The following is a 144179-nucleotide window of genomic DNA, read 5'->3' as shown; positions in this document are numbered from 1 at the left end:
CTGGGAGTTGGGGGAGCAATAGAGAGTAGGGATGGGGGATGAGAACATAAGGGAATAGGATGGTTGAACTGGAACAGGGATGGAATGGGAGGGCAATGAAAGAGATATCTTGATAGAGGGAAACATCATGGGGATAGGGAGGAACCTGGTGCTAGAGAAGTTCCCAGGAATCTACAAGGATGACCCCAGCTTAGACTACTAGCAATAGTAGAAAGGGTGCCTGAGCTGGCTTACCCTGGTAATCAGATTGGTGAATAACCTAACTGTCATCATAGAGCCTTTATCCAGTAACTGATGGAAGTAGATGCAGAGATACACAGCCAAGTATCAGGCTGAGCTCCAACAATCCAACCAAAGAGAGGGAAGAGGGATTCTATGAGCAAGGGGCATCAAGATCATTATGGGGAAACCTATAGAAACAACCAAACCAAGTTAGTGGGAACTCATGAACTTTAGACCAACAGCTGTGGAGCCTCCATGGGACTAGACTACACCCTCTGTGTAAGCAAGACAGTTATATAGCTTGATCTGCTTAAGGGGCCCCTGGCAATAGGATTAAGATCTATTCATGGTACATGAGCTGGTTTTTTGGAGTCCATTACCTATGGTGGGACACCTTGCACAGCCTTGAGGCAGGGGGAGGGGCTTGGACCTGCCTCAACTGAATGTACCAGGATTTGCTGACTACTCATGGGAGGCCTTACCTTTTTGGAGGAGGAAATGGGGAGAGAGGGGGATCTATGGTTGGTATGTAAAATGAATTTTAAAATCTCTTAATAAAGGAAAAAATAAAGATACAAATTAACATACACACACACACACACACACACACACACACACACACACAATATCTTTTTAGGGCTGGGCATGACGGTGCATACCTGTAATCCCAGCCTGGTCCACAGAGAGTGAGTTTCAGGACAGACAGGGCTACATAGAGAAACCCTGTCTTGAAAAACAAAACAAAAAAACTTTTTCAAAGAAACCATGTCCAGTACCCAAAGGTATCCCAACTGACAAAAGCAATTTTATATCCTTTTATTTTTGTAACCCCTGACTATCACACAAATGACATGAAATCAATAATTTCTCTTTTAAAAACTAATTAAAATCTTTGTATTTAATAAACAAATATTTTTGAGTCAGGGTCTCACTATGTAGCCCTTGTTGGCCCTGAACTCATAGAGACCCACCTACTTTTGCCTCTCAAGTGCTGGGATTCAAGGCCTGTGCCATCATGCCTAGCTCTAATGTTAAACTTTATAACCTAATGAGATTTTATCCTATGACCTTAATTATCTTGTTTTATATAAAAAAATATTTTAAGATTTTTATTAAATATTTAATAGACCTGAAGATACCATTTTGATAGGCCTGAAGAAGGTAAGCAAGTATCTCAGTTTATAAGTACATGCTTTATGGCCTTTTAATACATCTTCAAAACACTTACATTTACACACACACACATGCACACACATACACACTCACAGTTTTAAGTATGGCAAGCCATTTACAAAATAATTTCAGCATGCAAAAAAATTAATGAAAAGGAGAAATCTAAGTTGTCACAAGTTTATTACTCAGTTGCTGTGGGGAATTCTAAGGGTACACTGCATTCTGCTCCATGCTGTCATAAAATAGAATGATACACAAGCGACTACACAGAAACACATATGAACACACATTACACAGTTACGTCAGTGAGGCAAAGAGGTCCCATCTCTGTCTTTGGAGGGAATGGGGTTAACTCCGATGGCATTGAGGAGTCATTATAAGTTTAAGGCCAAATTTCATTACAAATTATACAGATTTTAAACCACACCCAATGAGCAATTTACAAATCCTGGGATAAGAGTTTACAGCATAGTATTATTATTATTATTATTATTTTTTTTTTTTTTTTTTTTTTTTGTGAGAGCAGAGTGCAAAGACCTCACAGAGATAAATGATTCTTAGGAGTGGGAAGTAGAGCCTTAGCGGTAAGGGACTTTGGAAATGTGGCCGAGCAAGCTTGGGTGTAAGATATTTGGGGACCGTTTGTTTGCGGCAGCAACAGTTGGTAACAATTTGTGAGAATTTAGAAATCAAGTTCGCCAATTTTGGCCATGAATTTGTATTGAGGCCAAACTGTTACAATAAAATCTGAGTCCGTGGAGGAAGAGAGAGAGAGTTGCAAAGTGGAGAGCACTGGCAGGTGTGTTCCTTATAAGTGTGAAGATGAAGGTGAGCGTGAAGGCAAACTGCAGGACTGCAGGCGAGAACTGAGAGTGTACGGGTCTGCAGGCTGGGTGCAAGGTGAGAGAAAGCCGGCGGGCAACAGAAGAGAAGGGAGGCGTCCACGCGGGTCGGCAGGCCACAAGAGCCAGAGCCTTGTGGAGAATACAGTGGGCTAGAGCTTAAGCTGTGGGTCTCCCAGGCTGCTGGGCGAGGGTAGGGTGCAGCAGGCTGCAGGAGATAGACCTGCACACATGTGCCAACGTGGGGGGATAACACAGGGCAGAGGGAGGCAGCTGCTGAAGAATCAGACTCTCGCATTTAGAATCAGATTCACTCATAGACAAATGATCCGTATATGCCTTCCTGAGGGTTAGATCAGCAGATGTTGCAGGGGGAACAGGTGTGTGCTGAGCACACCCACTGCTGGCCTCGCCAGCTCTGATTCCCATGCTGCAACAAACAACACAGACGGGACATTTACGAAGTTTAGAGAGGGAGAGCAGACAGAAACAAGCAGATCTTAGAGCAAAGAAAGAGAAAGAGCGGAGGATTCTTTCTCGGTTCTCTGACCGCCTGGTCCACGGTGTACTGAGGCCAGATTGATCGGAAAGGCGTGGTCAGGGGTTCTCTAAAAGACATGGGAGCGAGGAGGTGTATGACACAGTTCCCAAGGATGAGGCAGAGAGAAGTCCAGAACCTAAGAGCCTCAGGCGTCCCTGGGACTCAGAGAAGGACCAAACTGCTTGGTGCGTTGTGAAGCAAGAACAGGGGCCCAGGGCTAAAAGCCTAAGGAAGGTACAGTCGCCTGGTACCAGGACTTGGAAAAAAGCAAGGACTGTGCTCGGTGAATGAAGCCTCACATCCAGGGGAATGGTCAGAGGGGGTCTCCATACCAGAGAGCCAATCGCTGGTATTGAATGGAAGGCAAAGCTGTCAGTGAACTAGGAAGCAGATCTATTGCGGGTGCAGCGGGCCGGTAGGATCCCAGCATGGCCAGATTAAATGCCAGGAGAGCTGGCGAGTCTCAGCACCAATGTAAAGATTTAAAAAAAAAAAAAAAAAGAAGGGCAAAGTGGGTACCTTTTGGTGGGCCCTGCCAATGTATGCCAGTAAGCAAACACTCCACGCACAACAGAGTTAGTGGAAGAGGTTTATTGGGGGAGGGAAGAAGAGAGGAAAGAGGCAAGGGGGCGAGCAGCGCCTGGGGGACACTTTTAAGGGGTGCACATCGCATAGCTGACTGTGGGAAGGTCCCTGGTGACAGGTAATGATACAACTGCTTCTGCGGCAGAGACAGGCCGCTGCCTCGGCAGAAACTAAGACAATAATTTATGTATTTTTTTATTTTAATAGCTTAATTTTGTTTATAAATTTTTAAAAATATATTTTTTAAATTGAAATAACATATTAGAGTTGGCATGGTGGTTACACAGGCCTTTATAAAATTCCAGTACTCAGGAGGCAGAGGCAGGTGGATCTCTGAGTTTGAGGCCAGCCTGGTCTACAGAGTGAGTTCCAGGACAGCCAGGGATACACAGAGAAACCCTGTCTCAAAAAAAATAAATAAATAAATAAACAAAATTAACATACTTGAAACACAGAAAAGGCATACATTGTATTCCAGCTGTTCAACAATCAAAGATAGACAGAACATGGTAATCATTTTAAATATGATGAAAATGAGAAACTTACACACAGTTTTTAAAAATTAAATGGTGGAGCACACCATTAATCCCAGCACTCAGGAAGCAGAGATAGGTGGATCTCTGTGAGTTAAAGGCCAGCTTGGTCTACATAGTTTCAGGTCAGCCAGGGCTACATAGTGGACCTTGTATCAAAAAAGAAAAATTAAAGCACCTTAAAAGTTTACATACATACATACACCCACACATATTCCCCACACACATTTATATCCCCATCCATATATACCTGTGAGCATTCACACATCTTAAAATCAGGGTATCACTCTATCACCTTTTTTGTGGTTACCTAAAAGCTGTTGCAGAAGGGCACCGGGGAAGCAAGGGTGGGGGCAGAAGAAGCAGGTGAGACAGAAGACATCTGGGTAAGCTAGAGCAGCCGTTTAGAGTTCTGTGGACTGAATGTAGACGAGTTTTTAAAACTGTAATGGGGTGGGGCTAAGCTCTAAGAACAGTAAAGACAGCAAGAGTGGGCGTAGCCTTTCTACTTTTGAAGAGCTAAGAATTTGGTACTTGCTTTCATCTGCAAGTGCGGGCTAGGAGAGATCATAGGTGGGGTGGGTTAGCAGGTTTTGCTAGGAAGGAAAAGCCCACAGGGCAGCAGTTGTCCTCAGCCAGCAGGAGAGAAGGGATTTTTTTTTTTTTTTTTCTGGAGAAGCCGATCTTGAGTTGTGGAGAGGCAGTCTACATTATGAGGAAGGCAGCGTTTGTGTATGGTGTGTGGTGATAGAAAGAACATGACCACAGCGAGTCAGGAGGGGTTAGGTAGATGTAGGAAACATGGAGAGGATTTTTATGGTGAACAGGAACCTGAAGGGCAAGGCAGCATGACTGAAGAGGGTAGAAGCAGAGACAGAGAAAGGTTTGGATGCAGGGGACTCGCGTTTATTCCTGGGCATTCATGTAGGTCCTTTTGAATCTAGAAGTCAAATGTGTCACGCTCTGGCCAGTGATAACCGTTGTCGAGGAGTATTGAGGCCAGGCCATGTGTCTTGGCTAGGGTTCCTGTTACTGGGATAAAACACCATGACCAAAAGCAACTTGAGGAGGAAAGGGTTTATTTCATCTTACACTTCAAGGTCACACTCCATCACCGAGGGCAATCAGGGCAGAAACTCAAGCAAGGCAAGAACCATGGAGGAATACTGTTTACTGACTTGCTCTCTGTGATTTGCTCAGTTTGCTTTCTTATAGCACCCAGGACCACCTGTCCCTGGGTGATATAACCCCCAGAACTGTGCCCTCCCACATCAATCATTAATCAAGAAAATGCCCTGCAGACTTGCCTACAGGCAATCTGATGGAGGCATTCTCTCAATTGAGGTGCCTCTTCCCAGATGACCCTGGCCTGTGCCAAGTTGGCATAAACACTAGCAGCACAGCACATTATAGTAGAAACAGTTTGCAGGAGACATGCCAAAAAGCCACTTGCCCATGGCTGGAGGGCTGAGGAAGGAGATCTTTCCTGATCACAAACAGGTCAAAAGGAAGAGGCATCACCCAATCAATGGCACTGTTCAGTAGAAGGGCCCAACAAGAGGAGAGCCATCTCCACTACTCTCAAGGGAGACCAACAGTCCTCTACCAGGTGCCAGGGTTTGGGGGAAGTTCACCTGGAAGAAGGCCAGAAAGGAATGGTTTCTGGATAAGGGAGAAGAAAAAATTTGTTTCAAAATGCACCCAAGGCTGAGTGAGCTGGTGCTGGATGCCAGGAGCACAGTAGAGAGGAAAGAGGGGATGAGGAGTTGGGGGGAGGTGAGAAAGGAGCGGAGGAGGACCCCCCATGGAGATCCTGCACCCCTTTCCCATCTGGGATGCCAAGTGAAATGTCAATGAGAAGCCAATGAGTGATTAAGAGAAGTGGAAGCCTTTATTGGGGGCAAAGCCTGCAGACCGGGTCTCTGTAAGAATCAGAGGCCATTGTCCCCTTCCAAGCTGAAGCAGGTATAGGGCAGGAGGGCAGGGTGGGGAGGGAGGTTGAAAAGTTTCCTGCTACGGCCCACAGCTGGCCATTGCAATGAGTAACCAGCAATTGGTCAGTTAAAGAATTCGAGGTGATAACCACCATTCCTGGCTGGCCATTACTCAGGACCTTAGGGCAGGGAAGGCAAGAAACTAGAGAAACAAGGTACTTGACTTTAAGGAACCAAATTACCATAGCTCTGGGAATTGTCATAATCCAAAACAGAGAACCTTCACAAACTGGTGTGGCTGTGGCTAACAGTGTGGACCTATTCAAAAGCTCCTGTCTCACTGAATCTGGAAGTCAAATGTGTAACTGTGACCTTGCCCCTGGCCATAGGGGTGAACCTACTACTGCTACCTGCTAAATGGGCTTGTTATCCATGTCCCTCTTAACTATTTATGTTTACATCCACAGACTAGTGCTGTGCTTACCCTTGATCAAAGTTTCTGTCTACAGTGAACAGCAATTGATGCAGAGACTCAGGAGTGGTTACGGTGTGCCTAACAAATGACAATAATTGCTCAGCATTAAAAAGCACCCCAACATCACTCCTTCCAGTGCTCAGGGACGCAACAGAAGAGGGAGCAGAAAGCATACAGCAGCCAACAATAAGGAGAGGGCCATGAAACGCTGTCCCATGACCACGGTAGAGGCTCGGCTCTCATGAACTCATAACAGCTGTGATTACTCACTTACATAAGGCCTACCCAAGACTGAGCCAGTAAGCAGTCAGTCATAGATGGGGTCCTGCCCGGGGAAATGGACGGTGGCCAAGGGCTGCTATAGATGAGTTCATGTTTCAGTGGATAGCTTTGCCCACTCAAGTGGCCCTGGTTAAACCCAGAAGGCCAAAAGGCAAAGGCAAAATCCCAGCACGGAAAAGGGCACAGAGTCCCACCCCTAACCAAGAAGCTATTTGCAAATTGATACCTGCTAGGAGAGGGAAAATTGATTTTCTTCATTGGAGTGACACTGGGTGTCACCACGTTTCAGGGTGAGCTCCATGCTCAGGCAGAGTAGTTGACCAACACAAAGCAGATCCCATGCTCTTTGTGTGATCTTTTCTTGTGAGTTTTTATTTTATGGTTTGATATTTTTTCTTTTTGTTTTTTTTGTTTGTTTTGATTTTTGGTGTGGGTTTTTGTTGTTCCTGTTTATTTGTTTGTGTGTTTATGTATAGAACATGAACTTGGGTAGATAGAGAGATGGGGAGGATCTGGGAGGAGTTGAGGAAGGGGAAAGAATATGATCAAAATATATTGTATGAAAAAATTTCTCAGCCAGGCATGGTGGCACACACCTTTAATCCTAGCACCAGAGAGGCAGAGGCAGGAGGATCTCTGAGTTCAAAGCCAGCCTTTGTCTGCAGAGTGAATTCCAGGATAGTGGGGTTACACAGAGAAGCCCTGTGTTGGGGGGGGGGGGAAGAAAGAAAAAATTCAAAGCCAACAAATAAATAAATAAATAAATAAATAGCAAAAAGAAATAAAGTGGAGGAAGGGGGTGGTTGTGGCAGCGAGGATAAGAGAGGGTGAGTGTGACCCAAATGTGTTACACATGTGTGCATGTCTACTGATGGTTGTGAACCACCACGTGAGTGCTGGGAACTGAACCCAGGTCCTCTGCAAGAGCAGCAAGTACTCTTAATCACTGAGTCATCCCTCCAACACCAAGAACAAATTAATTTTTAAAAACAATTTTATACCAAAGATGAGCAAGTCTGACTGATGATCTCTCTCTCTCTCTCTCTCTCTCTCTCTCTCTCTCTCTCTCTCTCTCTCTTTGCTTGTTTTTGTTTGTTTGGTTTGTTTGTTTGTTTGGAGACAGGGTTTCTCTGTGTAGCCCTGGAACTTGCTCCGTAGACCAGGCTGGCCTTGAACTCACAGAGATCCACCTGCCTCTGCCCAACCCCTGGGATTAAAGGCATACACCATTATGGTCTGGCTATCACTGATGGTTTCTTGTTTTTGAATGGTTTAAACAGAAGCCAGGTCTGGTGGCACTTGGTTGTAATCTTAATACTTGGGGGATGAAGGCAGAGGTGCCAGTCCGTTCTCAACTACACGGCAAGCAAGGTCAAACTGGAGGACGTGGCTGGAACCGAATAAATCCCTCTAATGCTAAAAGGAAGGTGATTTTGCTCCCTATCACATCTAGAATTGTCTGAGGCTCACATTCACAGAGAAAATAGGGGAGTCTCAGAAGAACTCTGTCAGTCCTCCAAGAGGAGGAAAGTCCCTTTCTTCATTGGGCTCCTCCCAGTTCAGGACAAAGTCGGGTACGGATACGGCCCTTCGATGGAAGCTGGCCCTCCCTCACAAGGAAGAGAAGGAAATTGTTGCTTCCAGTGAGACCTCACTTTGCAGGTTAGACATGGTTCTTGGGGACACTTGCAGCCCAGTGACTGAAATATCCCAGCTGACTGATAACAGGATGACCCAAGGCTGTTTTAAGTCACTTAACCACTAGATGGAGCTCTAGCATTTGCTGAGATGGGAGGGACGGCCGCGATAGCTGTGGCCCTAAGTTGGATTTGTCTTTTGGCTCTTTGCTCTTTCAGCTGTTCTGACTGTCAAAGACGCCTCCAACCTTGGTTTTTTGTTTGTTTGTTTGTTTTTGTTTTTGTTTTTTTTGGTTTTTTCGAGACAGGGTTTCTCTGTGTAACTTTGTGCCTCTCCTGGAACTCACTCTGTAGCCCAGGCTGGCCTCGAACTCACAGAGATCCTCCTGACTCTACCTCCCAAGTGCAGGGATTAAAGGCGTGCGCCACAACCGCCAGGCCCAACCTATTAAAGACCTTAAAGATTGTGTCTCATAAAGTAGAGAAAGGCTTCTGGAGTTGCTGGTCTATTTTTTGAAGCTTTTGTCCTGTGGAGCATGTACGCCCCGTCTTCCGAAGAGGCTTGAATTATAAATGTACTGTCAGGATGGCTTGGCCTTCTACATTCTCAGGGTCCAGGTTAATATAAGTATACGTGGTTTCAGCTAGGCTAGGCTGAAGGAAAACAGGTGGGGTGTCTGTTTTTGGAAGCTCCCTGTGTTGATAATGGCCTTTTCCACTTCCTCTGATAGCATTACAGTTCCAACAGGGTCTTCCCTCATCACCTCCTATGTCAGTGACCAGCGGAGCTCTGCGCTAGGCAGTGGAACTGGCCAGACTGTAATTGGATGAAACTCATCAGTCCAAGTGTGTGTCAAAGACTAGTTGTGGGAATTTCCCTCATAGATGCAGCCAGAGGTCTTGCCAAGTTAGGTCAAAAGCCACAGTAAGCCCTAAGAATTCTTTAATGGAGGTGGAGGGATCCTTACCAAATCACCTTAATCGGAATGTATTTGGGATTGGTCAGACAAGGGTACTACCATCCCTGTTAGCTGCTTCATGAAGGACATTTTCCCAGAGGATAGTTCTGAATTGTTCCCAGAGTGTCTGAAAGAGAGTGAATGTGTCTGGGTAAGGAGGAAGTGTGGTTGAAGAGAGCTCCACGGGGGGGGGGGGGGGGGGGGGGGTCAGGGGGGGAGGGAAAATGGGTGTTCAAAGAGGGGGAGACAGGAGCAGAGGTGGTTGAACAGAGGCTTGTGATCTGGGGCTGAGGTTAAGGGAGACGGGGAGTTAATGTAAGCGAATCCAGGGGACACATGGCATCCCTTTCTCCACTGAGGGTTCTTTGGCAAGGCAGGCAAGGGCTATGTGTTAGGTACTTTCTGTGGCTGTCTTTAAACACTGTGACTAAAAGTGATTCAGGGAAGATAGGGTTGATTTGGCTTGCAGTTTCAGAGGGACAATCCATAACAGTGGGGTAGCATGGCAACAGGCAGGCACGGTGGCAGGAGCAGGAAGCTGAGAGATCACATCTTCAACCACACACATGAAGTAGAAAGTACATTAGAAGTGGGGTAAGGATTATAAATTCTCAAGGCTGGCCTCAATGACATACTTCCTCCAGCAAGGTGCCACTTTCCTAACAGCACTAGTCTATGGAGGACATTTTTCATTCAAGTCACCACAGCTCAGATATAAAATATCTCAGGATCCTATCCTACATTATGACAAATGAGGTCTAATTGTAGCATAGAGTTATAATCCAGGATACCCTAAGGCAGCTAGGGTTCTCAATCTGGGAATAGTATAAAGGCCAAATGTTGTTACAAAGAAAAATAAGCATTTGTTGTTTTTCATTTTCAGAGTCTGAAGAGCAAAGCTGGGCTGGTTTGGGAGAATACATCCCAGAAGTGAGTTAGAGTGTGTCCCATCACACGAGTCATATCAGATGCGCCTTTAACCCCAGCACTTAGGAGGCAGAGGCAGGCAGATCTCTGTGAACTCGCCTGGTCTACAGAATGAGTGCCAAGCCAGCCAGGGCTACATAGTGAGGTAGATCTTGTCACAGAAGAAAGAGCCGGTTAACCCCAGCACTCAGGAGGCAGAGGCAGGTGGATCTCTGAGTTCAAGGCCAGCCTGGTCTACAGAGCGAGTTGAAAAGAAGAAGGAGGAAGGAAGGAAGAAGGTCCATTTGGTGAAAATTCCACCTAAGGCAGCAATTTCTGGAATCAAATATGCGCTCAAATTTCATCTCTCCCTAGAAGCTGCTCCAGTCTGTATTATTGGCCAATCACATAAGAATGTGAGGCTGGGCACTGATCAATCAAAATGAGGCACAGAGCCCCTTGAGTTAGGAGTAAAAACTCTGCACTTCCCGCTGGATGTGCTTGCCTGATTTTTCACAGCAGAAGTTTAAAAAAAGTTTGTTTTTTGAGACAAGGCCTCACTATGCGGAACTGTCCAGGAATTCATTACATAGACCAGGTTGAACTCAAATTCAGAGATCCTCTTGTCTCTGCCCCCCAAGTGCTGGGATTAAAGGTGTGATCCACCATGCCAGGCTCAAAAGAAGCAAAACTATGTTGCTTCCCTGAAACCCATTGGATTGTGATCACTTCTCAGGACATCAGACTCATTTCTACCAGGACTATGGGTGATAACTGTGCCCTACTGTCTACAGCTTGTCCCTTTTCAGAGTTTTGTCAGGAGGTCCCCATTAAGCGCTCCCCAGTCATTCTTCCAGAGCATGCTACCTATTCCTGCCAGAAGCCAGAATAAACAAACTTGACCATTATGGGATTTATCTCTTTTTTAAGATTTATTTTTATTTTATGTGTATGAGTGTTTTGCCTGCACGGATGTCTGTGCTCCACACACCACAGGTGTGTGTCTTCTATCCAAGGAGCTCAGAAGAAGGTATGGGATCTCCAGGAGTTATTTGACTTTTAGCTACCATGTGGGTTCTGGAACTGAACTCGGGTCCTGTGTAAGAGTAGCCAGTACTCTTAACCACTGAATCATTTCTCTGGCCCCAGAATTTATCTTTCAAATGTATAGATAAGGACTGGAAATATAGCTCAATGGTTAGGAGCACATACTGCTCTTGCAGGGACCCAGGTTTGGTTCCCAGCATTCATGTCAGGGGGCTCACTACTCCAGAGGATCTGATACACTCTGGGGCCTCCAGGGGCACCTGCACTCACACACACACACACACACACACACACACACACACACACACACTGAAGCCATTAAAAGTAAAAAAAATAGCACTCGGGAGGCAGAGCCAGGCGGATCTCTGTGAGTTCAAGGCCAGCCTGGTCTCCAAAGCGAGTTCCAGGAAAGGCGCAAAGCTACACAGAGAAGCCCTGTCTCGAAAAACCCAAAAAAAAAAAAAAAAAAAAGTAAAAAAATAATAATAATAAAGGGCTAGAGAGGTGGATCAGCAGTTAAGAGCACTTGCTGCTCTTCCAAAGGACCTGACTTCAATTCCCAGCACCATTATGGCAGGTCACAACTATCTGTAACTCCAGTTCCAGAGGATCCAATGCTCTCTTCTGTCCTCCTTAGGCACGAGGCGCACAGGGCATGCAGATATACATGGAGGCAAAACATCCATACACATAACTTGGAAAAGCTGACATCTGGCACTAGATAGCAGCTGTGGCCTGTTAGTGTGGTTACTCAGAGAAACCCATCAGGTCACCTGTCTGCATGTTCACTATTCATAGCCCAGCAGAAGCCAGCTCTCCACTCTCAAATCCGAGTTTTTACACAGCTTTTCAATGCAGAAGCAGTGGGCGCTTTTTCAGCACCTTGTATATTGCTGCGGCCCGCGCAGCTGAAGCACGAAATCTGGCGAGGGACGCCGAGGTTAAACAGCACTCTAGACACCCAGTTTCAGTCTAGACACCCGGTTTCAGTTCGTCAGGGAAGCAGCTCTCTTTATTCGTACCAACATGGGCTTATATACCCCTCCAGCAGCAGGGGTCAAGGAATGGTTACTCTGTATCCGGAGGCAAGCCGGACACTGTTTTCCAAACAGGAAAAACCACAGGGGAACTGATCCCCAGCACCCTCCAGAACCCAACTGCACATTTTTCACACGAACAACTTAACTGGGACAGGACAAAAAAAGGCATTTAAGATTAAGGCAGCAGGCTTACTGCTGCCGACAGTATATCTCATCCTCCCTGCCCTTCTGGGGTTTGGGAAGGCTCTGGTTCTTATCTCCCCACACCTGCCTCCCTTCAGTATACCCATTGCTAGGCACACAACCAACCATGCGGGTAAAGAACCTGGGGATCTAGAGAAAAGGCTGCAGTCTATACAACCTTCAGAACAGGATGCAGAGGCTCATACTTGAGATTCTCGTAATTTGGAAACTGAGGCAGATTACTGCAAATCTAAGGCCAGCCTGGGCTACATAGTGAGTTTTTGGTCAGCCTGAGCTACAGAGTGAGAGTATGCCTTTAAAAAGAAGAAGAAGAAGAAGAAGAAGAAGAAGAAGAAGAAGAAGAAGAAGAAGAAGAAGAAGAAGAAGAAGAAGAAGAAGAAGAAGAAGAAGAAGCAGCAGCAGCAGCAGCCAGGCAGTGGTGGCGCACGCCTTTAATCCCAGCACTCGGGAGGCAGAGCCAGGCGGATCTCTGTGAGTGCGATGCCAGCCTGGGCTACAAAGTGAGTTCCAGGACAGGCTCCAAAGCTACACAGAGAAACCCTGTCTCGAAAAACAAAACAAAACAAAACCAAAAAAAAGAAAAGAAAAGAAAAAGGAAGGGAGGAAGGAAAAAGAGTGAGAGAAGGAAAGAAGAAAAGGGAAGGGAAGGGGCAGGGAGGAAGAGAGGAGGGTATGGGGAATGTGAACTTTCTGCTGCAGGAAATAGTGTTAAATGACCCTGTGTAAGTGTATTATCTGGCCTCCTCCAGTCTTTATGGACTTAGCAGAGGTATGACACTTATCGGGGACTATGGGGGTCCAGCCCCTTGCTAGTCCCCTCCCAGGTCTGGGAAGAATCTACAACCAGCTGATAATTTAATCTTTGATGATATGAAATAAATCTATGTACACAAAACTCTTTAGTCCATACACTTTACTCTTCTGAGTCAGTTATCTCTCTACACAGCTTCTATTCTGCTCTTGTGCCTAGCTCCTTTCTTGCCTGATTTCTTTCTACATTTATCTACTGTTCCCTCTAAGTTCTATCTTAATTCTCTCATCTTCGTTCTGCCCCATCTAGGCTCTCATCCATCTAGTTCTTTCCCATCTCAGTTTCTCTCCATCTCCTTCGTTCTCATCTTGTTCTTCCCCATCTTCCATCATGTTCCTCTAGTACTTTCTTCTAGCCCTTCCAATCTAGTTCTTCCCCATCTAGTTCTTCTGTTCTCTTGTCTCTCTCCAGGTAGTCCTTCTGTGAAAATAAAACTGCCTTTTTGTCCCTTTGACCCTTATCTTTCCAAGCTATCTCTGCCCTGCCATTTCTGGCGAGTGTGCTCGGTCACTAGGCAACTTAGGGCTAGGCAACTTCCATCACAGCTAGATGTACATGTAAGTTGGAACACTTTAGTTCTGAATTAATTGTTAAGGGTGGACCTAAAACTAGAGATAAGACTTTGGAAAGGAGAAAGTTAAGCTTAATTAGCACATCCGCCAGGCCAGCTAGTCTCAGATAGTCTAGATCCTTAAGTCTGTTCTTAGAGAGTACAGAGGTATCTCTGATAAGATACTTTCGTCCCTCCGGGGATGGTCCTGGCTGGATGCTGCTAATGACAGTAATTACAGAAAGGCCTAAATTAGGGATCCTGGCTGTGCTACTGCTCAGAAGGTTATCTAAATATTCCTTTAGTAGAGGGGAATAGTGCCCAAAGAATGACGGAAAAGTCACAATAGCACACGAGAAATTCATAGCAGGAAACAGCTAATAATCAAAAGCCAATGTCACCAAGACTCCTTGAGCCTCAGGTTGACCTCTGGAAGGCCCTTGACTTCTTCTGGGTATTAGCTTGTCATAATCAGCCAAAATCCTACTTCATATATTTTTGCGGCTTGCAGCAGACATTAGTCAAAGTTGTTATGTTAATAAAGGTACTTGGTTACAAATGATTGAAGTCTTGTGTAAACTAGCTTACACCAATAGAAAGATAGGGATTTGGTCAATACAACCATTTTTTATATTTTAGACAGGGACTCTGTAGCCTAGGCTGACCTCAACACTGTCCTCTTCTGTCAGTTTCTCAAGTAATGGGATCACAGACATGCACCACCGTACCCAGTCAATTTAACAGCTGCAGAGGCTATGTGAATTCAAATCCAACTGTTTCCACATGAGTTTCAGGTATCCCTAGGCCCAGGCATTACCTCTGTTCATTCCTACCCTTTCCTCAAGTACAATCTCCCAAGGAAGAAATGTCTTTCTTTACAGTTCTGACCAAAATCCCAGACTTGCCTGGGTTCCAAACTCATCACTAAGAAGGCTTGAGAAACATCACAGTTGATTTGGTTATACCATGTGCCCATTGTTAGAGAGGGGAATCCACATGACAGTTTTATGAATCAGCAGACGCCATGATGGCCGGGCAGCTAACTCCCTTTCTGCTCTTTCATCTATTCATTCATCCAGAACACCTCAGTATGTCTTGCCTGGAAGCACTTCCTCTTGCACTCTCCACAGGTAACAGTCCTACTTATCCAATCTCTGGGTCCTCCCGCCACATAGCTTCCTAGCATGTGTGCATCACAGCATTCGTAAGTTCTAGGCTGGATAGTGGCATGTGCGTTCATTAACTGAGTGTGTGTCTTTCTGCTATAGACTTCCCCAGTACAGTGTTTACAGGGACAAGGATTAAACATTTCCAGAACCTATTACAGCAACTGGCACACAGTAGACACTAACTAAATAACTTTAATTCATTCATTTGATAATTGCCTATTAGACACCATGATCATTAATATTGTCACTTTGGTGGGCTCTAGAATCACCTACCCAAGACACAAACCTTTAGGCATGTCTGTGAGGGAGCTTCTAAATTGAATTAACTCACCCCAAATGTGGATGCACCATTCCGTGGGCGAGGTGGCACAAGCCTTTAATCCCAGTGGGAGGCAAAGGCAAGGGGATCTCTGTGAGTTCCAGGTCAGCTAAGACTATATAATGAGGCCCTGTCTAAAAACTAAAAAACAAAAAACAAAAACAACAAAAACAAAAAAAACAACTTATTTGAAAACTAAGTAATTGTGTAAAGATTTGCATATAAAAGAACACAGCAACAATTAGCCTCATTAAACAAAGCAACAACAAAAAGCTATGTAGAAGCCCATTATATTAACTTATTAATATAAATATCAATTTGTATTATTTATATTATAATATAAATAAAAATAATATAATACAATATAAATATTAATTTAGCGCCTACTTCTAAAGGAAACCTTCAAATATTTGGTTTAGTAGGATAAACCTATAGCATCAACAATCTCTGTAAATAAATAGAGCGTTAGTAGAATAAAGCTATAGCACTGACCAGAGTTTACATTTCTTACAGGTTCAGATCAGTGTTAGACATTACAAAAAGATTAGGTGTAAGCATCTCTCACATACACGATGACAAATGCTTGTTTTGTCAGAGCAAACACCAGGGTTTCAAATAGCAAGGTTGTCCAGATGCCAGGTTTTTCTCGAATGTCCTTTTAAGTGTGTAAGCCACTTAGAGGTCAGCATTATACTACATTTATAATGAAACCTTTTAAGGTTGGAGATGGCTCAGCAGTTAGGAGCAATGGCTTCTCTTCCAGAGGACCCAGGTTCCCTTGCCAGCACCCACACGGAGATTTGCAATCGTCCAGCCGCAGCTCCAGTTTCAGGCACCCAACAAGGGCATTGCATCCGTGTGGTTCGCAGACATGCATGCAGGCCAAACACCATACACAACAAAAATTTAAAGTTTATAAGTGATGATGATGATGAAAACTTTTCACAGAGGGATTGGCTAAAGCTCACAATTATCCACTTTAAACAGGTGCTAGCTGGTTTCTAGAGTCAGTAGCTAAAGGAACAAAAGAAAACATTAGCAGTTTCTCCAAAGCAGTGTGAAAAGGTTTTGTTATTTGTATCAACGTTCCTTTAAAGGAGCAAAGTTGGGTACAGCTGTGCGGGTGGGAGGCTTTGCTTCTCAGCCCTTGGCTGTGGTTTGAGTGAGAAGGCTCCCATAGCTTTGAGCATTTAAATACTCAGTCCCCAGTTGGTCCTCTGTTTGGGGAGGCTTAGGAGGTGTGGCATTGGAGGAAGTATGTCACAGGAGAGAGAGGCTTTGGGAGTTTAAAGACCCAAGAAAAAGCAAAGCCATTTCTGCTTTCGTTCCCTGTTCCTTGCTTGTGCTTCAAGGTGTGAGGCCCTCCCCCTGTGCCTGTCACCATGTCTGCCGTGAATCTCTGCTATGATGAATTCTTATCCCTCTGGGACCATAAGCCAAATAAACCCTCCTTTCTTGAAGTTGTCTTGGACATGGTGTTGTATCATAGCAGCAGAAAGGCAACTAATACACCCTCTATCAATCACACCCTGCAAAGCTCCCAGTCTCTGTGAGCTGCACTCTTTCTCCTCCAGGTCCTGGGGCTGTCCTCCATCCTCAGTGGAGTTAACCAAGCTATTGAGCCTGTCCCAGACCAGAGTAAGCAGGTCTGTGCTCTGGCCAGATGTGCCTACTGCTCAGGCTGGATCTGGTGCCTATATACATTTCTAGGATGCACAAGACACCAAATGTACTAAATTTAAAATAGTTGTTTACAAAGTCACTTAAAAGATGTCAGCACAAACTAATACTGAAATGAATCTTGACTTAGTAAAGGCAATTTCCAAAGATGCCAAAAGTCAGAAATAGAAACACAATTTTTTAACAAAACTTAAAATCTTGTCTTTTTAGTCAATTACAGGATGTTATGGGGAGAATAATAGCCTTAAGAATGTCTTGTTTCTTTTGACATGAAGTGGGTTCTAATTTTACACTGGTGTCTTTACACTAGGAAATTTACAAATTTTTAAAGGTTTATTTATTACGTATACAGTGTTCTGTCTGCAGACCAGAAGGGGACACCAGATATCATTACAGATGATTGTGAGCCACCATGTGGTTGCTGGGAATCGAACTCAGGACCTCTGGGAGAGTAGCCAGTGCCCTTAACCACTGAGCCATTTCTCCAGCCCCTACAATTTTTAAATACATGACTCTCAGTTTTTCTCTTTCAGCCTTGGTCTAAAGACAGACCAGGTTTTCCTAATAAATACAGAAAAATCCAACAGTTTCAATTATTAATATTTACATTTCATTTCAGAGGATGCCAGACAGCCATCTGTGCATTCAGGTCCCCGATAGAGAGGTACTTTATTATTTTTGAGATAACCTCTCATTCCCACCCACTAACTGACCAATTACCTTTCTCAGCAACCTCGTGATTTTCCACAAATAGTTAATGGATGACTGGGAAAAACAGACCAAAGTTTTAACAATATTTAATTGTATTATTTTTATTTATGTTGGGTTATGTGCATGTGAGTGCAGGTGCCCACAAAGGCCAGAGGAGGGTGTTGGATTCCACAGAGCCGGGGCTTGCAGGCAGTTGTGAGCTGCCTGATGTGGGTGTTAGGCACGGAGCTCCAGCCTTCTGCAAGAGCAGCAGGCTGTTTCAACTTTTGACCCACACTCCAGATACCACCCCTCCCCATTAATATCATTTACAATCTGGATTTTTGCAAGGTTGAATTGAGGTACGATAGAAAGACGGGGAACTTGGTGGGGGGGGCGGACATGAGAGAGAAAAAAATTCTCTATCTTAGAGTCTTAGAAAAATCAACTTCTTGCCAACAGAGAAGTGAGAATTTCGGTACAATTAACATTTTCTGGAAAGGCTCTGAACAAGAGTCCCTGGAAAGAAACTGAGTCTGCAAAGGCTGATTGACTTCAACCCAGTGATGTGGAGAGGTCGGAATGTTGCAGGTCTAATTGTTGTGGGTATCCACCAGAGAAGGCCACTCAGACATGGGTTCAAGGCAACAGTAAGTCTTTATTAGCCAGCCTGCGACTATGGGACCCAAGAGAAGTCCTGAGCCTTTTTCTCAGGGTGAGTTTTTAAATCCAAAAAGCACACCCTGGGTTGACACATCAGTTAGCAAGAACAGTTAGCCAGAAGCAGAACTCCAGAAGCCAGAAAGCAAGGTCAGTACAACCAGGAACTTTCCAGAACGGTGGACTTCGTGGATTAGGTCTCTGTTTTAGGTTTAGGTGATGCTGTTTACCTGCTGGGTTCCAGGGCCTAAACAGTACTTCCACCATGGTGTCAGTGTGCTGGGGCCTGGAGGCCTTCAAGGGCCTGGAGGCCTGTTACATAATTATAATTTATTTGGGACTATCTTTCGCCCCCTAAATAGCCATTTCTGCTCACCTCTGTGTCAGACCTAGCAACCTGTGATTAACAGATAAAACCCTGTGGGGATATATTAACTTAGCAGACCACTGACTTTCACCAATTCAGAAAGCTAAGGATGTGGTCAGCTGCATTCAGAGTCTACTCTGGTTTGCTGTTATCTCCTCCCTGATGTTTCCATCAGTGTGTTTTGAAAGTGTCTCAATTCTATGATTTTCTTTGTTCTGTTACCATAAGAACTTCATGAAAGTGCTTTTATGTCGGAACACAGAATTTGGGGTAACCTAAATCTGTGTTCACAGGCCAGCTCAAGAGTAAATATCACTTATTCCCTTTGAGGCTAGAGTTGTGTTTTCATTGATAAGGCTGAAGACTCCTTTTACTTATAGGTATTTTATGTTAAAACATCACTGACTTAGCTAAAGGCCTGGGTGTATACGGCCGCAGGCACCGCCTCATTTCATCCCCCACCTCTGGCATTGGCTGAGACTCTCAAACAGGCATAAGCCTGAGTTAAAAATATCTTTGCAACTCCACTTTACTATATTGGCTAGTCCTGAAATTCCTTTCAGCATCAACGCTACAAATCCTGGTTAGACTCAAGTTGGGTCTCTCAAATTCTAGGGGAATGTTTTAGCTTCTTAGCATAGCATGGTGTGTCTCCTCTGCCTATATTCTTTCACAAAGACCAAAAGGTGGACTGGGGAGATGGCTCATTGGTTAACAGCATGCACTGCTCTTCCAGAGGACCCAAGTTTGATTCTCAGTACCCACCTGTAACTCCAGCTCCAGGGAATCTAACACCGCTGGCCTCTGTGGCACCTGTACTCACGTACATAAACACACAGATACATGTGATTAAAAATAGCAAAAACTAAATTTTAAAAAGAAAACAAAGCTGGGCGGTGGTGGCGCACACCTTTAATCCCAGCACTCTCAAGGCAGAGGCAGGTGGCTCTTTCTGAGTTCGAGGCCAGCCTGGGCTACAGAGTGAATTTCAGGACAGGCTCCAAAACTACACAGAGAAACCCTGTCTCAAAAAAACAAAACAAAACAAAAAACCAAAAAACAAACAAACAAAAAAAGCTGGGCGGTGGTGGCTCACGCCTTTAATCCCAGCACTCGGGAGGCAGAGCCTGGCAGATCTCTGTGAGTTCCAGGCCAGCCTGGGCTATCAAATGAGTTCCAGGAAAGGCACAAAGCTACACAGAGAAACTCTGTCTGGAAAAACCAAAAAAAAAAGAAGAAAGAAAGAAAAAGAAAACAAAACCTGTACTGGGAGGTTTTGTGTGTCAACTTGACACAGACTAGAGTCATGAGAGGAAGGAGCCTCAGCTGAGGAAATGCCTCCTTGAGATCCAGCTGTAAGGCATTTTCTCATTTAGTGATTAATGGGGGAGGGCCCAGCCCATGGTGGGTGGTGCCATCTCTGGGCTAGTGGTCGTGGGTTCTGTAAGGTGGGCTGAGCAAGCCAAGGGAAGCAAGCCAGTAAGCAGCACCCCTCCATGGCCTCTGCATCAGCTCCTGCCTCCAGGCTTCTGTCCTGTTTGAGTTCCTGTCCTGACTTCCTTCGGTGATGAACAGCAATGCTGAATTGTAAGCCAAAAGAACCCTTTCCTCACCAACATGTTTATCGGTCATGGTACTTCATTGCAGCAATAGGAACCTAAGACAAAACCCAAATTTTTTCAAAAGCCAATTTTTTTCTATACCAACCATATAGTACTTAGATGTCTCATACTCACGCAAACTGTCATCTCTAGTTCCCAGAAGAAAATTATTTTCAGAGAAACTGGGACAGAAGGAGAAGATGAGCTTAACGTTATTTTTAGGTTGCTCCATTTTGAGTTTAGCTTAAACTGAAGGGGTACAGAATAATAACGATAAACACTCCTTTTACAGATGTTTGTCCTTTAAAAACAGGCGTCTCCTCCTCATAAGCGCATGCACGGAGCTCGTGCTGCACCTGGAGCTAGAACATGACATCACAGGCATCTCCTCTCGTAAGAGCGTATGTGTAGCTCATGCAGCCCCCCAAGTGAGGACATAGCGTCACAGTTTCAAACACACAAAACAGTCAGCACCAGACAGAGACCAAGTTTTCCAACAAACAAGTTTCAGTTCACTGAAGAAATGTAAGTATTTGAACAAAGATCTAGGATAGAGAAGTGGGAACTCACTCCTTGTATTACAATAAGAAAACAGGGGTTACATACATGTTGGGTGCCCACAGAGTCCAGAAGAGGGTGTCACATCCCCAGGAGCTAGAGTTACAGGTAGTTGGGAGCTGCCAGACATGGGTACCAGGGAACTAAACTTAGCTCCCCTGGAATAGCAAGAAGCACTTTTAGCCCCCAAACCATCTCTCTAACACCTCATAAGAATATTTTATCTACAAACATGAATGCTGGGTTTAATAATTCAATGAACAATAAAAAGAAAAAAAAGGAAACTGAAGATGAACAAAGAAGTTTGATAGTACACACACACACACACACACACACACACACACACGCACGCACGCACAAATAATAATAATAATTCAATGAACAGAAACTCTAACATTGCCCTTTTGTGAACAGTACTGATTCTGTCTTAATTATTTTTGCAGTGTACATTTATTCCAAACTGTTCTTTTGGGCAGGAGATAGCCATGAGCAGACTTTGAGGTCAATGGGGATGGACCCTCCTTCATTGTCACTTTTGGAACCCATACCCCTAGTTCCCAAGCAACACACACAAAAAGGGAAGTCCTACAATTGCCCTGTCAAAAGATCCAAGATACTAGCTGAAAGGAAGGATGTTGTGGAATAATCTTTTTGTACACTGTGAAGATTTGTCACTCAGATTTTTTTTTTTTGAGCCGAGGATCGAACCCAGGGCCTTCTGCTTGCTAGGCAAGTGCTCTACCACTGAGCTAAATCCCCAACCTGGTTTAATAAAGAGATGAACAGTCAATAGCTAGGGCAGAGAGGGTGCTGGGAAGAAAAAGGGCAGAGATGCAGGAGTCGCCAGCCAGATGGAGAGGAAGCAGCATGAGCAGTACAGAGTAGAAGTAATAAAGCCATGAAACAAAAGTAAATTAATAGAAATGGGTTAATTTAAGTTGTAAGAGCTAGTTAGTAACAAGCCTAAGCTATCGGCCAAGAGTTTATAATTAATAATAAGTCTTGGTGTCTTACTGGGGAGCCTGCAGTCCCAATGAAAAGGTTTGACTACACAAGAAGGTTAGAGGTATCTGAGCCAGGGCTCATTAAGGGAAAGCTCCCTCCCTGGATCACAAGAATAAAATGGGAGTTCTATCTCTTGTCTGGTGAGGAGGCAGCACACTAATCCGTCCCTGTGACAATAACACTCATTACATACTGTGTCCCCTCCCTCAGTACAGTGATTTACAGATCTTTACTGTCAAACTTGCCTGCTTTGTTCTGGCTGAAAGTGTTATGCCCAGATCGCAGGGACCCCCAAAAGACCACCACAGAGACCGAATCCCACATGTAATAGCAAAGAGCCTTTATTTCAAGCTCCAGAGCTTGGTTCCTCTGTCTCTCCGACACAGTGGTGAGAGCAGAGAGCCCTGAACACAGGTGGGGCAGAGTTTTTTAATCATAGCAGAGGTTGGGGTGAGGGGATTTCCAGGGTCCAGGACCCTGATTGGCTGACAATTGTCTAGGGGTATCTATAAAACAAAAAATAGGTGTATGCTAGACTCAAGGACATCTGGCCACCTTATCTAATGGTTGGAATGTTTGGGATGTCAGGTACTTCCTTACCCCTGGGTAGATCCCTGGGTAGATCCCTGGGTGGTATTAACTTAAGGCTTTTCCTGGATCTGAGAGTTGCCTGCCAGTAAGCCTGCTACAGAAGCTGTGTCTAGGCCCCTAATGTTAGTTACTTAGCGGCGCTCTTACCCTGCGAGGAAGTGCCACGAAACACGACAGAATCCACTAACAAGAGTTTTATTAAGATAAAAGGGACAGATGAGTGCTCAGGCCTGTGGAAGAGACACTTGTGTGGAGAAGAAGAAGGAGAAGCTGGGAATATGGCGCCGGCTTATAAAGGCTGGGTGGCGCGCGCGCGCGCGCACACACACACACACACACACACACACACACACACACACACACAGGTCGACGTAACTACTCCGTGCATGCGTAGATCACATGGCTGCGTTGCACGCTCTTACGCAACCATGCAAAGTCATGGGATCCTGGTCACGTGAGACACCTTGACCCGGAATTGCCTATTTTGACCTGGAACTGACTAGGCGGAAGTGTCCAGGTCCACCGGGCATGCGCAAACACACCCAACCTTGGGGGCGTGTTGTGAATCCATCACCTAAGCCTGTCATGGCTGCTGTGTGGTCAAGCTATTTGGGGGCTGAAAGATTTACAACAAGCCCCTACGGTCAAGCGTAACCTCTCACACCCGCCAGGAGCTGAGGCGGTTCCTGACTGAGAGCCACACTGGGATTATAACACCCAGGGTGGCTGTCTAGCCAGAGATAGGTTTATTACCTGTCTCCTGACAGGTCTCCATAAGGCTGCCCTAAAACCAGTAAACTATGAAAAACTAAAAATGGTTATTCAAGATAAAGACGAAAATCCGTCTCATTTCCTAGAGCGGCTCACCAAGGCTCTACTTCAGTTCACTAGCTTAGACCCGGAGAGCCCTGAGGGCAGGCAGCTGCTAATGACCCACTTTGTCTCACAGAGCTTCCCCGACATTAGGGATAAACTTAAACGTTTGGAGAACGGCCCTCTGACTCCACAGGCAGATATGCTGCCGATACCATTTAAGGTGTACCATGGTAGAGATGAAAAAGCCCATAAAGGGAGCTGCCAGATGCTGGCAAGCACTGTCCGACTGGCTCCCCGAAAGCCGTCTGGTCCCTGTTTCAAGTGTGGGAGAGAAGGCCATTGGGCCCGGGCTTGCACCGCCAGCCCACGAAGGGCACCGACAAAGCCTTGTCCAAACTGTTACCAAAAGGGTCACTGGTCAGCTGACTGTCCTAACGTCCCAAGCGACGTAGGAACGCCAGATGAAGACCACCCTTCAGCTGACTTTGTAGGCTTGGCTTACAGCGAGGACTGACGCTGCCCGGTTTCCGCCCCGGCCACTCCCATCTCACACAGGGAACCTAGGGTAACTATAAAGGTCAATGGGCGCCCCATCTCGTTCCTTTTGGACACCGTAGCTACCTACTCTGTCCTGAGAGAGTTTTAGGGGCCCACCTCTCCTGCTCGTCTCCCTATTGTCGGGGTTGGGGGACAGCCTTATCTACCTCATCAGACACCACCACTCAATTGTATTTTTAGAGGCTTCCCTCTCACACACACATTCTTAGTGGTGCCAAGCTGCCCTGTACCTTTAATGGGGAGGGATCTTCTAGCTAAGGTAGGAGCGTCCATTTCTTTCGCTCCACACATTCGCTCCATCCCAGACACGCCAGCAGCTCCTTTACTCCTCCTCCTAGCCACTCACTCTTCTGACTCTAACAATTCTTTTCCCCTACCAGCTTCTCAGGTAGACCCAAAAGTCTGGGATACCCAGAACCCTTCTATTGCTAGACACCATCAGCCTGTTATTATCCAGCTACAAGATCCTACAAGGTATATCACCCAAGCTCAGTATCCTCTCTCACTCTAGAGCCTAAGAGGACTTAAGCCTATCATTCTGACCTTCTCAGGAAAAAGCTGCTTCGCCTAACCGCTTCACCTTTTAACACTCCCATTCTTGCAGTTAAAAAGTCTAACGGAACCTACCGCCTGGTTCAAGACCTCCGGCTCATTAACTCTGCAGTGGTCCCTCTCCATCCTATAGTGCCTAACCCTCATACTCTCCTGTCCACTGTCCCTTTAGGAACCTCTCACTTCTCAGTTCTAGATCTCAAAGACGACTTCTTTTCTATTCCTCTCAGTCCTCAGTCTCCAAATATCTTTGCTTTTACCTGGACTGACCCTGACACCCACCTGTCTATGCAGCTGACCTGGACTGTTCTGCCACAGGGATTCAGAGACAGTCCACACCTATTTGGTCAGGCTCTGGCCTCTGACCTGCTTTCTCTGTCTCTCCCTGGCTCTAAACTAATACAGTATGTAGATGATATTTTACTCTGTAGCCCATCCTTACAGGTTAGCCAAACTAACACCTCTGCTCTCCTAAATTTCTTATCCAGCCGGGGTTACAGGGTATCTCCTTCTAAAGTTCAGCTGTCAACTCCCCAGGTTACCTATTTAGGTCTATCCATTACTCCAACTCACAAGGCTATTACTGTAGACAGGAAGCATCTAATCCAGTCCCTCACAGTCCCTTCTACTAAACAGGAGATTCTGTCTTTCCTAGGAATAGCGGGCTTTGTACGGTCCTGGGTTCCATCTTTTTCTCTCCTTGCTCGCCCCTTATACGAGGCAGCTCAGGACTCACCGCATGAGCCCCTCCTTCATCCTGTCACTAAACCTTTCCAAAAGCTCCAGCAGGCTCTTCTTCAGGCTCCAGCGCTCCATCTCCCAGACTTAACCCGTCCCTTCTCCCTCTACGTAGCAGAGAAAGAGGGATTTGCCCTGGGAACTCTAGGGCATCAGCTGGGACCCTCCTTTGCACCTGTAGCCTATCTGTCAAAGAAGCTAGACCTTACCAGTCAGGGCTGGGCACCTTGCATCCGTGCCTTAGCAGCTGCAGAGCTCCTTATTCGGGAATCAAAGAAGCTAAGTTTTGGGTCATCCATTACTGTTTTCTCTCACCATAATCTGTCCCATCTTTTAACTTATAAAGGCTTACAAACTTTACCTCCTTCCCGAGTTCTTTCTCTCCAGGTGGCATTACTAGAGGATGCGACGCTTACTTTCCGGACCTGTCCACCTCTCAATATTTCAAGCCTCCTTCCTCAACCTAACGCTGACTATTCTCCTTCTCATTCCTGCACTGAAACTTTAGAAGAGCTGCTACCTCACCCTTCACACATACAGGAGGGCACATTACCTCAGGCTACATATACCTGGTACACAGATGGCAGCTCCTTCTTATATGAAGGGTCCCGTAAAGCGGGTTATGCCATAGTGTCAGATACTGAGATAGTAGAGGCACAGGCATTACCCACACACACCACCAACCAACAGGCTGAGCTGATGGCTCTCACCCGTGCCTTCCAATTGGCACAGGGACAATCTTTAAATGTTTACACAGACTCCAAATATGCTTTTCATATTCTCTTGTCCCACGCTGCTATTTGGAGGGAGGGTGGCCTTCTCACAACAAAAGGGGGATCCATATCTAACTCAGGCCAAATAATGGCCATGCTGGAGGCTTCCTACCTCCCCAGGGCTATAGGAATTGTCCACTGCCGGTCTCATCAGACCGATAGCTCCATCATCTCTAAGGGAAACAACCAGGCTGACCAGGCAGCCAGGACAGCGGCCCTCCAGGGCCAAGTCTCACCTCACCCACCACAGGGAATCCATACAGTACAGCCTACACCCTCACAGGGAACTCCAGACACTAGACAAATTCTGTCCTATCTATACCAGCTCTTTCATCCTAATAATCTTGCTCTGTCTCAATTCTTAAAAGCTCACCTGCAGCCCACCTCTGAGGATTTACAGTTCTTAAGAACTATTACTGCTTCTTGTGAGATCTGCCAAAAAACAGATCCCAATACCAAGTACAGGAGTCAGCCTTTTCCCACCCACCAGGCTAGAGGTTCCCTTCCAGGGACTGACTGGCAGCTCGATTTTACCCATATGCCCACCGTCAGGAAAGTTAAATATCTCCCCGTGATGGTGGACTCATTTTCAAATTGGGTGGAGGCATATCCGGTTTCTAATAAGCGGGCTCAGACAGTTGCAGACCTCCTTCTCCGAGAAATTATTCCTCGGTTTGGAGTCCCTGCTTCTCTCCAGTCTGACAATGGCCCAGAATTCACTTCTCAGATTTCTCAGACACTAGCTAAGGCGTTAAATATTCCCTGGAATTTCCATATCCCATACCGTCCTCAATCCTCAGGAAAGGTGGAGCGTACCAACCGGTCTTTAAAAACTATTCTTACTAAGATGTCACAGGAACTTCATCTCGACTGGGTAAGATTATTGCCTCTAGCTCTTCTCAGGCTCAGGGCTCTTCCTAAAAAGCCTCTTTCAATCTCTCCGTTTGAACTAATGTATGGAAGGCCAGTTCTAACACCAGGTCTTTTATCCAAACCTCCAACTATTCCAGATAGCCTGTTAACTCCTCTTTTATGTCACCTAAGGTCTATTCTATGGAGCTACGCAGACTGTTCATTACCTCAGCCGTATGACAATAATTGTCCACCTCCAATACACATTGGGGATCAGGTTCTTCTCTTCCCTCCAGGCCAGTGCCCTTCACCCCTTTCCCCTAAGTGGCAGGGACCCTTCAAGGTAATTCTTGTGACTCCTACAGCTGCTAAACTCGAGGGTTTTCCTCACTGGGTCCACCTGTCTCATCTAAAACCTTTTATCTCACCTCCATCCCAGAAAAATCTCTCTTCATATACAGTGAAACAAACAGGGCCTCTCACTCTCAAGCTCCAAAGGACACCAGGATCCACTGCCTTGTCACCAATTCCAGAGGAATAAGGTATCACCCCTTCATTTCCCAACAAGGGCCACACAGAGCCGGAGGCAAAAAGGACCATCAAAAATATCCAGGCGGTAAGGAATAATGTAATGCAATAATCTATCATTGTTCAATACTCAGCACCTGATCACCTGCATTTCCTAAATGCTAACCTAATAAGGGAAACAGGTGCCTTTGTTGATGTATCCAACCTTCTTATTAAATAATAAACACGGAACCAATGCAAAGAAGAAAGCCAAGAGGTCAGAGCTAAGAGCTAAAACCTTACCCTTCCTCCTGTGGTGGTCCTACCTCTCCGAACCAGAGCTACCCCTGTGTTAAAGTCTTTATAGAGTTCCTGTCCTGCCTTCTCATTGGTTGTAAACCCAACCACATGACCGCCTCCTCATAGCCTGTCTGTATAGGCCTCCAGGTTTTCCATGATTGGTATTAAGATTAAAAGCATGTGTATCCAATAATGGCTGTATCCCTGAACACACAGAGACTTACCCAGCTCTGCCTACCAAGTGCTGGAATTACAAGCGTACGCTACCACTGCCCTGCTTTCCTATGGCTTGCTAATAGCTCTGACCCCCGGGCAACTTTATTTATTAACATACAAATAATATTTTAATACAAATAAAATATCACCATATTTCCCCTTTTCTATTTTAATAAAAAGGAAAAAAAAGAAAAAGCTTATAACTAATATAAGAAAAACTATATACAAAAGTACAATAACTATATACAATATATACAAGTAATAAATACCTAAACAATGTCTAGTCCATTTGTATTTGACAAATTTAGAGAAAATAATTTCATTATCTATCCTATTTTGGTAAGTCCAAAATGTATCCTAATTAATCTTCAACTATAACTAACTAAACTTCAACTATAACTAACTAATCTTCAACTCCCTCAGAGACCCAAGAAGGAAATAATATTAGCTAACAAAAATAAAAACAGGAAGTGCACATAAGCAACTTCCAAAAAATTTGTGAGTTGACAGAAACAGACAGCTGTCTGGACAGTCACCTGAGGTTTCTCCAAAGTGCTGGGGCATCATCTTCAGCCTATAGGCTTAGCATATCTGACAGACTCATTTGTGAAGTAGGATGTACACAAGGTCAACAGTTCAACCTCACATTGAGTGAGAGTAGTCCATGTACCAGTACCAGAAACACCTGAATTCCACTAGTGTCATGTCATGATTCAGGATTTTAAATTCTGGAAATTGTTGATGGTTTTTTAATTCAGCTGTCCATTCTTCTTGGCTGTGTATATATGGCTTCATCTCAGCATCATGTTCTTCTCCACATCCCTCTATCAAATGCCAGTCTACTATTGAGAGGCGTGAGCTTAGTTACTCTTCAAGAATAACTGTTTCAGCTGCTGTTCCATTGCACATCAGAGGCCATCGGCCCACTGCCTGTTCAGCTGCCTTCGAAGAAAAGGGCACTGTACCTTTTTCGAATTGCGAAGGCCACTTCAGGGATGGTGCCATATTGTCCTGGCCTCTGAAGATGCCTTTTGATAAAGACATAACCACACTTGTTTTGGCAAGAATCAGTAATCCTTTGTTTTATGTCCTGTCTGTCCATTTTGTCCTGTTGATTCGAGGATACTTTGTTGTCCAGTGGCTAACTTTTGCCACAATGAAAGTTAACTCCATATGCAGTTTCTTCAATGCCCATTTTTTCTCTGAAGTAGATTGGTACTGCCAGGAGCCGACATGTCTCATAGTCATAACAAAAAAGAAAAATTTTCTAAGTTATTAAAACATTTTAAATGCCATATTCTGTAGATCTCTGAAGGGTTTGAAGATAACCTGTCTATCTAAAATATATCTACTCAATCTTGAAAACATACCTAATATAACTACAAGTTCTATTATAATATCTAACTACTAACTTTCATTTCTTTATATCCTAATAATTGGTAATAACATTCAAGGATCAGAAAATTGCATTACATTGTTAGATGAACGGTACAATTAGAAAAATATATATAACATTTTCTAACAATATCAATTTCAATATATATAATTTGTATACAATATAAAACAATCCAATCCAATGTAAAGTATTTACATTTTTCTTTTCTTTCTTTTTTTTTTTTAATAAGAACCTTAAATCTAATCTCCTTTGCTTAGCCTTTTTCCTAACCCTTGACAACAACTTGTAACCAACCCCCCTAATCAATGAAAATTATCCCAGACCCAAAACCCATTAAAAGACCAAAATAACCAAACGCCCCACACCACCTCTTTGGGAGTGTGGGCGTCGTATTCTTGAAATTGCTTCCTGCTGGGTATGGGCGAAGGTATCTTTATCCTGAAAGAAAAATTTTAGGTTAATTGTCAAATTCTAGGAAAGGTAAATATATCCTTCGTTATCCAGTCTGTGTATAATGCCAAAATTCAGGGTTTATCTCAAATCCTTATTCAAGTAGTCTTTGAGACTGGATCATCTCAGCTAGCTCTTCTCAAAATTGCTCTGAGCACTTTGTAGTTCAAAGCTGATCTGTAGATGATGTTTGTCAGCTTAGTGATGTTATTATTGTCCACGTGGAATTGTTGTTGTTGTGGGGCCCCATCTTCTTCCTGGAGACTTCAGTTGATGTTAGGCCTAACCGTGATTTCCTGCAAAAAACTGATAAGAGACTCGAACACAAAGACTATATATGCGACTTTTTAGAATTAGTTAGTACTCGCCGGGCGGTGGTGGCGCACGCCTTTAATCCCAGCACTTGGGAGGCAGAGCCAGGCGGATCTCTGTGAGTTCGAGGCCAGCCTGGGGTACCAAGTGAGTTCCAGGAAAAGGCGCAAAGCTACACAGAGAAACCCTGTCTCGAAAAAACCAAAAAAAAAAAAAAAAAAAAGAGAATTAGTTAGTACTCTATATGACCATTTATATCTTAACAAAGTTTAAAATGTATATATATCTATATATATTGATCTTGTAAATTTTGATATAAAATTCATACTTTAAGAAAAGTTTAAAGAATCAGAATAGAATCAAAGAGTTGAGATTCGTAATAGAATAGTCCCTTAATTAATTTGGCTTTTCTCCTGTCCCATAGCAGAAGATGGCTCTTTTCTTCTGGCATGATACAGGGAGTTTGCATTTTCCTTTTAACAACATGCTTGAGTTTAAAGAAGGAGAGAGCCATTCTCCAACTCCAAAGTCAGCTTTAAATTTTAATTGAACTGGGACTATTAGAAGTTAAATAGTGTTAAATCTTTAAAGAAAAGCAGAAACAAACATTTAGGAAGACATAAAATTTTTTTAGATAACATACCCATACGCCATTTCACTCTGTTTCTTAGGATAGATGATTTGTCCCTTTTCTTCAGTTGTCTCATTTGTCCAGTGTTCTTCAAATTCGTTAACCTTCATTCTCCTAAAAGACAAAAACAAAAACCTTTCCCCAAGGTTTTTTGGGGATGTTCCTTTTTGACAAGTTATCTGATTAAATGAAAAGGCATGTGTTACTGGTGTAAGTTAGTTTAAATTGAATGTTTATGATAGTTGATGAACTATCACCTCCTCTAATTAAGAGGTCTCTCTTGTTCAAATCGCACCTTTATCAATTTTGATGGTACCCACAGCTTATCTTCTCCTGTAGAAATAAAAGCAAAACCTCGTCCTCAACGTAACACACATTCTGGTTTCCATTCTGAGGTCAGCACATCCTTAAAGTATATAGGTTGATTTAATTCTGTAGTTTTTTCTATTATCCAATGTCTCTCTGCAGCTGTTGTTCCTTTCTCATTGGCATTGAGAAAATTCAAAGTTAATAGCGCATTATGTAGTCTATTTCTGGGGGTTTTTGTTACTCCTTTTTGTTTATTTAGCATATCCTTTAGAGTTCTGTTTGATCTTTCTATAACTGCTTGACCTGTAGGATTATGTGGTATGCCTGTAATATGCTTTATATTGTAATAAGCAAAAAACTGTTTCATTTTAACAGAGACATATGATGGAGCATTATCAGTTTTGATTTGTGCAGGTATACCCATAATGGCCATAACTTCTAGCAAATGAGTGATTACAGAATCAGCTTTTTCAGAACTCAAAGCAGTTGCCCATTGAAATCCTGAATAAGTATCGATAGTGTGGTGTACATATTTCAGTTTTCCAAATTCTGCAAAGTGAAACACGTCCATCTGCCAGATTTCATTCCTCTGAGTACCCTTTGGGTTACATCCTGCTGGTAATGGTGTTTGACTGTTGAAGGAACAAGTAGGACATTTCTTTACTATTTCTTTGGCTTGTTGCCAGGTTATGGAAAAATCCTTTTTTAAACCTTTACTATTTACATGATGTTTTTTATGAAATTCTGAGGCCTCCAGCACATTTCCTATCAATAATTTATCAATCTCATCATTGCCTTGTGCTAGAGGGCCTGGCAGACCAGTGTGGGATCGGATGTGAGTTATATATAAAGGATGACTCCTTTTTCTGATTGTATCTTGTAATTGAATAAATAATGAAGTTAATTCTGAAGCATCGTGGATAAATTCTGCAGTCTCAATATGTAATACTACTCTTTCAGCATACTGAGAGTCAGTTACTATATTGAGAGGTTCTGAAAAATCCATTAATACCAACAGAATAGCATACAATTCTGATTTTTGAACTGAATTATAAGGACTTTGAACCACTTTACTTAAATTTTCTGATTTGTAACCTGCCTTTCCTTGTTTGTTGGCATCTGTATAAAATGTACGAACTCCAGATATGGGTTTTTTCCTCACAATTCGAGGCAAGATCCAATCAGCTCTCTTTATAAGATCAATTCTATTGCTTTTGGGATATTTACTGTTAATTTCTCCCAAAAAATTACTACAAGCTTTTTGCCAAGCTTCATTTTCTATCCATAATTTTTCAATGTCCTCCTTAGTTAAAGGTACGACAATTTCTGCTGGGTCTATTCCTGCTAATTGACGAAGTCTCAATTTTCCTTTCCAAATCAAGTCAGAGATTTTTTCCACATAAGTTTTTAATTTTTTATTTGGTTTATTTGGTAAAAATATCCATTCCAATATAATATCTTCCCTTTGCATTAATATTCCTGTTGGGGAATGCCTAGAAGGTAAAATAACCAAAATGCAATCCAGCTTTGGATTAATACGATCTACGTGCCCTTCATGTACTTTCTTTTCTACCAAGGCCAATTCTTTCTCAGCTTCAGGTGATAATTCTCTTGGACTATTTAAGTCCTTATCACCTTCTAAAGTTTTAAACAAATTATTCAGTTCATCATTTTTTACCCCAACAATAGTTCTTAGATGAGAAATGTCTCCAAATAATCTTTGAAAGTCATTAAGAGTCTGTAGTCGATCTCTCCTAATTTGCACTTTTTGAGGTCTAATTTTTTGAAGTTCTATTTTATATCCTAAATAATTAATAGAATCTCCTCTTTGTACCTTTTCTAAAGCAATTTGTAATCCCCAGCAAGGCAAAATTTTCTTTACTTTTTCAAACATTCTTTCTAAAGTATCTGCATTTGAATCAGCTAATAAAATGTCATCCATATAATGATAAATTATAGATTTAGGAAATTTTTTACGTACCACTTCTAATGGCTGTTTTACAAAATATTGGCACAAAGTTGGGCTATTCAACATTCCCTGTGGGAGAACCCTCCATTGAAATCTTTTAACAGGTTGAGAATTATTATAAGTAGGCACTGTGAAAGCAAATCTTTCTCTGTCTTTTTCTTGTAAGGGTATTGAAAAGAAACAGTCTTTTAAATCAATAACTATGAGAGGCCAGCCTTTTGGTAACAGAGTAGGTAAAGGAATTCCAGATTGTAAAGAGCCCATTGGCTGAATTACTTTGTTAATTGCTCTAAGGTCTGTTACCATTCTCCATTTACCAGATTTTTTTTTTATAACAAATACAGGAGAATTCCAAGGGCTGGTTGATTCTTCAATATGATGAGCATTTAACTGTTCTTCCACCAGCTCTTGTAAAGCCTGGAGTTTCTCTGTTGTTAAAGGCCATTGCTGAACCCATACAGGCTTGTCTGTTGACCATTTTAAAGGTAGAGCTGTTAATGTTTTTGGAAGATTATCAGTTGTTGTGCCCTGTTCTTGTATGACATGGATGGCTGGTGAGCACTCATTAGAATAATATCTTTTAATATTTCTCTCAGAAACATGTACTAATTTATGATTTGTTTCTGAGATTGGAGGGATATTAATCTGAGTATTCCATTGTTGTAATAAGTCTCGACCCCACAGGTTCATAGCTATGTTAGCCATATATGGTTTTAATTTTCCTTTCTGTCCTTCTGGACCTATACATTCAAGCCATCTTACACTTTGTTTCACTCTAGATAATGTCCCAATTCCTAAGAGTTGAATGTTTACCTCCTGAAGAGGCCAAGTTGGATGCCAAAATTCTGGTGCAATTATGGTAATGTCAGCACCTGTGTCTACCAGACCAGACAACAAAACACCATTTATTTTTATTGTTAGTTTTGGTCTTTGTTCATTAATAGAAGTTTGCCAAAAAATTTTCTTTATGTTTTTTCCTGTATTTCCTATTTTCTCTGTTTCATCATCTCGACTAACATGATTTATTCCAATAGACATTTGGTTATTTAGTTGCTTTGAGTAGGGGTTTCCTCTACAACTGCAGGAAAGGTTTGAACTGGATTTACTGTGGGGGCCTGCCTGAGGCCCCTCTGGGAGTTTCCCGAAGCTCGAGGCAGAGGGTTACCCTGTCTGTCCCTTGTTGATCTACATTCGTTGGTCCAGTGTTTTCCCTTACCACACCTTCTGCATACTCCAGAAGGAAGGGGCATTCTGTTGCCAGTGTTCCTTGAATAAACATTATTTCTAGGAATGACCTGTTTACAATCCCTTTTCAAATGTCCTTGCTTTCCACATCCAAAACATCTAACATTGCTCAAACCTTTTGAAATTGCTTTTCCTACCCATATATCATCATGGTCATAAGCCTCTACATTAACTGTATCTCTAATCCAATCTTCCAAAGGTGCAGATCTTGCCTTTAACGGCCTAATTATTCTTTTGCATGCTGCATTTGCATTCTCAAAGGCTAAAGATTCAATTATTATCTGACTAGCCTCTGAATTCGGGACCATTTTTTGTACTGCTGAAGTCAATCTTTGTAAGAAATCTGTGAAAGATTCTTTGGGGCCCTGTATAACCTTTGTAAATGACTCAGTTTTTTTTCCTGGTTCTTCAACTCTGTCCCATGCATTCAAAGCTGCCGTTTTACATAGAAGTAGGGTTTGGACATCATATGAACATTGTGTTTGTACTGAAGCATATTGGCCTTCGCCAATAAGCTGATCCTGGCAGACTTGTATTCCACTATCCCTCCATTGTCTTTCTATATTTTTAGCCTCATTACTGAACCACATTTTCCACTGGAGATTTTGTCCGGGTTCAAGAACAGCCTGTGCCAATTCCCGCCAGTCCTTTGGTATAATCCTATTACAAGTTGACCAGGTGTTTAACATTTGCTTTACATATGGGGAGTGCATGCCATAAGATGCTATTGCCTCCTTAAATCTTCGTAAGTCTAACATTTCAACTGGAACCCAAGTATTTTGTTCATTCTCTTCATCAGGTAGCTGCTGTACGGCTACTGGATAAATTAAGGGTGATTGTGTGAAAACTGGCTTTCTTTCTGTAACCTTACGATCCAATTTTGAAACAACTTCACTATTTATTTCTTCTGTCTGAATTTGAATTTCTCTATAATTCATTTTTACCGGTTTAACAAGTTTTTCTAAGACTGTTATCCTGGCACTTAAGTTGACGATCTTTTTAAATAGTAAAATGAGGATAAGAAAAGTAATAAACTGAATAATTCGATCAATATTAATCTTTTCATATAGTTGTTCCATTGTCAGAGTGCCTAAAATTTCAAACAAAGCCCAATTTTCTTCCAATGTACACATAAAGCCCATTTTTTTTTAATGTAGAAAAAAATTCTCTTTTAAATAGATATGTTTATTGACTTACCAAGTCTGGGTAGAACAGTAGAATCCCAGGGAATTTCACAGCCACCTGGTGTTCGAGGTGTGAATCCAGCGAGAGAGAGAGAGAGAGAGAGAGAGAGAGAGAGAGAGAGAGAGAGAGAAAGTGTAGCCGCTTGAGCCGAGTCAAGCCTTGGCTTTACAGGCAGGGGCCCTGTTCAACTGGGCAGGTCTGAGTTGTTTGTAGCAGTTGCAAGTAGCTCCAGCTGCGGGTCAGTCAGGCCTGGGCCCAAGCTAGGCAGCCGGGCCGCCCAGGCTGGAAACCGGACCTGCCGCCAAGCCAAGCCAAGCGGTTTTTAATGAATTCTTGTCACGTTGGGCGCGCCAAATGTTGATGTATCCAACCTTCTTATTAAATAATAAACACGGAACCAATGCAAAGAAGAAAGCCAAGAGGTCAGAGCTAAGAGCTAAAACCTTACCCTTCCTCCTGCGGTGGTCCTACCTCTCTGAACCAGAGCTACCCCTGTGTTAAAGTCTTTATATAGAGTTCCTGTCCTGCCTTCTCATTGGTTGTAAACCCAACCACATGACCGCCTCCTCACAGCCTGTCTGTATAGGCCTCCAGGTTTTCCATGATTGGTATTAAGATTAAAAGCATGTGTATCCAATAATGGCTGTATCCCTGAACACACAGAGACTTACCCAGCTCTGCCTACCAAGTGCTGAAATTACAAGCGTACGCTACCACTGCCCTGCTTTCCTATGGCTTGCTAATAGCTCTGACCCCCGGGCAACTTTATTTATTAACATACAAATAATATTTTAATACAAATAAAATATCACCATATGCCTTAAATAAACTACCTCTAATAAGGCTTGTCTCAGATAGAAATTAAGCAGAGTACTAAGGCCAGATCTACCTCAGGTAAATATCACATGTCTCTATCTGGGCAGGCCAGATCTACCTCAGACAAATGCCAACTCCAAAATAAAATAATAATGATTCTTTCTCTCCAAACCTTTTCTATGTCAACAGTATCTTGTCAAACAGAAGGTTCCCAGCCACAGCACGGATGGACAGCCGCAGAACGAGGGGACGGCAGAACTTCATTCCAGGACCTGCCCACCACCATCCTAGGACTTCACAAGGTACCCTCTCATCCCCCTGCCCCCCAAGAGCCAACCAACACCCACTATTCAGCTGGAAGCAGTCTTTGAGAGAAACGTCGCCCCCATACCCAGGCAACCACAATTTTTTCTTTTTTTAAAAAAGAAAGAGTCAGGAATGAAAGATTTACAACAAGCCCCCACAGTCAGGCGTGTCTGCATATGCCTGGCGGACACTTCCGCCTAGCTAGGTCCAGGTCCAGATAGCCATTCCCGGGTCAGGGCATCTCACATGACCAAGATCCATGACGTCCCACTAGCCACGTAAGCGTGCAACGTGGCCATGTGATCTACGCGCTTGCGTGTAGTAGTGACGCTGATCTGTCCACGCCCAGCCTTTAAAATCAGGCGCCATGTTCCTGGTTCCTTCTTCTTCTCCACACACGTGCTTCCCGCAGGCCTGTTCACTCTCTGTCCCTTTAATAAAACTCTTGTTAGCGGATTCTGTCGTGTTTCGTGGCATTTCCTTGCAGGGTAAGCACACAACGCAGCCGAAAAACTATCAGGGGCCCCTTCACAGAAAGCAAAAAATCAAGAGAAGCCACCTAACTTTTCCTTTTCCATTTTTATCTCGTCTTCAGATGCTGAGCAAAGTCCCAAGCATGCCTATCCTGACACTGGGATTTTTTTTGAGACAGGGTTTCTCTGTGTAACAGCCCTGGCTGTCCTAGAACTTGCTCTAGACCAGACTGGCCTCAAACTCACAGAGTCCCACCTACCTCTGCCTCCTGAGTGCTGGCATTAAAGCTATGTGCCACCATCACCCAGCTGACACTGGGAATTTTTGTTTGCTCTCCAAAGACAGTTCTACACTACCCCATGGCTATTCCTCCATGAAACTGTGAAAAGACCTCCATTTCTGAGCCTATCTATTTTTCCCTTCTGAGTCCTATTTCCAAATTCCTGTATCATGGAGAGTAAGAAACTATAAAAGGGAACACTGATTCCCCAGCAAGGCATTGAAGATACTAAAATATATAAATTGGGAGGCAGAGGCAGTTGGATCTTGTGAGTTCAAGGCCAGCCAGGCTACACAATGAGATCCTGTCTTTAAAAAAATGAACAAAATAAAATGTATGCATATTATAAATGGACCAAGACAAAAGTATTATTAATCCCACTGAGTCAAAATAAGACAACCACCACAATTTTGAGCCAAATTTGAAGCAAGCTTGATTTTATTGGGGTACACCTGAGGGAAAAATCAGTAGCCATCTTGAGAGATGCTCCCTTCCCCCCCCCCCCCCACAAAGATATTTTTAGAAGTTTTTTTAGACCAGTAGTTTTAGAACTGACTAGAAGTTGAACTCATGGGAAGATAAGGCTGGAACAATAAATCTATATATCCTGGACTTGGTAAAACAGGATATGGGGAGTAATGGACTCAACTGACCAGAAATTGAACTTATGGGAAAATAGGACTGCAACAATAAATCTGAATGTATATATCCTGGGTTCAGCAAAAACAGGGCATAGGGAGTAAAAAATTTATGTCTCTGTAGATACCCTGAATCCTGTTAGCCATCAGTAACCTCCTGTTTATAGTAAAAGACCCTAGCCCTTCAGGCTTACACCCCCAAGCCTCAGGAAGAGAGAAACTTCAAGCACCAGGAAATGAGAAACTAAAAATCTAGTTCCAAGGGCCACTTGACTCAGCCACTACTCGATCACCCCTGTAACAATATAACAATGTAAAAAGATTTCTGTTTAGAGATGTGCTCAACTGTGACTGGGATAGTTGCAGGTGTTCCAGGAAAGGACCACTGTGACCTTTGTGTAAGCTCCACTCCCGCCCTGATACCCCCCTTGAGGTTTCAGGAAGAATGTGCATGCAGTCGTGACTGTACCCACTCTGTGATCACCCTGTGATCAGGCCATGAAATTGTATGGGAATTGTAATCTTGTGGGTTTTGTGGGTTTTTCCTTTAAAAGCCCTTATGGGGCTGCAGTAAGAAGCGACTCTTGCTCTTGGGAGCAGAGGAGCCCTTCTATATAGAAGCTTAATAAATCCTCCTGCTGTTGCATCAACTGGACTGGAGTCTGGGTTCTTGGGGCGCCCACTTGAGACCTTAAACTTTGGGGTCCAACAATAGTTCAGCCAGTAACTTCAAAGAATTACCTCACCCCTACCCCCCTCGTCCAATCCCAAGATATGTAACTCTCTGCATGTAAACCTTTCCTATATAAACCCCTTAAAGTGAGTGCTCAGGGCCGTCCTCCTCCACCTGCTATGTCGAGTGTTTGGAATACGGACCAAGCCCCGGGCTTGCTTTGTTATTAAAAAACCTCTGTGTGCTTGCATCGGATATCGGCTCTGTGATGGTTTTGCTTGGGGGTCTCGTGACCTGGGCACAACACACGTGAGTCGTGGCAAAGCAGGTTTGCAGAAGAGAGACAATGGGGCAATAAAGAAATTAGAAAAATCTCTAAACAAACAAAACAACCATGTGGTTGCCTTGTGATTAGGGAGGGTCAGAGAGAGTAAGGGTATTCTCAAAAACAAGTCAAGGTCCTGGGTTGGGGCAGGTCAAGCTCTAGAAAACAGACTTAAAAACAGCAACTCAGCTCTTACCGTAAATGGAAATCTATTTTTGACAATACAGCATAATGACTCCTGCCTTCAAAATGGAGTCAGGCAGGCTCCTCAGTATCTCAACATATAGGCCAATTATAAAGTTAATATTTTAACTTCAACATTTTAAGTTTGCCTAGCAAAAGCAATTGAGAAAAATCTCTGAAACCTTTCTTTCTCTTTCCTCCATTTTTCTTTTCTTTTCTTTTTTCCTTTTTTTTTTTTTTTTTTTTTTTTTTTTTTTTTTTTTTTTTTGGTATTTCGAGACAGGGTTTCTCTGTGTTGCCCTGGAAAGAACATTTAATAAAAACATTTTCAACTATCTTCAGGTTATCATCACTCTAGAGGCTGGCCTTGTAGCCCAAAGGCAAAAGATAGTCTCAAGAGACTCTAGCAGGCTGGGCAGGGGTGGTGCACACCTTTAATCCCAGCACTCGGGAGGCACAGGCAGGAGGATCTCTGTGAGTTTGAGGTCAGCCTGGTCTACAGAGCAAGATCCAGGACAGGAACCAAAACTACAGAGAAACCCTGTCTTGAAAAACAGAGAGAGAGAGAGAGACAGAGAGACAGAGAGACAGAGAGACAGAGAGACAGAGACAGAGAGACAGAGAGAGAGAGAGAGAGAGACAGAGAGAGAGAGAGAGAGAGAGAGAGAGAGAGAGGTGAGGTAGTGACCTTTGATTTGGACATTTAAAACCATCCTCTGAAAAAAGAAAAAACAAACCATCCTCTGGCCTGCCTTTTCCTGGTTTTCTGCAAGAACCAGTATGCTGATTTTACTTGCCTCCCTACATCTCTTCCTTATATCTGGGTAGCATTTTTCTTATCAAGAAGAAAGTCATTGGGGCTGGAGAGATGGCTCAGAGGTTAAGAGCACTGGCTGCCTTTCCAGAGGACCTGAATTCAATTCCCAGCAACCACATGGTGGCTCACAACCATCTGTAATGAGATCTGGTGTCCTCTTCTGGTGTGCAGGCATACATGCAGACAGAATACTGTACACATAATAAATAAATAAATCTTAAAAGAAGAAGAAGAAGAAGAAGAAGAAGAAGAAGAAGAAGAAGAAGAAGAAGAAGAAGAAGAAGAAGAAGAAAGTCATTAGTGAGAAACATCACACATGGAGGTAAGTCTAACATCTGGGGAGTACAACCCTTGGACTGTTGAGGAAACCATCGTCTCTGGTTGAACTTTCCTGCTGGGTGTCTAAGACCATGCAGTGTCACTGTTTGTTCTTATTCTTTTTTGGGGGGACCGTCACCCAGCTCCCAAATAAATCACACATGGAGGCGTATTCTTAATTATGAATGCCCAGCTTTAGCTTGGCTTAGTTTCTAGCCACCTTTCCTTAACTTTAAATTATCCTGTCTACCTTTTGCCTTTGGGCTTTTCCTGCTACTTCTGTAAATCTTGCTCTTACTCCGCGGCTGGCCGTGTGGCTGAGTGGCTGGCCCCTGGCGTCCTCCTCCTCCTCTGGCTGGCTCCTAGTTCTTACATCCCTCTCCCAGATTCTCCTTCTGTCTATCCTCTGCCTGCCAGCCCCGCCTGTCCTTTCTCCTGCCTCGCTATTGGCCAGCTCTTTATTAGACCATCAGGTGTTTTAGACAGGCACAGTAACACAGCTTCACAGAGTTAAACAAATGCAATACAAACAAAAGTAACACACCTTAAAATATTCTGCTACACTGCAGTTGGCCAAAACTAATCACTTTCTTTTGGTGCTGTCAGGCCACTTGAAGATCTAGTCCTCAGGGGTCTCTTGGTCGTGGGAGGAACCTCTGGCTCCTCTGGCCTGGTCTTTACCACTTGTCCCATCTCTGGGAGGCTCAGTCAGAGCCTTGCTTGACTGTGGCTTCTGTGGAAGCACTGAGAACATCTGTCCTCTGTGTTCCTCTTCTCTGTCGGCCCGACACTGGTTAGAGTCACTGGGTGGGTCTCCATGGCCTCCCTGCAAACCAGGGACAAATGGCTGAGGTGCCTATTTAATACATCAAAGCAGACCTGGCCTCCAGGTTCTCCCAGCATCCCTCAGTCCCTACCTGTTACAGGATGTGGCTGGCATACCTCGCCCTCTACCCTGAACTCTCCAGCCCAGGGTCTCGGCTGCCCTTCCCCCAGAGGCTCTTCCTTATGTAATCCAGGCATTTTGGTTACCCTCCCTTTTTGTTATTTTGGCCTTCTGCACCTAGTTCCCTCTCTCTGTCCTCCCTTCCACTCCCCCTCTACCCACATGGCCCAGCTCAGTCTGGTCATGTCCACTCTGGACTCTCGCAGATGTTCTTGCCTCTGGTTTATGCTCTCCCACATATCTACAATAAACCTTCTCCTCTCCCACACCTAGGAGTAGTCATGTCCTTTCCTTTCCTTTTTATTTCTTTTTCATTCATCCTGAACAAGAAGACAGGTGACTCCCTGTAATTACAGAACATTTTTAGAGATGCCTCACAGTCCTCTGGTACTATTGACTTTGGAGGGTAAGAGACAAAATATAGATTCTTTTAATCCCTCTGTCCACATCAGTATAGGTCTCCAAGTCTGATTATTCAACACCCATAAGATCACTTACACCAGTCTGGTACTATTAACTACTGTGTACTATTTAGATAAAGCCTGGGGAAAATTCAAATACTTTTTTTTAAATTATGTGTACGTGAGTGTCTTAGTCACTGTTCTATCTGCTGTGAAGAGATGACGTAACCAAGGCATTTCTTATTAAGAAAAGCATTTAGTTGGGTGCTTGCTTACAGTTTCAGAGGGTGGGTCCATTATTATTATGGCAGGGAGTGTGACAACAGGTGCTGAAGGAGTAGCTGAGAGCTACATCCTGATCTGTAGGCAGCAGGCAGAGACAGACAGATAGAGACAGAGAGAGAGGCAGACAGGCACTGGGCTAGTTTCAGCTTTTGAAACCTAAAAACCAACTCTCATTGACACACTTGCTCCAACAAGACAAGGCCACACTTCCTAGTCCTCCTAATCCTAATCCAAATACTTCCATTATTTTGGAACCAAATATTCAAACATATGAGCCTAGAGAGCCCATCCCATTCAAACCATCACATACTGAGTGCCTACATATATGTTTGTGCACCTTGTGCATGTCTGGGCTTAGGAGAGGCATTAGATTCCCTAGAGCTGAAATTACAGGCAGTTGTGAGGTGACTGGTGTGGGTGATAACCTGGGTCTTCTGCAAGAGCTCTTAACCATGAAGCCTTCTCTCTAGCCCCAAATGGAACACTTTTAAGTACACTTTAATTAGACATACATTTTTGTTCTTTAAACCAGCCCTTGTTAGGATGAGATGACCAATAACTATGTTAAGCAGAGGGTTTTGTTTGTTTGTTTTGCTTTTTACATACATTGGTGCCTTGCCAACATGTATGTCAGTATGAGGGCGCTGGATCCTCTGTAACCAGAGTTACAGACACACAGAGAGTTGTAAGCTGCCATGTGGGTGCTGAGAAGCCAGTGGTGTCAACCTCTGAGACATCGCTCCAACCCCACCTACTCTTTTTTAAGAGAAACAGATGAGGAGTGGGTTTGGGGGTGGGGGGGAGACTGGGAGGAGGGGAGAGAGGGAAAACTACAGTCAGAATGTAATGTATGAGAGGAAGAAAAAAACCAGGATTTTTATACATTTGTGTGTGTTGAGGTCATTGAACAACCTGTGGGACTTGTCTCCTTCCACCATAGGGTCCTGAAAATTGAAATCAGATCATCATGTTCAAAGGCATGTACTCTTACTGTTGAGTCACCTGGTCTACCCTTTTCCTGTCCATTTTGGGTCTCATTTTTCTACAATTAGGTAACACCTTGACTGCTGTGATTTCCTGGGTCCCTGTGATTCTGACATCCTTCCTCAGGCTCCTTGAGTGTTGCATTCTTTGAGAAAGTATTGCGGTTGGACTATGGCCATAGATTTACATGTCTGCCTCCCTCACTAGAGTCAAAGTTCAGGAAAGGACACAGCCTAGTTGGGCTTACTATCTGTCCAAACTTAGTGATCTTCCACCTTGTTGTAAAAACACGATAAAAACAACTTACGAGGAAAAGGGTTTGACTCACAGTTTAAGAGTACAGTCCATCATGGTAGGGGAATCATGGTGGTAGAATCGTGATACAGCTGATCACATTCCATCCACAGTGAGGAAGGAGGGAGGGAGAGAGAGAGAGAGAGAGAGAGAGAGAGAGAGAGAGAGAGAGAGAGAGAGAGAGAGAGAGAGAACCTCTGCAAAGCAAAGTGGGGACACATAAAGCTGAAACCCAGTCTCTCCTTAAGGTCTGGGTTTGTTTGTTTGTTTGTTTGTTTAAGTCTTTGAAGAGTCTTCAGAGTTGGTCAGTTTGAAGAAAGACAGGATGGCTGCTTGGCCAACAACTGTTGTGTAAACATGTCCTAATAAAGCCTTGGGTTGGTTGGGCCAATCCATCAGCAAGCATGGGCCCCACTAGCATGAGCAAAAGCCTACAAGGCCTTTGTTTTAAACTTTTGTCTCAGATGAGGAGGATGAAGAAGAAGCCAGCCATCTTGGAAGTTCACCATCTTTATTACCTAATCATGACACCTCTCCCTGTCTCTCTGCCTATCAGAGAGTCTAACTCACAGTTTCTCAGTGCCGTAGCAACCAGACTCCTTCTTCATTTTGCCTGTTGTGTTTGATGCTATCCTGGGTCTCTGGGCTGTCCTGCCTCTTGTTCCTGGCCATCCAGGCAATGTCAGGCATGGGTTCCCTCTTGTGGTGTGGGCCACAAGTTGGACCAGTCATTGGTTGGCCACTCCCACAAGTTCTGTGCCACTATTACCCCAACACATCTTGCAGGCAGGAGATTGTAGGTTGAAGGTTTTGTGGCTGGGTTGATGTCCCAATCCCACTGCTAGGAGCCTTGCCTGGTTACAGAAGATGGCCAGTTTGGGCTCCATTATCCCCCATTACTGGAGACTTCACTAGCGTCAGTCTCCTAGATTTCAGGAGTTTCCACTGCACTGTTTCTACATTGCCCCCCAAATACCCCCAATTCCAGTTATCTTTCCCAGTACTCTCTCCCCCATCTCTCCTACCTACTGTCTGATCCTTCTGTTCCCATCCCCACTCATCCCCAGTTCACCCACAAAATCTATTCTATTTCCCCTTACCAGGGAGATCCATGCATTCCCCTCCTTGAGTCCTCCTTGTTACTTAGCTTTTCTGGGTCTGTGGAATGTAGCATGACTATCCTTTACTTAACAGCTAATATCCACTTATAAGTGCATACATACCATATTTGTCTTTCTGAGTCTGGGTTACCTCACTCAGGATGATCTTGTCTAGTTTTATCCATTTGCCTGCAAATTTCATGATGTCATTGTTTTTAACAGCTGAGTGATACTCCATTGTGAACATATACCACATTTTCTTTATCCATTCTTCAGCTGAGGAACATCTAAGTTGTTTTCAGTTTCTAGCTATTATGAATAAAGCTGTAATGAACATGGTTGAGCAAGTGTTCTTGTGGTAGGATGAAGTGTCTTTTGGGTATATGCCCAGGATTATTATAGCTAGATCTTGAGGTAGATCGATTCCTGATTCTGAGGAACTGCCATATTGATTTCTAAAGTGGCTGTACAAGTTTGCACTCCCGTCAGCAGTGGATGGATGAGTGTTCTCCTTGCTCCACATCCTCACCAGCATGAGCTGTCACTTGTGTTTTTGATGTCCTTTAAAGCATGTTTGAAAGACAAGGAAATGTTACAAAACTTGGCATGTCAGTGGGAGGTGTACTGGCCTCAATATCAGGATATCCATTCTCCTGAACAGGAAGTAGCTATGCAGAAACTAGAACATTCAGATAAGCTGGTGTCTTAAAGAGAAGAGATCCGAGGGGAGATGAGTCAAAAAAAAAAGCTTTCCAGAAGGAACATGGAGAATGCCTCCAATTTTATCAGTGTTGTAACAAGTTTTTCAGAATGAAGATATTCTAGAGACACTTATGTCTCTCAGTTTTACTGCCAGGACCTCAAAGAAATGAGAATTTCCCCTAGCATCTAACCATGGAGATGGAAAAATGTGACAGCCAGTTGGGAACCTCCATGAAGGATTTCACACAGTTCTAGCAACCTGCCAGTCTCCCTGACAGGATGAGACTGAATGAAGCCCATGGATCAATGATGGGCAGGACCACACTGTGACTGGAACTGCTTAGATGTGCATATCCTTGAGCCTCTATTTAAACTATAAAATGATTCCAGGACCCCAAAGACAGACTTGAGGAGTTTGCTGGATCTCTTTGTTCCTCTTCCAAATGTGACTACATAGAATGAATCTCCTTTTTCTGCTTTTCACTATCAATTTGGCTATTTTAGTTGGCTTGCTAAGGACAAGTGGCCAAACTTGGCTTGGTGTCACAGGGTATGACTTTCAAATTTGTTAACAGTGTCTGATAGGGTAATCATTATACAGTAAGTTCTCAGTAACTATGTGAATGCCTAGATTTAAAAAAAAATGTGTTGCTTAAAACAAAAACCAATTCTAGCCAGGTAGACCACGCATTAGGATCCAAGCAGATTCCCAAAGACACACAGAAGAGGACCAGGGAGATGGCTCAGTTAGGAAGCTGTCTAGTAACCATCTCCCAAATCATGACATGGAGACTTACTGTTAATTATGAATGCTTGGCCTTATGTTTGTCCCACTAGCTCTTAAAACTTAAATTAACCTGTTTCTCTTCATCTACATTTTGTCTCGGGTCTTTTTACCTTTCTTTCCTTCTGTGCTGCTCCACGTCCTACTCCATGTCTGCTGGCTGGTAGCAACCTGGCTGGCTGGCCCTGGGCATTGCCCTCTCTTTCTCCCTCATTCTCTCTTTGTCTTGTTCTCTCTCCCTAGCCTAGAGTCCTCCTCCTACTTATTCTCTCTGCCTGCCAGCCCTGCTTATCCCTCTACTACCTAGCTATTGGCCATTCAGCGTTTTATTAGACTTTTTTTTGTCAGGTGCCTTAGGCAGGCAAGGTAAAACAGCAACACCTCTTTACATCATTGAACAAATGCAACATAAACAAATGTAACACATCTTTACATTGTTGAACAAATGGAGCATAAACAAACGTAACACATCTTTGCCTAGTTAAAGTAATATTCCGAAACAGTGCTTTGCCATGCAAGCATGAGGAGCAGAGTTTAATCTCCAGCATTTATATAAAACAGTCAGGGTTCGAGGCCAGCCTGGGCTACCAAGTGAGTTCCAGGAGAGGCGCAAAGCTACACAGAGAAACCCTGTCTCGAAAAACCAAAAAAAAAAAAAAAAAAAAAAAACAGCCAGGGGAATGGAGAAATGTTTCAGTAGTTAAGAGCACAGGTTGCTATTCCAGATGACCCAAGGTTCAATTCCCAGCACCCACATGACAGCTCACAACCATCAGTAACTCCAGTTCCAGGGGATCCAATATCCTTTTCTAGCCTCCAAGGCACCAAGCATAAATATGGTGCACAGACATACATGCAGGCAAAAGACCCAAACACATACAATAAATATATTGATAAAAAAAATTGCCGGGCGGTGGTGGCGCACGCCTTTAATCCCAGCACTCGGGAGGCAGAGCCAGGTGGATCTCTGTGAGTTCGAGGCCAGCCTGGGCTACCAAGTGAGTTCCAGGAGAGGCGCAAAGCTACACAGAGAAACCCTGTCTCGAAAAACCAAAAAAAAAAAAAAAAAAAAAAAATCAAGCTGGGGGTGGAAGCATGCACTTGTAATCTCAGCACTTGGAAAGTGGAGACAGGAGGATTCCTGGGGCTTGCCGACCAGCTAACCTAGCCTAATAATTGAGTACCAAATCTCTGTGAGACTATCTAAAAATAAAACAATCTAGACAAGTCCTGAAGGACAATGCCGGTTGTGGGATATTTGTATACTGTGTGAAAAATGTATTGCTGTGATTGGTTACTAAAAAGCTTAATAGCCAATAGCTAGGTAGGTGATATAGGCAGGACTTCCAAGCAGAAGAGAGAGGGAGGGTGGGGAGTAGGAGATGAATCTAGGCACATGAGATGCCAATGAGACATAGAGGGAGTTGGACATACAGAATGAAAGAAAGGTAAAAAGCCACAAGGCAAAACATAGACTAATATAAATGGGTTAATTGAAGTTATAAGAGCTAATGAGACAAGCCTAGGCTAAGGCCGAGTTTCATAATTAATAAGGAGTCTCTGTGTCCTTATTTGGGAGCTGGCTGTTGGGACAGAGAAAGACTTGTTACAAACACCCAAGGTTGACTTCTTGCCTACACACCCATATGTCCCTGCCCCCCACAGAACACACAAAAGAAATAAAAGGCAAAAGAGATGACTTCAAAAAGGAAGGTTTTGTATATATACCTTTATATAACAAAAATATGCCTAACAGCACATTCTAATATCTAAGAAAAGGATGGGAAGAGCTTTGAGGGAAATAGATGCCAAATCAGGACACAGGCACAGAGAATTTAGCATTTGAGTTTTGAAACGAAGACCAGGAACACAATCATCTTTTGTGTCTCAGGCCTAATTAGCATGTTTGAGGCCTGGGATTTAAAAAGTTCTATTCAGAAGGAGAATTTACACTCCATTATAGCAAATGTTCAGTTGGAGTCCACAACTTCCATCCAGCTGTGAGTTAGCTGTGTTTACGAAACATCTGTGCAGAGAGGCAAGGACAGTGACAAATGACAGATGGTTTATTAATCAGTGTGTTGTATCATACAGCACAGACTGGGATCAAAACTGTGACTCAGAGTCCTAAGGTCTAGAGCAGTATTTGTGAATCAAACTTCATGTTGGATGGTCCATAAAAGTTATTCATCAGCTATCCCTGAAACTCTAAAACAACCTCAAAACAAACCAAACTCCATCCTGCAAATGGCAGGAACTGGGAAGCTAATTGGAATGGGGTGGGGCAGTGAAAGAGATAATGGAAAGGGCTGTTTCCAGTCCGTCTATCCGAGACACTCTAGGAACCTGCTTGGATCCCCAATGTTCTGCCTCCCTGGCTAGAGTCGGTCTTTGTTTTAAGCAGCACACACTGGTCTTTATCCAGGCAGTCACGTATTTACCGTCACGTATTTACCGAGTACTTGACTGTGTAATGATTACCCTATCACGCACTGTTACCAAATATGAGGGTCATGGTAATGGTAAGGACTTATCTAAACCTTGTCCCATGCCAATCAACGTTCTAAGCTTATTAAATCATTTTTGTGTCACAAGGATCTTAAGAGGGGGAAGGCTGATAGCTCCCATTTACACAGAGAAGTTTGATAATTTATCAAGGTCATCCATTCTTTATTGGGAAAACCGGTATTAGAACCAAATGATCTTCGCTACAGTCCACACTCTCAACCATGTGATATATGCTGCTTCTTGTTACTCTTTTTTTTTCCCGGTTTTTGGAGACGGGGTTTCTCTGTGTAGCTTTGCGCCTTTCCTGGATCTTGCTCCGTAGACCAGGCTGGCCTCGAACTCACAAAGATCCTCCTGTCTCTGCCTCCCGAGTGCTGGGATTAAAGGCGTGCGCCACCACCGCCCGGCGATATATGCTGCTTCTTAAGAAAGGATGCCATCGTCCCTGTCATGGTCCCCTCTGATAAGCATGCCTGGTTTTCTACCTACCTCTTCATTCAAGAGTTTCTGAAGGAGCTGCACTCTCCATTGCTAATCGCAGCAGGGTAGCCTGGGACTAGATCGGAGCCCCCCAGCAATGCCAGCTGTCCCTGACCCTGGAATTGTCTCAGGCTGAAATTCTGACCCAATGAGAGAGCCAGCAAGTTGTGAAAGAGCTGCTTCTTAGGCTTCCAAGAAGAAGAGCCCCTGTTTTCTTTTCTCGGGGCTTTGGCCTATGAGGAGCACTCACTTTAGCCCTTTGCTGCTGGGCGGTAGGATTATCGGGGGGGGGGGGGGGGTGGGGGGGTGGGGGGGGGACAAAAAGCAGAAAAGACAGAATAGAGAGGAACATAGGTTCTGTACCAGACCAACAGCACTCAGTTTCAAGAATACAGGGCCCCAGGGGTTGCCCGAACTGTTCCTTCTTTTGATTTTATTTATTATTATCATTACCATTATTAATTTATTCATTTTATTTATGTATGTATTTATTTATCTGGTTCTTTGAAATGGGTAACACTGTGTAGCCCTAGCTGGCATGCAACTTACTTTGTAGGCCAAGCTGGTCTTGATCTCAAAGAGAGCCACCAACCCTGTGTCCCCATTGCTGGAAACCAAGGATGTGTAGCCACTGCCATCCCCATCCTGTTAAATGTAGCCACTTTTTTTTTTTTTTTAAATCCATGAGTTGGAGAGATGATTCATCAGTTAAGAACATGGACTGCTCTTTCAGATGACCCAGGTTTTATTCCCAGCACCCACGTGGCAGTTTATAACCATCTGTAACTCCAGTTTCAGAGGATCCATAGTATGACTTCTAGGAGTACCAGGCACATAATGTGTAACATACATGCAGGTAACTCACCTGTACTCATAAAATAAAAATTAAAAATAAATCTATCTATTCATTTAACAGTTTAATATCATTGACTTTCTCAATTTTTACCCAGAGCCAAGTCTGTCTGTGGATAAGCCCACAGCATCAAGCTTCTGTATGGGGAATGCAGGTACTCTTTAAGTGTCCAATACCGCCACACAGTTTGGGTCTGTTAGCCAATATACAGTGGACGTTCTGTTTTTGTTTCTGAGCTTGCTTTGTTTTTGCAGTATCAGTGATTGAACTCAGGGTCTTGTTTATATTGGGCAAGTGCTCTACCACTGAGCTGACATGCCCAACTCTGTTTCCTTTTATTTTGAGACAGGATCTCCCCAGTATGCTCAGACTGGCCTGAATCTTGTCAGCCTCTGCAGTAGCTAGGATTATGGGCGTGTACCACCACACCTGGCCAATATATACCTTTTAGTTTTGTATTGTGTGCCAGGGACAGGGCTCTAAAATTTCAACCATTCTTGGGGTTATACTTTTTTATTTTTCTTGGAGCTGAGGACCAAACCCAGGGACTTGCGCTTGCTAGGCAAGCGCTCTACCACTGAGCTAAATCCCCAACCCCGGGTGTTACACTTTTCTCCAGACAAAGGACAGCAAAAGCATAGATAATCCTTCAAAACTGTTCATTTTCATCATCATCATTGTCTGCTGTTAATGTTAGAATTCCCCAAAATGCTGTCTCAGCAGGGCGATGGTCAGGGACCAGAGTCTATTGAACAAAGGGCAAAGTCAATTCAGGCATCAAAAACCAGTTGTCAATGATGAGATGACGCAGTAGTCGGTAAGAGCACACACTGTTCTTGCAGAGGATCCAAGTCTGGCTCCCAGCACTCATACTGGCTAGTTCACAACTGCCTGTAACTCCAGTTCCAGGGGATCTGTGGTAATTTGAATTAGAGGTTCTGCATATTCTCAGGCATTTGAACACTTGGTCCCCAGTTGATGGTTCTGGAGATCTTAGGAGGTGTGACCTTCTTGAGGGAAGGTCTGTCAGTGGAGGGTGGCTTTTGAGTCTGTTTGCTCTGCAGGGTGTGAGCTCTTGGTTTGCTGCTCCAGCCGCCTCGCTTGCTGCAATGCCTGCTGCTTCCTCATGATAGCCATGGTCTCTATCCCTCTGGAACCTTAAGCCCAAATCAATCCTTCCTTCTATAAGTTGCCTTGGTCATGGTGTTTTATCACAGCAAAAGAGAAGTGACCACTACAAGATCCAAAGCCTTAGTCTGAACTCTGAGTGTGCTTGCACACACATACACACACACACACACACACACACACACACACACACACACACACCCCATATTAAAATAAGTCTTTTTAAAGATGTAAAACATAGTGATTTGAAATATGAACATCATGGAATGATGGTCAAATGATTTACACAACCCCTGTCGCACAGTTATTTTATGTGGGTCTGGGCGATAGCATTTGGCTTTTAGATTCTGCCTTCTGAGATAGGGTCTTGCCATGTGGCCTCGACTGGTCTCAAACTCGCAGCAATCTTCCTGCTGCAGCACCCCAAGTGCTGGAATTATAAGTACATGCGTGCTGTCATCTCAGCCATTTCTTAAAATGGAGTATGCATCAAAAGGGGGCAACAAGGGGTTGGGGATTTAGCTCAGTGGTAGAGCGCTTGCCTAGCAAGCACAAGGCCCTGGGTTCGATCCTCAGCTCCAAGAAAAAAAGGGAGGGAGGAACAAGTCATGGGTGACTTCACTACTTAATGATAAGCATTATTCATTCCATTCATACTAATGATGTACATTTCAGACATTCTAATCTACTCAGATACCCACAGAGAAGATAAACGTCTCAGCTGTCACTCTAAGCCCTTTCAGCATCCCTGTGAGGCAGGTATTGTCACCTTGGTAACCTGTGAGGAAACAGGCTCACTGTATAGGAAGCCAGTCTTGCTGCAGAGGCCATGCTGCTTCTGACATTCTTAGAACACAAAGTAGCTCAGAAATCAGATGGATATTCTAGAAATTGTGCACAGAGGATCTCAAGGCTAAAACCGGGCAGTGTCAGGAGATTTTATACAGCTACACTGATGATAAATTTGAAACCAGAATTCAGACTTCTGGTGCACATTTTCCCCGCTGTGGCTCATCCAATCTGGTTCTGAGTCTATTATCTTGAACCTCAGTGCATAGACAATTCCAGTTAAAGGGAATTTGGGTTGGTGGGAAGCTAGGGATCTGCTAAGTTAATAGACTCCAAAAGGGTTTTATCTGTTAGTCACAGGATGTTAAGTCTAACCCAGAGGTGAGCAAGGAATGATTAATTAGGGGGTTAAATTTAGCTGGAAATAAATTGTAATTAGGCTCTGGATCTGCAACATTCCAACCCCTCTATATCACCGCGGTACTCATCAATCAGCTTTTGCAAACTCAGCTTCTTTCCAGGGATTCTTGTTCACACACATGATAGCTGCACTAATTACATCCCAGGAACAGCATATAAGAGCCCCCTCTCCTCACATCTTATCCAGTGCGCACGTGTGTGTGTGTGTGTGTGTGTGTGTGTGTGTGTGTGTAATAATAGCCTTCTGATTGGGTGAGATGACATCTCACTTTGGTTTTGATTTGCCTTTCTCAGATGATGATTAGTGATATTGAACACTTTTCATATATCTGTTGGTCATTTTCTTCTCTTGAATGTCTATTCAGCTCACTGCCCCCTTTCTCTCATGTGTATATGGCATATGCATATGTGTGGGTACATCTGCATGCACATGTGTTTGGAGACCCGAAGTTGAAGATAGGAGTTTTATTTGATCATTCTCGACCTTCCTCATTGAGAAAGGGACTCTCAGTTGATCCCAAAGCTTGTGATATGGTTAGTCCACAAGGTAGCTTACCCCCTTCTCAAATCAGGTTATTATTATTATTTTTTTGTTTTGTTTTGTTTTGTTTTTTGTTTTTTCAAGACAGGGTTTCTCTGTGTAGCTTTGGCACCTTTCCTGGAACTCACTCTGTAGCCCAGGCTGGCCTTGAACTCACCGAGATCCGCCTGCCTCTGCCTCCCGTGTGGGAGTGCTGGGATTAAAGGTGTGCGCCACCACCGCCGCCGCCGGGCGTGAATATCTGGGTATTAAGTCCTTATCAGATTTGAATTCTGTATGTTGCTTTGGGGGTGGGGTGGGGAGAGATTTATTTTGTGTATGTGTGCTCATGATGTATGTGAATGGGCATGTGTGCCTCAGTCATGTGTGGAGGTCAGAGGGAAACTTTAGGAAGTCAGAAGTCAGTTCTCTCCTTCAGTCTACATGAGCTAGTCTATTTCCTGCTTCCAGAAGACCCTTGTCCCCTCGAAGAGCACACTATCAACACTGCTGTTCTTCATCATTCTCCAGAGCTCACAGGCCACTTAATCTGGCTAATTCTCGCTCAGGCCTCTTTGCTCCCCCAGAATGCCATCTCGTTCTTGCCAGCAGTTATTACAGTTTGGGTGTGGGATGAATTCAATGGCATCTGCTTTTGCTACGAAACGGCTCCGTGCAGGGACAGCCTGTCTGAATTACTGATGTCTTAGTACTCAGCACAGTCCCTAGCACAGGATGGGGCTCCAAAAAGACCTTGTTGCATTAAGGAATGAAGTACCAGGTCTTCCAAACTCATAACCAACTGTGTGGGTAGACTGCATTTGCTGTGTGTTTGGAACACTCATCTTTCTTTGGGGAAGGACATTCATGATGTTTCAGTCAGGTTTTATTTTCAGTATTTAGGCTCTTGTTCATACTGGTCCCCAGATGGGAGAGCAAAATAAAAGCAAAGTTCACAGAATTGCCACCCCCTATTACAAGTACCATGAAGAAACTTTTCAAAGCTCAGTGCATTGCAATCAACAATTCCAATTTCCAAATTCAGAGAGTGTTGCACAAGACTGGTCCTAGAGTCCCAGCAAATCGGAGGGGCAGGGGTGCATAGGCAATGGGGAGCAGACAGGACTATAAGGCCTGGTTTGAAGCATCGTTCCTACTCCATGCTCCTGGCTGGCTGAACAAGTTGCTTAACCTGAGACTGCAGAGTAGAAATACTACTGCTTGCCCTTTTGTGCTTTGTACACAGTTGGGGGTGGTTCACAGGAGAGGCGTTTTGTTTGTTGTTTCTGTCAGGGCTCTCCCCTCCCCACCTCAGAACTGAACTCTGGACCTCAAGAATGCTAGACAGGCCGTCTACCACTTAGTCACACCCCCAAGCCTGGGGGTGCTTTCTTATGCAATCTCAGAGACACAGTGGCACTGGACATGTTAGGGACATGAACTGCTCGTGTTTTGCAACGATGACGTGGGAGCGGGTGTTAAGTATGCAGCATGCTGGGTGGTGTGCCTTCCGAGAAGCCTCCTCCCAGAGCCCTTATTCCTACCGATGAGGGTAGAGACAGCTAGGACAGCACAGTGACTCAAAGGACAGTGAATAGGTCAAAGTTAAGTGTGTTTTGGAGGTGATTAATAATGGGACATAGAAAGCAGTGAAATACTCAGAGGTCCGACGCCCCTGGGAGAATCTTCAGCCTGGAGACTGAAGGTGTGGGCACTGAGACAAAAGTCAGGAAGGAGATCTGTTGACAGAGGTGCTGGTCAATGAAAAGCCCAAACATGGACAGAAGAGATGTTCAGTGGTTAGGAGTCCTCTATTCTAGAGGACTCAGGTTTGGTTCCCAGCACTGACAGGGCCACTCACAACTGTCTGTAACTCCAATTTCAGGGGATCTGATCCCCTCTTCGGCCTCCATGGGCACTGCACACACATACATGAAGACAAAACACTTGTACACATAAAATAAGAAAAAAGAAGGAAAAAAAGCCCAAACAGTGCCTCTTCCTTCTTGCTTTCTGGGATCCAGGACACAGGGAGGGCCTGGCTCACCTCCGTGCTCCTGTGCCTTAATAAACTCTTATCTTGTAAGAGAAGAAAGATGACGGAGACAATGAGGACGGGCAGAATGGGGAGAGGCAGCAGCAGCCTCCTATACCACCCAAACAACTGCTTTGCCAGGGCTTGAGGAGTCAGGCCAGTTTGCTCTCTTTGGTTTCTGTTCTCCCCGACACATCCCTGTCTCATGAGTAAACAATTTGTTTGATCAAAGCATTCGGTATTCCCATGAGGAGGGATCAGCAAGAGTGGTGTGCAGCTTCAGGATCCAAGCTCTGCCAAGTTCCTTTGGAAGCTTCTCCTCAGGTGCACAGGGTAGGTACTGTTACCCCCATTTCACATATGGGGATGGTGACCGTGCTTAAAGTCAGGTGACTCAGAAGTGGTTGTAGGGGCTGGAGAGATGGCTCAGAGGTTAAGAGCACTGACTGTTCTTCCTAAAAGACCCGGGTTCAATTCCCAGCACCCACATAACAGCTCACATGTCAGTAACTCCAGTTCCAGGGCATCTGGCACCCTCATACAGACATACTTGTAGGAAAAACAACAACACACACGATAAATAAATAAATAAATTTAATTAAATTACATGTTTTTAAAAAGAAGTGGTTGTATGAAGTTATTCTCAGCCCCCCGATTTCCCACCACTGTTTCCCCTACACTGATGTATTCATTCAGCCTCTCCTCTCCCCAACTTTCACAAGCCTTATGTGTCTGTTTGTTGGGGCTGTGCAAGCCCTGGGTTGTTCTGTCAGAACACTCCCAGAATCACACAATTTCCAAGGCAACAAGGGAAAAGACAGGCCATTTAACCCAATTTATTTTGCAGATGGGGAGTCTGAGGCAGAGAGAAGGGAAGTGCCTCCTCCACCATGTCCTCTTTGTAGATGTTTGTGGCTCAGCCTGGGTGACCCTACATTTGCACCAATTGCACACCCAACCTAGTCTTGTCCCAAGCTTGCTCCGCACATTCAAAGCGCACGTGTGAAGGACCCTACTGGCTGGATACTTTTGCCCAAAGTAATTGCCACCATGTCCTGTGCATTCATTGTTCAACAAATATTTACTAAGTGCCTATGTGCTAGAGATGTGAAAACAGGCAAGAAAGACATTGTTCCTGCCCTTCTGAGCACGAGCACGTGAGGAGTATCTAAACGAGGTAATTTTAGATGCGGGAAAGGATAGAAAGAAAATAAAATGGAAATAATATAGGTGAGGCTTCAGACAGTGGTACTGAAAAATCTTACCACTCGGTGTGTGGTCCTTTCTGATATCCCCCCTGCCCCCAGCTCTTTGCTGACAAGAACACTGAAAATGAGAAGAAGCCGGGGTGGCATATCAAGTCGTAGTGGCCCTACTCCCTAACCAGCTGCCCCTGAGCGGCCGGCCAGTAGAACCATATGGCCTGGATGATGAAACTCAAGGCGAAGGCTGCATCACCTCGCCGTCCACGTCCCCGTAGGTGTCGCGAGGTGAGGGTGGAGGGAGGCGGAGTCTGCGACTAGGGAGAAGCAGCCAAGCAGCAAATAACTAAATTCCAAAGCCTCTGGAAAGGACAGCTGCCGCTGTACAGTCGGGATTCTCTGTCCCCACAAGAGCCCGCCCAGGCGACCACTCCCCGCCCCCTGCACAGCTCGGTCGGGCCTGCGCCAGGCCTTAGAGGACTTGTAGTTTATCTGGCTCCTCACAGCATCGTTGGTCCAACCAAGACAACTACAAGACCCAGAAGCCAGCGCGCAGGCCCGAGGCGGAGCCGGCGGCGGTGGGTGTGCGAATGCAGGGGGCCAGGAGGTGCGGGTGCCTGGCGCCGGGATGCGGTGGCCGGCCACTCAGCTTGGGAGCAGCCCAGGCGCTCACTAACCGGAGCGGTGCGGGCGGTCCGGCGGCGACAGGCACGTTGCATTCGCACCTTAGCTTCAGCCCCGGCCACCCAGCGGTGCAGCGTCTTAGTGCTGCAGTGGCGCGGTGCGGTGTCCCGGTAACCAGGGGGTGGGAATCCAGCCCTGGAGCTAGGCTGGCGTTGCTGGCCCAGAGCCTTGGGCTCTTGGGGCACTAGTGTCCACCCGGGGCTGTGCGCGATGTCTTGCTCTTGTTCTTTCTGGACCAGGGTTCTCCTCGGCAGGTTCGGGATGCAGCGGGCAGCGGTGCTGGTGCGGCGGGGCTCCTGCCCCCGCGCCTCGGGCCCCTGGGGCCGTAGTCACAGCAGCGCTGCAGCCGAAGCCTCCGCGGCGCTCAAGGTGCGACCGGAGCGCAGCCCTCGGGACCGCATCCTCACTCTGGAGTCCATGAACCCGCAGGTGAAGGCGGTGGAGTACGCGGTGCGCGGACCCATCGTGCTCAAGGCCGGCGAGATCGAGATGGAGCTGCAGCGGGTGAGCGCGGGGCCTGCGGGGCGCGAGGCCAGGGGGCGCTCGTGGCGGGAAGAGCCTTAGGAAATCCCTCTGGGGTCCTCCAGCAGGACCTCCATCCCCGGCTTCCAGCTTCTTCATTGTGCCATTTTGGGCTGGAACAAGAGAACGCCCCCTCTCTCGCCCGTCACCCACCAGTGCTCCGCATCTGGCACAAAGTGAGGCCTTCCGACGGTTCACTTGTTGAATTGTACCCAATTATTGAGCGGCCTATGCTGCCAGGCACTGCATGTTCCCTAAGTGTCCTGGTGGAACCAAGATCCCTTGGAAGGAGGAAAACAAGTGAATATGGAAGTGAGAGTTTCAGATAGTGAATAAGTGCTTTGAAGAAAGTAAGAAGAAAGAGCCTGGGGGTGGTGAGAAGAAAACCTAGTAAGGTAGGAGCGGAGGGAGGAAGGGAGATTGTGCGGTTAGTTTGTTCCCGAACCTCTTTTCAGGCTGAGGCCCGTTGGGTCTTTGCCAGCCACAGTTGCTTGACAAGAATGGGACTCTGCAGAAGAGACTGGAAGAATTCCTTCTTTTGTACCCCGAGAACCGTGACTGCTATAGTCAGAGAGTTGGGTCCTTGTGACCTTAATAAGGCGACCCTGGGACTTCATCTTGGTGGTGTCAGGGATGTTGGCCTGAGTTCATAGCTGTTGTAAAAATTGTGGGATGATCTCACCCTGCCCCAACCAGGGTGGCTTGGCTGTATGTAAGACTTGCCCTTGGACGAAACCAAGTTCTTTGTTCTGGGGACAAGGTCTGGCTGTTGCAGCCCAGTTGGCCTTGAACTTCACATCCTCATGTCTCCACCTCCCATGTGTTGGGGCATTCAGGCACATGCCACAGTGCCCTGCTAGGAAACTGAGTTTTAACCTGGGTGGAATTTGGAAGGCAGAGTTAAGAGGGAACGTCAAAAGGAAACACTCCTAAGATGAATAGCTGGGTGGTGGTGGTGGCGGCGGGCGGCGGCGGCGGGTGGCGGCGGCGGCGGCGGCGCACGCCTTTAATCCCAGCACTTAGGAGGCAGAGCCAGGCAGATCTCTGTGAGTTCAAGGCCAGCCTGGTCTACAGTGTGAGTTCCAGGACAGGCACCAAAACTACACAGAGAAACCCTGTCTCGAAAAAACAACAACAACAAAAAGATTAATAAGAAAATGTTACCCAGGGGGATGGTGGCCCATGCCTTTAGTCCCATTGTTCAGGGAGGCAGAGGCAAGTGGATCTCTGTGAGTTCAAGGCCAGCCTGGTCTACAGCGTGAGTTCCAGGACAGGCAGGGCTACACAGTGAAACCCTTTATCAAAAACAAAAAAACAAAAGACAAAAAACAAAAAAAAGAAGAAGAAGAAGAAGAAAGAAAGAAAGCAAACTAAAATGTTAGCAGATTGTTCATTCTGACCCAGAATGTGGACAGATGGGAGGGTTTCTTGATTTTGTTCCCAGAGTCACCAGATCCCAGTGTCTCCAGGATAGTGTGGTCACTCAGTATCCTTGAACAAATGAGAGGAACTCTCAGGGTCTCCTCTTTCCATGGAGTTTGATGAGGCCTACCAATACCTCCTCAGACACTCAGTTCTACTCAGACAGTGAGTGAGACAAATGGGAGCTCAGTGTCTGTTGCCGACCCTTTGTGGGACTGGGTTTTTGTTTTTGTTTTGTTTTTAAGATTTATTTTTATTATTTTTAAAATATGTGTGTGTGTAGTTATGTGCTCATGAGTTCGGGGGGCCCATGGAGACCAGAAGTTGAACTTCGCTGGGGGATATGGGGTATGACACACGCCTTTAATCCCAGCACTCAGGAGGCAGAGGCAGGTGGATCTCTGAGTTCGAGGCCAGCCTGGTCTACAGAGCGAGTTCCAGAACAGCCAAAGCTACACAGAGAAACCCTGTCTCAAAAAAACAAAACAAAACAGGAGTTGGATCTTCTTGGAAGCTGAAGTTACAGGCGCTAGTGAGCTACCTAATGTGGGAACTGAACTGGAGTCCTCTGCAAGAGCAGAATGTGCTGTTAACCCCTGCAGCATCTCTACCTCGCAGGGCTGTTTATCGGTTGGCCCAGAGAAGGCTGGGCTCCATTCTGTGCCTGCTTGCCACGCTGGTGGGCATAGAGCATGTGCTTTTCCCTTCCGAAATTTGGTATCTGGGAGGCTGCAGCTGTCCCTCCTTGAGGCAACAGTCTCTCTGCTAAAACAAAGCTAGGATTAAAGTGTTCCCTGTTTTATCACGTCACAGCTGATTTCTCTGGTTCCAGAGCTGGGAGAGATTCCAGGAATTATCTCTACCTTTTGCGAAATAGCAGCTTCCGTGTTGACTCCATAAAGTAGAGGATGATGAGGACCAAGGGAACACTGGCTTTACTTTCAGACTGCCATGTTGTTAGTCCAGTCTCGTCTCCCCCAGTTTATTAAGGTTTGGTGGGATGTTTTCAGCAGGCAGAGAATATGTGTGAATGTTCCAAGAGCAGGCAAGGCTGTGATCAGTGTCGGGAAGTTGGGAAGTTCTAGGTTTGGGGGAGGGGCCGATGCACTCAGTAGAAGCCTGTGGCAGAAGGAGGCAGGGTGAATGAGATGGAGAAGACAGACAGAAGTCATTTGGATGACTCAGGACTTTACCATGCAACTCCATGCATCTTGGCTGGACATGGGGGCGTAAGAAGGGTTTCCAGCAGTGGTATATAGCTCAGGTAGATACATGTCATGGTCATTGGGCCAGAAGCAATCCTGAAATTTGAGCCAGTTTGAGCCCCCCAAGTTAGCTGAGAAGCTCTCTCTGTCCACCTACATTCTCTGATATCTGTTTTTGTTTTAAGACAGGTGCTCACCATGTAGTCTTAACAGAACTGGAACTTTCTATGTAGATCAGGCTGGCTGAGAACTCACAGAGGTCCATCCACCTACTTCTGCTTTCCAAGTACAGAGATTAAAGGTGTGCACCACGCCCTCTCTGTCGGGCATCTTTGAGTGTTGTTTCTTTTCTTTTGGAAGGGTGCTGGTTGGTGCTGGGGACTTGAATTTAGGGCTTTAGTAATGCTAGGCAAGCTCTCTACCATTGACCTAGCGCTGTAATCTGAGCCCTGTTTATTTTTATTTATTTTTTGTTTGTGTTGGCTTTGCACAGGCTTGTTTTTTCTGCCTCTGTTTTGAATTATAGCAGTCTAAATGGAATGAATATTCTAAGGGGTTTATCTGGTCAAGAGGTTTGCATGGCGTATGCAGACTCCGGGCAAATTCCGTGTATTCTTTGGGCATCACTTTCCCTGTCTAAAGGAGGCAAACAGCTTAGCTGACCCACTTGTTGCATTCTCTAAGCCTCATCCTCAGGGAACCGAGGTGACCTCTGTGATGGGTCCCAGCGCCTTATGCTGCCTATGGAATTGTTTCAGGGAGTGCTTGCCGATTGTACCGGCTGGACACGTGGCCTGGTGTTTGTTTTCAGGGTGGCTGGCAGGGCTGAGTCCCCATGCTTTTGCTTCTCTGATAAGGTAGCCTGAAGGAAGAGGGGAAGAGGCTAAGGGGTAAGAGCCAGGCCAGGGGCCATTTCTCCCTGAGAGCAGCTCCACCACGGGAGAGCCTGCTGTGGGGTTTCAGACTCTGTTGTTCATTGGGAGCAGCACCTTTTTGTAAGCTGCACTTAAGGGTTTGAAAGGACCTGACAGTTTGCTCAACCCAGTTCTTTTTTATGTTGCTTGTTTAAGGACAGGGATCAGGACTTGGCACCGTAAAGCGAAGGAATGGCTTTACTTTTCCAATTGTAAAAGCAAACACCCGCGAGGGGTGGGGTGGGGGTGGGGCTGTAAATCTAGCTACTTGGGGAGTCTGAGACAGGGGGATTACCACACCCAAAGTTGACCTGTGACCTCCAGCTGCACACATATACACACCTGCACCTACAGGAATACATACAAAGTCAATAAAACAAAAAACCGAAAGCTCACAAAAAGCCAAAGCTTTAGAATTAGGAAAGACTGGTTACTTGTGTTACCATCAGTGTGTGTTGCGTGTACACATGGCGTCCTAGCACGTGGCTGTCGTTAGCTGGATAAAATTCATAGCCCTGGGTGTGCTAAGTGAGATTCAAGAGGTTGAATCTCACTGGTCATTTTCAGACTTTAGATTTTACTTTAAAATATGGAAGATTACCAGGTGTGATGGTGCACATCTTTAATCCCAGCACTGGGGAGGCTGAGGCAGGTGGATATCATCTGAGGATTTGAGGTCAACCTGGTCTACATAGTGAGTTCCAGGTCAACCAAGCAGCCAAGGCTACAAGTAAGACCCTGTCTCAAAAGAAAAGGAAAATTGAAAAATAAAGAAGAAAATTATAAGATTTCCTTGACAGGATGAATCCTGCACCCATCTATACTGGTGGCAGACCCACATCCCAGACATAAGGGCTGTGGCCCTCGGGCAGTTCATCCAGAGTGTGTTGGCCTCCGTTCACTCTTCTTCACAAACGGGTTTGCAGTTTAAACAGAAGCTAATTAAAATTGTTAAACAGTCTTTGTTCTCAGGCCAGTGTGGCAAAGCCTGCAGTCCCATCTACTCAAATGACTGAGGCAGAAGGATCCCTTGAGTCCAGGAGCTCCGGACAGCACAGCAAGACCCCTCTTTGTTCTCAAACTTTTTTTTGTTTTTGTTTTTCAAGACAGGGTTTCTCTGTGTAGCTTTAGCTTTGGCTGCCCTGGAACTTGTTCTGTAGACCAGGCTGGCCTGGAACTCACAGATTACCTGGGATTAAATGAATATGCCACCATTGCCCTGCTTTTTCTCATACTGTTACAAATTGCTTGGGTGTAGAAGTGTAGAAGATGTTTTCCTATCTCTGAATCTCTCGGTGTGGGGCTTCCTAGGTCAGCTGTGGCTTTGCTAGAATAGAGACCCTGAATGGAAATCATTGAGCTTTTAGATTTATTTTATTTTATTTATTTTTTGGTTTTTCGAGACAGGGATTCTCTGTGTAGCTTTCGCCTTTCCTGGATCTCGCTCCATAGACCAGGCTGGCCTTGAACTCACAAAGATCCGCCTGCCTCTGCCTCCTGAGTGCTGGGATTAAAGGCGTGTGCCATCACCTCCCGGCTTAGATTTATTTACTATAAAATTTTTATTGTTTTTATGTGTATGTGTGTTTTGTCTGTCTGTATGTATATATACCGTGTGGGTGTCTGGTGCCTGTGAGGCCAGAAAAGGGTGTCAGATCCTCTGGAACTGGAGTTAGAGATAGTCGTGAGCCACTGTGTGGGTGCTGGGAACCAAACCTAGGTCTTCAGAAATAGCAGCAATTGCTCTTTTCTGCTGGGCCATCTTTCCAATTCTGCTCCGTATGAATCTTGATTTCCCCGGTTGTCTGTGGGGATCAGGGGGCTTGCATTGTGTTAGCGTCTTCTGTGAACTATACCTGTTTTCAGGACCCGTAGGACCTGACAGGATTTTGTCTTCAGAGCGTCTTTCAGGACTTCTTGCCTACTCTAGTCTGATTAATTGTCCATTTGAATCTGGGAGGGAGGGACCTTTCATACAAGGTTTCTGGGGTCTGGAAAGGCCTTGCTCCCACCCTGTACCCAACCCCTTTCCTGTATCCACTTTTGGTAAAGATGTATTTGTGTGTGTGTTCAAGTGTATGTTAGTAGAGGTTCCCACCGAGGCCAGAAGGCGTGGAGCAGGAGTTACAGACAGTTGTGAGCTGCTGGCCATGAGTGCTGGGAACTGAACTCGGGTCCTCTTCTCGGCTGAGCCATCTCTGTAGCTCTGTACCACTTCTTCTTCTTCCTGTGTTTGCTTTGGTTTTCTCTCTGGTCCCCACCTGCCTTCTCTCACTGGCCCGTTTGCTCTATGGGAATATTTGTTGAACAAAAGGGAGACTGGTCTTCTTGAGCACAGGTCTCTCTCAGGAAGTGACTGGGCCATCCCTTGAACAAGGAAGTGAACTTGCCCTTGTGCCTGCCTCCTCTCCAACTCTGTCGGGGCGTGCATAACTGCATAACTGGCAGACACAAAGCGTGCCTATTTAAGATGTTCAACATGGGGGCTGGAGAGACGGCTCAGTGGTTAAGAGTACTTGCTGCTCTTACAGAGGATCCAGATTTGATTCCCAGAATCTATATTGGGAAGCTCACAACTACCTGTAACTTGAACTCCAAGGGATCTGATAACTTCTTCTAGCCGCTGAGAATACCTGCGCATGCCTCCTAAGCCCTGGGATTAAAGGCATGTGCCATCATACCTGATTAGCTCCTTTTAATAGCGTTTTCCTCGTGTGTGTGTGTGTGTGTGTGTGCGCGCGCGCGCACGCACGCACGTACGTACGTACGTACGTACAAATGTAGGGTGCATGTAGAAGCCATAGGACAACATTGGAGTCATTCTTTGGATGCTGTGCATCTTAGATTGTGAGACGGGGCTCCCATTTGCCTGGAACTCATTGAGTCATCTAGGCTGGTGAACCCTGGGAGCTCACTTGTCTTCGCTCCCCAGCGCTGAGATTGCAAACATACATCGTTGCATTTGAGGTTTTTTTCAGTGTGATTCTGGGGATCGAGCTCAGGTCATTGTACCCGCCTGAGCCATCTCCTCAGCCTTGTCCCTGTTTGACTGGTCTGCTAGTCCGGTGACCTTTACAGGTGCTGGGCTGTGAACTGGAAGGACAATGATTCATCTTTTTCTTTCTTCCTCTGGAGAAATGTTTCACCACTATTGACCCCTGCCTAAGTCCAAGTGGTAGGAAGAGAACACCATCCCCTGGACCCTCTTAGTGCCGTTGGGATGCAGCTGGGGCTTGGACATGGGAAAGTGCAGTAGACAGATGAACTCTAGAATGCTCTGAGGGACAACCAGAATGCTGCATGCTTGTTAGCCCCTCTGTCAAGGTGCTGAGCTGGGGGCAGTGGCACCACTGAGTGTACATACTGGGCCTGGATAGGCACTTCGGGTTGCTCTTGGCTGTGTAGAATGGGCTGCTTGTCTATTCAAGGGAACTGCTTTCCTGGCCCCAGCTCATCTATCATGTGAAGTGTCCATGGTCTGTAGGCACAAAGACCCAAGAAAGGGGGTGCTTGGTGTTCCCAGGCTTTGTGTCAGCAGGCCCTGAATTGGCTAAATGGTGCTAGGGGAAGGGCACAGGGAAGGGACGTCAGGGCTGGATTCCAGGCATTATTCTCTTCTGTATTGGCCTGGCCCAGGGCCCAGGCCTATAACTGTGTGTTGAGTCTTGGTCTTCTTGGCGGTGACAGATTTATTTCTTACTGAAGAATAGGCTCTGGCCATACCACAGACAGAAGTCACCTATGTTCAGTAGCTGTAGGCTTAGATCTACAATGATTTAAAGGCTGATGTAGGACTCCTCAACAGGAACCCAGGCCAGTGCTCGGGGGTGGGGGGGTGGGGATGGGGAGGTGGAGAGTGGGGGTGGGCCTGCCTTTCGTACGTAGTGACTTAGGTAGCCTTCTCATAGCCCCTCCAGCCTTCTTGGCTCCCACCTGTAGGGTGAGCCTTGTAGCTGCGTGCCCAACTCTCCTGCTCTCACCCCGACCCAGCCTGGTGCAGCACATGCTGCCACTACCTGCCTTGGTCTAGAGATGTTTGACTGCCAGGAAAAAAAAAAAAAAAAACTCCATCTTGGCCATCTCTGACTAGCTCAAAAGATGGGACACAAGGCGTTTGCAGGGTCCCCTGTCTCCCAGACACACCTTTCAGAGACTCGGGCTCTGTTTGTGAAGCTCGGAGGCCCTTTCTAGGCTTCTTTACCCGGCCTACTATGCCTTGTAAATAAGGGCTACAAACGAGGTTCAGGAAAAAAGCCTACTTGGCAGCTGCTTTTGTTTCTGGAGCCCACTGTCCTTTTATTTATTTATTTTAGTTGAGGGGTACATTACTGATCGTAACAGAAAGCATGGTGGGGAGGGCCAAAGGGAAGACTGAGTGAGTGCCCATTATGTAAGCATGAGCCTGAGTTCAAATCCCCAGCGCCCAAGCAAAAAGCCAGGCCTGGTCCCACCTGTACCTGAAACCCCAGTGCTGGTGGGAACAGAGACGAAAGGAGTGCCAGGGCTGGCTGGCTGTCGGCCTGGCCCCAAAACAGCGACTTCCAGGGGCAGTGAGACATACTGTCTCGGAGCAACAAGGTGGAGAGCTATGGAAAATAGCTAAAATGCTCTTCTGGCCTCTCCGTTTGCCCATGCTCAAGCGTGGTTCGCGTACATGCATACACATGTGCAGACACACAGATACACTTGTACACACACACACACACACACACACACACACACACACACACACACAGAACAAGCTTCTCCAGGGTCAAAAACATAGAAGTGGATCTTTAAGTATTGTGTCTGGGAACGCACCGCTGGAAACGGGGAGGTAGCCAGGCCTCCCACCTTATCCCTTCTTCCTCCAGTGACACTCTGGCCCCCTTCCTGGACTAGCTGTGTAAGCTGCTGTTTGCTCCTGATTATCTTTTCAGTCACCCAGGGAGGTCTTTAAACCTCTCTAGTCTATTCCTCCAGAAGCTAATTTTGGATTTATTGGGGAGCTGTGTAGAATCCCACGTTTCCACATCTCCGTGATCCATTTTACCTTGGTAGCAGCTGAAGTGTCTGTCTCTGACTTCCTCCCTCGTGTCATCCAATCTTTTTGTTTTGTTTTGTTTTGTTTTGTTTTTTTTTTTTTTTTTTTTTTGGTTTTTCGAGACAGGGTTTCTCTGTAGCTTTGCGCCTTTCCTGGAACTCGCTTTGGAGACCAGGCTGGCCTCGAACTCACAGAGATCCGCCTGACTCTGCCTCCCGAGTGCTGGGATTAAAGGCGTGCGCCACCACCGCCCGGCCTTGTTTTGTTTTTTGTTTTTGTTTTGTTTTGTTTTTTTTAGACAGGGTTTCTCTCTATAGCCCTGGCTGTCCTGGAACTCACTCTGTAGACCAGGCTGGCCTCGAACTCAGAGATCTGCCTCTGCCTCCCAGTTAGTCCCTCTGTGGTTCCTGTCTAGTGCTCACTTCATTGTCTTTTATCCTTTCTGCTAAAAAAGAAAGAAAAGCAAACTAGCCATTCTGCAAAACCAGGGTTGCGAGAGAACAAGGCCAGGACCTAATTCCCAGGGATGGACCTCTTCCAGAGGGGCCCATGAACTCAGTGTCTCACAGGGGACAGGGACATTGAGGCTCTTCCTCCCTGGCATTTGTCATGTTTTGCTGCTGGCCTCTGCCACTTCTCTACCACCACTTTGGTCCCAGGGCCTTCTTTTGGACATCCCGGTGGAGTGACAGGCTGTGGAGCTGCCTCAGGATGCGCCAGCCACCTAACAGCTCTTCCAGTTTGTCCAGAAAGGGGGCAGGAGCCAGGGCGGACAGGCGGGCGATAGAGCAGAGCATCCTGGGGCCTGGCTTCCAGAGTTCTAATCCTAATGCTTGTGTTTATCAGTTGTGTGACACCGAGCGAGTTTGTTCATCTTTTGGAACCTCAGTTCCCTCATTGTGGAATGGGGTTGCTGCTGGCTCTGCTTCATGGAAATGGTTGTGAAGATTAAATGGGACTGGGCATGTCACAGGCTTAGTTAACACTGCGTGACATTTGGTGAGGCTCAAAATAGGATTGCTTATTAATATCTTGTGGTAATTCTACAACTTGGCCTCGGGAATGTAGGGTCTAAGAGTTGTTAAATAACCACCTGTCACCTTCTCTCTGCAGGGTATCAAAAAACCATTCACCGAGGTAATCCGAGCCAACATTGGGGATGCCCATGCTATGGGCCAGCAGCCAATCACCTTCCTTCGTCAGGTGAGCCAGCCCTCAGGAACAGGCCTCCTGGAGCCCTAAACTAGAACCTGGGAGGGGCCAGTACAGCAAAACACTAGAATCCCTGAGGGATGTGCCACAGAACTAGCAGCCCTTTCAGGCTCCTGATGTTCCCTATTTCTTTCAGCAATCTCCTTCCAAGGTTATCAAAAATGCCTTAACCCTTTTGGGGTGGTCAGGGGTAGGAAGCTTCCAGGAAGGCTCTTCTTCGGTGCCCAGGTGGGGGCGGGGTAATGCCATGGTGAAAATACAACCCAAAGGGAGCCCCTGGGTTTGAGTGCTGGCTGGCTTTGTGCAAGTGGAAATCATCAGGGTGCCTTGGAGGGCCAATGGAGGGCTTCCTCCAGCCCAGCAGACAGTTCAGGCTATAGCTGTTACCGTCTCCCGCTCTCAGTCGCCTGCAGTATAGCTCCTCTCCCTCGTAAGGGTTCCAGGTGATGGTGGGTTTCAGTGTTTATGTCTGAGCATCGGTGACAAAATGTGTGAGCTAACAGTGCAGGATCAACAGGCTAGAAAGAGGGAAAGCATGGTAGGAAAATGCCACCGGGCACCCTGATCAGGAGTAGGAGACCTAGCTATGGAAAGCTTTTTCCTGGAGAAGGATTGGGCCTGTTTTGGAGTACTGTGTGTGGTTAAGGTTCACAGGCAGGGCAGGTAATGAACTTTCCCTTTTCCCTACTACCTTCAGAAGTGGCACAGAGTGGGGGCTCCCCTCGCCTTAGGACTGTTGGGGACTAAAAGGCCTCAGCCACAGCCCCTGTAAACAGAGGAGAGCATACAGCTCGTCCTGGTCTGAGGAATGTCCTGCCACCATTTCTGCTGACCTTTGGAGGACTGTGATATGAGTGGATTAGGGCCCAGGATGCGGAAGTGGGGAGACAAGCAGTAGTTCTGTCAGAGCAGAAGCAGGAGGAAGGCTGAGATCCTTGCTTGTCAGCAGAGGTTCCAGATGTGGACCTGGTCTCAGGTCGTGAGTAGGTTCCCAACAGTACTTAACCTTTCCCGGCTCTCAAACTCATCCCCAAAGCCAACCCAACCCTGGACCCCAGTTGTCCTAACTTGTCTTGCATGGCGTCAGCCACTTGTAACCTTCTTCTGCCTGCTCTGGTCTTCATGATGCCCCTGTGAGAGGGGTAGGCTAGGTTATTGCTCATTATCCAGAGGAGGAAAAGCCAAGAAGCGGGTTAGTCACCTGACTGGTATCAGAGCTTTGCCCTGTTCTCCCCTGTAGTGAGCCTGGCTTGGTTCCTCAGCTGCCAGCTTTAGACAGGTGTGCTGGGTTTTGCTGGCACCTTGTCACCATGCCTTGGTTAATCCTCTCAGTGCATGTGTTTAGGGTGATTTTATGTTACAGGGAGGAACAAGCCTTTCCGGCTTTCGGATATGAAGATTAGTCTAGAGGAAGAGGAGGCTGAAAAGGGCTTCAGGCTGTGTGTCTGCAGGGGTGTTACAGCCTTCTTCCTGTCAGCGAGATTTTGCTGCCCACAGAGAGAGGCCTGGCCCCTTACCCAGGAGACCCTCTAGTTCTTATGATCCTGAATGTTTGGGTCCAGTGTTCTTCATGGGTGAGTGGAGGCCAGGGCACTCTCACACTCTGCCGTGGCTGCTCTTCGGGCACCTCATCCTTGGGCCAAGCCTTGGGAGTGGTGCCTTGGCCATCAGAATCACTGCTGCTTCAGAGAGCCAGCATCTTCCTTCCTGTTTGCTACCCTCAGCTTCCACAGCCTCGGCTCTGGCGGAAAGGCGTGCTGCGGCATGGCGTTTGGAGTTGTCGTCTTCTCATTGTACCTTGCCCAGTGCCCTCTGGGCTTGGGGTACCATATTATAAGCTCAGCTGTACCCTCTTTCTTTAGGTGATGGCACTCTGCACCTATCCAAACCTGCTGAGCAGCCCCAGCTTCCCAGAAGATGCGAAGAAGAGAGCCCGGAGGATCCTGCAGGCCTGTGGTGGAAACAGCTTGGGTGAGACCCAACTTGCAAGGTCCTCAAGGATGTGAAATGAATGTGGGTTCCAGGAGGGGTCTGGGCCCATCACCAAGCAAAGGGCTATGAGGTGGCTGTGCTGTGTGTGTGAACGGTGCTGATATGCAGAGTGTGTGCAGATGTGGCTGATGTGCAGATGTGCCTGCTCTTCCTCCCTCTAATTTACTAAGTCAGCGGTATACATGCCATCTTGGTGGGTCGGATACTCAAGTACAGGTACCTACCTCCATTCTTCTGGATTTGGGTTTGTTGGGCTGGCAGAGGTTTAGTTCAGTGACCAGCTGGAGGCTAAATAAAAGGGAAGTTCTCAGCCTTGCTCAAGGTTCTTGTGTCTGTGGCATTGTCTGAGAAATGGCTGCCGCTTTCTGAGGACAGGAAGCATCCAGGTCCCCTCTGTGCCGCTTTGTTTGGCTTTCTTCTGTATAAGTGTCCCCATTACCCCTCCCACTCTGTTGTATCCCTTCCAGCCTACCTCTGTTCCTCTTTGTGGAGAGTCCAGGCCCAGGCCCAGCAGTCTGCCTCCTGATAGAAGCAGGTGCCCTCTGCCTCCATGCAAGGAGACTCTGAATTTGGCCTCTGTAGATGTGAAAATGATATCCTCCCTCCCTACCCTGCTTAGAATCCACCGCTTGGCCCCTAGCTCTTTGTTCTCATCTTGTTCTCTTGCCTGTTTATTTCTTCCCCCACTTTCCCCAGTGCCTGCACAGCATGTCTCAATCAAAAACCCAGTTGTTCTTAAAGCTTTCTTAGGATATGTGCCCTAATGTCCTGAGACCTAGAGTCAAGAATGAGACAGATAGTTTTCTGAATTGCTCAGTCAGGGAACAGCCCCTTGGTCTCTGCCTCCCTCCCCATTCCCTCTCCCCTTTCTGCTCTGTCTCTTATGGGCTCTGTGCTTACCTGCTGGCCCTGGTGACCCTATTGGCACTCTTGATTTGGGCACTGTGGTATCTCTCTTAGGAACAGCCAGTGCCCCCTGCTTCCCTGACTGCCCACCTGAGGTCTAAATCATGTGGTGCAGAAGCATTTCTTGTCCTGTACTCTCTGCCCAGCACGGAGGACAAATGTATTTCTCAGAGACCCGATGGCCCTGAGATCTCCACTGGAGAGGCAGGAGAAGGAGAAGGAGAGTTTGCTTTAAGTGTGTCTGATGTGAGGGGGTAGGGAATGGGCCTTTGTTCCACCCACTAAACCTTATCTGAGTTTTGTCCCTCCTTGTCAGCTAGAGCTAGGGGGTAGGTGAGAGGCTATGTCTACGGAAGGGTTGTCTTGGGGTGTTATAGCGAGACACTAGTAGACCATAAGGGCTTTGTGGCCTACACTGGGCTCTGTCCCAGGAACTCATGAACACAGATGAGGGAAATGCATTCTGAGCCGTCCTTCTTATCTTTCAACTAGGAAGTATTTTGTCTCCATCTCCGGGACTTGTTAGAAAGGCTGATGTGTCTGCTAGAGCCTCTTATTAGATGGAGAGAGGTAGCCAGGTCCTGTCCACTGCAAGGAGCAGTTAGTGTGGTTACAAGGGTAATACGATGTGAGGTGGCGCGTTGGCCGGCTGAGCCTTCGGCAGCCCAGACTACTATAGAAGTAAAAGGAAGTGGAGGGTGTCAGTGTCCTCTAGGAGCGTGCTGACTAGAGTACGAATTACTAAATATGTACATGAAGTTTTCTAATTTCAAACATTTTTGTTTTGTATTTTGCATATGGGCATTTTGCCTGCACGTATGTCTGTGCACCATTTGTGAGCCTTGTGTCTGTGGAGGTAGGAGGGGGCATTGGGTCTCCTGGAACTTGGAGTTATAGATGGTTGTGAGCCACCATGTGGGTGCTGGGAGTTGAACCCAGGTCCTTTGGAAGAGTAGTCAGTGTTCTTAACCACTGGACCATCTCTCCAGTCCGTTTTGAAATGTGTTGAAATGTGTATGTTTATGCCTGCTTCTCTGTGTGTGCCCTGGGTGTGCAGTGCCTATGGGGCCAGAAGGGGTGTTGAATTCCCTGGAACTGCAGTTCCAGGGGGCAGCGAGCCACCACATGAGTGCTGAGGATTGAATCTGGGTCCTCTGCAAGGACAGCTGGTCCTCCTCACTGCTGAGCTGTTTTTCTAGGCCTTGCACGTGAAGTCTTAAAGTTCACCCATGTTTTTCTCATGACCTTTAAAATCATTTCTTACTTGGTAGGGCGTGGTGACATGCCCTTTAATTCCAGTAGTCACGAGGCAGAGTCAGGCAGATCAATTTGAGATCAACCAGAGCTAAATAGAGACACCCTGTCAAAAAAAAAAAAAATGTTTCTTGCTAGTGCTTTCTTTATTGCCCATCTGACACGTAGTTCAGTCCTTAGGTTGTGTCCTGGATACTAAATACCCAGGAGGAGGTGGGAGCTTGAGCTCTGTCTAGCCTGACTCTGGGCACATAGCATGTACCAGGTGCTATTCCTCACACTGAGGGACACAAGTGATTGGGGTGAATAGTGTCTGTGCTCATGGAGCGTCCTGCCTCTTTTGAGAGAAGCAGACACTAACGATAGTCAGGGGCAGTAGAGACGGCTTAGCCGTTAAGAGCATGTTACGTTAAGTACTGTTTTTGCAGAGGACTGGAGGTCAGTTCCCAGCACCCATGTCAAGGCTGCTCAAAACTGCCTTTAACTCTTGCTCCAGGGGTAGAGGAGTGTCCAACAATTCGGGCTTCAGCAGGCGCCTGCACTCACGTGCATATACCCACACATAGATACACACACATATATGTAATTCTTAAGAAAATAATTACTATGAATTTTATATGTCATTCCCAGCTTTCATGACTTATTGGAGAAGGGACATAAAGCTATAGGATTACATCAAGGGGTCCAAATGTAGAGGGAGAGTTTAAGAAAACAGATTGGAGCTTGGTGTGATGGTACACACCTTTAATCTCAGTGTTCAGGAGGCAGAGGCAGACAGTCCAGTGTGGTTTACATGGTGACTTCCAGGCCAGCCTGGGCTAGATGTAGAGACCCCATCTCAAAACACCAGAAAGAAAACAAGGGGACAGGGTGACATTCAAGCTCAAGAGGAGGTTGAGCAGAAGAGAATTCGCAGATGCCTTCCAGTCAGGGAGCAGCCTGGGTAAAGCCCTTGAGGTGCAGGACAGTGTGATCTAGTGAAAGGGACTAGGTTATTCAGGGTGGCTAGGGAGTCTGGCAATGGTGATGTGCCAGTTTATAAACTGAAAAGTAGATGAGCACTCACTCCGGGGAGCGACTTCTAAGCAGAAGTGTAGTGTGGAGGGGTCAGTGGTGACCAGATACTCTAGGATCAGTCTCCAGGATCTGTGTTGGTGCCACTTAAGAGTCCTGAACTATTTTGGAGTACTAGTGTTAACCCATTCTCTCAAGTTCTGTAAAACCATGTGTAAGGAACTAACTAAAGCATAGAAACCCCAGATCTAATGGGTACTGGTGTCATAAATCATGTCTGTATCCCAGGTATGGGCACTACTCGAGACATTAGAAGCCAGGGCTTACCGTATAATAAATGCTCAGTAAACATTGGGTGGAGAGTTGGGTGGATGGGTGGATGAGCCCAAATAAATAGGTAAGCACCTTGCCACAGTTCCAGAACCCAGAGCAGCAGGAAAGAGGCCCTACTTAGTGTCCACGGCCATCTTTATTCCTAGTTAATCACATGGATGTCACACCCACTGTGTGGAACGAGACATCTTGCCTCTAATCATTATCTTGCTTTTTGTCTCACAGGATCTTACAGTGCCAGCCAGGGTGTGAACTGTATCCGTGAAGATGTGGCAGCCTTTATCACCAGGAGAGATGGTGTGCCTGCAGACCCAGACAACATTTACCTGACCACTGGAGCTAGCGACGGTATTTCTGTATGTGCAGAGATGGTCCATTCTTATCCCAGAGTTCACTCGTGTGAAGAGCAGCCTTGCAAGTTAGAGCTGTTTGAACTAGCTGGCCAGGAGACAGACTGGGTGGGCAGAGTGGGTCACCCGCTGGTACCCCTGTCCCAGTAGCTTCTAGTGCCTGATAGTTTCATGACCCTGGAACAACTGCAGTTTCAATTGCCCTGCAGGGATCCACCAGCAGGTCTGACTGGTGGGGAGCTATAGGAGGCTTGAGGGTGCCCCTTGGCCTCTCTGTTGTCAGCACATACTGGTGTTCCTCCTCTGCTAGGCATTGTGCGAGGTGCTGGGGAGACCTTAGGGAACCAGGTTCACCACTTGGCCTCTGCCAACATGCCGATGTTCTATGACATTCTAGCATTAACACCATGTACATAAAGGTCAGCTCATGAGTTTTCTGTTCTATAGTGAAAAGAAAGACAAGTGCTGTACTGGTCGCAGCAGGGACTGTAGAAGGCTCCTCTGGAAAAGTCTAAAAGATGCAGGAATGCTTGGGGAGGGTGGGAGACAGGGGAGTTTTCTAAGCTGAAGATCATTGTATGAAAAGATCTTGATCTGGAAAGAGGCTTACTGTTTTGGAAATGAATTCAAGGTGGGTGAGCTCACACAGTGAGGGATAGTTACCGGAAATAGGACCAGGGAAACAAGTAATGACGGAGTTCTGTAGGGTCCTGGAAGCCATGCGGAGGATTTAGGTCATCCCAAGAAGAATAGAGAAACCTTGACACTTCAGTAAAGGGAGGGAGGCCACATGATTCAATCCATAGTTCAACTCGGGTCTGGGCAGAAGGAGCTAAGTAACCTGAAATGAAGGAGCCTGTAGTTAGAGTTTTCCTGCCTGGCCCACAGTCAGGATAAATCTCTGTCACCTGCCAGTCCCACAGCCACTCAAACCCGACCAAGTAAACACAGAGACTTATATTGGTTACAAACTGTATGGCCGTGGCAGGCTTCTTGCTAACTGTTCTTACAGCTTAAATTAATCCATTTCTATTAATCTATACCTTGCCACGTGGCTTGTGGCTTACCGGTACTTTACATCTTCCTTGTCCTGATGGCGGCTGGCAGTGTCTCCCTCATCCTTCCACTTCCCAGATTTTTCTCCTCCTTGTCCCACCTATACTTCCTGCCTGGCCACGGGCCAATCAGTGATTTATTTATTGACCAATCAGCAACACATTTGACATACAGACCATCCCACAGCAGGAGCCCTTAAGAGGTGAGAGAAGAGCTAGCCCAGGCTAGGAGCCAGTCAGCAATGGCATGGGGTATGTGGACTAGAATCAGTGGTTACGTGGCTGATGAGTCAATGATGACACGAAAGGGCAGGTGGACTGGAATCGTGGTTAAGTGGCTGAAGTCTAGAATTCTAGGCTTGGGGAGAGGGCTCGTGGCTTCCTGGGGTTTTGTTATTGGCTTGTTCTGTTTATTCTTCAGTGCTGAGGATCAAATCTGGCCCTCAGTGTGCTAGGCAAGTGCTGTACCACTTAGCTGCACACACCCTGGCCCTCCATCCACTTTCGGCGTGTTTCTCTCCGGCTCCGGCTCTGTACTAAGTGCCATTAGCTCATGTATTCTCCCGACTTGAGCTGTTGTGATTATCTTTTCCATCTTATCGGGGCTCTTGGTCTCCTGACCTCACAGGCTCTTGTTTTGATGTTGAGTGTTTGTTTCCCAGAGCCTTTAAGTAGAAGCATTGATCTCCTACTTGAGCCCATGAGGAAGTAGGTCCAGAGGCAGTAAATATCATCATGCTTTCCAGTCTGTTGGGATTCTTGCAGCAAGGAATTGATCCTGAGGTGGACCCTGTGCCCACGTGTGAGATGGAAGGTCTTCCTGCAGAAGATTTTGGCTTACTAATTCAGTGAACTATTGCCACTTTCCCCAACACCTCACTGGATGCCCGTGTTTTCTCACGATGTCTATAAATATGTGCCTTGCTTAACTTGAAAACAGGTGAAAGTGCCACCTGGTAGCTGGTGATACCGTTTCAACAGTCTCCTATTTAGAAGTCCGTCTAGCCATGTGTGGGCAGCTGATGCTTGCTGATAAAGTGGAGTTCAAATGAGAATCTCAGGGTGAAGTCAGAATAGTTCTAGGGCAAGACTGGCTGGGCTACTGTTTTAGAAAGTGGTTGGTTGGTTAGGCCTTTTGAGATAGGATCTCACAGTGTAGCCCAGGCTGGCCTCAAACTCAAGCTGGTCCTGCCTCAGCCACCCAAGTGCTGTTATTATGCATGTGTTGCTCCATACCTATCAAGTATCCAGTCCTTTACTCCATGCCATTCATATGTCAAGAACTTGAAGACACTCTGTGTTTTGCATTGCCTACAGCACCCCTCATGTTCCAGCTGAGGAAACAGGGGGTCACACTAGAAGCAGGCAGTGGGGTGGGTGGAGAGCTGGGGCTGACCCTCCTCAGGCTTGTCTGCTCATGGCCTCTTGAAGGATGAGAAGCAGCAGCAGGGACCCTGTAGATGTTACTTTTTGTTGCAGACGATCCTGAAGCTCCTGGTCTCCGGGGGTGGCAAGTCGCGGACAGGCGTGATGATCCCCATCCCACAGTACCCTCTGTACTCTGCGGTCATCTCCGAGCTGGACGCCGTCCAGGTGAACTACTACCTAGACGAGGAGAACTGCTGGGCCTTGAATGTGGACGAGCTCCGGCGGGCAGTGCGGCAAGCCAAAGACCACTGTGACCCTAAAGTTCTCTGCATTATCAACCCTGGGAACCCCACAGGTCTGCATTTCACTCTCTTGCCACTTTCTCAGGGGCGTGGAGGGGCTGGTATGCCGGATGCATGACTCCGAAAGAATTAAGTGACACAAGGTTCTCTCTGTCCCACTTTCCCAATTCATCCCACGTTTGCTAACAGCTGTGAAACTCGCCTCAGGCCACCTCAGGAGATGAGGAGCAGGTGGTTTTTAGGGTTGTATTACCAACAGGACCTGTTCTTTTTCCTATTTTACCTCCATTTGTAAAGACTCACCTCCTCAGGTAATTCACACAGACTGTCACCATTCAGCCTGGGGTGCATTTCATGTTTACTTCCTTTTGTTTTTCTCAACTGGTTTCAGAACGCCAGTGCGTGGAGTTTGGCCGGTTCTTTGAGAAGAAAATGCTGTATTAAAAAACAAACAAAAGAAAAAATAAGCCTGTTTCTAGAAGTTGATAAGCACCCCAAATTCTGCATGTTTTCCTTAGAAAAAAAAAGTATACAGTTCTGCCTGTTTTCACTCCCGAGCTGCTGGTTCATGTGTTTCCAGGGCTATTTGGATGAGAGGACAGGAACTCCCTTCTCTTTCTTTGTTGAGCTAAGTTGGATTGGGGCCAAAATACATCAGAATTGATGGTGGAATCTGCTTCTCTGAAACGTGAAATGATGCTTCCATCAGCTGAAAGCAGCCACTTTAATTCCTGAACACAGCAAAGGTGCACCCGGTGCAGACACTGATTTGGATGCTCCCGTGCCTTGTAGGAGGGGTGAAGAGTCTGTTCTACCTATGATGCAGTCAGGGAAATGACACAGAACTCTGTTCTCAATTAGGCTGTAGATCAATATCACAAAGCGAGCTTTGCAAACCTCCCAGGCCAGTCCAAATGTCAGTGTTCTTAATGCTGATGAGAACTACTTCCTTAGGACACTGGTTCCTAAATGTCTAGTTTGTTAGAATGCAGAATGTGGACTCTGCTCACCACTGTTTTGATGACTGGGGTAGGGCTGGAGAGCTGGCAGGTCCACCCAGTCCAAGATGACGCTTCTGCTGGTCCCAGGGCCACACTTGGAACAGTAGGTTTGTCTGCTGAGTCGGCTCCTGAGTCTGTCCTCTTTTGTCTGTGTCTTTGGAGACAGTGTATTCCTAGCTGGTCTAGCACGTGCTGTGTCATCCAGGCGGGCCTCAGAGTCACAGCAGTCCTCCTCCTTCAGCCTCTGAGTGCGGGGATGACAGGCATATGCCGCTGGCCTGTCTTTTGAGTCAGGATTTTCTGCTCCGGTGTTTATGTAAATCTTTTTACCTCCCTGCCTGGGAGAACATACCTCCACCAAAGACTTGCCTGTTCTAAGTAAAGGAATCCTGTGAATGTGTATTATAAGTAATTTTCTCTCTCTTTCTCTCTCGCTCTCTCTCCCTCCCTCCCTCCCTCCCTCCCTCCCTCCCTCTCTCTCTTTCTCTCTTTTTTTTTCTCTCCTTTGTTTGTTTGAGACAGGGTCTCACTCTGTAACCTCTGCTGTCCTGGAACTCGCTCTGTAGACCAGGCTGGCCTCGAACTCACAGAGATCTGCCTGCCTCTGCCTCCCAAGTGCTGGGATTGAAGGCGTGCGCCACCACACCCAGCCTTATAAGTAATTCTTCAGAAGCGTGACTTACGAGCAGGCGCCATCCGCCCTCGTTCTGGGGTTTCAATGTTTGGAAGTCAGTCAGCTGCTAGGAGAGGGGTGGTGGGAAGTGGAGGCTTCCCAACCACATACCGTAACCAGCTTGGCTAAAAGCTGTCAAAGGAGCCCGAGAGGTTAAGCCAGGGCGCTTTGGCTTTCGAGAGGAAAAACCGGCTCCAGACTGAAAGGCCCTGTGGTGGAGCTTGAAGTCTGGTCGTAAAGCGGCACCTGAATCAGCATTATTGGGGAAGCGATCTCAGGTCACATCTCAGCTCTGCTGTCCTCGACTGAGTTGGACTCCTTTCGCGAATCTGTCCTTGGAGGGCCTTCGGCAGCTCCATCCCTTGCTCCCCAGATGAAACCTTAGAGTCCATCTTTGCCTGTGATTTCACTGAGAGTCCTACTTACTGGCCCATCTCAGAACCAGTCAGATCATTAGGACTTTGATAAGACAGCTCTTTTACTTATTCACTCGGAAGTCCTTGACAGGCTGGCCTAGAGCTCCCAACCCTCCTGCTCCAGCATACCCAGTGCTTGGATTAGAGGTGTGTGTCTGGGCCAGCACCATTCCTTCTATCTCCTGCTGGGGCCGGGGTCTCCACAAGACAGCTGTGGTATGCTACAGGCACGAGGAGGTAAAATCACCGATGTCCCCATCAGTTTGTGGGGAATTCCTTAGGCCCGTCTTCTGGTGTGATGCATCAAAGCTGTGTCTTGTGTCACCCCAAGCTGGGCATAGCCTGGCCCCTATAAAGCCATATACGACTTTCTCTTATTCTCCATAGCTGTTCATGTTTGTCTCTTCGTGGCTGTGCCTTAAGTGATTGCTGAATCCCAGGCCCTGGGTAAACATAAGCTTGTCTTTATCTTCAAGTGTGCATCGTGTATATCAGTGGAATTTTCGCATCCATTCGATCTCATTTCCTCCACCAGGCTGAAGCCCTTTCAAGGCTCTGGTCCTTCAGTTTCTCCTTGTGTCCCCCTTAGCAGTCTGTGAACATGGTTTAGGATATTCCGGTGCTCACATCTCTGCTGGTGTTCCGATAGGATGTAGGTAGGAGAGGACAAGACTCACAGAGGGTTTGCAGGCAGGCTCTACCCACAGAGAGGCCAGCCCCGTCTATGAGAGCAATGCTGCTAACATATAGAAACCAGGACCTGCCACTCTGCTGGAGTCCCAGAGCCCTGAGCTTCCTTCTTATGAAGCCTGGCTGGCGCTCTATGGCCAAAGAAAAGTCAGTCCCTTACTAAAGAAGTTGGCTCATTCTTAAGGAGGAAGGTAGAAATCCTGGCCGAATCATAAGATACATTTCTACACTTTTATAGACATTTTTCATATCATCCATAAGTATATGACATTTTTTTTCTTCTTAGCCAAAAGAAAACAGTCTACATGCTTTTCTGCATTAAGATGGCTATACATGCAGAAATAATACATGTATATATGTTTATATTTGTGCGTATATGTATAACACAACATAGATATGCTGGACACACAGTACAGAAGTCAGCAGGCCAGATTGAGCACACCAGAAACCCCTGATGTCCCACTCAGAGCAGGAGAAACTACAGGGAGAGCTCCACTTCTGTCTTCTTACCCTTGGCTCTCTGCTCCTGTGGTGGGCCTATAGGCTGCTGACTTAGCCATCTTGCTGTTTGCCCCCATTCTCTGCCATGAGTGGTGGGTGTCTCCCCTGCTGGTGTTGAGGCACGTCCTGAAGGAGGCCAAGGAGCACTGCAGTGTGCCCTCTCTCATGGTCCCTGATGGTGCCAGTTCTGTCTGCAGTAGCAGCTGACAGGAGATGCCAGCCCGGCTCATTCATTTGGTATTCTGCAAGTACTGCTTTGAACACTTGCCAGCTCTGAGGGTAAACGATGAGCTGAGCTGGGACAAGCCTGTCGCTTCCTTGTGGGCGTGTGCACCTGCCTTTCTGGGAAGACACCCACAGTTCTTCTTCAGTAACTCCAGCTCAGTTACCATATCAACCAGCGCAATTTCCTCCGTTACTTGCTGCTGGTGCATAGTATAGGAGTTGGGGGTAGCTGACGAAATTAACTCCTTCAGTTTTATTTTCCTGTTCACCATGACATGCTCATGCCTTTCTGTCCTCCAGAAAAGACAAACATCATGCACACATGTGCATACCTCAGTCAGAATAATGAACAAGTTAGGTGTGAAATACTCTTCCTTGCCCATGCCTGACTTCATTGAATTAGGCAGAGAAAGTAGGAGGAGGGTGGTCTCCTGGGCTCTTCAGGGAACTCAGAGCACCCAAGTGATTTGGGTGGGAGCGTTACTTGGGGACAACTTGAGTAGCATTACAACCTACATGTTGGTTTTTTTGGGGATTTTGTAGGCCAGGTACAAAGCAGAAAGTGCATAGAAGATGTGATTCACTTTGCCTGGGAAGAGAAGCTTTTCCTCCTGGCTGATGAGGTAAGAGCAGTCCCAGAGATGGGTGGGCAAGCTCAGAGAGGGAGGGGGCAAGCCTTCTCTAATAGGGGAGGGATCCAGGTCTGATTATCCTATAGCCAGAGAGAACTTTCTAGGCAGAGTGATTCTGGGTAAGCAAAGGTGAGGATGTTCATTCTTAACCTATGAATTTGGGACTAAAATTATCTCTCTGTTGGCTTGGACTCTAGTTGTAGTGTGTACACACACACACACACACACACACACACACACACACACACATTCTCCATATATGTGGAGAAAGGGAGACTGAGACTTTGTTATGTAACCCAGGCTACCCTAGAACTTACTGTATAGGCCAGGCTGGCTTTAAACTCACAGCAACCCTCCTGCCTCAGTCTCCCAGTGTTGACATTACAGGTGTCAGCTTTAAATCACTTTAAACTGGGAGGAGGAGGAGGAGGAGGAGGAGGAGGAGGGTCACAGATATATGGTTGGACCCTAGATGCAAACTATGTCTTCCACATCCTTCTTTCATTTCTGTATGTCAGCCTCATACACAGACTGATTATCTTACCAGCCTAGAAAGCAGCTTTTTATCCTTGTAGTTCCAGCAAGTGTACACCTGATTGGTTCAGCTTGAGCCACAATTACTGAACCAATCACTATAGCCTGGGGTTGTAACATGCAAATTGACCAGGCCCGGGCAAGGTGCAAGTTTGTTCTGCCCTTCCCAAACTTCCACCCAGAAAGCTAGGGAGGGCCGTCCCTGAGGGAATCCAAGGGCTCCTACCTAAGAGTGGGGTGTAGCTGCCCTGTGTCAAAAATGGCTGATGCCACTCTGAAGGTGCAGTTTTGTAGTTCTCATTGTCTATCACACTTACTCTCCGACCGTCTGCGAGCCTGTGAGGATCTTGGGTCTGTAATCGTGAGGCCTAGGCTTGCCCGTTCTTTGTCCGCTTCGGAAGAAAGGATCCATCATATTCCATTGCCACTTTACCTTCATCGTTCCGTGTTTTCTGGTTAGCCGTAGTTTCTAGAATACTGCTTTCTTTTCTCCTTAAGCATTCCACTCTATTACCACATTTAAATTGCCATAATTAATCATGGATCTAAAAACCTTAATTTCTAAAGAAAAAAGGCTGCAGAGAGACCCGGGGGTTCCTTATGACAATGTACTAACTACCCCACTGGTCTAGAAAGCCGATTTCCCTGATGATGGAACAGGCAGGGTGGTACGTGTAGGCTGTGAGTGCTAGATCTAGAGGCAGGGAAGAACAAACTGAGTGTGGGTTCTGCTCTAGCAAAAAGAACAGAGGCAAAGACAAATGATTCCCAACCTGGTAAGTGGCATAAAGGACACCCGATGGAGTTTACCCCTAAAACAGAAAGCAGAGGACAGGAGGCAGCTGACACTTTCTGTCACTAGAGGAGTGAACAATGCTTTAGAAGAAGAGTTTGCTTGGGCGGATGGGAGTCCCTGGTGTCATCACTGGCCCAGTGCCTTAGACAGGCAGGCTAGAGATTGGGTAGGGGGAAGTGTGGGAGATGTCAGGGAAGCTCCTAAACTGTCTTCAGCTGAAGCATCCAGTCTGAGGCTTTTCCCTTGCTTGTTCTGAAAGGTTCCTTCAGGCACATTCTGGCTTCTCTGTGGAAGTAACATTGGAAGCTGGGCTGGTTGGTTTGATCAAGACTGGACTTTGTGACCCACATCTGATGACCTGTGCTTATTTCACGTTGTACCTACGCACAACAGGTTCACCCTGTGCACCCCCCTTGGGTGTGGACCCTTGGCTCCTCTCAGCCACAGCCTTTATTTGTTCATAGCTTCCAGGAGAACTCAGTGCAGCTGTCATGTTTCCCCTGCAGGTGTATCAGGACAACGTGTACTCTCCTGACTGTAGATTCCATTCCTTTAAGAAAGTGCTCTACCAGATGGGGCATGAGTACTCCAGCAACGTGGAGCTCGCGTCCTTCCATTCCACCTCTAAGGGCTACATGGGCGAGTACGTTGACCTCTCCTCCTCTTCTGCCGCTGGTGGGTCTGTTTTCCCAGCCCTGCTTCCTCTGTCTGCCTGCTCCTCCGTTGGCCCTGTGGTCCACCCACAGGGTGGGAAAGCAGCCCTTATCCTTTGCTGCTGCTGTAAGAGTCAGGAGACAGGCTGCATCTCCCTGGCAAATCTAGTGTAAGAACTATCCTTGTGCAGGGGCTCAGGTCAAATGCAGCCATGCTCAAAAGAAACCAGACTGCGAGTAAGTGATGGGAGTGAAAACAGGGTCCTCTAGCAGCTCTGAGCTTGGAATCTTCTGCTCTAACATGGACGGAATCTGAGGGCCCACGAGGAGAGGAGTCGGGTGGACCAACTCTGTGGACTCAACTCTGTGTCCAAGGCTGCTTTAGCACAGGGGCGATTATGAGGCCAAAGGGCCAGTTTGGGGCCCATCTTTGTTTGACTAGCATTTCCTGGCACTCTGGGTTTGCAGCACTGAGGACCCTGCCGTCCGTAGCCAGTACCTTATCGAGGAGTGAAGAACTAGGCAAAGAGGAAAGTCATGTGACAGGTGGAGAACTGAGGGCACAGAGGAGGTAGAAATGCCAGAGGGTGGGACTGGAGTTGGAAGAAGGGAGACATTTGGGTGAAGAACACTCTAGGTGGAAGGAGTGGTATATGAAGTCTGAAGAAATATTTTGCCTAGGTCATGGGAGCTGTCTTCTTAGATTGTTCTTGGCTTAATTTGATGTAGACTAGTGTATGAATTAGGTTTCAGGGTAAGCAGCTGTAACAATATGGCCCTAAAATATAGAGGCTCCAAAGGGTGAAAATGTATTTATTTTTGACATAATGAGTCAGACACCAGGAAGACAAGGCTGCACTCCTTGAGGTCATTTGAGGACCGTGGCTTGGGAGTCTGCTTTCTCAACACGCAGTCTCCATCTCTAGGATAAGGACTGTCTCCACCTCCCTGGAGGCAGGAAGGGAAAAAGAGAACACTTGCTTTCCCCTGTAGGAAAGTGGCTTTGTCCTATCACATGTTTACCTACCCCTGGCAAGAACTCAGCCGCAGCTGCCTGCCTGGTACTCAGGGTGTGGTGCTGTAGACTCTGGTGTCCAATCTGCATTTGTGAGATCTTCCTCTAACTGGTGGGTGTGCTCCCTCTCCTCAACTCCCCAGGTGTGGCTACAGAGGGGGCTACATGGAGGTGATCAATTTGCACCCTGAGATCAAAGGCCAGCTGGTAAAGCTGCTCTCAGTCCGACTCTGCCCGCCAGTGTCTGGACAAGCCGCCATGGACATCGTTGTGAACCCCCCTGAACCAGGCGAGGAGTCCTTTGAGCAGTTCAGCAGGGTGAGTCTGCTTAACCTGTCTGCGTCCCTGCTGTTGTCAGGGTCATGGTAAGTGAACAGCCACCACTCCAGGTGGCCATACATTCCATAGTGTGTCTTTGTGTGTCCGTCCACGTCCATCCTTCGGGGGCACCCATGATGTTTCTTGGGGGCTGAACCACCCTCATGAGGTAAGTCCAAAGATGTAACCGAGAGTGTGTTTAGAAGTGGGAAGACTTTCTGTGTGAATGAACGGACTCTTTTCTCTCATCTGTGTGCATCGTAAGTGGGTAGGATCCCAGAAGGAGCGCCCCATGTCTTGCAGACATTTTTGTTGCTAACCTGAAAAGAAGGGAAAGTAGATAGATAAGAGGAGGAGCAGCATCGGTTTAGAAAACAACAACAAAACCATTTAGATCATAGACTCTCAAAGTCAGTTCCCAGATGGTATAAATGCATCTCTCTCTCTCTCTGTCTCTCTCTCTCGGGGGAGGTTGTGGGGGGAGATTTGCTTGTTTCTTTGTTGGACACAGGGTTTAATAGCCCTAACTGTTTTTGAATTCAAGATCATATAGCTTCAACCTCCTAAAGGCTAGGGTTACAGGCATACACTACCACCACCACCCCCCTTCTCCTTCATCCTTCCTCCTCTTTTTATAGTAAAATACAAATAACTAAACTTTTTCTCTTTTTAAATACATGGTTCTAGCCTGCTGTAGTGAATGCTTCTAATTCCGGCACTTAGGAGACAGAAGCAGGAGGACTTCTGTGAGTTCAAGGCCAGCCTGGTCTACATAGTGAGTTCCAGGACAGCCAGAGCTACACAGTGAGACCTTGTCTAAACAAACAGTTCGGTTTCATTAAGGAAGACATTCAGATTGTGCAACTATCTCCCCCATCCATCTCAAGAGCTTTTCCATCCTCCCCAATTGAAATTTCAGCTAGTAAATACATAGCTTCCCACTCTCCATCTCTCCAGTTCCTGAAGCATGAATTCCTCTCACATATATATGTAGAAGTGGAATTACACAAAGTTTCTTCTTCTGTGACTGGCTTATTCCATTTGGCACAGTGTCCCAGAAGAGTAGCTATCTCTGGGATTGAAGGCTGGGTTGTATGTCATTGCATGGATACACCATGTTTCGTTTTTGTGCTCATCTTCAGGACCCACCTTGTCATCCCTCCTATACAATAGTACTTGCAGGAAGCCTGATTGATCTGTTCCAGCTTTGGATGCTTTTCCAGCTCTGCTGACTCTGTTCTGTCTGGGTCTGGGTCCATATACACTACACTGACAGAGAATGCAAAGGGATAGTCCCTAGATTACATGATGAGGCTGGGCTGTTCTCCAGGGGGACCCATGACCCATAGAAGTGTTTCTAGGGTATTCCGTCCAGGGTCAGGGCCATTCAGACTGAATGAAAAAAAAAATCCCTACAGAAAGACGTCTATCTGTCCATGTCTACTCGCTTTCCCTTGCCCTATTTACAGTGCTGTGCACACATAGTTCATCTCCTGTCAATGTGTTCTATTGCCTATGTGTTGAAAGAAGAGCCTTCCATAGCTTTTCTAGGATTATTGATATCTGTGCTTTCTGTCCGTCATCAGGAGAAAGAATTCGTTCTTGGAAATCTGGCCAAAAAAGCGAAGCTGACAGAAGATCTCTTTAACCAAGTCCCAGGGATTCAGTGCAACCCCCTGCAAGGAGCGATGTATGCTTTTCCTCGGATTCTCATTCCTGCCAAGGCTGTGGAGGCGGCTCAGGTCAGTGGCGGGCTGCCTGTCTCCCTGGATTCACTTGAGCTGTCTGGGTCAGGGTTGGCTTTTTGCTTTGGCGAGCAGTGGTGCTGGCCTTAGGGGTTCTGGACTCTGTGATCCTCTGGACAGATCCAGTTTACCGGGTGGCAGCTTCTTAGAGTCCCAGCTGCCGCAGAGTATGGTGGTGTTAGGCAAGCACAGACCAACCCCAAGTGGAAATGCAGTGTGCCAGTGCTGCCCTGGGGGTCGGGGCATAGCTCAGCTGGTAAGCTGTTAAGACATGCTGCTTGCAGATCTGAGTCTGGCTTCCAGCACCTACATGGTGCCTCACAGCCATCCATAACTCCAGTTTTAGGGGAGCCAACACCTTGTTTTGTTGTCTGAGGATACCGGACATACGCATAGTACACAGTCTGACATTCAGATAAAACACTCATACACATAAAATAAATTTAAAAAATATTAAAACAACAAGACATGCTGGTTCTGAAGGGCAGGACCCGAGTGGGGTGTGATAGTGACGGAGGAGAAGCAATGAGTCTTCCCCTCCCCCGGCCATTGCGTCCTGCAACAGTGATTTCTAAGTCTGAGGATGCCCAGTGGGTGGGTACCTTGGATTTGGGGAGGAGCCACTTCTAGGCTTCGAGGAGTTGAGCCTGCACCTCCAAGTCCTCAGATGGTGTTGCAGACCCCACTCGAGGTTCAAGGGCAAAGCACTATGTCTGAAAGTAGCATCCTCATGCTGCCCTGGAATACCTGACTACCTTGTTCGACACTGGGAATTTCCAGATACACAGAATCAAACGCCCAGTGTCAGAACCCAGGCATCCCAGGGACTGTTATATAATCTTCTGTATTTGTTGCTGTTTTCATTGCTGTGACCAAACACCTGACGAGGTACAATGTAAGGGAGAATGGATTTATTTTGGCTCCTGGTTTATGAATATGGCTGTCTATGGTGGGGAAGGCATGAGTCACTTCATGGGATTCAGAACGCAGAGGAAGGAGAAGCCACTCTGTGTGTGTGTGTGTGTGTGTGTGTGTGTCTGTCTGTCTGTCTGTCTGTCTCCTTATATCCCAGCCCATGGGCAAGTTGTCCACAGTCAGGGCAAGTCCTGGAGTTAACTCCTCTAGAAATGCTTTCAGCCACATGCTTAAAAGTGTGCTCCAGGGGCTGGAGAGATGGCTCAGAGGTTAGGAGCACTGGCTGTTCTTCCAGAGGTCCTGAGTTCAATTCTCAGCAACCACATAGTAGCTCACAACCATCTATAATGAGATCTGGTGCCATCTTCTGGCCTGCAGGCACACATGCAGGCAGAATATTGTACACATAATAAATAAATCTTTTTTTTAACAAAACGTGTGCTTCCCTAATGGCCTAGGCGGTTCCTAATCCAATCAAGTTGACTTCCTTAGCCGTCATTAGCAGTGTCAGTGGTGACTCCGGGGCTTATCCCCCTCAAGCCTTCACTGGGTTTAAATCCCAGGGCCTTGTTTGCAGATCATTTTTGTGACTTGGCACATAAATGACTTTGCACTGTGTCTGCAGTCGGTGACTGTTTAGCAGTTACTGGGATGGGGACAGGAAATACCCGACCCCTTGAATGAAGATCGGAACCTTTGAATGAAGATCGAGAGTGTTCTCAGATGTCTGGGCCCCAGAACCAGCTTCCTGACTGTGGCCTGGTGTCTTGCCTTATTTTGCAGGCAGTAACTGGAGAAGGAAAGGCTCTGTCACAGAAAAGAGGGCCTGGCATTCTGCATTCTGGTTCTGTTTGGCTTTGATCTCCCCACTCAACGGGGTCTTATAGCCCAAGTGGGACTTGGCTATGTAGCTCAGGCTAGTGCTGAATTCAAGGCATTCTTCCTGTTTGAGCTTCTCAAGTGCTAGGATTATAGGTATGAACCAAAACCAGCTCTGCTTTGTTTTGGCTTTAATGTATGCCGGTCTAGTGTAAAGCCAGGCATGAGTCTCAAGTTTTGTCCTCCTCCTGCAGTCCCATAAGATGGCCCCAGACATGTTTTACTGCATGAAGCTCCTGGAGGAGACTGGCATCTGTGTCGTGCCTGGCAGTGGCTTTGGGCAGCGAGAAGGCACCTACCACTTCAGGTAAAATATTTTCTGTGGGGGCGGGTGGTGTCCAGGGAAACTTGGGTTCCTGCTTTAGATGCTGATGAGTATGAGCCTCTATTCTCTGTGAGTGGATCCCACCATGGCAAGCTCAGATCCTCTGTCAGAAAAAAAGGAAAACTAGGACACTGCACAGCCATCTCCTCTAAGTATTCCTGGACTGTTCTGTCTTTCTGGGGCTTCCTGTCCCTTGCACACCCCGTGCTTCTGGATGCATGGGACAAAGCCTGTGCCTTAGTTAGATTTCTGTTAGTATCGTAAGCACTATGACAAAAGCAACTTGGGGAGGAAGGTGTTTATTTGGCTCACAGCTTACAGTCCACAATCAGAGAAAGCCAATGCTAGAACCTGGAGGTAGGACCTGAAACTGAGACCACAGAGGAACACTGCTCACTGGCATCTTCCCATGGCTTGCTCAATCTGCTTTCTTATATAATCCAGGACATCTGCCCAGGGATGGTACCACCCATGGCCCACTGGGCTCTTCCACATCAATCATCAGTCAAGAAAAGGCCCCACAGATTTGCCTGAAGGCCAAATGAATGGAGTTATTTTCTTAAGTGAAGTTCTTCCCGAATAATGCTAGCTTGTGTCAAGTTGGTGGGAAAACCAATGAGAACAGCCTGGCGCAGGACAGGTGCTCTGTAGCCCCTTGGCTACACTATGGGCCATGACACTACTCTAGGCCCCAAGGTCTGTTAAGGTCCTACACTGACAGAGTTAGATCTATATACTGAGAGGCCATTCACAGCCATGCCTTGTCCAGCCCTGTATAGATGTGAACATGGATTCCCCAAGTTGTTCAGAAAGTGTTCTACACCAAGACAGCTCTGTTCAGAATACTGTCATTTCTTCACAGCTCCTGTGACAGTGTCTCTTGTAGCAGATGCTAAAAAAAGAAATTTCATGAGTGGCTGGCATCTGGAGCCAAGTCTTTGCTTAGTCAAAGATATGGGTTGTGTCCTAAGAGGGACAAACTGCCTACCTGGCCCTTTTACCCTTGATCAGGTTCTCTGCTACGATTTATGATCCATCCATATAAGCTGGGATTGCAATGTAGCTCAGTGGTAGATCATATGATGACTGTGAGTCCTGGGTTCCATGCCCAACATAACACCCAAAGTCTTCTTGAGTTGGGAAGCCTGTTGTCGGGACCAGAGGGAGAGGTTAGGTTATTGTGGCAACTGGAAATGTCTTTGAAGTGAAAGCTGCGATTTGAGGCTGACTTCCTGTCAGAAGCTGAATACTGGGACACACATGCACAACCAAAGAGTGAAATGTTTAATTTCTGAAGAAATAAAAAAGACTAAGAGTCATACTCTAGGATAAGGACGTAGTTTGACCATTTGCCTAGCATCCATGAAACCCCAGATTCAATCCCTAGCACCACAGAACGGGGGAAATGGTCATATTCTAGAAAGTTCTCTATACTACATAGAATGTGGTGTTAGAGCCAGATGTGGTGGTACATGCCTATGATGCAAGCACTTTAGGAAGCTGAGGCAGAAGGATTACTGCGATCTCAAGGCCAGCCTGAGCAGCAGGGTGAATTCCAGAGCAGCCAGTGCCATATGAAACCATGTTTTATAAAGGAAGAAGAGAAAGGGGGGGGGGGGGGGGGAGTAGAGGCAGGTAGATCTCTGTGAGTTCAAAGCCAGTCTGGTCTACAAGGCAAGTTCTAAGGACAGCCAGGGCTACATAGAGGGACGCCGTCTTAAAACAAATATACAAGCAAATAACAGCAACAAAACCCAACAACCAAGGCGCTGGCCTTCTGCAGTAATGAAAAATACATTTTGGTGAGTCAATCAAGTTTATTGCTTTAGTAGACAGGTTTTTCTGTAGTAGAAATGCTTGTGTATAAGTCACTATGGTGGTATGTGTCTCTATTCCCAGCTTCCTAGAGGCTAAGGCAGGAGGATTGCTCAGACTCAGGCCTTCATGGCTCGTCTGGGCAACGAAAAGAAGAACTAGAGGAGACAGTAGTTTCACAAGTGATAGGTGCTCTCCAAATCAGACAAGGTAGGGCTGTGTCTGTGCACAGGGCTCACCCTCCCACCCTCCTGACCTTGTCTCCACTCAGCAGTGCAAGGAATGTTGTTGGAGTCATCCTGTGAACAGCCAGGCTGATGTCGTTTTCTTTCCTGACAGAATGACAATTCTCCCTCCCGTGGAGAAACTGAAGACGGTACTCCATAAGGTGAAAGATTTTCACCTCAAGTTCCTGGAGAAATATGCATGAGGACGCCTCAGGCGCCAGAGGGTCTCGGTTCCAATGCTACCCAGGCCTTCCTCATGGACTCTGCCTCAGACCTCACGTAGGTCGCCAACCCTGTTCATCATCATTTTTTCCCAGGAGACTTCTTTCTTTGTGCCTTGATGTTGAGAGCTCTCTTCTGAGCAAACAGTGATTTTGCAATGTCTCACAGGCCCTGTTTTTTAAATGCAACCAAAGCAGAGTCAGCTTGCTCGGCAGATGTGGCTGGAATTCTCTGAATCACCTCTGTTTGTTGTGTTCGGAATGTTCCTTTGGGTTTTGAGCAGCCAGGGTACATTGAAATAAGATAGTTCAGATCTGCAGAAACAAGCAGGTGTTGGGAAATGTGTGACTTAACATGGTGAGGACTGGAAACCCGGAAATCAACTGTGAGATCCCTTAGCAGCGTGGAAACATAGTGTTTTGAACAGTAAACCTGCAAATCCAACAAGAACCCAGAGAAAGCTTGTCATTCTGGTCTGGAGATAGGCAGCTCATCACAGACCAGAATACTAAAGTCAGCAGTGGCACAGGGGTCACATCAGATACCAGGCTAGATTGTACTGCACACGGCATAGGCGTGGCCTAGGTCAGAGATCCTGAGGGGAAGTGGGTGGACAGCAGGCTGCAAGTTCAACTGGGTCTTCTGAGCCGCATGGCAGGTGGTGACTAAGCACACGGAGTTTTGCACATGCTTTTGCTGCGATCTTGGTATGTAAGGTCTCCCCAGGCTTCAGGGACACCGGGAGAGCCCTGAAGTGGCTTGGTGATGTGAAGATTCTCCATCGCACTGGTAACCTAGGGAGAGTTTTCTCCCAAGGGTTTGTCTGAGCTTTTGTACCTATTGCCCTCTGCTGGTGGCAGCAGAGATAAGCAAAGGCTAAAAATGCCCTACATTAGGAAGAGGTGATCTTTGTAAAGATCTGACAGTTAAGCTCATGCAGGTCTTTTTAATTGTTTCAAATTAAGTTTGATTCATTTTGTAAATTTAGTTGATCACAGTGCCTGGTACACTGACTGCAGAAAGGAGTCCACAATCTGAGTCTTTGTATTTCTTTCCACATCAGTTTCCTGCCTCCCTCTCTGATCTGTGGACAGTGTCCTACATCATCAGCCATCCCTCCATGTCACAGAGTAGCAGCCACCAAGCAAATGTATTTCTTGAATTAGCACACTTGGGTGGAGCCATGTGCACTCCAGGGAAGAAGGTGCTCCAGGGAGCACCAGGCCAGGTTTTCTTCCCCAGCATCCCCTGACTGTTTACCTTCTTCATGAGAGACGAGGGAAGCCATGACCAGGTCAGGAGCCTGGGGACCCAGTGAGTCTGGGGGAGCGTAAGGAGCTAGAGAGAGCAATGTGAAGGGCTGTGGGGGAAGGCTGGAAACCTACCTCCTGCGCTGTGATTCCACACTGGGTCTCTGCAGGATGATGCAGTTTTTGAAAAGAACTTCAAGCTATTAACACTCATGAGCATTACATTACTGTGAAGGAAGCAGCCACGTTCTTAACAAAATGGAATGTTCTGGAACTTTTCCTTAAAAATTGAAAAGGCAGCATGTGTGCGTGCTAGGCACATAAACCAGATGTGCTCCAGCATTCTGAGATTCCTCAATGAAAGGTTAACTAGAAGCTAGTATATTTTTTATATTTTTGTAACAATTGCTTTTTTCATGGGGGGCTGGAAGGGTTAGTATTTATAGTTCTAACAAGTCCAATAATTTTTATAATTCTCTTCAGATTATAAATAATCCTCCAAATTTTGCAATGTTTACATGTTTTTTTTAAAAGATGATAAATATGCTAGGTTTGCTTTTTAAATAAAACCTTAGGTGTTCTGAGAGATTAATAACTTCAAGTAGGAATACTGGTTATGGTAGTTTGGACTTTCTACAGATCTTATTCCCATGCCTTTTCTGTTCCAGCAGCACTCAAGAAAGTTGTTTGTCGTTTGGGGTTTCCCTTAAGAGTCTACACCTGAGAGGTTTCTGTCCCTCCAGAGATGCATGTGGGTGGTGCTGTGGAAGCCTGAGCCAGGCTGGACCTGGGGCACTCACACACCAAAGGCATTGTTTCCGTTGGGTGTAAGAGCAGGTGCAGACCTGCCTGTTCTCCATCGTCAGTTCTTCAGGCCTCCCCCATGGAGGTCCTTGGTAATAGCTGTGCTGGGAAGTTCTGAACAATAAACTATGTGCCCAGAATGGTGACTGTTTAACTGTGTCAATTAAATCTAAAAGCTGAGTGCGGTTGAGTATGGTGGCATACACTTTAATCCCAGCACTGGGGAGGCAGAGGCAGGCCGGTTGTCTGTGAGTTGGGAGTCCTGCTTGATCTACATAGTAAGACCCTGTCTTAAAACAAAATCAAAAACAAACAAGCAAATAAATGAATAGGTGAGTGGATGTCACTAATTCTTTATATTTGTTCCTGAACAGCAAATCTGTCTAAACATCCCAAGCTCCAACCAACAGCTTCTGGTTAGGGCTTGACCCTCGAGACAGGGAGGAGCTGCTGAGCTGGAGGAGCTCCATGCATCTTTGTGTTTCTGCTTTGAATCAGTGTCTTGCTCTCTGGCTTCCTAGCATCATAGTTCTTGCCATGTACCCTAGGCTGACTTCAGTCACTGTAGGCTGAGGATGCCCTTGAATTCCTGGTGTTCCCGCCCTTCACTTTCTAAGTGCTGGGATCGTAGGCATGTCCCACCAGTCCCTGCTGTAAGAAGACATTAAAACGAATATGGACTTTGGCTTCTGCTGGCAGGGAAAAGAGAAGTGATACGAGTCGGGCGGCAGTGGTGGTGCTCACCTTTAATCCCAGTGCCCAGGAGGCAGAGGCAGGCGGATCTCTGAATTCGAGGCCAGTCTGGGCTACAGAGTGAGTTCCAGAACAGCCAGGGCTACACAGAGAAGCACTGTCTCAAAAAAACAAAAACCAAACACACATACACACACACACACACACACACACACACACACCAATTAGGACTCTTACTTGGAATCATTAGGAACCCACTTACCATAGTTTAAGCAGAGAAACTGACTATCCTGTGTAAGTTGTAGGGAAACTGGCGCCATTTCTAAATGTTTACTCTGGTCAGTGTAGAGACTGACTTGCACAACTGCACATATACAAATCTTAATGGTCCCAGCCAGGTGGTAGTGCCTTTAATTCCAGCACTTGAGAGGCAGAGGCAGGCAGATCTCTGTGAGTCTGAGGCTACTTCCCATTGAAAAGGGGTCGGGCAGTGCTATGCCAATAAACCTCATTTGCCACAAGGCCACTTTAGTGTGGGGTGGAGGAGTGTGTTCAAGAGGTGGGAGTCACAGCTAGTGATAGCTAAGTGGACAGGAAAATGTTTTGCATTTTCACTCATCACAGAACCCACACAGGAACACACACCAACTATCTAGGAGTAAACTAGTTTTTTAATTGAACAGAACTATAATTAACTGAGTATAGTAATTACCGATCAGAAACTGCAGTTACTATTCTAGATGTGTGGTGGAGGATAGTATTGAGACAGGGTCTCACTGTGTAGTCCAGGCTGGCCTGGAACTCTGTGTAGACAAGGCTGGCTTTGAATTCAGAGATCAAGCCAGGTGGTGGTGGTGCATGCCGTTGACAGAGCGAGTTCCAGGACAGCTAGGGCTATAACAGTGAAACCCTGTCTTGAACACACACACACACACACACACACACACACACACACACACACACACACACACACACAGTCACCTCATATCTCTCTCATGCCTGGTTCTAAAAAGTTGACTTTTTTTTCTTCCAGACAATTTAAATCTTAGACACTATTGACTATTATCCCTAGATAATTCAGTGTGTATCTACCCCCCCCCTCCCCCGTTTTTTGAGGTAGCATGTAAATCAGGCTGGACCTGAATTCCCCATGTATCCTGCTTCAGTGTTACTAGGATTATAGTCACGTACCATGACACTAAGTTGAGTGTCCATCATTTAAAAGGACATTGCTTATTTGTTTGAGAAGGGTCTTGTTATGTAGTCCTGGCTGGTTTGGAACACATTGTATAGACAGTGATCTGCCTCCCAATTGTGAGATTAATGGTGTGTGTACCACCTCATCCTGCACTTATGTGTGGGATTCTTTTCTGGTTGTTGTTTTGGTTTAGGTTTTTTTTTTTTTTTTTTTTAGTTTTTTTGAGGCGGGGTTTCTCTGTGTAGCTTTGTGCCTTTCCTGGAACTCACTTTGGAGACCAGGCTGGCCTCGAACTCACAGAGATCCGCCTGCCTCTGCCTCCCGAGTGCTGGGATTAAAGGCGTGTGCCACCACTGCCCGGCTGTTTTTTTTGTTGTTTGTTTTTGTTTTGTTTTGTTTGAGACAGTCTCACTATATAGCCCTGGCTGTCCTGGAACTTGCTGTGTAGACCAGGCTGACCTCAAACTCAGAGAAAATCTACCTGCCTCTGCCTCCCAAGTGCTGGGATTAAAGGCATGCTTCCATCACTTTAATGCCATTATCGTATCTAACAAAATTAACAAAACATACTGTGTACAACTCAGGTTATATTCACATTTCCAAGAGTGATTTTTTTCACTTTGTGTGTGTGTGTACATGTATATGCATATGTCACGGTGCATATGGGAGGGTTGAGGACAATTTAAGAGTTCTCTCCTTTCTCCATGTGGGTTCTGGGGACTGAGCTCAGCTCATCAGTCTTGGCAGCAAGCACCTTTATCCTGTCAACCATCTTGCTGGCCCTTACTGCCTGCCATTAGACACCCAGGACCAGCCCCAGCTTTGTTACTGCTCTGACAAAAGAACAATCGCCACTGGACAGTGTCCACCCCCCCCTCCCCAGTCCCCTACACTAAAAATTGAGCTCAAAGACAGATATTTACAGACCATGTTTTCCATGTGGATGCTAAGGTGGTTTGGCTGAAAATAGTAGAAACTTAACTAATGTGAACAACAACAAAAAAGACTTCATTGGCTCTTAAAATAAAAGAAACTAGGCAGTTGGTGGTGGCAGCGCACGCCTTTAATTCCAGGCAGATCTCTGTGAGTTTGAGACCAGCCTGGTCTACAGAGCAAGTTCCAGGACAGACTCCAAAGCTACACAGAGAAAGCTTGTCTCAAAAAAATGCCCAAGACTTAGGGGAGAGATCTCATTCAAACCACCACACTGGGGGACCTAGAATCTGAAGTTTCAGCTAGAAGTCTGTATCTTTCTGGAAAGAATGGGATGGGGCTATTACCATATTGTCCTAGCATGCCATTCTCACTCAGATTAAGTTATCGGAGACCCCAGGAACTAAGATTTGGGGCTAGGGGCCAGCTCTACCTTCAGAAGGACTAGCTGTTTTCCTGATGAACTCTGCAGAATTAATCTTTAGATGCCCATGAAAAGGCCAAAATTTAAAGATTGCAGTCCAGCTACATCAGTGGCCCACAGAATTCAACGTCTAGTGTGTCAGCTTCTTCAGCTGTGTGACAACAGATGAAGTCTGATATTTTAGAATCTGTTTATGTTGCTTTCACAGCTGGAGTTTTTCTAGGTCTTAGCTTGGAGTGTAAGGTCAACAAAGCAGTGTGTCTGTGTGTGGCCATTACACAATTCACTCTACCCATGAGAAAGAGAGTGTATGAGTTGAAATGTTTTTAATAGGAGATCTGGAATTGGCCATTAGTTTCTGGACCTTCCATGACTTACTCCAATCTTCGTCCAAGTCACAAATTCTGCAGTATCCCCATGAAGTCTCTTAAGTAGACATCGTTAAATACAGATCCCCATTTTAGGGGTTTGGTTTTATTATGAGTTATGTCAGTTTTCTATATTTAAAACTGCACTTAGGTACAAATGCAAATAATCATTACTTGTTTGAGAAGCCAAATATTTCAGCATGAGAGTCCTGATGGTTAAAAAAACATTTATAAAAAAATTGCTGGTGTCCAGCACTACAGGATTACATTAATTTTAAACGTATTTGAGAGCCAGGTATGATGGCACAAAAGACTAGTCCCAGGAAGAAGTGGAGGAATCTTGAGTCCAGGTTTTGGGGATCAGCCTGGGAAACACAACAAAATCCCCATCTGAAAAACAAACAATCCAAGCATAGTGGGACATGCCTAGCCTATAATCCCAGCACTAGGAAGGCACAGGGCTCTATTGTTCTTCTTGAATTTGTTTTCAGGTTATCATTTCAGATTCTCCATATCTAAGATTTAGTTAAAAAAGAGTATGAAGTACTTCCATCAGTAAACATGTATTTAGTGTCTACTTTGTACCAATGTTCTGTGCACTAGACATGTTTGTGGTTGGTGCTGCAGATCCAGTCCAGTGCCTTACTCGTACAAGGCAAGTGCTCTGCCCACCAGTTCCATGTCCAGTCTTAGAAACTTGGCAGTCTGGCTCACAACCCTCTATAACTCCAGTTCCAGGGGAACTGACGCTCTCTTCTGGCCTCTGCACAGGCACCGACATAGAACACAGATATGCAGAAGAAACACCCACATACACAAAATAAAACAATGGTTTAAAAAAAGATAAGGAAGAGCTAGTTCTCTTTCCCATCTCGTAAGATGGCAAGTGAGAAAGCCGGGAAGCTGTACACCGGGAACTGGAAACATGGAGCCACAGCTGGTGCATGGTGTGGTTAAACTGTAACCCTACAGCGGAGAAGCCCAAGAACAGTATCCAGCAAGCGTTCTCTTCAGGAGAAGAACTGATAGCATGGGCATGACTGTAGTAGATTGGCTTACATGATAGGACCTGAGAAGGCCAACAAGGGCCAACAAGATGCTGGAGGGCCAAGAACACAGTAGCTCCTCAGTCCAGAAAGATGGCTACTTCAGCAGTCCCAGTCTGGCACTGAAGGCCTGCGGGATTAATTCCTTGCACACCTTGAGTTCAGACTGAAGCTGGATTCAGATGTCACTTAAGGATGGTGGCAGCCAGGTCAGCAATGGGATAGACACACCCACTTAGCAAGAAGCAAATGCAGGTAGACGAGCAACACTGGTTTCCTTCTGGCCACTTTATGTCTGGGCCAGCTGCCAGAGAGTGCTGCTGCCTGCTCTGGAGATAGGCTTCTTCCCTTACTCCCGTCCAGAACTGCCCACAGATATGCCTGCCCTGAAACATGCTTCTTAGTTATTTAAGATACCATCATGTGGACAATCTGGATCCACCATCACAATGGGAAAGTTCACCGTTTTGGTCACAGTGGAATGGACAGATACTCTCCATCTGCCATGCATTTAAGAGTGCCCCTGCACTAGAGGAAGTACTCAGTTGCTAACTCAAAGCTGAAACTTGTCCTTGCTTCTGTCACAAAACCAGTTGGTTTTGACAATGGTGGTGGCTAGGGTTAAATCTTGCAAAATATCCTAAGATGCGCCAAGGAAGGAAGTGTTAAGTTATGGCAAAAACCCCTTTAGTGAGTGAGGAAGCTGCACCCTGGCACTGTTATTGAACTTGGTGGTTACAACTTGTGCCCCAAGTCAGGTCTGGCCACTCGTCCTCAATAAGCCAATAAAAAGAGCCAAATAGTGGAAAGAAGAAAAAGATCTATTTATTCAATGTGGCCACAATGGGAAGTGGGACTGGTAATCCCACTGGTTGAGAATAAGACCACTACCACAGTTTAACATCAAAATGAAGCAAGCTTTAATTAAATACTGGCCAGGTGGATGGGCTCTCTGGTCAGGTCCATCTCTGGTTTCCCAGAAAATGGCACCAAGTCACGTCTTGCAGGGGCTTCAAAGGGCAAAACTTTAGTTCACTGCATTTCCCATCAGGTCCAATCGGGGGCAAGCAGACAGCCTGATGTACTTCCTGACTGAGGACCTCCCTGCTACATTCAATCAGGGGCAAGTGTACACTCTGACATATTTCCTGCCCACATGTGATCAAGCCCACATCTGGTGGGTCAAACTAACTTGTTTAGGGGAGTAAAAACATGTGGCTTGTTATCTCCCATAAGCAACAGCCTCCAGCATTTCAGGAACTAGCTGTCCTTGGCTAGGGGCTTGCAGATCAGAGGCATTTTTTGCTTCATGGATCTCTTAGGCATAGTAATTAAAATTTAAAAGGTGACTTTGGCTCTCACAGGACAAGAGATTCAGCAAATCCCTTAAGTGCATCTTCAGGGTCCTCAGGGCCAAGGATATGCACATTTAAGCAGTTGCAGTCAGGGTGTGGTCCCACCCACCACTGACCCATGGTTGGGCTTCAGGCTCATCCTGTCAGGGAGACTAACTGTATGAAATCCTGTTCCTGGAAGCAAGCCTGGCAACCCCTTTCTTTCCCCAGCATGAAATTCCTGGGGACATTCCCATTCTTTGGGAGGTCTATTGTTTGGTTAGATAGAGAGACACAGCTATGTCATTTCTGCCAGATGGTTAAAGCATTATCCTGAGACCACCACAGAACCACAAGTAGTTTTTCTGAAGCAGCTGAACAGTGGCTTGCTACCACTGCACGGACCTCACGCCTCTACAAAGTTCCTTTTTGTAGACTGCACCAGAATTTTATCACACCATCACAAATCCCTAGATACACTGATTCCTACTTCAGAAAGGGGCTGTAGAAACCATGACAGGAAGGTGAACTCTTTCACACAGAGAAAAAAACACAAAGGTACAGCAGTACAAGGTTAATCAGGTCAGGGATGTGGATCACCCTGCACACCCTCCCTGCACTGCTGGTAGGGTTAGAAGGTGCAGCCACCCTGTTTGGTAGTTCCTCAGTTAGTTACCATGACCTAATTCCATTCCTGAGTATGCATCTAAATGAATTTATCCCACACAAAACTTTCATGTAGCCACAGTATACTCCAAATGTCCACTAGGTGTATGACATACTCACACTGAATATTTTTTTTTTTTAAGTAATGCTATATGCTGGATAAAAGTAAAACTCAAAACCAGATTTCAGTACAATATTTAGAAACAAAATTAGTAACTGCATAAAGGGTTGGAGAGAAAATGAAATGGGACTAATTAGGACTCGGTGTTTTTATTTTGCTACACAAATCTTAATATATGGGAAACCACCAAAATGGGCATTTTCTTCCAGATAAAACTTTATAGTATGGAAACCATAAAGTGATGTCCTTAAGGCACTTACAAGTCAAACAGCTTCCCTGCTTGCAAATTTTTCTTGTTCTAGTAACAAAAGTGAGTAGCTGGGGATTGCTCAGCTGGGAAAGCAGCTGTGTGGCATATACACGGGCCTGAGTTCAGTCCCCAGCACCACACCCACCCAGACACACACAGACACACACACACCCCCTAGGCAGAAGAACTGAAGACTGCTGAGCAACTGTTTTATAAACCTTTATTGGAAAGGCTACAAAGTTTATATTATCACTGCATTGCTTAGGCTTAAAGTGTGGGGAAATAACCTCAAATACAAAACTATTGTGCTGCTGAATCTTGCCCAGGCTTGTTGCGAAATATTTTTGTACAATGGAGGTAGAGTGAATAGGGCAGTAATTTAACACTCACAGGTCTTGATTAGTTTGGGGACTCTTTTTTCATCCAGGTTCTAATATCTCTAGAAATGTACTCCAGTGCCATTAGGCTCAGAGATGGTATAATACACTGAAAAGGAATCTGAATTTCCTGTTGTTCCTTTGACAAATGTAAAATGTGTGTACTCGGTGTCGCTTGGACCTCAAATGAACATGTTTTAAAAAAATACTCCAGAGTGAAAAAAGTAATCATCAGAAGATGGCAACACATCCTTTCACTCTATGAGGATGGTTGTAATTAAAGCTAGGTGCTGACCAGGACATTCAAACTCAATACTCCTCACCGCTGTTTCAGCCACTTTGTGAACATCTGCTATCTTAAGCGGCCGAGTTTTCTACATAGACTATCAAAAAGCCAATGCTTCCTCAAATTCAGAGATTCAATTTAATGAGACAGCAATTTCTCCTAATATTTAATTAAAACAATGTTTCAACAGGTCTGTGTAAACATGGTTCTACTATTTATCTGCTATTACCTTATTTTCAAAAAGTGGGGTGCAAGAGAATAACAGAGGCCTGGGCTTGTCCCAATTTTTAGGATAACCTGGGAGTTAGATAACTTGGATGTTCTTGATGCTAGAGTCAATAAAGCCTGTTTCAACCAACCTTAGTGTTTGTAAACTATAAAATGGGCAGGTACCTGAGGCATAAGCTTCAGGCCAATGGATTTTTAAGGGCTGTTTAAAAACCAGAACCAATGATTCACTCCTCAGAGTAAGGATACTTTTTTATAGTTCAAAATATGCTTTTCTTTCTAAAAATGTGACACAGAATAATTTACACCAACTGCTTTTTATTATCAAGTTTCAGAAACCTTTCACAAAATGGTTTTTAAAAAAAAGCCAAAAAACTTTACAACCATGGCTAATGTTTTCTACTGTTCTCAGTCAGCTTCAAACCCATTGTGTGCAAAGCCCATTTTTCCATGCATCTGAATGATAGATACAGGCTATGAATTCTTTATTCTAGTTGTAGCAGCTTATGCAGGTGCAGCCAAACACAAAGCTTCAGGACAAATTGTACAAACTTTACAATGCTGGATTTGAGTTTAAAATATGAAACATAAAGTCTACACAAAACTGATAAAAATCAAGCAGATACCAGGACTGAGACTTGGAACCCACATGTGAAAGGGAGTCTTATTTCAAGTGCTTTACTCTGCTACAGAACAGTCGAAATGAAGATGGAAAGCTTCGTGGTTAGTTTAAATTATACACTCTGTGGATACTATACCAATTTTAGAAGTTACACATAGATCAACAGACGTCCGTCAGTTCATCTGGACTCATCAGGTACTCCAGCAGCTGGCAAATCCGGCAAATGTGGAAAGAAAATCCACTGTGCAGCCACCTGCAGTTACTGATGGGCACACTGCACTCCAGGTCCATGATGGCTGCTGCTCTCTTCATCAGAGCTATCGTTATAGGCCTCACGCCTCTGACCACCTCCAGAGCCTCGAGTACTATCAAATTCCTGAAGCTCCACTTCTTCTGTCTCTCCAATTACATTCGGAACTTCTGGTCTAGATGGCAGGAGATCTTCTAATTCCTTCATGAAACAAAACAGGAGATGTCTCATGACATATCTGACATTCGCCCAAATTAAACATCCATATTTAAACACTAGAAAACTGCATTAAGGAAAGGTTCCCTGATACTTCTAAACAGAATGCCAGCTGAGGGATCTGCTCTCCAGAGAATTCAAAGACTCTCACCAGCGCCTCATACCCAGCCTGCTTGGTCCCATAAACATTTATATTAGCCAACCTCATCTTCAGAATGACCAGAAAAAAAATCAACCATGCAAACATTAAAAAAGCCACCATGGGGACAGGACGAAGTCTCAAAAGAGCTGGGAGTGGTTGGTCACATCTATAATCTCAGCAATCAAAAGGCTGAGACAGAGGAAGTGCCATGAGTTCTAGGCCAGCCTGGGGTGCAGGCAGAGATCCTATAATAAAACAAAACAAGACAAAAGAAACACACAGGAAGCAAGCAGGAGTGAGAGGAAGCAGAATGGACAACCACATTAGCTGCATGAGGAACTGAAAAAACACTTACAGAAAGCTTGTCTGGGTTAATCCAGTTGTTTTCAGGAAACTGCACATCAAATTTTATGTAAAGATCACCCTTTTCAAAGGGATTACGATACTGCGGCATTCCTTCACCTCGAACAACACGAACACATCCTATTATTTAAAAAAAAAAAATTAGGTAAGAATTTTACCCAAGAAAGGTATTCAATAATATTCCTTTATTACCCACCATAAATACAAATTTTAACAACACATGGACAACCTGGATCAGATGAAATCCTTTACCTGGTTCAATTACTTTGCCAGGGGGGTATTTCACCACAATCTGACGAGCATCAAGATGCTTAAATGTGAACTGAAATCCACATAGAGCTTCCACAAGTCCTATCTTATATGTCATATGCAAATCATTCCCGTCTCTCTGGAACACCTAGAGACAAAGCACATGCAAAGCAGGGTTTGTTTGTTTGTTTTTAAAGATTATGAACCCATTCCATCCTGTTGCGTTCAAGTCAATTTCAGAATCTTAATTCTACCACCCACTGCAAGAGCTAAAATGCCATTGTCCCTAATTTCCAAAATTTTTATTGGCAATGCAGGTATTCTAAAGGAGTATGCCAGAAACTTCTATTAGGATGGCCTGACTATTAAGAAAATACATAAGAACACAGCTGAAGGTACTGCTGCAATTGTATTCCATTTCCTAAATCTAATACCAAATGGACTTCAAAAGAACAGATTCAACCTGGAATGTCCCCTAGACATGATCCCAATGAAGCAAGAAGGGAGTTCAAGTTCAATGTTAAGTGCTCAACCAAGCCGGGCGGTGGTGGCGCACGCCTTTAATCCCAGCACTTGGGAGGCAGAGCCAGGTGGATCTCTGAGAGTTCGAGGCCAGCCTGGACTACCAAGTGAGTTCCAGGAAAGGCGCAAAGCTACACAGAGAAACCCTGTCTCGAAAAACCAAAAAAAAAAAAAAGTGCTCAACCAATTAGACCCAGCCATTTAAGTTACAGGTTTAATTCTGCACTTCATACATGTACAATGAAATTTTATCTCACTTAAAATTCAAACTCGGGGATGGAGATAGTCAGTGGTTAAGAATACTTGCTGCTCTTACAGAGGTTTAGTTCCCAGCACCCACATGGTAGCTCACTACTATCCATAATACCAGTTCCAGAAGATCCTCTTCTGACCTCCAGTGGGCACCAGGCACACATGTACACATATATACATGTAGACAAAAATGCATAAACATAAATTAAAAAACAAAAAAAAAATTAGGCCAAGTATAGTGGTGCAATCTTTTAGCCCCAGCACCCAGGAGGCAGAGGCAAGCAGATCTCTGTGAGTTCGAGGCCAGCCTAGTCTATAGAGTGAGTTCCAGGACAGTCAGGACTGTTACACAGAGAAACCTGGTCTCAGAAAAACAAAAAAACAAAAAAGAAAACTTAAAAAATTCAAACTTGCTTAATGTAAATTACACAGCAAATGCTAAAGTTGTCTTATTCCATCTTGTAGTATAAGCTTATAGACTACAAACTGCTATGACTCAGTTTCCAGAAAGAAGCTACATCTGTGATGATGATAAAACCAGAACACTGCAGGTCCAGAGCTCGATGACAATTTACCTTGGGCTATCTTTAGTCCCCAAATTAGCCATTTGCCTACTGCTGTGTCAGACCTAACATCCCGTGACTTAACAGATAAAAGCTTTTTGGAATGTATTAACAAAAAACTGTGGTTTCTACCTAGCTAGGAGTCATCGGACAAGCCTCCAAGGCCTGTCGCTGAGGTTGCTGTAATTTGCTATAACTGCCTACATTTGGATATTTATTTCCTGTATTTGGATATGTATTAACTACATGCATTTGGATAGTGTCGTGGTTTATGACTTTCTTTGTTCTACTACTGCCCCCATGTTGGAACATGGATTTTGCTGCAACCTGAATCCATGTTACAGGTTATGGTCATTCATTTAGCTCCAGAATAAATTCTCTTGTCCCCTTGGAGGTGAGAGCTGTGTTGCTACACCAATGTTGCAAAGGTTACTGAGTAAGCGCTAAGAATGTCCTGAGCTTTGATGTTTAGAGAAAAAAAAAATCAATTCCAAAATATCTAACTTGTAATTTTTACTTAAACTTGCCCAATCTACACTTAAATTTTGAAATTTAAGTTGAAATAAACTTAACTGTAGTGAAAAGGTCACCTATATTTGTTCAATAGAAAGTGTGCTGGAGCCAAGGGTGGTAGCACACATCTTTAATCACAGCACTTGGGAGACACGATGACCTCTGAGCTCAAGGCCAGCCTGGTCCACATAGTGAGTTCCAGGACAGCCAGAGCAACAGAGACACACTGTCTCATAAACAAAAACAAAACAAAGCAAAACAAAAAAAAAAGTCTTGGTTATCCTGAATAATAAATGAGCCAGCTTGATTTCTACCCAAGCTAATCTTTGATGTCTATAGGCAATAAATAGGCTAAAAGAAACCGGTTGGACCAAAGACAGGTACCAAAATGGCTACCAGATCATCTTTAATTTCACTTAATCCCATTTGTATGCTAACTGACCCTGCAACACCGAAAGGAGAGACATGGCAACCACTAGAAAGAACCATTAGAAGAATTAACACCGACATATCAGGGAAATCTCATCTCAGTCCTAGAAAACACACGACTTCTTCCATTTATTAGCCTCTCCCATTTCTTTTCTTTTTTTTCCAAGACAGGGTTTCTCTGTGTAGCTTTGTGCCTTTCCTGGAACTCACTCTGTAGCCCAGGCTGGCCTCGAACTCAGAGATCTGCCTACCTCTGCGCCACCACTGCCCGGCACCGCTCCCATTTCTTCAGATGGGCTTTCTCTTCTGTGAGTGTGATTTATGCAAATGTGTGCACAGAGGTGTAGAGAGGCCAGAGGAAGACTTCCGGGTGTCCTGCTCTATCACACTCACTGAACCTAGAGCTAGGCTAGTGGCCATTAAGACCCAGCAATCCTGTCTGTCATCCACATGTCAGAGGGGCACATGGAGTCATGCCAACATTTTATGTGGGTGCTGGAATCCAAACTCAGGTCCTCATGTTAGTTTAGCCAGTGTTCTTATTCACGAAGCCAGCCCTCCAGCATGGTCTCCCATTTCTTTATTAACCTCTAGCCCTCTGAGGGTTTAATAACATGATTTGCAAGTTCATTTCATACTTCTATTTTAGCAAAGAGTAGAAATGCCCTGTCAGTCAATTGGTGCTCTCTCTTACTGGTTCCAGAAATCTGAGATGCAAGACCCAGTAACATCTCTGAAGAACAATCTTGGCTGGTTTGTAAGACACCTGAAAAAAAATTGTTCTTTTCCTAAATGATTCTCCTAAATCTATCCATGAAATAAATTATCCTAAGCATGGCTTCAGAACATCAGCTTCAACGGTACTGGAAGCATGTTTGAAATGTTTTGGCCCAGCAACCCAGAATGTAGGTTAGTTAATGCACATTTACTCAGGGTCCCTCATAACAGGATCATCAAGACTTTAAAAAAGCAGAATGCTTCGGGGCTGGAGAGACGGCTCAATGGTTAAGAGCACTGGCTGCTCTTTCAGAAGACCCGGGTTCAATTCCCAGCACCCACATGGCAGCTCACAACCATCTGTAACTCCAGTTCCAGGGAATCTGGCACCTTCACACCAATGCACATAAAATAAATTTTAATAAATTATTAAAAAAAAGCAGAATGCTTCAATGCTATTAAAAAACATGCTAGCCAGGCAGTGGTGGTGCATGCCTTTAATCCCAGGACTCAAAGGCATGCAGACCTCTTTGAGCTCCAGGCCAGCCTGGTCTACAGAGTGAGCTCCAGGACAGCCAGGGTCACACAGAGAAACCCTGTCCCAAAATACCAAAAAACAAAAGCAAACAACAACAACAAGCTATATATACTACAAAATGCCAATGTTTCAGGATACCAATAGTCCAAGAATAATTTTTACCAAATACCTATAGAAGGAGCAAGAAGTAATACCATGTTCTGGTATAGAAGTGTTCAATCAAAGTAACTACAACTAAAACAATACCAGAGTGGTGGTTGTTGTTTGCGGGCAGGAAGGATGAATGACTTGATAATTTGACACTAACAGATAAATGTCTAACTTCCCCCCTCTTTGTGTTGCCAGAGAACTTACGAAGGACTACCAAGCACCACACAATAAACATTCATAAGTTGCAATACTTTCTGAAGCAGTCATGCGCTTGTGCCGTACAAACAGACACCAGCACTCACAGAGAGCAGCACAGCAAGGATGAACGCACACAACACAGCACTCTCAAAGCTCATTAGCTTTTACCACATTTGTATCATTTCAGCCACTGCACCCACCCAACCTAATAATGGTCTCAATTTCTTCAGTTAGCTATTTGGAGTGAGGGGAGAAAGGCCAAAATAACCAATGCTTTCTTGAACATTAGCAAGCCCTATGTTCTAGTTCAAACTACATAGGTTTGTTTGTAGTTTTTTTCTTCCAAGGGAGATGAATTAAGCAAGCTGTCTAAATCTTATCCTTGGCTCACACTGACTGCCCTGGTCACAATAAAACCAGAACCTGCACTCTTAACTTCTGCCCTTTACTACTTTCTAGCCTAGGCAATCAATTCCATGCATTCCTACTGATGATTAAAGGTATGTGCAATACTCAGAATACCCAAGTGACATCTGTTCTGTAAAACACCGTTGTTTAATCTACACTACCAACTTTCAACAATGTGGCTATTTATTTAGCTTTCTACCTCTTATGTCTTATAGGTATTGTGGATAGTAACATTGAATAAACGAGGAAGTAGCTAAAATGCCATCAAATAAGAATCTTGAATAACAAAATTTAGGGCTTGGAAATGTGGCTCAGAGACAGAGCATTTTTTAATACCTAACAAGACCCAGGCTTCATCAAAGAATGATGAACATTTTATCTTTTATGACCTAAAGCAGAGTTCTGGAAACTGTCCTTATTTTCCAGCCATCCAGAAGATCCTTGCCATCTCAAATATGGAACACTGAGCGAGGAAAAGGGAAAACAACAGGAACACACCTCTCTTCATGAGAACAGAAAGGGCAGTCCAGAGAGCAAGTCACAAGTTTGTGAGAATAAGTCAAATTCTACAATGTGCTTTTCAATATGGCCTTGTTGGCTACTGAAATTTCAAAATGATTTTACATTTAAAATTGCAGCTTCTTCCTCAGGGGGGGAAAAATGGTGAATAGAGGAAGGCTTGGGAGGCCACAATGGCTACAGGAGGATTCAGCCCTGTCTTGGTATCCAGCACCGAGGTCGTGGAACACAAGGAGGCAAAGTCTAAGACAAGGAGTGGATCCCTGTAACCAAGCTCGACTGCCGATCAAGGACATGAAGATCCAGCCCCAGAGATCTACTTGTCTTCTCTGCTCATCACAGAATTCGAGATTGTCAGATTTTACCTAGCAATTATCTCTATGTATGCTATGTTAATTGTGATGACTATTCTTGGTTGTCAACCTGACTACCTAAAACCCAAATGACTGGGCACACATTTGAGGGTTTTTTTTGTTTTTTTTTAATTAGTTAAATCATTTGAAATGGGAAGACCCACTCCTATTCCGGATCTCTGAGATGGGAAGATATACTTTTTTTTTGTTTTTGTTTTTTTGTTTTGTTTTTCCAGACAGGGTTTCTCTGTGTAGCTTTGCGCCTTTCCTGGAACTCACTTGGTAGCCCAGGCTGGCCTTGAACTCACAGAGATCCTCCTGGCTCTGCCTCCCGAGTGCTGGGATTAAAGGCGTGCGCCACCACCGCCCGGCCGGGAAGATATACTTTTAATTCAGATCTTTTGAGGTGGAAAGACCCATCTCTAGTCTAGGCCTATCTAAAGGACATGAAAGAAAGCAGTTTCCTTTCTCTTTGCTTTGTTATTCTCACTCTTGACAGCAAGTCCATTCCTTCACTGGCATTAGAGCCTACTTTGAGATTCCAGTGTACACTGAAGACCAGCTGAGGAATCCAGCCTTGTGGACTGAGCAGCTACTGGATTCTTGGGCTTTCTGTTGGTAGACAGTCATTGCTGGACTACAGCCTGTAAGCCATTCTAATAAATCTTTACAATATATATATAATAATATAAATATATATTCATTCTATAAGTTCTGTTCCTTTAGAGAACCCTAATACATTAATTTTATTTTTATGTGTGTATGTATGTACATATGTGCACCACATGTATGCAGGTAACCAAGGATCAGAAGAGGGCAGCTGATCCTCTGGAAATGGGAGTTAAAGAAGGTTATGAGCCACCAAGTGGGTGCTGGGAAATGAACCAGGTTCCTCTACAACAGTAGCAAGTGCTCTTAACCATTCAACTATCAGCCTCTGGCAAGCATCTCTTAAGGACGAGGTTTTAAAAGATCGAGCCAGTGCAGAAGCAGATTTGGCCTGGCCAGTCGACCAAAATCAAGGCTACTGGGGGATCAAGATTAGAAATCCCAACTACTATATGATGGGCCCTGGGGCTCTGCACCGGTGCATCTCATTCTCGCCAGAGGCAATGGCACTGTCTCTTCTCCTGTGCCCAAGAAGCTGCTGCTCACGGCTGGGACTAATGTAGCTACAGGCTGCACTGCCAAGGGTAACTTTGCCAAGGCCACCTCTGATGCCATCTCTAAGACCTACAGCTACCTGAACTCTGAAAGGAGTCCATGTCCATCAGAAATTCACCAACCATCTTGTGTGAACCCACACCAGTCTCCAGGAATCAGCTGTGGTTAGCACATTCTTATTTTTTCGAAACAGGGTTTCTTTGTGTTAATAGCCCTGGTTGTCCTGGATCTCACTCTGTAGACCATACTGGTCTTGAACTCACAGAGATCTGCTTGCCTCTGCCTCCTGAGCGCTGGAATTAAAGGTGTATGCCATCACTGCCAGGCTTTATGAAGTTTTTTGTTGTTGTTGTTGTTGTTTTTTTAATTTTATGTGCATTAGTGTTTTGCCTGGGTGTGTATCTGTGTGAGGGTGTCAAATCCCTTGGAACTGGAGTTATAGACTGTTGTGAGCTGCCATGTGAGTGCTGGGACTTGAACCCAGGTCCTCTGGAAGAGCAGTCAGTGCTCTTATCTGCTGAGCCATCTCTCCAGCCCTGCACAGTTTGTGGATGAGAAAAACAAAGTGAATCAAGTCTGTCTAGAACAAATAAAAAATAAATGCAATCTTTTAGAGATCTCTTGAACAGGCCTCATTAAGCACAAAACAGAACCCTGTCAAATGTTTTCACATGCAAGGACTGTGTGCTTCCTGAACAACTCTTTTATAAACAAACAGACGCAGACACATTCTTTAGGACAGAAGTTGACAGGATACTACTATGTAGGCCATTAATTTTGTTTGAGGAAGAGTCTTCTCTATATAACCCTGGTTGACCTCAAACTTGTTCTCTCCTGCCTTGGCCTCCTAAGTGCTGGGATTATAGACATGGGCCACCAGCCATTACAAAATATAGGTGAGCCAAGCATGGTGGTAGAGGACAGAGAAAGGAGGATGGCAAGTTGGAGGTCAGCCCATTGATAAAACAGAAAAGGGGGTAAGGGGAGTAATTAAAAAACAAATAAACAAACCATGTTCAGTGGTATGATCAAAATAAAAATGGCACACAATGAATCTCATTGCTAGACAAGTTCATTTTGCCTCAAACATAATAGATATAACCAATACACATTCAATCACAAACTAATTAAAAATGTTTTAAAGCTCTAGAACTTGGGCCAATGAGACAGCTCAGAGGATAAAAGTACTTGTCACAGAAGACTGACCACCTGTGTTTGACCCCCAGAACCCACTGTGGGAGAACCGATTCCAGAAAGCTGTCCTCTGATACATACTGTGACATGAATAAGCCTCCTGCTCCCATCACACCAATAAAACAGTAATTTAAAAAACAAACTCCTGACCTCAGAAAACTTAGCTGCCTATCCAGTAAGTACAGTCAAATTAGTCAACGGGGAGGTGCTGAGGAGTGAAGCTCTATCCACCCACCATGCATCCAAGGAGTTCTAAAGTGAAACTATGTTGCCTGACACTATCTAGTCCAGTGCTTTATTTACATAAAGGAAAAGGACTGTTTAAGGCACAGTGCTGAGCTACAGTTACGACAGGGCAAAGGGAGACTAACACTGACCGGGACTTTTGACTACACCTGTCATAATGGTTTTATTTACACGAGTCATTCTTTAAGTAAGCCAGGCTCACTGTGAGCTACAAATTAACTCAGCCATGCTCCTTAACAACTTTATTTGTTTTCAGTTTCACTCTAAGGCATCTATCCTATTTCTCATAAGCAAGGTCAATTCTTAATGAAACAAAAAGGGAAAAAAGGGTAAAAAAAAAAAATCAAAAGGAAATTACTGCTGTGGGATGGTCTGTATGTCAAGTGTGTTGCTGATTGGTCAATAAATAAATCACTGATTGGCCAGTGGCCAGGCATGAAGTATAGGCGGGACAAGGAGGAGAATAAAGCTGGGAAGTGGAAGGCTGAGTCAGAGACACTGCCAGCCGCCATGATGACAAACAGCATGTGAAGATGCTGGTAAGCCACGAGCTACATGGCAAGGTATAGATTTATAGAAATGGATTAATTTAAGATATAAGAACAGTTAGAAGAACATAAGAAGCCTGCCACGGCCATACAGTTTGTAAGCAATATAAGTCTCTGTGTTTACTTGGTTGGGTCTGAGTGGCTGTGGGACTGGCAGGTGAGAGAGATTTGTCCTGACTGTGGGCCAGGCAGGAAAACTTAAGCTACAAATTACCTCATGTTCTTTTTCCTGTAGCAAAAGAACAATGTCTCCAGGTTCCACTCCTGGGGCCTGGTCTGCTTCCCCAGTGAACGTAATCCTCTGTCCGTGTTTCATGCCTTTGTCGACATGAACTTCAAGAATCTTGACTTCCTTGATCACCTTCTTCCCCTCACATTTTTTACAGCGGTCTTTCTCATTAATGACCTCTCCTGCAAAGAGAGGGCATTCAAGCTTGTGTAAGAAAGAATAGGCCAGTCTTAAGCTGATTCTTGACAGGGCCCTTAATTCAGAAAGATACATTTTGATCATCAATGGTTACAGTTACTGTGAATGACAAAACTTTTATCTTACTAAAGGTCACCCAAAAGGTCCAGCTACCCAAGAGTACAGAGTAAAACACCTTGACATTTTCTTAATTCCTGGCTCTACTCCCTAAAACTAATGAACAGGAATGTTTGGGCAGTCAGATGCTGGAGCATCTATGAACACTTTTGCAAAAGTTTACAGTTCCAACTCCAAGCAGGTTACTACCAGACAGAGACAGTCCAAGCCACAACTTTTTCTTTCCAGTAGGGATTACTGAACCTAAAAGCTAGCTATTGATCTGTATTCAATCCTTAAGTATCCCTGATGGCCCATTACTAAACTGTACAGTTAGTACTGGAGTTTATTTGAAGACTAAATCTTGCTCAGATACTAGCTGGGCATTAGCCCCAGGTCTCTGCACAGGCTCTACCACTGAGATCTCCTCCTACCCCAAACCTGCTTTTATGTAGTTTGATTATTACCAAAAATCCTCAAAACCAACTAGAGATGTCTGAGTGTTTAGCTAGCGCTGAATACCTCTGTACCAAGTTCAGGACAACAGTTTTTCTTTTGCAGATATTCTTCTCTAATATTTGTTTATGGTATTAAATTAAAATTCCAGATGTATGTAACAGTATGAAAAAAAAAAAAAAAAAGCAAGGCTTTCTAATCACTGAGCACTGGCGCACTTGTTTGTAAAAAGAGGTCATGTTATGTTGCACCGGCAGGCCTGAACCTCACTATCCTCCTGCTCTGCTTCCTGCTGTTAGAGTTCTGCTGACTTTGGTTTCTTGATAGTGAAGCTAGCAATTTTAACATGGTAATGAAGAGACACCTCAGGAGAATAACATGCAGCTGGGGAGGGTGACAACCTCAAGGTGTCATTCCTCAGCTGTCCTCCACTCCACTTTTTACAACAGAATCTTTCACTGACCTAGAGGTTAGAAGGTTAGGCTGGCCGGTCAGTGAGCACTTGGGATCACCTCTCTCCTGAGCACAGGGATTTTAAGGGTGCACTACTGGCTTTTCCTCACATGGGTTCTGGGACTGTACCCATGGCTAGGCTCTCATGCTAGCAAGGCAGGCACTTTATCAACCAATTTATATCAGCCCAATATATACCTTCTTAAAATTATCACTTCCAAGAACAATTTGGGAAAGGGAGTTCTACAACTATACTAACAACCACTAACCAAAGGGAAGGCTGGGAGTGTGGTTCAATGCTAAGAACCCTAGGTTTAATTCCTAGTACCAAGGCTGGGGTAGGCGTAGGTAATGTAATTAGTCAGAGTAAGTGCTGGTGGGCAGAATTCAATACTTGCCAACACACTCAAGGACTTGGACTTGGGTTTACTTTTCTATGCTAGTGAGGAAAAATTCTACCACATAAATTAGTCTAATTAAAAACTTAATTTCTAAATTAAGTGCACGCCTTTAATCCCAGCACTTGAGGGGCAGAGCCAGGCGGATCTCTGTGAGTTCGAGGCCAGCCTGGTCTATAGAGCGAGATCCAGGACAGGCTCCAAAGCCACACGGAGAAACCCTGTCTCCAACAACAACAACAACAACCACCACCCCCCCCCAAAAAACCCACCAACAAAACAAAACAAACTTAATTACTTGGTTACACCTCTCCTTTCCTTGATTAAAGCCACTTCATTTAAAAACTAAACTATTAAAAATGGATTCAGAACTTGATTTAGGACTTTTTAGAATGCCCCTGAAGTCCTACAAGTTATGTGATAAAGATTAATTTCTAGATGGGTTGGTACACTTATCTCAACACTTCAGAAGTAGAGGCAGATTAAGAATTCAAGATCATTCTTGAATACACACAGTTCAAAGTCAGCCTCAGTTAGAGGCACTACGCCCAAACAGTATTGGTATAATAATCTTCTGTTAGATCTCATTTTTAGAATAAAATGAATATAAGCATATTTAGAAAAATTATGTTTCCAACTTCCATGTTCCCAACAGACTCTAATACAAAAGCAATGAAAATATTGGTGCATTTACCTTCTCCATTGCAATCGGAGCACACAGACTGCATCTGCTGCACCATTCCTGGAGCCAGCTGTCTGATCATAATGCGCACACCTCGACCCCGACAAGCACTACATTTCTGAACAGCTCCAGACTTTCCACCTTGGCTAAAGCAGAAGTATAAATTACACTCTTGTCCACAAACCATTACAGTCATTAAAAAACAACAAATTGTGTTCTTTACTCCCCGCTATAATTACTTTAATTGGCCTTCAGAGGTATCAGAAAATGCCTGGCTGCTTATTAAGCTTTAAAATGAAGAAAATATTTTACCTGGTATAGATTTTGAGCAGGCCATTCAAAAAGCAGACAGAGATACTGCCTAAGCAGCAATGTACTTACCCACTGCATGCACTACAGAGCACATTCTTGCTAAGTTGTAGTTTGGTTGTCTTGCCATTATACAGATCTTCTAAAGATACTCTGCAGAAAAAAGAACAAGGTTCAACCTAATTTTACAAATATTATTAAAAGATAAAAACAGCGTACAGAGCAAATTTCACTCTGACTTTATAAGGACCCAAGAAAAACTTTATGATTATGGGCAAAATACACGTGGTGTTATTACCACTCTTTAGAGGACAAAAGTTTCCCAACCCCACACTGGACCACCTGTAATTACATCTCTAGGGGATCCAATGCCTCTGATTTTATCAGGCACTTGTACACACATGCACATACCCAGAAGCAGGCAAGAAGGCAAGCAGGCAGGCGCACACACACACACACACACACACACACACACACACACACACACACTCTGTACCCCAAAACAGGGACTCTCTGTATAGCTGCCCTGGAACTTGCTCTGTAAACCAGGTTGGCCTCAAATTCAGAGATCCAACTGTCCCTGCCCCCAAGTGCTGGGATTAAGGGTGTGTGCCACCACCACCCAGCAAAAATAATAAATCTTTGAACCTACTTGCTGTAATTTATACAATGATGACTCCAAGTCATTAGTAACACCCTAAAGACAGGATTTTGTGGTTCACACTGGCTTCAAACTCAAAATGCAGTCAAAAATTACCTTTAACTTAATGGACATCCATGCCTCTACTTCCCAAGTGTAAGGATTACAGACATACACCATCTTGCCCAGTTTTATATGGTACAGGGAGAACCCAGGGACTCCTTTGTACCAGACAAGCACTCTAGCAACTAAGTTATATCCCTAGTTACTTACTAATCGTAATTATTATCCAATTTTATATGATAAAACCAAAGGAGAAGTTAACTAACTTGATCAAGGTCAGAGCTTTTAAATGGGAGCAAGCTAGATTACAAATGTATATTATAGCTTAAGATAGGCACGTAGGGAGCTGGAGAGATGGCTCAGTGGTTAAGAGCACTGCTGCGCTTCCAGAGGACCTGGGTTCAATTCCCAGCACCCACATGGAGGCTCACAACTGTCTGTAACTGCAGTTCCAGGGAACCTGACTCTACTTATCTCCACAGGCACAAGACACAGGTGGTGCACAGACGTGTATACAAATACTCATGCACATAATTTCTTTAAAAAAAAAAAAAGGCACTTAGTTGTGTATGTTTAAAAAGTCACATACTGGCCGGGCAGCGGTGGCACACGCCTTTAATCCTAGCACTGGGAGGCAGAGAGAGGCGGATCTCTGTGAGTTCCAGGCCAGCCTGGTCTACAGAGCGAGATCCAGGACAGGCACCAAAACTATATACACAAAGAAACCTTCTCTGGGGGGCGGGGGGGCAGGGGGTTGTCACATACTGTTGCAGAAGAGGAAAGAACAGTTTCAACAGAGAAACTTTCAATCTTTTCAGTTTCTAAAGATCCTGCCAAATCATAATACAGTATATCTGAACAACTTTTATTATTTATTTATGTCTCTAAACCACTGATTTCTCCTGTTAGGAGGTAGACATCACTATGGGTATATGAACACAAACACTGCATGTAGCAAGGCTCCAAGAATGGTAGTGAAGATAAGTCAGGTCAGTACTCAAGTGAAGATGGAAACATTCCAGACCTGGTTGGGCAAGTTCAAGTCACAGAGTTGATGTAGATCTGGTTTGGGCTGATGCACAGGTAATCAGGCCACTAGGTCATATAGCAGCTTGCTATAGGAGTGGCCAAATGTGTTGATGTACTGGGTCAGCTTGCTGGTGGCCTGTACTAGCTGCTGGGTGAGCACAGAGAGGAGGCCCTCTGACATGGAGGCATGGGGCACCTTGGTGTTCATGATGAACAAGAGCATGGTGGCCCTGAACATTTTTTAATACATCTTCAAAATACCTAACTCAAAAGGTAAAAGGTTGAATAAAAATTACCAGTCATTTGTATATATCAAAAGTATACAATATTTTATATTTTCATCATACCTTAAAAGTGGTACAGGAAAAAAAAAAGGCTATTTAAAAATATACATGGAGGCTAGAAAGAGGGCTCAGCAGTTACTTGCTGTTCTTGCAGAGGACCTGGGTTCAATTCCAAGTACCCAAATGGAGACTAACAACTGTCTGTAATTCCAATTCCAGAGGATTCAACATCCTCTTCTGGTCTCCACGGGCACTCACTGCACATGGTACACAGATATACATGCAGGCAAAACATCCATACACATTTTTTTTTTAAAGTAATAAATGGGGGCTGGATGAGCGGTTGGTGGCGCACGCCTTCAATCCCAGAACACGGGAGGCAGAGGCAGGCGGATCTTTGTTGAGTTCCAGGGCGAGATCTAGGAAAGGCACAAAGCTACACAGAGAAACCTTGTCTCGAGAAAAGGAAAAAAAAAAAAAAAAAAAAGGTGGGGGGGCTGGAGAGATGGCTCAGAGGCTGCTCTTCAAGAGGACCTGGGTTTAATTCCCAGCACCTACAAGGCAGCTCACAATTGTCTGTAACTCCAGTTTCAGGGAATCGGACACCTTCACACCAATGCACATAAAATAAAGTTAAATAAACTACAAAAAAAAGAGCAATGTTTCTTAAACATAAAACAACTTAAAAAGTGTATCTGCTAGGTGTGGCAGTGTGTACCTACAATTTCAATACTGAGACAGGAAGACTGCCAAAAGTCCAAAGCCAGCCTTTTCTACATAGCAAGTTCTAGGCCAGACAAGTTTAAATAGGAAAACTTAGTCCTAAGCAAACAAACTATATGTACATAAGTAACTCATAAAACACAACTCAATTTTATTCATATTTAGCATACTTCAATTATAGGATCAATTTCCAAACTAATCTCAAAAAACAAAACAGCCCCACCCATCCCTGAGGAGCTGTAGCTAATGGTTGCTGAGGGAGGGGACTCATATAGTTGCCCTTGTTCAAGTAAATAACCCCACCATCCCTGTTCATGGAGGAAACTGTAATTAAATACAAAGGACCAAGGGAGGAACAGACACAAAGCAGGAGGGGTTTGTTGGGAAGAAAGGAGGTTCAGCTGGAGGGGAAAGCATAAGAAAATGTAACAGGAAAATCATTTGTGTATGAAATTGTGAAAGAATTAAATCTAAAGATTATTTACCAATATCATCCACTTATAGATTCAACACTACTCTTGTGGCTTCAAACTCAAGAGATCCACTCGTCTCTTCCTCCCTTTGTCCTTAGTGTTGGGATTAAAGGTGTGAGCCATCACGCTTGGCTATTCTTGTATTTTGAAATCTTTTTTACCCCACATTACTCAGGGTGAACCCAGGACCTCACCCATGCTAAGCAGGTGCTCTGCCACTGATCTATGCACACCCAGCCTTTAAGCCTTCCTTACTACTTTAAATCCCTTGAATTTAGATAAAGGAACAAAGAAATAGTTCAAAATCATTCTCCAAGGCACCAACATTAACAATTTTCACAGAATTGTTACTTTAAGCTTAAACTTTCCTATACCTCAGGCAGTATAAAAGGAACATTTATAGGTGGGCAAGATGGCGCAGCCCTTGCTGGTGAACTAAGTTCAATCATGGTGGAAAAGAACTCCCACAAGCTGTCCTCTGACCTTCATACCCTCTCCCTGGTTCATATGTCAGTGTGAGTGCGCAGTGAAAAATGTAAAACCACTATGGATGAAAAATTATCAACAACACACCATCACATCCAATTTAATGACATAGTGATCTATATCTCGAGTCTTACAAAACAAGGAAAGGAAAACTGTCAAGAATAACCTGAACATTGGTTCTCTCTGGTAAGGCTTAAAGTGGCAAAATTCCTCTATAAAGCAAATTAGCTGGGGGTTTTTGTTGTTTTTTAAATCAGCTTCAAAACATGGATATCAACTCAGGAATGGTGCCTCACACCTGTACTGCTGTGAAGTCAAGGATAGCCTTGGCCAGTGTGATACTCTATCTCAAAAAGCAAGCAAGCTATGGATGCTTGGCTGGGAATCTGCCAGAGATAAAATTATACAAAGAAATGCACAGCAACAATATCTATTATAGGTCCCCTGCCCAGCACATAAAAGGTGAGTGATTAATCATCATGAACTGAAATTACAAAGCCACTCAAACAAATATGTTAGTAGGCAGGTATGGTGACAATACCTGTAATCCTAGCATTCAGGAGGGAGAGATAGGACCATTGTGTGTTGGAGGCCAGCCTGGACTATTTAACAAGCTCCAATTCAAAAAAAAAAAAAGAGGGTGGAACACTCTGAAGACAGATCAGCTGGTAATGTACCTGCAGCACAAGCATTAGTATCTGGGTTCAATCCCCAGCACTTGTATAAAAAGACAAATATCACCGGTGGGGTTGGAGAGCTTATTCTTGCACAGGACCTGGGTTTGATTTCTAGCACCTACCTGGCAGCTCACAACCGCCTGTAACTCTAGCTCCAGGGGACCTGACACCCTCTTCTGATCTCCTTGGGCACCAGGCACTTGTGTAGTGCACAAACATACATACAGGCAAGGAACACTTCAAAATCAAATAGATAAATCTAAACCAACAAACAACAACAAAAAACTAGACAGGCGAGATGGCTGCAGATAAAGGCACTCACCACCAAGCCTGCCTCCCCGAGTTCAATCCCTGAAACCCACAGGGTAGAAGGAAAGAACCAACACAATCACTTCCACATCTGCCCTCTGGTCTTCCTGTGCACTGTAGCAAGTACGTGCCTCCATAACAACAACCACCATAACTGAAATACTTTCAACAAACAGCTGAGAGCCAGGCATGATCATACACCCCAGTAATCCAGCACTTCTGAGGTGGAGGCAGGACATCAGAAACTCATATCTCTCTCTCTCTCTCTCTCTCTCTCTCTCTCTCTCTCTCTCTCACACACACACACACACACACACACACACACACACACACACACACACCTACCTCTCAATTCAGTCTCTAGCATTTGTTACTGAAACAATTATTCATGAAATAATTTACAAAATAAAGTGAAAGTGCAAAGTGAAATGGCTATTTTCAGATTATAGAGGGATTGTGGAGTCTTAGTCCAAAATCAAGGTCCACATCATTTGTTTGTTGGCAGGTTAATGCCAAGCTGGAAGCCAGTAAGCTCCATGGAAACCTACTTAGCAGAGTTAGCACTGAGGATCAAGTAATGAGGGACTTTACCATGTAAATAATCTAAGCAAACAACCATTCTTTTTAAAGCTTGGATTTAAATGCTTCAACAAATATAATCTTCACACTTTGAAATTGTAAATCACATAAAAACAAGCAACCTCAACAGCACATGAAAAATAAATCTCAGTAAACAACAACTATTCTTTAAGATCTTAGTTGTTTTGTTTACAGACAGGCTCACATGTATCTCAGGTTGGCTCTAAACTAGATACGCAGCTGAGCATATGTGCCCTTGAACTGCTGACCTCCCGTCTTCCCCTCCCCAGCGCTGTAACTATAGGTAAAGACCACCAAACCTGGTTTATTAGCAGTGCCCAGATTTTGTGTGTGTTAAGCACTTTACCAACTGACCTACATTTCTAGAGCACCCCCTCCATCCTTTAAGATCTGAAGCAAAATACATTCGATTAATTTATTTAGTCACTTCTGAAAGCACAGTAAAAAAAATCTAAAATCAATTCGATAGTAACTGTGCTCTAAGCATCAGCACTTGGAAAAGAACCTACTGAAGACAAAACAAGACTCACTTCAGGGGATGCATCATGTCCTCGCCTCTTCTTCTGCCATTCCGACTTCGACTCTGGTTGCCCATGAAGCCAAACAATCCTCCACCAAAAATATGTGAGAAAATATCATCCATGCCACCACCTCCGCCGCTACCTTCTCGTAGACCTTGTTCTCCATATCTGTCATATAGCTCCCGCTTCTCTGGGTTTGACAATACTTCATATGCAAAACTTATTTCTTTAAACTATAAGGAGAAAGTAAAAATGAAAACAATTGGATTTTTCTGTGCAAGAAAGAAAGAAAAACTTCAGAAACACAGAATCCATTGAATTCTAATAAAAAGCTTCAAGTTTCCTTTGGTTTCATTTTGGACCTCTTTATCACCTATTGCTCACTGTAAAACTAAACTATTCCTTTAGAAGTCATCATTGTCATTGTGTATACACGGTGTGAGTGTGGAAGCGTGGTGGAGGTTGAAGGACAGCTTTCTCCCCTTCCACTGTGGATCAAGCGCAAGCTGTCAGGCTTCCGTGGCAAGGACTTGTAAGACGGAGCGATCTCAGTTGCTATAATTTCTCTTTCTCTTTTGAGATAGGGTTTCTCTGTACAGCCCCTAGCTGTCCTGGAACTTGCTCTGACCAGGCTGGCCTCAAAATCAGAAATCCACCTACCTCTGCATCCCAGGCGCTGGGATTAAAGGCATGTACTACCCACCACCTGGCTAATTTTTCTTATTTTTAAAGAATATTACAAGCATTAGGTTTCATTATGGCATTTTCAAGTCAGTTAAAATAATAACACAAGTTGTGCTCTGTAGGCATAAATGGATTTTTTCCCCCTACCACATTCCTTGTTTCTGTAAAGGTGATTTATTTTAAATTTCAGTTTAAATAAAACTTCAAATAACTTACTTTGTCTCCAGCATTTGGATTCTTATCAGGATGGTATTCTTTGGCTAACTTTCTGTATGCCTTCAAAAAAAAGATTTTGAAAAAGAGTTATACACAGACAACAATTTTAGAAATTCACTTTTCTGAGACACAATGTTTTAAAGTTACAAGCCTTCCCCCAAACACCACTTACTCGTCAGAACCTATTTGACATTTTCCATTTCAATATTGCTTTCTTGCTAATAATGTACCAAAACAAAGTAAGTTATTGCTGAAAAAAAAAAAAAGATTATACTGAAGAAAACTACAAACAGAACAAAACTACAAAGAAAGATACAGAAACATTATTCCTTAGGTTTTATTATTATTATTATTGTTACCAAATGTCTTTGATAGCCAGTAACCAGACCACGACCACAAACCTAACAAATTCCAGATTAAGTGACTACATTTTACAGAAACCTAAGCACTTATACAAATTAAGCAAAGGTAGAAGTATCGCTGCCGGTACTGGCTCCTGCCTGTCCTCTAACAGGAAAAACCCCAGATGGTCCTAGGTGATGATGTACTAGCACATGGTAGGTTGACTGGGGTCGGAGGTGGTAGTGAAACCACCGATTTGGGCAAGCACCATTTAAGTCTTCACACAGACTCATGAATTATATAACACAGCCTACCATTTCCGGTAGGGTAACAGGAAGTCTATTTTACTTTGGACTCTACCAGTCCCACTGCTTACGGGACAGTCTCATTTTTTACCAGGTTCACAAATTCAGATTCGATACCGACAGCCTGAGGAGATGCTGCGGGACATTTTTAATACGTAAAGTGCTCTGAAGTCCCGAGATGGTTTTGTACCACTACGAAGGACAACAATGAGATCTGTCTTATTTTTAGTGAGTGCACACTCAAGTGTTTGGCTGGGACACACGACTCATCCCCGAAGCCACCACGGGGTATTTGGATCACCTGCCCACAGAACAATGCTTCCAAACAGACCCACGCTGCTCCGGCTGCCGGGCGAGCGAGGCAGAGGGAGGAGCTTCAGCGCCGGAGACTGCGGCCCTCAGCCCCACACCGGCGCCGGCGGTCAGCTCCTCCCCGGCCGGGCGGCGCGGGCACCGCCGTCCGACCTGTTTTTCCGGGTGGCCCGGGGCGCCGGGTTGGCGGGCCGCGTCTGCGCAAGGAGGGCGGGCGGGCGGTCGGGCGGGCGGGCGGAGGCCCAAGGTCAGCCGAGCCGACTGCGCCCCCGCCGCCGCCGGGCCTCAGCCCGGCTCAGGCCGCCCCGACCGCGCAGGCCCCGCGCCCTCGCCCCGCCCGCCCGCCGGCTCGCTCCAGTACCTTCTTCAGCTCGTTCTCGCTGGCGCCGGGAGGGACGCCCAGGATGTCGTACAGCTTCGTGTCGGCCACGTTCGCCATGGCGGCCTGCCGGGCAGCACTCGCAAGCAGGCGGCGGAGCGGAAGGAGCGCGACCCGGACCACGAGCGGCGGCGGCGCAGGCCGAGGAGACGGCGCGGGGACGCGGGCGGGGCTGAACTTTGACCCGGCGCAGCGTCGTGACGTAGCGCACAGGCCCGCCCCCGGGGCCGGGCGGGGCGGTTGGGCGGTGGGCGCCGGTGAGCGGCAGGTGGGTCCCTTTCCTGACGCCGGTCGGCGACGCGCGAGCTCGGTGGACGGGAGCTCAGTGCGGCGTTCGTAAGGAACTCTCGGTGCGGCTGAGGCCCGAGGGAAAGAAGCCGGCCTGGAATCCTCCTGGGGTGAAAAACAGCACGTGGGTGTGAGTGTGTGAGGCTCCCATAGAGCGTGTGACACCCCTAATGTGATTTTATCAATACGTTCACCAATTCATTCCATCTCCTTAACTCCCCCCTTAGCACCCCCGAGTACGGGAAACACAGGAAACAACTTCATTCTTAAACACTCATGTATATATACCTAGCCGATGAGTATTTAAAGGCATAGCCACGCTGTCACATCGAAGAAAGGAACAATTCTTTACACATTGCCAATAGCGCCCTTTTACAATTGGTTTGGGGCATCCAGATAAACCAAGGTCACCCTGTTCCACCGGGATCACGTGTGAAAGTGTCTCACTTGACGGCTTTAAAATTAGCTAACAACAAAGGTTTGGTTGGCATAAGGCAGTATGGCTGCGTGCCCTCACTTGGTGATTGTCAGTCGATTTTCATTTGTCTAGCTCAAAAGATTGCTGTGCTTCTACCATGTGCCAAGATGTAAAGCTTGCCTTCTAACTCGTTTTTTCCGATAGTAAACCTGGTCCGTTGAAACCTGAACTGGTAAACAAATGCTTGACGTAAGTCTGCCAATCGAGGTAATATGCCTTTCTTGTCATTTTTCCTGGTCGAGTTGTGGAAAGCCTTCCTTCACTGCCATGCCAAGGACGTCTGAAATTTAGCCTGAAAACTCTGAGGGGTCTGATGAGAAGTTAAGGTGCTCCTCCTACCATTCAACATGCTCCTTCACCTGTGACATTTTCCTTGATTCATAACCTGGTGAACCTTGTCTTATTGGAGGCCCCACTCTGCTTGTTTTGTAGACGAGTATGATATATAATATGAATGCTCTTCTCAAATGTGAGTCTAAATTCTTTATCTGGCTTTGAAAACTTATTTGCAGGTTCTAGTAAACGATCACAGCTATACCTAGACCAAAGACAAGTCTCCCTCTATTGGGGAAGGTCATCCTTTTTGACCAAATATCTGGTTTCATAGGACAATGAAGAGGAAAGGGAACACCCAACTAGACACCCAGATCAGCCAAATCAACCCTGTTGACAGATGTCAAGGCTAGATTCACTTACGACTTTGGGTGTTACACCCCCCCCACCCCGCAATAATTCAAGAGCGTAATTCCTATTACCGTTTAAAGGTTGGCCAGGAATTTTCTCTCATGTAATACTATGAAATGCCTTTCTCCACTTTTTACCAATTTGAGATGTTCCTATAAAACAGTATAAAAGTGCGAAGTTAGACAATATAAGCCGGTAGCCTGGCTCTGCCTTCTTTTAACAGGGAGCTGTAGCAATTTATTTTTCTGAGGTTATTTCCTTAGTGTAAGATGGTATTAATAGTATTTACGGTCTGGGGATGTGGCTTAGTTGGTAAAGTGCTTGTGTAGAGTGCACAAAGACCCTGGGTTCAGTCTCTAGAAAAAAAGAAAAAGAGATGCTAGAAACACAAAAGGCAACTTTTGATTCAGCTGCTCTAAATTTCTCATTTAGGCTGCCCTTTGGCTTTGTAACAAATCAGTGAATAAATTGGCTTTTTGAGGTCCCGATTCTGTCCCCAGAACCACTTGAATGCAGTGTGGTAGCTCACACCTGTAGTCCTAACCCTTGAGAATAAGAGCAATGAAGTGTTAGCTTTATTTTTGGCCCACTTACCCACAGGCTGTTTCTGCCGTCTGTATTCACCGCCCTAGCTGGCTGTCCTGCGCTTCCTCAAGTCCTCCACTATGTGATTAATGCTCTTCAGTCTTTCTCATGTTCTCACATTCCTAGGTGTCCTGCCTGCTGATTTGCTGCATTTCTTTCCCCTTTCGGCCAGTTTCTGCTGCACACGAAAGCAAGTTCCTTTGTGTAGTTACTATTTTTATCTCATTTCTGTCCATGAACAGTTGAAAACAGCAGGCTCTCCCCTTTGGTTTCACTTTTAGTTTAGTTTATCCTTTTTCTTTTTGCTTTGTTGTAAGGGGAAAAATTCTTCACTTGATTCCATTTCAGCTTATGATATTCTGGTGACCAGTGTCTGGAAATTCCCTCAGCCCTGTCATTTTATTTGTTTATTACTTACCTCTAAACAACCGCTTTTTATTTTCATTTATTTATAATGTTTTGTTCACTTTTGAGTTGTAATTGTAGTCAGCATTTTATCTGCTAATTTCGTAGGGCTACAAGTTATTTCAGAATAGCTCTGTGCATCATCTGCCACGTGCTGTCGTCCCTGATATCGTGAACCTGACTTAAACCTGTGTCAGCGTGAGCATTGTTGCACTTCAGCCATTTTCTGCGTTTCGGAGATGCTTCATTTAATTTGGCTCGATTATTTAGTTAATGCCAGGAAAGAGGAAATACCTTCATCTCATTTCATGACTCAGGATCCTAAAATGCTGAGTCACAGTGCATATGATGGCTGTTCTCATTAGGCAAATAATTGAGTTTGAGGCTAAAGTGATTTCCGATTTCTGCCAGGTGTCCACTGTTGTTCAAATCCTTTATTTTATTTGATTCAGTATGCTTGTGATTGGGTGCTATTGGGTTGAGATAAGGGCATGGATAGGGCCTAGGGAAGGTGTGTATGAATTACATTGTTATATTTTGAAGGCCATTCCTATTCACAGGTAATTAAATGTAGAAATGTGCAATTGATTATTTTAGTCAACACTGTATATATCATTCAGGCTACTCAGAAAGTAGTTCTGCTTTCTGCCTTTAACTAGCTCTTCGTTTTATTTAACTTTAAATTTTTCTTTTCTCAGGGCTGACCATTTGGTACTGGATAACCAGTTGGTTTCTCTTCCCTCAGTTGCCTGAGGTTCTTTGTGTAGAGCTGAGGCTTCGTGGCATCTCCCCGTCATCTTCAGCATGTCTGTTGCTGTTGTCCTTGCTCAGCCCACGGTTAGGCAGCCACGTGGGTGAGACTGTGGGTGTAGCTTCTGACCTTAGTGGAGATACAGTCGCACAGCAAACTCCCTGATCCTCTGGCTCTTACAGTCTTTCCATCCCCTCTTTCTCAATGTTCCCTGAGCCTTAGGTTCAAAAGTTGTTTGGTAGATGTATCCATTGGGTCTGGGCTCCACAACTCTGTGCTTTGATTGGTTGTGGTTTTCTTAATGGCCCCTGTCTGTTGCAAAGAGGGGCTTCCTTGATGAGGATCGAGGACTGCACTTACCTGTGGGTATTAGGATAAATATTTAGAATGTAGTTAGGGCTTAGTGAAGTAGTGGTTGTAGGTTCTCCTCCAAGATCCATGACTTCACCAGGACGAAAGAGGCTAGGTTTCCAGTACCAGGAAGGTTCTCTGTTGTTGAGCAGATCTTGAGTCTAACTAGAGAGCTGTTGGTTAGCACCAAGGTGTGTGTGCTACTGCCGTACACTAGGGCTGCTGGGCCATGCTGGCTGCTGTTGTAGTTCACAGGCATCACAGCGGGGCAGGACTCTTCGCTGGTTGCTTCCCTCCTTTGGAAGCTTGCATGGCAATCTTCTGCTGCTGTGAAAGCTAGTCCTCAAGGAGGCTTGCTTTCTTTTTAAAGATGGGGGTCTTTTTTAAATTCCTTAAGAGTTTCGTACATGCATATGTTTTAATCAGATCCATCCCCCATTTCTTCCCTTCCAGTTTCTCCCTTATCCTCTCTACCACTTTTTCCTCCTAACTTCATGTACTCTTTTTAAAAAGAAATTTATTGTATGTGTGTATGGGTATTTTGCCTGTGTGAAAGTCTGTATGCCACTTGTGTGCCTGGTGCCCACAAAGATCTGTAAAGTATTTTGGGTCGCCTAGAACAGGAGTTACAGATGGTCTGGAGCTGTCATGTAGGTACTGGCAGTCAAACCCAGGTCCTCTGCAAGATAGCCAGTGTTCTTAACCCCGGAGCCCTCACTGAGCGCTTTCAGAGCCACCTATATGTGACGGGTGTAGGGCCATCTGCATGGTAACCTCTGAGTTACCTCTACATCCCTGAAGAAAACTGACTCCCCCAGTGGTCATCAGTTGTCAATTCCACAGTTATGGGTGGGAGGGACTTCTTGATCCCCTCTCCCTTCCATGCTGAAATTGTGGCTGGCTTGATCTTGTACGGGCAGTCCCAGTTGCTATGAGTTCAAATGTTCAATGACCCTGTCATACAGAAAATACTGTTTTATAGAAGTTATCCACTACCTTTGGTTCTTACAGTCTTTCTGCATTTTCTCTTTGTGATGATCCCTGAGCATTGCTGGGGGTGGGTAACAGAGATGTTAAAAGGTTGAGCTCTTCGTGGTCTCTTATTCTCTGCATGTTGACTAACTGTGAGTCTCTGTATTAGTTGTCATCTACAGGGAAAAGAAGCGTCTCTGATACAGATTGAGAGATGTTATAATATATGGGTATACAGATAAGAACTCAGTGGGCAGTTTATTACTATGTCCACTTAGCAGAACAGTCGTGTTAGGTTCTTCCTTAGGGCATATGACTTAGCCAGCCACACGTTTTTGGCCCAGTTAAAAGTACCAGGCATGAGTTCCATTTTGTGGAGTGGATCTTATACCCAATCAAAAAGTGGTTGGTTACTCCCATAACATTCATGTTACTATTGCACTAGTGGGCATATTTTACCAGGATAATTGTCATACTTTGCAGGGCCCACAGCTGAGTAAGACTGTTGATTATTCTTTCCTCCATTCCCCAGGTACCATGCATAGCACCTTCCAACATTATGAAAGCTAGCCAGTGTAGAACAAGCTTCCAGACTAGTACCAGTTTTATTTCCCCATGCAAGACAGAGTCTTACATAGTTCAGGTTGGTCTCAATCTTGCTATGTTGCTAAGGATGACCTTGGTCCTTCTGCTTTCACTTTCTGAGTGCTGGAATTACGGGCATGTGCACCATGCCTGATTTATTTGGTATTGGAGATCGAACCCAGGGCTTCCTGCATACTAGGATATAGTTCTAGAAATTGAACTAAACCCCCAACTAGATTTTAATATATAAAAGGTGATGAAGTTGGCCGGGCGGTGGTGGCGCACGCCTTTAATCCCAGCACTCGGGAGGCAGAGGCAGGCGGATCTTTGTGAGTTCGAGGCCAACCTGGGCTACAGAGCGAGATCCAGGAAAGGCGCAAAGCTACACAGAGAAACCCTGTCTCAAAAAAAAACAACAACAACAACAAAAAAGGTGATGAAGTTAAACTATTTTTCAGTATACAGAAGGTATTAATGGCTCTTGTTATGAGGGTATCAGATCATGTTAAGATTTGCTGGGTACTCTGAAGAAATGCACATGAAATTTGCATCTTTGCACAATCTCTGAATACCTTGCAGTGCTTAAATAAGATTATTCATCAAGGGGACAGCAAGATAGTATATTGTATTCAAGCCCTACCTTTCAAACCCTGTTGAGGATGGCATCGAGCTTCTGATTCTACTGACTGTACCTCTAGTGCGTACCTAGTTTTCGTAATTTTTTCTATCCTTCATTCTTTTTTTCAAGACAGGGTCTTAGGTTGGCATCTAACTCATGATCTCCTGCTTTAATCTCATAAGTGTATGCCATCACACTTGGCTCAAATATTTTAATTAGATTCATTCATTATTCTGTGTGGTATATGGGCATGGAAGCCCATGTGGAGGTCAGAGAACAACTTTGTGGAGTCAGTTCTCTTCTTTAAGTCATCAGGCATGTACAGCAAGCACTTTTACCCACTATGCCATCCTGCTGACCCTTAGATGTTTTATGTTATTGCAGTGGTATAGGAAGCAGAGGAGTTGATTGGTAAGTTCAGCTGTCTAAACATTTGAGTTGGGAAAATAATGGAAAAGAGTGAAATCCGAGGATCTTTGATCCCCAGTACAATGAGTATGTGGTGCACACTTGTAATCTGAGTGCTGAGGAGTCAGGGAAAGGTAGATTTCCTGGGGCTTGCTGATTCGCCAGCCTCCTTAGCCTAGTCAGTGAGCTTCAGGCCAGTGAATAGATCCTGTCTCCAAAACCAAGGTGTGTGGAGGGAGGTAGTGGGGAGGGAATAAGAGCCTCATGAGGGTCAGGGGAACACACAACCAAGCCTGGTCTTCATTGGGAGTTCCAGGCCAGCCAAGGCTATGTAGTGAGAGCCTGTCTCAAAACAAGTAAACAACAAAAAGTGGGCTGTTCCTGAAGACTGGCATCCAAAGTTAACCTCCGGTCTGCTGTGGGATGTCTTTCTTTATGCTGTGAATGTGTGTGGTTTCCATTGCATAATAAATAAAGCTGTGTCGGCCTATGGCAAGAAAGCTTACTGCCAGGTGGGAGATTCAAGCAGAGATAGAGAGAGAGGAAGGGTGGGGTTGAGAGACACCAGCCTGCTTCCCAAGGGGCAACAACGCCACAGCCAGGTGGCAAAACACAGATTCATAGAAATGGTTAATTTAAGATGATAGAGCTAGCTAGCAAGAAACTTAAGCCATTGGCCATACAGTTTGTAATTAATATAAGCCTTTGATTATTTTATTAGTGGCTGTAGGACCGTGGGGCTGGGTGGGACTGGAGAAACTTGTGGCTACACTGGTCTCCAAGTGCACTTACATACATGTGTGTACACCATACACATATACACAAAATTATAGAGAAGGTATGTCAATATTCATTCAGTCATATATACAGTGGCCCTACTATGTGCCAGGTACTGTTCAGTGCTATAGGTACCACCATAAAATAAAATTCATCCTTTTTTCAGAAGTTACATCCTAGTGGGAAAGGCAGACAGAAAATAAGTAACCCCATAAGGTATTGAATGGTAATGTGCCTTCTACAGAAAAAGAAAGGTGAAACCTTGAAATTTAAGCTGATCTGAACAAAGTGAGGCAGTTAGCTGTGAGGACATTTGAGGAAAGAAATCCCTAAAGGCAGAACATGCCTGGCTTATTACAGGAAAGAGGCCAGTATGGCCAGGAGACAATTTAGGAAGGTCTTGGAAGAGCTAATGTCAGAAAAGTTGTGGGGATTTGGATCCGTTATAAATCTGACTAAATCTGAGTGAGGTGGAAGGTCATTTAAAGGTTCTGATTAAAGAGAAAAGTCACAAGGGTTTTTGTTTGGTTTTTCTTTTCTTTTTCAATGCTGGGGATTACTCAGGACCTTTGCCTATATTGTGCAATTGTAATGCCTCTGAGCTAAATCTTAAACCCACAAGTTGCATCTTGAAACTAGCACTCAGCTTTATTGAAAGCTGTTGTAATGAAACCCAGTCTGATGAGTCAGGAAATGATACCACAGACCTGAATCCTAACACTCAGAAGGTGGGAACAAGATCCCAAGTTCCAGCCCAGGCTGGGCTATGGAGCAAAATTCTGTCATAAAAATCCAAAATAGGGGCTGGATAGATAGCTCAGAACTTAATGTTCTAAAAAAGGACCCGAGTTCAGTTCCCAGCATTCATGTCAAGCGGCTCACAACCATCTGTAATTCCACCTTCAGGGACTCCAATATCTTTGGCCTCTGTGGGCCCCAGCACATGCATATATACACATCATTTAGAAAATAATAAAGTGCATAAAATATATATATGATATATATATATATCATATATATATATATATATAAAACAATATATAGCATGTATATATACACACAGAATAAACAGGAGCCAGGAAAAAGGCTCAGAGGGTAAAGGTACTTGCCTCCAGGCCTGATGACCTGCATTCAATCCCTGGGTCCCATATGGTAGAAGGAGAAAAACTGATTCTTTTTTTTTTTTTTAATATTTATTTTGTGTGTGTGGGTGCTTTGTGTGCATGGGTGTCTGTGCACCATGTGTGTGCCTGGTGCCCTTGGAGGCCAGAAGAAACCATCAGATCCCCAAGAACTAGTGTAACAGATGATTATGATCCACCATGTGGGTGCTGGGAATCGAACTCAGATCTACTGGAAGAGCAGTAGTGCTCTAAACCAATGAGCCATCTCTCCAGCCCCAGAAAACTGATTCTTGAAAGTTGTTCTCTGACCTCCATATGCATGCTATGGTATGTAACTGTACAGGTGCACACACATAAATAAATGTAATAAACTTTTTAAACCCCAAATAATAAAAAGACCCAGGTTAGAAATTATTTGGACTAATGTAGAAATGATAGCATTAGTGAAGAATGGTTAAATTCTGGATATATTTGAACTTAAAGTGGAAAAGAGGGTGAGGCAAAAATAAACATTCACTTAAACTATTAATATAGCCCATGTGGTGGCTCAGGCCTCTAGTTTCAGTAACAAGGCAGGAGGATTGCTATTAGTTTGAGGCAATCCTGTCTCAGAAAACAAAATACCCACTATCAACAAACAAATTGTGTTGTCTACGTCTCCTGTTTCTGTGATAAAATACAATACAAAAGCAACTTAAGGGAGAAAGGTTTATTTTGGTTCATAATTTGAGACTACAGTTCATTGTGACATAGAAGTCAATGCAACAGGAGCTTGAGTTGATCATATTGTATCCATAGTCAAGAAGCAGAGATCGATGGGTGGTGCCTTTTTAATACCAGCACATGGGAGGCAGAGGCAGAAGGAATGCTGTTTACTGGCTTACTCCTCATTACACAGTCAGCCTGCTTTCTTATGGAACCCAGGACCACCAGTCCAGGCATGGCCCCACCCACAATGGGCTGAGCCCTCCCCCATCAATCACTAATTAAGATGATACCTGTACAGTTACATCTAAGTTGGATCTTAGGGAGGAATTTTCTCAATTGACATTCCCTTCTCTCAGGTGACTAGCTTGTGTCAAGTTGACTAGCCAGAAGGATAATGCATTATTTACTTCTTTGTCTTTTGGTATTTTGAGATAGGATGCCACTGTGTAGCCTTGGATAGCCTGAAACTTTCTATGTAGCCCAAACTTTAGACCTTTTTTGCCTCAGCAGATTGAGTCTGGAGTGACCAAGAGAAACATTGTTTTACATCATCCTCTTGTGAACCAAGTGATGATGGCAATTTAATCCAGAAGGAACTTCTCTAAAAAGTTTAAAAGACAGGCTAAAAATATAAGTGTGTGGATAATTAGGAGGAAGGAGGTGAGTAAGAGGAGTAGCCGGGATAGGAGGGAGCCAAGAGCCCATCCAGAGGAGGAGGCTTGGTGAATTCTATGTCTGTTGGGTGTAGAAGCAGCATTGTTTCTGGAGGAGCACAAGTCCCTCTGTTGGCACACTCGGGAAGTCTAGTCCTCTTTGATTTTGGCTTGGGCATTTAAGACACTAGGCCTGTATTTCGCTACTGCAGGTGGACACTGCAGTGTTGGATTGAGCCAAGGTCAGGTCTTATATATGAGCAATATTTCTTTCTTGAGAATTATTAGTGAGAGATACAGTGATATCTGAGGAGTGCAGTCCCTTGGACTGTCTAAGAAATGTGCTGATTATTTTAATCCTGGTTATACTTGTCTGCTGGGTGTTTTAGGCCATGCAGGTGACCAAAATGAATTACTTTCATTTTACTTCCAATTCCAGTTGAAGATCTAGACCTCAGGGGTCAGGCTCTTGGGTTTGGGAGGATCCTAGGCTCCTCTAGTCGTTCCTCTGCCACTTGTTCCATCTCTGTGAGGGTAACTTGAGGCCTTTGGTAACCATTGTTTCACTTGGAAGTACGGAAGAAATTTCTCCTCGTTTGACCCTTCCTCTTTATAGACTAGACACTGGTTAGAATTCACCAGATACCTCTCCACACTCTCCTGAACAAGAAATAGGTGACTCTTCATGGTTACAGAATATTCCAAGAGATGCTCCCACAGTTCCTTGGGATGTAGTTGACCTTGGAGGGGGAACTTCTTTTAATCCTTTTGACCACATCAATATAGACCTCTAAATATGGTTACTGAACACCTAGAAGGTAAGTCACACCAGGCTGGTATTTTAATTACTGTCTAATATTTTAAAAACCACACTTTTCTAAATAGTTTAAAGAGATACATTTTAGCCAGGTGGTGGTGGCACACACCTTTAATCTCAGCAGTGGTTTACAGAGAGTTCCAGGATAGCCAGGGCTACACAGAGAAACCCTGTCTAAAAAACAAACAAACAAACAAACAAAACAAAGGCAAACAAAAAACCGTTAATGCCATATGCATCCTCTCTAAATTTCACCCTTTATATCTCTTAACTAACTCACTCAGACCTTTACAACTTATACCAGCTTTCTCATTCTGGAAATATACCCAGCCATCTCAATCATCATACAAAAATGCTTTACTAAAACAATTTAAATGTTTTTTTTTTTTTTTTTTGTTTTTACTGATTACTACCCTTTCCCCCCAAGAGGGTTTCTCTGTGTAGCCCTGGTTGTCTTAGAACTCTCTCTGTAGATCAAGCTGTCCTTGAACTCACAGATCCATCTGCCTCTGTCTCACAAGTACTGGGATTAAAAGCATGTACCACCATGTCTAGCCTATGATTTTCTTTCTTAATAGCATAGACATAATAACTTTAATAAATAAATTTTCCATTTGTTGTGAGGATTTTCTTCTGGGGTGTTGAAGAGAACTAAGTGAGGTCTATCCCTTTCTCATAAAGACCCAATGACAAACGGAAGTTTGATTTCATCAAAGATGAACTTGGAGAACCAGTGAGTTTATTGGGTTTACTTACAGAACATGAGTGAGGGGTTCTTGACAGGAGTGTTGATGACCCAAAAGCAGTTACCCTGGAAAGGCTTCACCCAGTATTATGAGGGCTTCCCCATACTTAACACAGGGAGAACCAGAGTTTAACTTGGAAGATCCTGTACTTATAACTAGTTTGTGTGGGCCTGCAGACAGGCAGACAACCTGAAAAACTTAACATATCTGTATATATTTTTTAATGTTCCCTTTTCATCTTGTCCCTAGGACAGATGAAGTTGAGACACCCAGCATCCTAAGAGGTAGACATTAATGGCCTTTGACTCTTACCTGCTGGACAGATCAAGGTCGTGCCTGAAGCTGAAGAGATAGAACCTGCAGTGGGTTAAAGTCCTGTTGTTTGTTGTGATGTTCTGTAAACTAAAGTCACCTCTTGTCTGTGTAGAGGGGAGTGTCCCTCTGTCCCAACACATCTCAAACAATAGCCTGAGGAAATGTTAGCTGATGATAGTGCACCAGGCCTGGCTTGGCCTGACATAAGCTCTGAGAGTTCCCAGCAGCTGGAGGAGGGAAGGCAAGGCACATGTTCTTCCAATCGAAACAGAAAGGAGAGGAATTCCTCTGCACCATGCTCCCTGACCTTATGATTGTTTTCTTACTCTGTAAGAAAGTGCACATTTCAGTTTCAGAAATCCGATAGATAGGAAGCAAGCATGATAAGCACTCATGGTGATCCTCTTTTTCTTTTCTTTTTTTTATTTATAGAGAATTATCTTCATTGGGAAAACCTTTTTTTTCTATATTTTCATTTTTTTTACATACCAACCACAATTTCCCCTCCCTCTTCCCCTCCTGTTCCCTCCTCCCACCTCCTTCCTGTCCCCTGCCCCCATCCAGGCTTCCATTCAGAAAGAGGCAGGCTTCCCATGGGAGTCAACAAAGCATGTCATATCAATTTGAGGCAGGACCAAACTCCTCCCCCTGTATCAAGGCTGGGCAGTGCATCCCAGCATGGGGAATAGGTTCCAAAAAGCCAGCTCATGCACCAGGGATAGGTTCTGATCCCACTGGTAGGGACCCCACAAACAGACCAAGCTATACAACTGTCACCCACATGCGAAGGGCCTGGGTTGGTTTCATGCAGGCTCCCTAGCTGTCAGCCCAGAGTCTGTGAGCTCTGACTAGCTCAGGTCAGCTGTCTCTGTAGGTTCCCCCGGCATGATCTTGACCCCCCTTGCTTGTACAATCCCTCCTCCCTCTGTTTAACTGGACTCCCAGAGCTCAGCCCAGTGCTTGGCTGTGGATCTCTGCATCTGCTTCCATCAGTTACTGGATGAAGGCTCTTTAATGACAATTAGCGTAGTCACCAGTCTGATTACAGGAGAAGGCCAGTTCAGGCACTCTTTCCACTATTGCTAGGAGTCTTAGCTGGGGTCATCCTTGTGGATTGTGGGAGTTTCCCTGGCACCAGGTTTCTCCCTAACCCCACAATAGCCCCCTCAATCAAGATATCTCTTCCATTTCTCTTCCCACTCTGTCCTGCCCCCAACTCTACCAACCAGTCAGTCCCTCATGTTCCCATCTCCCCATCCTCTGCCTTCCACTCTCCCCCTCCCCCTGCCCCCAGTTTACCCAGGAGATCTCTTCTATTTCTCCTTCCCTGGGAAATCCTTGTGTCCTTCTCTCTTAGGGTCCTTCTTGTTGCCTAGGGAAAGCTTCCTTTCAATCACCACATGTAAACTGGGTTTAAGTCCCTTTAAGATAAAGAATATTAAACACAGGGAAAAAAATCTAAGAACTCAGAAGGTGATGCATTTTAATCTTTTTCTATACTGTGGGGCAGCCAGTGCCTGGCAGTTTGTCCTTTGGGTCCCTGTTGGAATCTGTGCTTTACCAGTATTCTGCTGTTGGTGCCTGCAAATTTCAGAGTGTTAGCTCTCTTTGTTAGGAGGCCAGTGTTGGAGGCATGTGGTGGGAAAATGCTTCATGTTTTTTGTTTTGTTTTGTTTTAGTTTGGTTTGTTGAGACAGGGTTTCTCTATGTAGCTTTGGAGCCTGTCCTGGGACTCACTCTGTAGACCAGGCTGGCCTTGAACTCACAGAGATCTGCCTCTCTCTGCCTCCTGAGTACTGGGACTAAAGACGTACCACCACTGCCTGGTCTCTTCAGTTCTCTTTAGAATCCAGTAAATAATGTCATTTAAAAACAGTGTTACAACTAAAACAAAACACTGAAAATTAAAAAAAAAAATCTTGACTGTCTGGTATTACCTCCTTATTCTGATTAAAAAAAAAAGAGGGGTGCAGTAATCCCCCGAGGGCTCAGTGGGATGGGGAAGTTTTATGGTGCCAGTATTTTGGTTTATGCCATGTGGTTATAGTAACCAAGATGGTGGTGAAGTCACGTAGCATTTGCTGTCTTTATGATGTCATTAGCCAAGATGGTGGTAAACCACAAGGTTGTTTTCTGCTTATGAGCTCAGCTCCATGATAAAGCAAGCCCATTCCCCATCAGGGCATGGGTCCCCATGAGAACCCCATAAGTGAGCCCATCCTCCATTAGGGCATGGCTCTCTGTGGGATCCCCACAGATTAAATCTGGACAGTCTTGTTTACGTTGGGATGAAGGTCCAATGACCCTCCTTTCTCCCTCCTCCTACAAAGGAAGACCTACACTCAGCAAGCCAATCATCACAATCTTTTATAAGCCTCCATAGATACTCTTATGGAGATGGTAGTTGTTCGGCCTAGAAGTTAGTGTTGTGTAATACCATCTTAATAAAGAAAGTTCAATCCAAACTACATATACAGGTGTGGTGGTTTGATTGGAAATGGTCCCCTTAGGCTCAAATATTTGGATGCCCCCTCAGTTGCCCGCCCCCTGCAGTTGGTGGAACTGTTTTGGAAGATTAGGAGTTGTGGGCTTGTTGGAGGCTGTGTGTCACTGGGGGTGGACTTGGAATTTTAAAAAGCTCATGCCAGTCCCAGTGAGTCATCCCTGCCACCTCCTGCTTCTGGATCAGATGAAACTCAGCTACTGCTCCAGCACTATGCCTGCCTGCTTCCATGCTCCCCTCTGAAACTGTAAGCAAACTGTAAGAAAGTTAAAAGCTTTCTTTTATAAATTGTCATGGTCATAGTATTTTGTCACGACAATAGAAAAGTAAGACAGTAGGATAATGTAATAACATTTACCTGTGTACATACTTTTAAACTCTGAGGCTTTGTACATTTCTAGGTAAATCTTATAGAAAACACAAGACAGTATTTCTACAATGCATGGTGTCATCTATAATAACCATGCTTTTGGCTTTGAATGAATCTATGTAGCAGATACATAGCAAAGCATTTACAACCTCTTATAGAAATCAACCAAGGAAGCCCTGACAAAACTAGTATATTTGGAATTATTGGTTAAAAGACTTTGAGGTGGAAAGTCCTTTCCGTTTTCTCTGTGGATGAGCATCCCATTAGCTGTTTATATTATAGACATCTCTGTATTGACATAAATAGTAACCTATGCTGGATATAGTTAATGTTAGTATTCTAACCCGCCCCTCGGAAACCAATGTTAGTATTCTGACCTGCCCCTAGATACCGCCTTGCATCCTGATGTAAAAGCCTTATTTTACGGAAAAACCCTCCCTTTCCTCTCTTCCGCTCTCTTTCTTCCCCACCACGAGATGCGCACACCCCTGCTTTTCCTGTCTTCTTTTCCTCTCTCCTTTCTGTCTTTCTGTCTCTTTATCTCCTGTTATAATAAACTCATTTCCACGAATGGCTGTCTGCTGCAGCCCTGCCGTCAGGCCTGAATAGCGTGGATCTCCTGCCAGCCCCTCCACTCCCCACTGCATCTGCCCTGCATGCCAGCATGTTTCCCTGCACACATGGAATACCCTCAGGGTCCCCCATGCAATATATCATAACAGTTAATTTATTAGCTGACCTTAAGGGCACAGTGCCTTTACTCTTGGGTTGCTTTATTATTCTTTTCCTTGCCACAGAGTTGGGACCAGCCTGACGACCCAGGACGGAGGACATTTTGATACAATGATGTTTGAATCTGAAGTGGGCCAGATCCCATATCCAGAGTCAGCTTCTCAGGAATCTTAAACAGTTCATGATAATATGCCAATATAATATATAGATAAAAGACATTTGTTTTTCTGTAAAATGAACTCAACAGTTTAAAATCCAGATACCTTATAGAATCCAGGAACTGGTGTCAAGGCCAAGGATAAAGATCAGGTGTTTGGACCTGCATAGCTTACACAGTCTGTCCTGCTGGGGGCTGGACCTAACTAAAAACTGGCTGGGCCACTTCACTTTGCAGTGAGGCCGTGGTCTTGCAGCTGGCCAGGTTGCTGAGACTTCTTGGGTCTCTCGTCACAAAGAAGAGGCTGGGGTCTGTGAGAGGGCATGGCTATGCACCCTGCTGCCATGGCTTTTACTCCAGCAGCTCCTGGTGGGTGCCAGAGCACAGATGACATTTTATTGTGGCACACCTGGGACAATTAAAAGCCATCAACTAAAAAGTAGGTATCATAGCTGTGTGAGTTTATTACTGGGTCCCCTATTCTGTTCCATTGGCCTACATTTTTATTTTTATAGCAGTACCATACTGTACTATAGTAGTGCAGGCAGATATTACGAATTCAGAGTCAGCCAGGTCTACACAGCAAGTTCCAGGCTGTTGTGAGACCCCTCCCCCATAATAAGAATGTTAAGATACAGCAAATTAAATGCTCTTAGAGTCCCAGATATACCCAGACATCTGACAACCTTAAAGTTAGAAATATCCAAAGATTTGGGTTAGCTCTTGGCCAAATTAAAATATATTTCCCTCATCTGCTACCTTTACTTTTTTGGGTCACAGTGTGTCTTATTAACTTTAGAAATAATATGCATATATTACAGGTAAATGTTATTCAGATACATAGGACAAAAGAAAATACTCAGACCTAAACCATGGTGACTAGTAGATTCAGCATGATCCACAGATTTCTTAATGGCTTTACCAACCACCTTGCTCTACTGAAGACTGACCTCCTGCATAGTCAGCCTCATCTATAGCATGTCCTAGGAAGAAGCCTTTCTAGTACCAAGAGACATAAGACAATGTGTTCTAAATACACGAAGTGATGTGCTTGACTAACAGGGGAAGTAGAAACTCAAATTCCCAGAACAAAAGTCACACCTTGGTTATTAGACTTTCAGCAACTTACTTCAGCATTTGTGGAGAGTTACAGGATTACAGGCCCAGAGCTGTATTGGAGATCATGACAAAACTTGAGTCATCAGGAAGAGGGAATGTCAGCTGAGACATTGCCTCCATTAGACTGGCCTGTAGGTAAATCTGTGTGGCATTTTCTTGGCTAGTGAATGATCAATGTGGAAGTGACCAGTCCACTGTAGTACCATACCTGGGCAAGTGGTTCTGGGGTATATAAAAAGCAAACTGAGCAAGCCATGGGGTGCAGCCGTATAAGCAGCACTGCCCCATAGCCTCTGCTTCAGTCCTGCCGTGACTTCCCGTCATGACGGACTGCAACTGTGAGCCGGGATAAACTGCTTTCCTCCCCAGGTTGCTTTCGGCCATAGTGTTTACCACAGCAACAGAAACCTAACTAAACAACAGCCAGAATGATTGGGGCTACTTTAGTCTCCTAACATAGCAATTTAATATTTTTTCAAGAGAAATTTTATGTGCATGAGTATTTTGCCTGCCTCTACATCTGTGAATCACCATTTGTGAGCCTGGTGCCTGCAGAGGCCAGAAGAGGGCATTTGATTCCCCTGAAGCCAGAGTTACAGATGTTGTGAGCCTCCAAGTTGGTGCTGGTAATCTAACTCTGGTCCTCTGGAAGAGCAGAGTGCTCTTAACCACTGAGCCATCCCCACTCCCCATAGCCAATTTCTTACCTGCCTCTGTGTGTGATCTAACATTCCTATGACAGGACTCCTGGCAAAAATGGTCAGTCCAACAGCTTGCCTCATGTGAACCAGTGAAACATCTGCAATTCCTTTCTAGAACTCCCCCAACCAAAGAGATAGTTGATGATTATCTGCTGCTCTGAGACATAGTGTTCCGGGTTGTAGTTCTAGCATGCCCCTTTTCATGTTAGACCTGTGTATAAGAATTTGCTTACTTTCTCCAGAGGGAAGTCATTCTTTTGTATTCCAGTGGTTGCCTTAGCTAAGCCTTTCTCTTCTTTTTGATGTCATAAACACCCTAAAAATCTTCCTTTTGCCTCTTTTATTCCCTTTCATGTTCTCCACTTCTAATAACCAGATAATCAAATTATTTCTTTCAAATCTCACCCTTTCTAGCTATCTGACTTCACTCAAGGCTGAAGCTACATACAAATGGCATCTGCTCAAGAGTGGACTTTATGAAACACAGGGAAATATATGAGACCAGCCATTATGGTTCTCTGCCACTCAATGATTATTACCCATCTTTTCCCAAAAGGGTTTCTTAAGACATTGCCTAAAAATGTGCTACATTCATAAACTGACCGTAGTGGAAATTTATCTCACAGGGGCTCTTGTTTAACCTAGAATCCAGCTAACATTACCTTTCTGTTTTTATAATAAAGGGTCTGTGACCTACATGTAAAAAAAAAAAGTCTGAGCCGGGCGGTGGTGGCGCACGCCTTTAATCCCAGCACTCGGGAGGCAGAGGCAGGTGGATCTCTGTGAGTTCGAGGCCAGCCTGGTCTACAGCGCGAGATCCAGGAAAGGCGCAAAGCTACACAGAGAAACCCTGTCTCGAAAAAACCAAAAAAAAAAAAAAAAAAAAAAAAAAAAAGTCTGCTAATCCCTGCCAATATATTTTCCTAGTGGAAACTCCAAAACTGTGTAATCATTTAGCCAAGATTAACCTTAAGGGCATTCTCAACAACCCTATTCCAAACTGTCTTTACTCTGATGCCTTCCCCTCCAACCTCCTCTAGCCTAACAAAATACCAAATATATTCTTCAGGGAGCTGATACAATAGAAACTTGGGTTTCATAGGCATTCCTTCCTCTGATGGCATCTGTTCTATATTAACTATTAACCTTTCTATTCACTCTCAACCCTTTCTTCTTAAACTTATGTATTGATTTCTTCTATAATTCAACAAATCCAATTCCAAGTGGCTTTACAACACATGGACAATGTCCTGTTGATGCATAAATTCAGATACAAGCTCCTTACCCAAAGACTAATATCAGACTACCCATTACCAGATGAGAGGGGACCACCCCAATCCATTGAGGCCTCACTTCAGCAGGAAGCATCCAGAGATTTGAGTCATATGGCCCCCTAATCCCTTTATCCTCTCATCTCCTTTCCTATTAAAAAATCCCTTATTTTTATTTTTAAGATTTACTTTCATTGTATCTCTGTGTGTTTTGTCAGCATGTATGCATGTGCATCATGTACATGCCTGGTGCCCATGGGCCAGAACAGGGTGTTGGGATCCCCTAGTGCTGGAGTTAGAGGTGGCTGTGAATCACCATGTGGGTGCTACAGACTGAACCCACATCTTCTGCAAGAGTAGCAAGTACTTTCAACTTCTGAGCCGTTGTCTTAGTTACTTTTCTATTTCCATGACAAGACACATGACCAAGACAACTTACAGGAGAAAAGCATTCAAGTGCCAGTAGAGTCCATGACCATGACGGTAAGGAGGATGGCAGCAAGAGGCAGGCGTGGTGCTGGAAGCACAGCTAAGAGCTCTCATCTGATCTGTAAGAACGAGGCAGAGTGGGAGCTGACAATAGTTTGGGCTTTTGAAAACTCAAAGCCCACCTCAGTGACACACCTCCTCCAACAAGGCCACACCTCCTAATACTTCCTAAAAGTTCCACCAACTGAGGACCAAGCTTTCAAATATATGAGCCTATGGGGCCATTCTCATTCAAACCACCATCCCATCTCTCCAGCCTCACTCTGTCTTTTAAAAATACTTTTTATTGTTTGAAATTTTTATACATGCATAAAATGTGTTTTGATCAAGCCCCCTCCCCTTGTTCCTTCCACTCCAATTCCTTCTCTATCTTCCTGTCACTTTTCCCTCCCACTTTATGTGCTCTTTTTAAAAACTCACTGAGTCCACTTAGTGTTGTCTGTGTGTGCATGAGTGTAGGACTGTATTAGCCACTGTTCTATTGCTGTGAAGAGACACCATGACCAAGGCAATTCTTACAAAAGGAAGTATGTAACTGGGGGCTTGCTTACAATTTTAGAGGGTCAGTCCATTGTCATGGCGGGAGCATGGCTCAAAGGCAGGACTGGTGCTGGAGAAGTAGCTGAGAGCTACATCCTGATCCACAGGCAGCAAGCAGAGAGAGAGAAATAGAGACTCAGGCCTGGTGTGGGATTTTGAAACCTCAAAGCCTACCCCCCCAGAGACATATCTCTTCCAGCAAGAACATACCTACTACAGTAAGACCATACTTCCTAATCTTTCCAAACAGTTTGCCAACTGGGGGCGAAGCTCGAAAATATATGAGTCTAAGGGGGCCATCTACTAAATCATGGGGAGTCTCTCACAGCCCACATCCCTAATAAAAACTGGCGCTCCCTCTCCCAGAAAACATCAATAGCTCTTCAGATGGGGTGGGACTTCCTGAGCACCTCCCTCCTTCATGCATGCTGGGATTTTGATGGCTTGATCTTGTGTGTTCTTGTGCCTGGAGTCTCAGCTGCCCTGAGTTTATATGTGTAATGGCATCGTCACGTCTGGAAATTGGTGTTTTGCCACTGGCATCAAGTCCCTCTGGCTTTCAGTCTTTCTGTCCCTCATCTGTGAAGATCCCTGAGCCTTAAGGGAAGGGGTGTGATGTAGATGTCTCCTTTAGGGCTTAGCTTTCACAAGTTTGGGGTAAACACATCCTGGTATGGCCTTGAACTTGTCAGACCGGTACACAGGCTGGGGGGCCCTAATGGTATGAGAAAAGGCTGGTCAGGCCTTTGCTTTAAGCTACCAGATTTTGCTCAGGTGAGCAGGTTGAGGAAGAAGCCAGCCATCTTGGAAACTTGCCATCTTTATTACCTAGTCATGGGCCCTCATCTGTTGGCAGGGAGTCTGTCTATTTCCTAGTCCTTCAGTTGGATTTATGCCACCACTAGCCCTATAAGAAGATGCCATCATTCAGATGCTTAGGAACAATTGGTAACACAAATAGTTTTAAAATATTTATTAAATTTCATACTTTTAATGCAACTCAAAAATACTTTATTACCTAACTTTCCGCATGTTTATCCATGACTAAAAAACTCATTTTCTCTACTTGATTGGTCTCTCTCCCTCGCTCCCTCCCTCCCTCCCTCCCTCTCTCCCTCCCTCCCTCCCTCCCTCCCTCCCTCCCTCCCTCCCTCCCTCCCTCTCTTTCTCTTTATTTTGGATAGGGTTCCATGGCATGCCTAGAACTCTATGTAGATCAGGCTGACCTCAGATTTACAGTGATCCTCCTGCCTCTGCCTCCAGTTGCTAGGTTTGTCAGCCATCATGTTCAGCTGTTTGTCTTTTCTTACAGATTCTGTTGTTTTGTTTTTTGTAACCCAAGCTGGTCTTAAACTTGGTTTCCTAAATTTTGGGATTACAGGCCTTTGCCACCACATTTGGCAAAAGCAATGAATATTATGGATATGTGGACCCAGTACTGGGAATTGAACCCAGTACCACATACATGCTAGGCAAGCAACTTACCATCCCTTTGTTCCTAAAGATCTTTAAATATTTACATATAATTAAAGAAATAATTGCCATGTAATTCATCCTTTTCTTAGTTTTTTATTTTATTTAATTTTTTTTTTCATTTTGTGTGTGTATGTGATACCAGGGAGCACATCAAAGGTATTATTTATGTTAGGCAAGCACTCAACCACTGAGCCTTAGCCTTTTTTTATAATAAAAATTTGTATAGTCAAATAGTTCTTCTTTTCCTTCCTTCCTTCCTTCCTCTCTCTCTCTCTCTCTCTCTCTCTCTCTCTCTCTCTCTCTCTCTCTCTCTCTCCCTCCCTCCCTCCCTCTTCCTCTCTCTCTCTCTCTCTCTCTCTCTCTCTCTCTCTCTCTCTCTCTCTCTCTGTATATAGGGACAAAACAGGCAAAAATAAAATACAAAATTTGAGGTTTGTTTGGTTAGGGTTTTTATTGCTGTGAAGAGACACCATGATCACGGCAACTCTTTTTTTGGCTTTTCGAGACAGGGTTTCTCTGTGTAGTTTTGGTGCCTGTCCTGGATCTTGCTTTGTAGACCAGGCTGGCCTTGAACTCACAGAGATCCACCTGGCTCTGCCTCTCGAGTGCTGGGATTAAAGGTGTATGCCACCACCCCGCCTGGCCACGGCAACTCTTATAAAGGAAAACATTTAAATGGGGCTGGCTTACAGTTCAGAGGCTTAATCCATTATCATCATGGTGGGAAGCATGGTGGCATGCAGGCAGATATGGTACTGGAGAGGTAGTTGAGAGTTCTACATCTGGATCCTCAGGCAGTAGGAAGAGAATACCACACTGAGCATAGCTTGAGCATCTGAGACCTTAAAGCCCTCCGCTAGTGACACACTTCCTCCAACAAGGCTGCACCTACTCCAATAAGGCAATACCTAATAGTGCCACTCCCTATTGCCCATGGGGGGCATTTTTATTCAGACCACCACAAGTTTAGACATGGTTGTGTCTGCATTTAATTGCAGCACTCAAAAGGCAGAAGAAACAGTGGCTATCTATTGTGTTGTCTCCAGCTTGGTCTACATAGACACAGCTAGTTCCAGGCCAGCCAGGTCTGCATAGTGAGAGTTTGTCTCAAGAAAGAAAAAAAGATCCCACTCTCTGGCAGATGGCCCTTAACAACTTGGAGCTTACCCAGTGTAACCACATATAAACAAGTAGGGCTTAGCTCCTAATGGCCCCTGGTGCCTCATAGTAACTGGCCTGGCAGAAATGAAGATAGACTAAAGAGACACTTGTGCCTCTCAATCTAACTATCAGACTATTGAAACAACAAACCACAAAGAAATGGAAATTTCGGACATCAGCCAGAGGGGAAACTTGTCTCCTGGAAAAGAGATTTCACATGGTCCCACTTCCTTACAGAAGACTAAAGCCCAGACAATAATGGGCCACTGATGTCAGGACCATATCTGCCCTGGGCTTCCATTTAATCTTTACTCTCACTTCAAGTTCCTGAAGATGGACTTGAGGTGGGGGTGGGGATGGCCCAGGCAGCAAGCCCAGGTAATTCCTTCCAATGTCTATAAAAGGACTCCTAGTCCTCAGCGGGGGTACATCCCCACCCCCTCTGAATCTGCCTTCTGTGTTTCTGCCCACAGTGTCTATTCTTTATTAACGCATCCGTATCAATTCTGGTCTGACAAGTAGTTTTACCCCTCATTATTATACCCACTGCTCCTATCACTACGTTTTGTTTGAGGCCGACTCTTAATGTGTAGTCCAGATTGGCCTCAAATTCACATCAATCCCCCGTCTCGTCAGCCCCCCTAGTGCTGTGACTGTAGGTGTGTGTCACCATATCTGGTTCTTTATAGTTTTGCTTCTGGTGTCTTGTTTACTTACTATATTGAAACATGGATGCCACTGTTACCATAGCTGGAGTTATATTGTATCCCAAGAAGCTAAATTTGTCTACCCACTGTTGAGAAATCAATTAATAGCAAAAAGTGAGCCAAATGAAGAGTAAAAAGCAGACCAAATAGGCTTCTTTCAATGTAGCCACATCAGGAAGAGTGACAGAGATTCAGTGATTCCCTCAAGTTCATCTTCAGAGTCTCAAAGTGAGATTAAAAGTTAAACAGAGGACCAAGAGTTGGTTGTGGTGGTGCATGCCAGCAGGATTTCCTGAAGGAGGCAAAGGCAGGAAGATTATGAATTCTAGGCCAGCATGGGCTACAGAGCGAGTTTCAGGACAGCCAGGGCTACACAGAGAAGCCCAGTCTCCAAAAACAAAAGCAAGCAAACAAAAAGATAGAGAGCCAAGGATGTGAACATTTAAGCAGTCCAGGTCAATACGTGGTCCCACCCACCACTGACCCATCACTGTCTGGGCTCACGTCTCATCTTGTAAAATGGTCTGACAAAGTGGAAGAACTGTGCGAAACCCCTTTTCTGAGAGACAAGTTCCCCTCTGGCTGAACCCAGGTGTAGTTGGTTGTTTTTCACTCTTCACTCTTTGTTCTTTTGAGGGCCCACCACCCTGCTCCCAAATAAATACACATGGAGACTCTATTCCTTATAAATGCCCAGACTTAGCTTGGCATGTTTCTAGCCAGCCAGCGTTTTTTTGTTTTGTTTTGTTCTGTTTAAACTTAAAATTATCCTGTCTTTTGCCTCTGGGATTTTACCTTTCTCTATTTCTGTGTAACTTTTCTTTCTTTCTTATTCCATTGCTGGTCGTGTAGCTGGGTGGCTGGACCCTTCTTTTCTTGCTCCTTGTTCTCTCTTCCTTCCAGTTTTTCCCTCCTGTTTATTCTCTCTGTCTGCCAGCCCCGCCTGTCCTTTCTCCTGCCTCCCTATTGGCTCTTCAGCTCTTTATTAGACCATCACCGTGTTTTAGACAGGCACAGTAACACAGCTTCACAGAGCTAAACAAATGCAACATAAAAGAATGCAGCACATCTTTGCATCATTAAACAAATGTTCCATGACATACACAATGTAACACATCTTTATAATATTCCACAACACCCAGGCCTCACCACTAGATTCCTGGGGGAATTTCCAGTTTCTTGGGGTCTCTTGTTTCAGTAGCCTAGTTGTTATAGTGAGGGATGCAAATGTCTCTAGGATATACTCATTTATACCACTCCAGTTACATTAAAGCATCAACCTCAAAATTATGATTTCTGCCAGGATTCTTGCCTGCCTGCCAGGAAAGGATTTCACCCAGTTGTGACAGGCTTATCATAAATTAGCGTATGCCTATTTCCTGGCTTTTGTTTCATTCCTTCTTCCTTTTTTTTTATTTTTTATTTTTTGATTTAGATTTATGCATATGGGTATTTGCCTGTGTGTAAGTCTAAGCTCCACATGCATGCCTGGTGCCTGAGGAGGCCAGAGAAGGGTGGAATCACTGGAACTACAGTCGTTAGACAAGGTTGTGAGCACAGTGTGAGCACTGAGAATCAAACCCAGGTCCTCTGGAAGAGCAGCCAGTGCTCTTAACAGCGGAGTCGTCTCTCCAGCCCCTGTTCTATCTTTTCTGTGATATTGGTACACTGCTATAAGAAAGGTGGAGGGATTTTAGGAAACTCCCTGGTTTGGACAAACAATGAATAACTTATTTTTTCTATACCCATTTTTGTTTCTTTACATCTTTAGGAATACAGAGAAACCATATGTGGTGGCTCACATATGGAATCCTACACACAAGTAGCTGAAGCAGGAGGATTGCTACAAGTTTGAGGGTAGCCTGGACTACAGAATATGATCCTGTCTTAATAAACCTGAAAGAAAGAAAGGAAGAAAGAAAGAAAGAAAGAATGAAAGAAAGAGGGAAGAAAAGAATAGGGAACTGAAGCAATGGGTTTATCATTCTGAGTGACCTGCAATGGTTTTGGTGAAGTCACCCAGGAGCAAAAGTTGTTTCCTACAGCTGGGTCACAGGGAAATTCCCTGCTGGTAGTTTTTCCTAGTTTCCCCCTGGTTCT

The 144179-nt window shown here is 45.0% G+C and overlaps 2 protein-coding genes, 1 long non-coding RNA gene and 1 pseudogene across 5 annotated transcripts; 2 read left to right on the top strand and 2 right to left on the bottom strand.

Annotated features, from left to right (window-relative positions):
- The first annotated feature begins 55901 nt into the window (after positions 1–55901).
- Gpt2 (glutamic--pyruvic transaminase 2) lies at positions 55902–90783 on the top strand. Of its 3 annotated transcripts, none has more exons than XM_052729413.1 (12): positions 55902–56245; positions 56375–56639; positions 66335–66424; positions 68296–68404; positions 72158–72288; positions 74817–75060; positions 79057–79136; positions 80982–81118; positions 82287–82461; positions 84048–84203; positions 86195–86307; positions 88480–90783. In XM_052729413.1, the coding sequence occupies exons 2-12, from the start codon at positions 56397–56399 to the stop codon at positions 88568–88570; spliced, it is 1569 nt and encodes a 522-aa protein (XP_052585373.1). In that variant the 5' UTR covers positions 55902–56245; positions 56375–56396; the 3' UTR covers positions 88571–90783. The 3 variants fall into 3 exon arrangements, with proteins under 3 accessions (XP_052585373.1, XP_052585372.1, XP_052585371.1); XM_052729412.1 differs by having other exon boundaries at positions 55909–56159; XM_052729411.1 differs by lacking the exon at positions 55902–56245 and having other exon boundaries at positions 56258–56639.
- On the bottom strand, positions 89571–97758 carry LOC128104477 (ATP synthase membrane subunit K, mitochondrial-like; annotated as a pseudogene).
- Positions 97759–97879: 121 nt separating this feature from the next.
- Dnaja2 (DnaJ heat shock protein family (Hsp40) member A2) lies at positions 97880–119759 on the bottom strand. Its single transcript, XM_052729414.1, has 9 exons — positions 119570–119759; positions 118250–118309; positions 117359–117582; positions 111617–111697; positions 111248–111381; positions 108938–109134; positions 100413–100557; positions 100153–100280; positions 97880–99640 (listed from the first exon to the last, which is right to left on the bottom strand). Exons 1-9 carry the CDS (start codon positions 119645–119647, stop codon positions 99449–99451), a joined length of 1239 nt encoding a protein of 412 aa, XP_052585374.1. The 5' UTR covers positions 119648–119759; the 3' UTR covers positions 97880–99448.
- Positions 119760–119886: 127 nt separating this feature from the next.
- Positions 119887–139803, top strand: LOC128104479 (uncharacterized). The gene is made up of 3 exons (XR_008216018.1): positions 119887–124939; positions 125120–137147; positions 137332–139803. It is a non-coding gene; the product is annotated as an uncharacterized LOC128104479 (long non-coding RNA).
- The last annotated feature ends 4376 nt before the right edge of the window (positions 139804–144179 follow it).

Source organism: Peromyscus californicus, unplaced genomic scaffold (genome assembly GCF_007827085.1).
Source record: "Peromyscus californicus insignis strain IS unplaced genomic scaffold, ASM782708v3 Scaffold_8__1_contigs__length_139910024, whole genome shotgun sequence".
NCBI classification, from domain to species: domain Eukaryota; kingdom Metazoa; phylum Chordata; class Mammalia; order Rodentia; family Cricetidae; genus Peromyscus; species Peromyscus californicus.
This window is presented reverse-complemented; position numbering and strand designations above follow the sequence as displayed.

Excerpts from the sequence above, each read along its gene's own strand:
- Gpt2 (XM_052729411.1), top strand. The coding sequence starts at position 56,346 with ATGTCTTGCTCTTGTTCTTTCTGGACCAGGGTTCTCCTCGGCAGGTTC. Across the intron at positions 56,640-66,334 it reads TCGAGATGGAGCTGCAGCGG|GGTATCAAAAAACCATTCAC; the intron begins GTGAGCGCGGGG and ends TTCTCTCTGCAG. Across the intron at positions 75,061-79,056 it reads CAACCCTGGGAACCCCACAG|GCCAGGTACAAAGCAGAAAG; the intron begins GTCTGCATTTCA and ends GGGATTTTGTAG.
- Dnaja2 (XM_052729414.1), bottom strand. The coding sequence starts at position 119,647 with ATGGCGAACGTGGCCGACACGAAGCTGTACGACATCCTGGGCGTCCCT. Across the intron at positions 100,558-108,937 it reads TACAGGAAAAAGAACATGAG|GTGTTCCAGAGAGACGGGAA; the intron begins GTAATTTGTAGC and ends CTTTGTCTCTAG. Across the intron at positions 99,641-100,152 it reads TTAACCCAGACAAGCTTTCT|GAATTAGAAGATCTCCTGCC; the intron begins GTAAGTGTTTTT and ends TGTTTCATGAAG.